Below are 134,232 nucleotides of genomic sequence, written 5' to 3' on the forward strand. Positions count from 1 at the left end.
CAGGGAAGGATGGGAGACCGCCGAGCCGGCTACTGCAAGGCCTTGCTTCACGCTGAGGTGCTCGACGTGTCCCACATGGCGGAGAACATCGCTGCCACCTTGCGAAGACAGTTGGAGGAGTGGGTAGGCCAGGAACCCGCCACCGTGGGATGCATGGTGACGGACGGTGGCAAGAATATGAGGGCGGCAGCACGTCTAGTGAGCCGAGAGTGCGTCTACTGTGCGTCTCACAAGCTTCACCTAGTGGTGAGAGACGCACTGGGGTTGGGCTCCTCGAAGGAACCCTTTGATGCCCGGACCCGTGAACTCCAGTTACTGATCCAGAAATGTCGGAGGCTCATGGGTCACTTCTCGCGCAGCGTGAAGGCCACGCACGAACTGCGCCAGAAACAGGTCAGGACAGGTGTGCCAGAACACGCTCTGATCACTGACGTTAGCACTCGCTGGAACTCCACCTGCGCCATGCTTGAGCGCTTGGTGGAGCAGCAGGCCGCACTCCACGCATGGCTCTCCGAGAGCCGCAGTGCGAGTCAGGTGGGTGAGTTCAGCCGGGAGGATTGGCTCACCGTCACCCAGACAGTGGAGGTCCCGAAGCCCTTCAAGGACTTCACTGTGGCGGTCTCGTCAGACACAGCGACCCTCAGTCTTGTCATTCCCCTGGTGCACATACTCCAGAGGAATCTGGCCACCCTTGCAGACCGGGTCACGCCCCGTGCTGATCTTGTTCCTGCGGTGAGCGCATTAGTGAGAAGGCTGCAGCAGGGCATAGCTGCCAGGCTAACTCCTCTCACTAAGGAAGAGTCATACATGTTGGCGACCATGTGTGACCCGCGCATAAAGGGCACTTTCGCCGAGCAGGACGGGAACCTCACTCAAGCCAGAAACGGGCTCTGCTCTTGGGTGAGGCGCAGGCAGGCCAAGAGGGGATGCCTGTCGACAGGGGGGACGCAAGAGGGGCCCTGCCGTGCGGGTCCCTCTGACGCCCCCTCTGCGCAGCCCCCCCCCCCGCGGCCACCACCGGAGTACCGATGGAGATGGAGCTGCTCCGGTGGGCCCTCGTCCCCTCTGGGGTCGTGAGGACCGTGAGAGAGGATCCGGCGGAGGCAATGGTCAGGGACTACCTCACGGAGCCCTGCGAGTCGCTCTCCACCGATCCGCTCAGCTACTGGGCCAGGAAGGAGTCGGTCTGGCCGGACCTCTCCCTCGAGGCGCAGCGGCTGCTCTCATGCCCTCCGACGAGCGTGGAGAGTGAGCGCATCTTTTCACATGCGGGCAACATTGTCGGCCTACATCGCACTCGCCTTCTCCCATGGAGAGTCGAGCAGTTGACCTTCCTGAAGGTCAACTGAAGGTCAACTGAAGGTCAACTCTTGCCTCTTCGATTTCTCAGGACTGGACTTCCAGAGTGACTGAGGTGAGCCCAACTTGTGGCCTGCATCCTCTGCGAGTCCAATCCTTTGGAATCGCGCTCTCCCCTGCATAAAACCCTGTATATACAGTTAAAACCGGCCAGTAGAGGGAGGGTGGTTAGGAACCAGTGGCAAAGGGAAACCACCCAGCAATTTGAAAGCCCCCCCCCATGGGTATTCAAAACATCTCCCATCACTGAGACAGACCCTGTGGGACCAAATTTATTCTGAAAAATAATGCCCCAGAAATATGGATTGCCACTGGAGGGAGAAATAGGTTAGATAGGGATTGCTTAGGTGGGGATTAGGGAATGGGAAAAAATCAGATGTTTTTCACTGTTTTTCACTGTTGAAATCTTTGTAAAAAAAATGTTGTGGTTATGTTTTTTCAAAGTTGATGAAATGTTCATGTTTAAAAAAAACAAAAACAAAAAAAATGTTATTATGTTTTTCCAAAGTTGATGAAATGCTCATGTTTTAAAAAAAATGTTATTATGTTTTTCCAAAGTTGATGGACTGTTCATGTAAAAAAAAGAAAAAAAAACAAAAAAGTTGTGATTATGTTTTTTCACAGTTGATGTAATGTTCATGTTAAAAAAAAATGTTATTATGTTTTTCCAAAGTTGATGCACTGTTCATGTTTTAAAAAAAAAAAACCAAAAAATTAATTGTTGTGATGTTAATGTTTGGTTTGCTGGGGCGGGGGATGTGGGAAGAGTTGTGGATGGGCACCAGCCAATGATGATCTCTCGCAGTCGCAGATGTTTCCAGGTAAATTCTAAGGCTGGTGTGGGGGTGGGGGGAAACCTCTGCAACACTGCTCCAGAAATACCAGTGTCCAGTGCCTTGGCAGTGCCCAGTCCAGCTTTTTGTGCCTGAACTGAAAGCATAGCCGCAGGAAATGACATAGGTTCATCTGGACCCTGTTACAGTGGTTTCCCCCCATTAAGTTGGGTTATGGAGGGAAAGTTGTATTAAGCTGGTAGTTATGATAATCTTGTCTAGTGTGGGCTTCTTTTTCCATGCCCTGTTGTGCCCTCCTACTATGTAACCTGAATATGTTCAAAAATTTAGTTTGTCCATTTCAAGAAAAAAATTGTTTTTTAAGATTCTCTGATGTGTAGTTAATTGTGTTTTGCTTTTGTGTGGGGGACAATTAGTGTGATATGTTGTGATTTGTTGACCTATTGTAATTTGAAAGTGATAAAATAAAGTTTTTTCTAACTTGAATCTTTGTGTGTCTGTGTTCCCTTCTTTTATGGGAGGTTGGTTCCCAGCATTGGGAACAATGGGGCAGGCTGGCCAGCCTTCTCTGTAGGTGGTGGGGGGTCAGGGGGTGGTTGTGTGTGTGTGGTGAGTGCTCTTTCCCAGGGACAAGTCGGCACTCAGGCGTGTGCCCACCATTGTGGCACCCTTGGGCTGTGCGGAATTGCCCTGGGAAATAAAGTTTAGAAGTTCCCAGCATAGGGAATAAAGGGGGAGGGCTGGCGAGCCTGTTCCTGGGGTAATGGGTGTGGGGCAGCTGGGGTGGATTTGGGTCTGTGAGGGGCTAATGGGAGGATTTGGGTCTGTGTGTGGCAGCTGGGGTGGGGGAATTGGGTTTGTGTAGGGCTGTAAGGAGTGGACTATGGGGGATGAGAGCACCAAATTGGGGACTTTATTCCCTGGTAGTCCTTTGTTCCCAAGTAGGCCCCGGCTTTATCAGAAATTGGCCTAGGGCTGCCAAACTCCTGGTTGGGCCTGGAGTTCAGGTTACAGAGAGTGGTTCCCTAGAGAAAATGGCAGCTTCCAAGGGCAAACTCTTTAGAGGGCAATAGTTGACCATGGATTCTAGGGGAAATCCCTACTCAGATTTCCCTTTCCACAAGTCCCACCCCCAAATTGCCAGGAACTTCCAAGGCCAGAGTTTGCAACCCCACAGAGATCTCATTTCCACACTCTTAGCCTTGGCACGGAAGTTGTAGCCCCCATTGAACACTTCCAGGTTCCTGATTCCAAGTTCAATGACGCCAATGTAAGTCAATCCAGACCATCATGAAAAATGGGTTTTAAACAGCAGTGGCATTGGGCTGCATTTTACTCATTCACATGTCTAGTTGTACCCAAACATTTAGCTTATGTTTTTAAAATCTATGTATTTTAAGTGTGGTACTAAAGACATTTTTAAATGGTTTTCAAAATATATTTTTATTTTGAAGTATTTGATGTGGCATTGCTCAAGGCCTTTTGGCCAAATGAGCAGTTTCATTAAAGTACAAGTTAGACAAAGCTTACAGGAAGAAAATGCATTCAAACTGTAATGTAGGAAGAAAGTTTTAATTTACATATACCATGGACTCCAAAAAAGAAATGTAAGTGGCTTCCAGACCAAATCAAGCCTGATTTCTCCCTTGAAGATAAAATGATTGTGCTTTGGTCACATCATGAGAAGACAAGGCTCACTAGAAAAGACAATAATGCTAGGAAAAATTGAAGGCAGTAGGGAAAAGAAGAATACCCTAGATGTGGTAGATTGACTTCAGTTTGCAATACATGGACAAGGTTTTTGGGATATTTTGGAGCTCATTAATTCTTAAGTTCACCATAAGTGATTTGAATGCATAAAACATACACACATACACCTAAAATATATATCTTAGTGCATATATTACCCCCACCCCACCCATTTATTAGTTTATCTTATGCCCTGGTTTTCTCCCCCCTGGAAACCTATAGTGGTTTACACAGTGTTGTTCTCCCTTGCTTTGTTTTACCCTCATCATAACAAACAGGATATATAACAATAGACAGCTGCTCCATGCCCCACATTGGGAGTGACTTCATCCACCGATGGCCTTCTTAGTAGTTGAAGGGGGGGAGAGACAACACACTCCAGCCCAGTGCCAATGCTACCCTGGCTTTGGAAGGGGACAGTAAAATAGATGAAATAATCTAGGTTCAGTGCCTCCCTCCTTCTCTGTCTCTCTCTCTCTATAATGTGTGTGAAAACATTGTTGACATTACTACACCATCACTGAAGCCTAGAGGATACTTAGGGTCTGTTCACACATGCATGATCATTTCATGGGACTGCACTGGCATGATGATGTCTCTTCTAGGAAGTGATGCCATCATCACACAAGGCTGGGGAGCACACATACTTCACAGCAGGCTGATTTGGGCCACAAGTGATCCTGCTTCGGCCTGTTTAGGGCCCAAATCAGCCCACTGCAAAGCACAGGAATACTCTCAGGGCAGCCAGATGACATCAGTGACATTACTGCAGCAGCCCCAGGAGCGTACCCCGAAGGCTCATTCCCTAACTTTCCCCCTTCCAGCCAGGTAAGCAGTGACAGGGGGCGAGAGGTGGGAGTGGGGGATCCCCCACCAGGGGAAACGGATCCCTAATTGTGTCTGAGGATGTAGAAATCAAATGGGTCATAAACTCCATAGTGCTTCGGTCTTTGAGGGACTGACATGCACATTACAGTTAACTCCAGATTTCTTGATTGTTAAGGAATGCATGTGGTGGGGGGTGGGAGTAAGGGTGGGAGAAGGGCCCCTGAGGGTAGGGGTGGCATTTTGCGTGCAAAATGCCACCCCTGGCAAGACAAGCCTCCCCCAGCTGTAAGCAGTAGAGAAAAGAGCACCTACTTGGGGAGGCCATGCAAGCCCCCCCCCCAAATGGGAGCAGGCTGAGCCTTGGTGGGGGGTGGGAGGAAGGGTGGGAGAAGGGCCCCAGAGGGTTGGGGGGCATTTTGTTGCAGTGGTTTCCCCCCATTAAGTTGGGTTATGGAGGGAGAGTTGTATTAAGCTGGTAGTTATGATAATCTTGTCTAGTGTGGGCTTCTTTTTCCATGCCCTGTTGTGCCCCCCTACTATGTAACCTGAATATGTTCAAAAATTTTGAGTTTGTCCATTTCAAAAAAAAATGTTTTTAAGATTCTCTGATGTGTAGTTAATTGTGTTGTGCTTTTGTGTGGGGGACAATTAGTGTGATATCATATGTTGTGATTTGTTGACCTATTGTAATTTGAAAGTGATAAAATAAAGTTTTTTCTAACTTGAATCTTTGAGTGTCAGTGTTCCCTTCTTTGATGGGAGGTTGGTTCCCAGCATAGGGAACAATGGGGCAGGCTGGCCAGCCTTCTCTGTAGGTGGTTGGGGGGTCAGGGGGTGGTTGTCTGTGTGCCAGGGCAGGTGCTCTTTTCCAGGGACGATTTGGCACTCAGGAGTGTTCCCATTGTGGCACCCCTGGGCTGTGCGGAATTGCCCTGGGAAAGAGAGCTTAGGAGTTCCCAAAGGGAGAGGGCTGGCCAGCCTGTTCCTGGGGTTATGGTGGGTGTGGGGCAGGTGGGGGTGGATTTGGGCCTGTGAGGGGCTACTGGGGGGATTTGGGTCTGTGTTTGGCAGATGGGGGGGAATTGGGTTCATATGGGGCTGTAGGGGGTGGACTTTGGGGGCTGAGAGCACCTACTTGGGGAGGCCATGAAATGCCCCCCCAAGTGGGAGCAGGCTGAGCTTTGGTGGGGGGTGGGAGTAGAGGTGGGAGAAGGGCCCCTGAGGGTAGGGGGCAAGACAAGCCTCCCCCAGATGTCAGTGGTAGAGAAAAGAGCACCTACTTGGGGAGGCCATGAAATGCCCCCCCAAGTGGGAGCAGGCTGAGACTTGGTGGGGGGTGGGAGTAAGGGTGGGAGAAGGGCCTCTGAGGGTAGGGGTGGCATTTTACATGCAAAATGCCACCCGTAGCAAGACAAGCCTCCCCCAGCTGTCAGTGGTAGAGATAAGAGCACCTACTTGGGGAGGTCATGAAATGCCCCCCCAAGTGGGAGCAGGCTGAGCCTTGGTGGGGGGTGGGAGGAAGGGTGGGAGAAGGGCTCCAGAGGGTTGGGGGGCATTTTGCATGCAAAATGCCACCCCTGGCAAAGGAAGCCTGCCTCTTCATTTTTCCCCATAGGAAATAATGAAGATGAGCAGCAGCATGCTAACAATATGCTCCTTCTTCGCTTTCTTATGGGAGGATAGGGGGACCTGCTTTGGGGGGCCATAACGTGGCCCCCCAATGTTCAATCTGTCTGAAACTTGGGGGGTTGTTAGAGAGGGGTTAGAGGAAGGTCCCCACCAATTTTGGGGCTGATTCGGTGGGAAAATGCCTCCCCCAGGCATCCGGGAAGACGGAGGCATTTTCCCATTGAAAAAAGCAGAAAGAAAGCCGAAAGAAGCTGAAACAAAGCCGAAAGCCAAAAGCCGAAACGGCTAGCTGTTTCGGCTTTCGGCTTTATCCGAAAGAGAATACCGAAAAAATTTTCCTTGCACACCCCTACCTGCCAACATCTTTTCCACACTGTGACACTGAGAGATCTCTGTCTTTTGGTGCTACACCTCTGAAGATGCCAGCCACAGCTGCTGGCGAAACGTCAGGACCTACAATGCCAAGACCATGGCAATACAGCCCGGAAAACCCACAACAACCAAATGACCCCTGAGTTTGACTATGTGCTTCATGAAGAGACTAGCCAGTTTTTTAGCTGTAGGAATGCACGGAATAAAGCGAGCTTGCTTTGAGAATAAATCCACCACTACCAAAATTACTGTATGTCCTTTTGAGGGGGGAAGGTCTGTGATAAAGTCCATTGAAACCACAGCCTATGGTCTAGGAGGGGTTTCTAAAGGCCATAACAGTCCAGGGGTTTTTCCCCTCCTAGATTTCCCCATTATGCACACTGGGCATGAAGCTACATAATGCAAAACATCTTTTCTCATAGCTGGCCACCAAAACTGTCTTTGCACTAGGTGTGAGGTTTTAAGGTAACCGAAATGTCCTGTAAGCTTTGCATCATGGCATTGTTGTAAAACTTCTTTTCTTAGGCTGGTTGGGATGTATCATTTGCCCATTCTGTACCAGTGGCCATCTTTCTCTTGTTTTAAGTTGGCTTTGGGCACTTCCCCCCATTCCTTTTCAGTTTCAGCTTTCACCCTCTCTCTCCACTCTGAGAGATCAGGTTTCTGGTTGTTTTGCGTTTTCACAGCTTGGCTGCATGTCGTCACCGCTCCTCCCAATTGAGCTGGTGAAAAAACTGTGTCAATGATTTCCTCCTTCTGGCTTTCATGTTGGGGAATGTGTGATAGTGCATCCGCTAGGAAATTTGATCGGCCGGAGAGGTACTTCAACGTGAATTTAAACTTGGAAAAGAATTCCACCCACCTTAACTGTTTGGTGCTCAATCTATGGTGGGTACATAACGCTTCTAAGTTTTTCTGATCAGTCCACACTTCAAAAGGAAATTTAGCTTCCTCTAACCAATGTCGCTAGGTGGTGAGTGTAAATTTCACCGCAAAAGCTTCCTTCTCCCATATGCTCCAATTATTTTCTGTTTCAGAGAATTTCTTGAAAATATATGCACAGGGGTATAATTTTCCCTCCTCATTCAGTTGTAGGAGGACCCCACCCACTGTGGTGTCACTCGCATCTACCTGAACCATGAATTTTCGGTTCTCATCTGGGTGCTGCAGACCCAGTTCTTAGCTGAATAACTTCTTTAACATTTCAAGAGCCTTTTGGTATTCGCCAGTCCAACTCAATTTAGCACTCAGCTTTTCCCCTTGTAATCCCCTCCCCTTGGTTTTTAGCAAGTCCATTAAGGGGAAAGCAATATGAGCAAAGTTCTTTATGAAGGGTCAGTAAAAGTTAGCAAAACCCAGAAACAATTGCAACTGTCAGGTTGTGGGGGGTTCCCATCCCACCGCTGCTTGAACTTTTGCCGGGTCCATTTTATGTCCCTGATGTCACACCCAGTATCCCCAAAAATCCAGTTCCTCTTTGTCGAACTCACACTTGGACAATTTCACTGGCAGCTTGTGCTTTTGCAGAGTGGTCAGCATGTTTCTGACCAGTTCACCATGAGATTCCTTATCAGGAGAATAAATCAGCACGTCATCGAGATAAACCACTACACCTTTGTACAGGTATTCATGCAATATCTAATTGATTAAATTCATGAAGACCCCCGGAGCCCCTTGTAATCCGAAAGGCATCACCAGATATTCAAATTGCCCCAGAGAGGTATTAAAAGCAGTCTTCCATTTGTCCCCCTCCCTTATCCTTACTCGGAAGTAAACATCTTTAAGTCCAGCTTTGAAAAGATTCTCCCTTGTGCCACCACACGGAGTCTCTAATCAGAAGGAGGGGGTAAGCATTAGACATAGACACACCATTTATTCCTTGGTAATCCGTACATAGTCTTAGCCCTCCATCCTTCTTTTTGTGGAACAATACAGGCGCAGCATGGGGAGAGCTGGCTGTGCAGATGAATCCCTGCTCCAAGTTTTTATCAATGAACTCTTGTAGTTCCTTCCTTTCTGTAGGGCTCATAGAGTACAATTTTCCTTTAGATAATTTTTCCCCTGGGAGTAATTCAACAGTGCAGTCTTTAGCTCTATGAGGTGGAAGTTCATCAGCTTCTTTTTCATCAAACACTTGTTTTAAAATCCTTATATTCGAGGGGAATGGCTTTTTCCTCCTCAGTGGTTAGCAACACAGTCTCTAACAGGGAGGGTGCTTCCTTGCTCCACACTTTAGTCCATGAATGTTTTACGCATTGATCCCCTTTAAAGAAAATTTTCTTGTGGACCATTTGATGTGTGGGTCATGGTCCCAAAGCCAACATCTTCCCAGCACTAGGGGATATTTGGCTACATCACTGACCACATATGTTCTGTTCTCTCAATGAGTCTCTATGCCCATTGGGGTGGGTTCAGTTCTAAACCCAGCAGGATTCATACTAGACCCATCCAGTTGTTCAAAAACTATGGGGTTGTGGGTGGGCCCCCTTTGTCTCCTGGCAACCAATATTTTTAGACCCAGTCCACCACTGGATGAAAATATTGCTTGATACCCCAGTAAGCACCAGACAGAAAGGCTATCAGGTGTGCTGAATAGCTTTGATTAGGGTCAGTGGGTGAGGCGTGGTAAAGGAAGGTGTTGATGAGATTACGCAGAGAGTTTTCTCAGGAAGCCTTGTTATCTCTGCTTCTCTCCAGGACATAGGGGCCATCAATCAGTCATCCTTCCTTTGACTCACATCTTGGTAACTTTCCTGTCTCCGGGCCAGTAGGCATACATCCTGCATGGGGTCAGGCAGTGCCTAGGACTTATGACAAGGGCTGTATGGTATTCCATATATATAAACTGCCCTTTCAGCATGAGAAGGGGGTCAGACTGCTAACAGTTCTATGTCTGTGTCTGAAGAAGGGAGTTCTCAAATTTGAAAGCTTACACTATAAAAACTTTGTTGGTCTATAAGGTGCCACTGGACTAAAATCCTGCTGTTATTCTGTCCTGTGATCATATTCTATTCTTCTGTGTCGTAGATTGAATCTTAATGTAGGCACTGGTTTTGTTAATGCTTTTATTTTTTTCTTAAAGAGGTTTACAGTGACGGTAAAGTATGTTATTTCATACATGAGGTTAAGCAGTCTCATTTATGATAGCTTAGTGGCAATAACCAATGAGAGTTATTTACACACACTTGCATGGCAACAGGGTCCACTGCCTGCCAATCACTCACAAAACATAACTTCTAATCACTGGCAGAATGGACAAGGTCAGTCACCCCTAAATACCAGTCCTAGCTGCCAATTTACTTCCAGACCTAGTTTGAAAAGCTGCCCTACAGAGGTCAGTAGGGCCACTTACTAAAGGACAGCCAACTCCAGCATTAGCCTACCTTTATGGTGGATAGTTTTGAGAGCTCTTGCTCTGTGTGTCTGAAGTTCATGTAACAGTGATGTCTTATTGGTTATACCAACTCAATGAAACTCCCACCTGTAAGATATGCCTGGCTCCATCCCTCCTATCATTTAGGAAAACAGTAAAAACCATTCCTTTTCATAGGGCTTTCATTTTATTACATAAACCAACCTTCCTGCTGATAAATCAAGACTCAAGGCAGGTAACAACTAGGAGTATGCATAACGAAAATCACAAGCCATAAAAATCACAAAAATAACTGTTTCTGGGACTTACTTGTGACACTCCAGAATGGAAATGCTAATCTTGGCTAATCTGTAGTCAAGAAACTCCTCCCTAAAAAAATCTGTTTTTTTTCTTTCCAAGTTCCAGTGTTTACCAGCTAGGCGGTATGAGCTTGCATTTCACTTTGTATCTGTACTGATTTCCTGGAGAATTTCTTTTGTCCGATCAGATTGTTGCAAGGAAGGAGCAAAGAGTGCTCCCAGCCATTCTCCTTCCCCTCTTCCCCTCACATTCCCCCTTTGCTCCTTCTTGTCAGCTGGAGAGAGACTTTTTTCTTGTGAAAGTAGAAAAGCCGGGGTTTGCTCAGGGACCAGTAAAATTCTAACACTTTGCTCAATTTGCTTGAAACTTTGAAGGGTAGTGTAATGATTTCAAGAAATGGGTGCATGTGTCTTTAAATGTTTGGTGAGATAGGTGAAGAGTTGGGGTGAAAGAGAGAGATGAGTGAGTGATATGATTGGTTGATGACAAAGAGTGGGCGGAGGGAAGGCAGTTTTCAGTTACTGAAGGAGAGAAAAAGATTCAGTTAGGGCAAGAGAGGCAAGCTGTGTGCAGCCTGAGTGTGTCTGTGAGACTATATATTCATTCTATTTGAAGCAGGCAAACTGTGTGTGCGCCTGAGAGAGAAAAAATTGAGAGTGAAAAGAAAACAGGCTAGCTGTGTGCTGTCTGAGGAGTTCTCTGTGAGGGAAATATAGAGCCTAGAGAAAGAGGCTAACTGTGTGTGAAGCCTTACAAGAGATCTGTGTGAATGAGTTTGGATGAAGCAACTAGAAGAACTAAGAACGACTTTTATGTAACAAATACGCTTCTTAAAAAAAATAAACTTTGTTTTGTTATATCCCAGAGTTATCTCCCATTCCTATCCTCAGGGCCACATAGAACCACGAAGGAGCCTGACGCTCAAACACGTTACAAAAGGGAAAATTTAAATAAAACATTTTGGAATAATATATTCCTGGTGGCAGCAAACTACCCAGAGGGTCTAAGGGGGAGATTTAAAGCAAAATCCACCCTAAAGAAAGTGAAGATCATAACAGGTAGGCAGAAGATAATCTGCTGCAATTTTGGTAACATTTGGTTAAAAAATAATGCCTCTACACCCCTCCCCCCAAAAGTTCCCCATAGGGAATAATGGAAGTACAACGATGGCTGGGGTAGGGGGTCTGAACTGGAAGCCTTCCTCACTTTCTAATAGGAAAAAAACAACAAACCACAACAAGGAATGAAGGAAAATTGAGAGTTTTTACTGGAAAGGTTAAAAAAAAATTGTCAGTCACTGTAAGAATAAGGAAATGAATGCAGGCAAGGCATTGTCATTTCAAAGGCTGTTGGCTGGTTGGAGCTCTCCTGCTGGCTGCTGCTTGACAGCAATTTTAGGAATTAGTAGAGAGAACTTAATGTGGGTGCGCAGAGAGGAACTTACTTTGGAGGTGTGTAAAATCACCCTCTTTGTTCAATCTGCTTGAAATTTAGTGATTATTTAGATTAGGGAGGACTGTGTTCTGTGTGATTTGGGTGCTGCTAAGTGAAAAAACAGTTGCCTCAGAGCCTCTAGTTGGTACACCCTCTCCTTCCCCATTGAAAAGAGCTGCCACCAAAATCATGAGAATGGGCAGGGGGGAGCTAATTTATTATGGCTTAATCCAGTAACAGCTCACCAGAAAATTACCCCACCATGTTAAACATTTCATTCAACAACCCCAAATTTGAAACCACAATGAAAATTTTCTAAGTACGTACTCAGCATGGTCTCTGCAAACAGGGAGCCAGAGTCCAACTCAAAGATGGTGGAATAAAGCATTTATATTCTTGAACAGTTTAGTGTTGTTACTATGGGTTTTACTGATGGTGTGCTCTTGCAGTGCACTTCTCGCAACTGGATTGATCATTTTTGTATGGGGATGGATGCTGATCTTGGAAATTATGGTAGCTTTATTATTTTTTTAAGCTTTGCACTGTTCTGATTGCTGACTTTTCGATGTATTGATCTTTTTTTTACTTTTAAAAATATTGAATTTTATTTTGTAATTTTATATTTGATGTTAGTGTAACCTCAGCTTTGTGACCATCTATTGTCATAAAGCATGCTTTATAGGTATTTTAAATAAATAAATATTGGTAATAGTCTACACAAATTGTGGGGAAAGGGTAGGAAAGATGCAAAGAGGAACATTTCATTTGAATGAAGAGTCCAGAATCATGGAACTTTAATTAAGAAACACCCTGAAAGTATTCACCCCGACAGGAAAAAGCAGACCACAGACATTACCAAAGAACAAGCAGGGGATCCACAAGACTTGTAGGGGGGATCCCATCCTTTCCTTCCCTACTTGCCACTCCCTCCCTCCTTTGCTCACCAGGCTGGCCACAAGCTGGTTAGCCTGCCCACCTGTACAGCTGCTGCCGCCACCTTCCTTATTCTTGAAACTGTGGCAGCTCCCACTCTTCTTCCACCTGCCTATTGTCTGGGGCTGCAGCCAGTGGCCTTGACCTCTCTACACTCCCTGGCAACTCTGGGGGTGAAAGCAGGGACCCAGCAACCTCCTGGCATGTTGATGTTTCCCCTGACCCTCAGCAGGTGGAACAGACTGACACAGTAATGGGCATTAAGACAGTCAGAGGAGGGGCTGATGGCAGGGATGCCTGGCACCAGCAGAGAAGTGGTGGGGGTGGCTCAGTGAGGCCACTCCACCCATTTTAATGTGGAATAATTGCTCCTGCAAAACACTTGACCCCCCCATGTGCAGATTTAATGATCTAAAGAACCCAATTCATTATTAGATATAGAATTATACTGTGAGATACTGTGGAGTGGAATAGGTCTAGCCTTCAGAGGTGGTGGTAGAATAATGGAACCACAATATGCACACTCATCCCATTATCTTCTACATTGATAAGTTTTGTGGTGCTTCACAAACCAGCAAAACCTGTCTGAACAGAGATGACCATGGGACAAAAGTAATAATGAGTATGTCCTCTACAGGAAATGATTCCTCTATTACATTATTTGCAGGCTATGTATTAAGAACCAAGACACAGAAAGACAGCATGGCAACCTCCTAACCAAAATTAGGAAATCTATTATTAGGAAACTGATTCCTAGGAGTTAATAGATAACATGACAGGTTATGTGATAATTGGGTATGTTTGGCCCATATCTCTATATAAAGGCACATAGCTTTGAAAGAAGCTGAGAACATGAGGCAAGCAGTTTATATGGTTTACTATAGAAAGGAAAGGGCCTGTACGAACATATCAAAAGCTGAGCCTCCTTCAACCTTCCATTGTGATCACTTCTCAATATGAAAGGGAGATAAAGGACCATGGCTGGGAAAGTACTTGGTAAGCTTGGTTGGGAATATGGCAGTCCTTGAGAGATTAGTGCCTTATAGTCTGCCCATACAGCAGGAGAACAAACTTAGGCATCTGTCCTTCAATCAATGACATATGAAGCAGCTTTTTAGTGATTTGAGCCATTGTTCCACCTAGCTCGGTGTTTTCACTTTTACTGGAATTTGTCTCTCCAAGATCCCAGTCAAAGATCATTCTCAGAGTCTACACGTTACTAAGTACCTAGGGATGCTCAAGTGCAGGATTGCATGTGTAGTCCTCAATTCACGTGCGGGCTGTTCTTGGTCAGTGCACATGAATGCTGCTTTCATGGGAGCTCCCTTTATGTGACTGCATCTGCAAGTAATTCTGAAGGGCAAAGCGCCAATTAATCTCTGTTTTTGCTGCAAGAACAAGTATTGTAGGTTCCTTTGAATTGCCAATTTGCATTTTTCTAAGGTGTGATCTGCATTTCAATAAATGGATGTGGGAGAAACTGGGATACTTTTAGCAGTTGTGGAGGGACTGATACAAAACACGTGAATGTACTCATGGGGAGCAAATTGAAGTGTGACTGTGCAAGTGAGTGCATGGAAAGTTGGGGGGGAGACACATGAAATAAGGTTCACTTGAGTGCCCCTAGGTACTTAATAACATGTAGAGAGATTCTCAGCTCTTCTCCCTGAGAACTTTTAACTGGAGGTGCCAGATAGGGAACCTGCAAACCTTTGCATGCAAAGCATATGTTCTACCAGTAAGTGACCAATCCTAATTTTAGTGTTGGTTGCCAATTAGTCCAAGACTATTTTTTAATTGCAATTAACTATTTTATTGATAAGTCTACCAGTTACATCAATTAAAGCTTGGCAGCCCTGCTGCTCATGGCTTCTGTTGTTTCTTCCGCTTCACCACTGCACGCAAGGCCTCTACAATCTTATCTTCGTTATTCAGAATGTTGTAGTCAGTCAGTTTCACTAGTCTGTCAAAATTCTCTTCTGAGAATGTGATCTCCCTTGTAGTAAATGGAGATAGAAAACTGGAAACGTCTACATTGCCTTCTTTCATATCTGTTGGATCACGTTCCTCACCTACAGCAACAATAACATAGTGAGTTTTACCAGTTAGTTTTAATCTTGACAATGGTGAGAATTGTTTTAAAATATGTTACAAGCCAGCTTGGGAACAGTGGCTGTTGGATGGTATATTAATATATTAAATAAACAAACAAATCTTGTACATATTGGCATAGATCTTGCATAAATGTTACATTTTTCTCAGGTCTCTGTGCTTTAAGAATAGCACTTTAATTAAAGAAACACTGGAATATATTGTTTAGGATATAGACAATTAAAAGTATTTTTGAAGAAAACGGGGTATGACTAATCATTCTAGGATTAGGTAGCTCAATGGCTTTTTGCAACTTACCAGGTGCCTTGTATTTTTTGAAGGTATCATTTGTCAATGGGAAAAAGAGCACAACGGGAGCTGCTGGATTTTCTGTATCATCAAACACATAGCACTCCTTCAGGTTCTCCCTATCTTCCTCACTGATCTCTATTTTGGGAAATGGGATGCCCTGCTCTGAGGCATATGCTACAAACCGGTCCAGATCCTAAAGAAACAAATCAATAAAAAATGAACTACATGGCAAAACTAAAGACATACCACTCAGTGTCTATTAGCCATTACTGCATGTGGCAAAGGAATTAATTCTTGATGATGATGAATGAGTATCAGATGAGGACAGTAGAGCTGTTTATTGATAAACTATATATTGATAAACTGCATTGGGACTGACAGAAGAAAGACAATGATAATTTGCTGTTCCTTACCATGGTCTGTGAGACATCACTGTAATTAAAATGTAGTATAATATCCACTTTCCTCTCAGGTCGCAGAAGGGGTGGGTAGCTGGTGTTAATGAAGAAGCCAGTATCTACAGGAGACAGAGGTTGCTCTGCTGTTTCCAACAGTTTGATAGGATGAGAATCTAGCACAGTATCTGAAAAGCAGATGTTTCAGGTCAGCTTCCAATAAGAAGAAGCCCGTGGGTCAAAAATAAAGGCATTCTACCTTCTTCCTCCCAAACTTGTAGTGCTGCACTGAATTTGGGAGAGAGGAGTGACTTACACTATTCTATGCCTGGAAAGCATCAATTTTTTCTCCTTTCAGGAAGTCTGGAACTTGAATAAGGTACCTTGTGGACTAAGGAAATGACCTAGTCTAGTGAACTTTCATGGCCTACAGACCTTAGAGTGCTCTCCATGCATGAAAGACAATAGGAGTGACATGAGCCCCTCTCGTTGATCAGGGGAGGGGGGCTATGGATTGACCAAGCTTAGGAAAAATATTAGGGTGGTGGAAGCAGCAATATTGACATGATCAACAGAACATGACATGCTTGTAGCACTTCATGGTTCATTTCGCACTGTTCCAGTTCTTTTCTCTGACCACTGATCTCATGGACACTGAGCTAGAAAGACCTTCCAGATCTGGCCTTGGGTATAGTCTGAGGTGGCTTTTAGCTCACCCAGAAACAATCCAACAAGTGTCATTACCTGATACACTGACAGAATGGTGAATTTACCAGTGGTTCTGAGGTACACTCCAAATGCAGCTATTTAATGTTACCATAAGATGAAAGCCAGCATAATATAGCCCAGTCTTGTCAGATCATGGATGCTACGCAGGGTTGGTACTTGGCTGTGGGTGGGGGCACCAAGGAAGATTCTGCCAAGGAAGTCAATGGCAAGCCACCTCGCTTGCCTTGAAAGCCCCTTGCTGCGGTCACCATAGGTTGGTTATGACTTGACAGCACAATATGTACATATGTACATAATGTTACCCATGTGTACAAATTGCAAGACTATACTGAATTTTTACCTTAATAATGGCATTTATTTCCCATTTCTACCCACTTTATCAGCTGTTCAAGGTAAAATGGATCTGACATCTTAGTTGGCAAAAATGGTAAAATCAAATCCAATATACAACAACCAATGTAAGGGTATGCACACAGAAAGATGAAGTGAAAACAGACATAAAGCAGTCTAAATCTTTCTCAAGCCATTTGTGTGCATGGTTTCACATTGGTTGTCCATCTGCTTTGACCTGCTTTTTCTATAAAGGGGGATGTGCTTTCTGAAATTAATTTTCCAAAATATGTTTGATGGAACAAACTAACAGACTCAAATGGCGGTACTTTTTCAGTAGGCTGTATAAGACAGATGAGAGCCAGTTTGGTGTAGTGGTTAAGAATAGCAGGGCTCTAATCTGGAGAACTGGGTTTGTTTCCCCACTCCTCCTCTTGAAGCCAGCTGGGTGACCTTGGGTCAGTTACAGTTCTTCCAGAGTTCTCTCAGCCCCACCCACCTCACAGGGTGACTGTTGTGAGGATAATAATAACATACTTTGTAAACTGCTCTGAATGGGTGTTAAGTTGTCCTGAAGAGCGGTACATAAATTGAATGTTATTATTATTATTCCTCCTGGCTGCACAATGAACTCTGTGCTCACTTGACAGAGAACAATATGACCTATTTTGTTCTGTAAAATATTGAACAGTAACAAACTGAGGCAGCTAGAGAACTGAAATCATCTTCTACATCTGACTAAATATCTCCATGCATCAAGAGGTATTACTGTGCCTTTCCATGTAGAAAATGTCTTATTTTCCAAGTATTCATCATGTATCTGGAAGCCTTTTAGGAAATTGGGATACTCTGCTATTGATGGACGTCCTGTTACGAATTCTCGGAGAACATGAGAAAGCTGGCCCTGAGAACAGACTAGGCGAGTTTCCAGTTCATGAGGCCTTGACGGTAGAATAGAGTCATCTGTGTAAGATAGAAACAGTGATTACTCATTTTCATGTGTACCACCAAGTTAGGTTCTGTGACAGATGGCACTTTTTAAAACAGCTGAAGGACTGTTAAGGGCTAATCCCTCACAGACACAGAGAGCTTTGAGTGACAGGCTACTCCAAGGAATCTGATTCGGTAGCATGAGCTGGAAAGAGGAGGGTTGGTTTTCAGTCCTAGTTGAGAGGAATCTAGTATGAAGAATTGGGAGAGGCAGAGTGTTAAGGGAGAGCAGTTTTAACACTGACAGAAGACCTGGGGAAAGTTGCCAAGGAAGTTTGGGAAATAGGTGCAGACTCCCATTGGGGACAAAGAAAGGGGATAGATCTTCTAAAGAGAGGAGACTTTCCCTACCCAGTTAAATAGAGAGGTAGCTTTGGAGAGTGGAGAGATCCCTGGTCAGGTGTGGTTGGAAACTGCCTTCTAGATACTTTAATATTCAGTTAAAAACTGAAGGAAAGCACTGGTGTTTGAAGAGAAGCAGTTTGGGGTACTAGAAAGTGGGTACCACCCATCTTAAAAACAAAAGAGAAAGAGAATCCTACAAGCAAGTGTACTAGAGTGTTTGGGGAAAACATGGGAACAAAAACCTCTAAACATAAGAATATAAGTGTCTGTGAAGAGCATAAGAATGAAAGTATGTGCACGTATTGATTTTGCCTCAGAGATTTCTATGCTAAGTTACTGCAGAAATTTAAACTTCTGATTTCACATGACCTTTCCCCTCTAAAATGAGTTAGGTTTTTTTGTGTAAAAAAAAAATTTAAAAACCCTTCTGGTGCTGTTTTTGCTGTTTAATGGGAAAGAAGTGGGAAAGAGGATGGGGAATGTCAAAACTGGTGCCTGGTGGCTTTTTAAAAAACTGCTGTCCATCACAGGCTCATAAGTAGATTCTCGTAACTCCATAGGAACATGTGTTGTATACAAAGTTCCAGGTTTTATTCCCAACATCTGCATTTAAAAAGTTTCAGGTGCTAAAGTTAATAAAGATCTTTCTCAATCAAAGACATTACAGTACAAGACTAGCCCTGAACACATGACCTCGGCACACATTGACTGAATGCATGAAGAGGGAGAGCTGTTCCCACTCTCTGCTCCACAGGATCACCATTTCATGAGCATGGTGGCTACACACAGAGGAAGTGTCCATGTGTATGTCCATGTTCTGCAACATTCAGAAAGCGGTTTCCCCAATCACAGGAAAGGACTGTATCACAAACCCTTCCTCCACACATTTGCACCATTCAAATGACCAGATAATCATGCAGAGATGAGGGGCAGGGCCAATGCGCTCATACTTGCTGTCCCTCCTCACACCTTCAGTCATCTTACAGTAGAGTTGCATGTAAAAGGCTTAAGTCTCCTCTTATTACAAGAAGATTATTTATGTGACGTGCTATCATTCAAAGGAGCAACAGCATTAATTTAAATATAGAAAAGGCAAGGGCCAGGGAGAAACTCATGTTACCAATGTCTTCTACTCTGTCTTGAGTCCACTTGCACCAAAAGTCTTCAAAGTCATTGGCCAAATTCCACAAATACATGAAGTCCATTGAAAATATGCTGCTCCACATTCCTATGAGTAGAAGACATTTAAAAGTATTAAACAGACAGGTGATGATTTTTTTCTCCTTCTAAAACAGTGGTACGCAGTCTGTGGTTTCACAATTACCATCAACCAACATTTACTTCCATGCCTGGCATAAGGCCTGCAGCTCAAAGAGGATTTCAGCTTACCTGTTCCTTCAGCAATAGCTGTTTCAAGGTGGAAACCACCTGCCAGCCACAAGTGCCTTGCCCATGTTCCTGAAACATGGGGCAGGTGCCACATTGAGAAACAGTGCTCAGAAGATCCACAAGTGACTTGTCAAAGAACCACATGTAGCTCCAGAGCCACCGAGTGAATATCACTGTTCTAGAACTTAAATTCACACAAGCATCTTGCTGTGTAAAATATGGCCTCAGCTGGGAACGCGCTGTGTTTATTTGGGGTCTCTTTGTCCAGCTTTAGGAAATTCATTCCAGCATTTACAGAATGAGTTTTCTTTGAAGAAAATCAACACTGGTAAGTCATTATAATATCTTTATTTAGAAATATAGATGAGAAAATGTAATGAAACTACAGAAATTGTTCCTGTCAATAGCAGGCAATCTCCTGGCGATTCCAACCTTGTCTTCTGATTACTGCCTGGAGATTGCCTGCATCAGTGGGAATCTGGCAAGGAGGCTGGGGAAATGAGCATGAACACCCCCCATCCCTGGCCGATGATGTCACTTCTGGTGTGATCTAGAAGCTGTGGCATTGTGCTGGGAAATGTTCTTTAGGAATTGGTTCAAAACACCAGAAGTGACATCATTGGTGGGTTCCGTGGAGGTCAGTAAGTAACCACCCTCCCGCTGGTTGCCAGGGAGGACCTGGTAACTCTATGTAAGTAGCAACAGATTTGTGACAACTTCAGCCAGTAACTCAAATCTTAAACCAGCCCTCCAACCAAATACAAAGTGTTGCTTCCAGTTCCTCTACAAAGTATTCTTATGATCAAGATAAACTGGCTCAAAATGCCCAACACTGGCAGGGGGTCATAATTAGAACAACCAGATAAAAAAGAGTACAAGCCTCCTGTACCCTTAATAAGCGTGAAAAGAGGAAAATGCAGCTGGGACAGTGCTTATTGAGTATTACCTGCCCTAATTTCTTTGTCTACACAGTTATTTAAAGGTACAAGACCCCTGCCTTCATTTGCATCAGTATTATAAACTGCTGCACCTTATTCTATCAAAGCACATATTTTAATTTTTGCACATATATCTCCATTTTTAATTTGTTTAGTCAACTGCTGTCTTAGTCATTGAATTTTCAGGTCTATACATTTCACCTAGCATGAAACAGATCCGAATTTCTGGGAGCTTCTTCATCAGACGTCCCATGAAGAACTTGCTACCAAAATGTTCTGAACGAATGTATGCTCCATATTTTAAGTTGCCCACCTCGTAAGGACTGAATTCTAACCACTCTGTAAGAACAACAAAATGGAGTTTAAAATGTAACAGTGATTTTATGTGAAACCAAAAAGAGCACACAGAATGCAGGCATTTCATTTTCTTTTTGCCTAAACAGGAAAGAACAGGGGCTACTGCAGCTTTTAGAAGATAATGGAAGCAGTTGCAGAGGATGGGTTAAAGCAGCACTCTTTCCTCTGTTGATAGAAGAGATCCCTTTCACAGAATTGCACACATGCAAAGGAGGACTTCCATTCACACATTCTTTCATAAGAAGGTTGTAAACAGAGTCTACTCAACATCAGCCTAGAAACCTGTACTCTAATTCTGCTCACCTCACCTTTTTGACAATAGACAATTCAAACTGCTTCTACCTAAATGATTGCATATGACTGACTCATGCTAAGAGTGTGTAATCAGATATTGCCAACCCAATAAGATGTCCAATATTTTGGGAACTGTATCAAACCAGCCATATCCAATACCACTCCTGCCTCCCCAACATGCTTTCAGATTCTGATATTACCACCTCCAATAATATAGAAATTGGGAATGCTATTGGAGAGACTGGAGAGGCTAGAGAAGAGTGAGTGCTCCCCAGAAGTGCACTTGCCCTTTAAACTATAAAAGGCCCTAATTTCCAGCTTTAAAGGCAGGTATGCCACTGACCAGCAGGGGGCTCTTCTAAGTAACAGCAATAGACCTGGTCATCAGAGTCCAAAAGCCAGTTCTACTGCCACTGCAGTGGGATCCGGTTTGAGGCCTGAAGCAGCACCAACTCTCACCAACTCATCCTACTGAAATAACTCAAGGGGTCAACAATAATCCCGAAGCACCTGCAGACCCTAAGACTGGGCTGCTTCCACATGGCAAGGATTTTTCCATGTTCCTACCATTGCCCCTGTGAATGCAAAATCATACCCAGCAGAACATCCACATAGTTGACCACTCCCCCCATTTTCCTTGCCTCAGGCTGATTCAATGCCTGAGTAAATTTCTGCTGATATTCTTGTCACCAAGTTGGGAAGTAGGAAGGTGACCCTGAGGTGGTGTTAAGTAAAGAGAATTTTTAAGAATGCACTCCAGGAATGTCACACAAGTTTACTTATTTAAAATACTTTTGTGCTGACTTTCTGTGATACTAAATAATATTGTTTTGATGTATGGGAGTGGGAGGTATGGTGGTGGAAGAACTGGTGAGGATCAACAAAGGTGGAGATATGATAGGGCACTTCATGGGTATGATTCCCGTCCCATCCAAGTACAAATTAATATGGTGACTTCTGCTTCCTCTGTTGTGACCCTGATTCTTCTGTGACCTTGATCCCATTAAATGCCAGGTCTGTGAAAAATAAGGTATCTTTGTTTAATGGTTTAATTAGAGGTGAGTATATTGGTCTTGCATGTTTGATTGAAACCTGACTGGATGAAACTTACTCTTTGATACTGAAACTAGAGATGTACATGCAAATATGCCTGAGCTGAAAATAATCCCGAAATTGACTATTTTGGGTTGGTTCAGCATATCTGAAATGACCTAAACCACAGTCAAATTCCAGAAGTAACGAAAACTTATCTCTAGAATTTTGGGAATGTTTCAGGGGCTCAGAGCCAAGGGGGAAAGAAAGGAAGCTGGTCAGCCAAACACTTGTTTGGTGGCATCTCCCTCCCTTTAAAATTTAACTGTGATTATTTTCTATAGGAGGACCTGGTCTCCCAAATCAGAGGCCAGGTCTACCCACATAGAAACTAATAGCCCTTTAAAATTTAAAAAGATTCGACCCACCAACTGACAGCTGGTGAGGTAGAGCTAGACACTAATTTCCTATAGGCAGTAGACTTGGCCTCTCTACCATCCATAGGAAATAATGGATCCATTGTGTATTATGGGCAGTAAGACCTAGCCTCTCAGTCCAGGTCTACTTGATCAACTGTTAGTTGGTGTCTCCAGCATTTTTAAATTTTAAACCATCATTATTTGTATGAGGGTGTATACCTGGCCAGGTTTGCCTACGGGAAATAATGGTCCTTTACAATGTAAAGGGAGACATCACCAAACAGCTTCCTCTCTCTCTTCCTCCCTCAATTGCTTCTGCTGCCTCTGGGAGGTGGGGAATGGGGCGGGGAGACAGTAATTGATCAATGTTCCTCAGTTTTCAGGAACCCACCCCCGCAAAAACCTGGAAAAATCCAAAAATGATAAAGAGAGACCCAAAAACTCAGAATAACAAAAAGCATGCCCTACTCTTATCCAGATGCAAAATTAATCTGCATTTGAAACAATTTGTGCCATCCAGGTAAGCAGTCCTTCATCAACCTTGAACTGAGGGTTTGGGAAGCAGGGGATATAATTCTCCATGAGTCTAGCTTCTTCCACAAATACTCAGGGCAGACAGTGGCCAGTACTGATTTACATCCCTTGGGCTGGGTATCAGGAATAAGTTAGAGCTCCCTCTGGTCTACTGTTCACCAAGACTGGCAGGGGGCACCTGCAGGGAGTAATCACAGCTGGACTCCTAGAATGTTGGTCCTGAGAAATTTCACATTCATGCAAAGATTATCTTATCTGGATAGCTTCAGGACTTCATGGTTGATATGGCATCTATGGGACTGTCCCCAGATGCACTTGGCCCCATCCATATAGGCATATATTGAACCTACTGCATACATACTTTTCTGTGGTGTGATTTGGTGAGGGGCTTAGAGATAAAAACATTGCCAGGTTAAGGTTAATTTATTGCAACCTCCACCCCTCATGAGGGGAAGGGGCCAAGTTAGAGTGGTGCATCCTCAAAGGCTAAAGGATGCTATTAGTTTCCAGAATACTGTGGGAGACTTTGGGAGAGGCAATGGTGTTGATTTCAGTGTATGAAATAATGAGTTTTGATTGATTGATTGCATTTGTATGTCACCTTTCTGCTTAACTGGGGCCTTCAAGGAAGTGAACAATTAAAAAGACATTAAAATCTACCTTTAAAAACAATACATAAACCACACATATGCACACACATACATATAAATGTGTAAGTGCATACACACACACCAACAATTTAAAACAAACAAGGAGGGTCAGTAAGGGTACACCAGATAAAACAGAAAAGTCTTCACACACTGATGAAACCAATAATCAAGAGGAGTAGATGAATAGAGTAGATGGGGAGAGAATTCCATCATTCTGGTGCAATGACCAAGAAGGGCCTTTCTCGAGTTGCCATGTATCTAGTCTCAGATCCAGGACAATAGAAAAGGTTGCTTCTCAGTACACTCAGACAGAACCCTCACCCCCAGTTTATCAGGAAAAATGAAAGAATATGTGATATTTCTAGAGTATATTAAAATACCACATGTAGAAACTCAAAACTGGTCAACATGACTGATATAGTTATGGAATGGCCCATGTATGAGTGCAACTTTACCTTTAAATTCTTGAACACTGTAGTTGTTTTTTACATGGATAGCTGTATAAATGGGCAAAGGGTTCTGCCCCTCATTCACAGCCGCTCGTTGATAAGAGAGTTTATGATCAGTTTTCTGCCATATGAGAAAGAAGAACACAAATTCTAGTTCTACAACTTCTAGGTAAACTGAAAACCAATAAATCTTCACATCCAGATGGCAAGGGTTCTTGAATAACTCAAATCTGAACTTGTTGATCTCCTAACTAGGGATGCTTGAATCCTGCCAGTTCAGCTCACTTCCTGATTCACCAGTGGTAATCAGGTAGACAATTAACTGACAGGCTGTTAGCTCTGTGCACCATGTTCCTTCACGGAACAGGGTATTCACAGAAACAAGCTATGAGAAGCTGCTGTTATTAGAATCTGACTCACAACTGATGAGGGATTAGCTGGGAGTTTGTTTCGGAAGTTCTGCTGAGGATATTTTGCTCTGTAGCCATCAAAGATTTGGGGGAAGGGGGAATCAGTTCTCAGATGATCAGCTAGAAGGTGGGTTCTTCTGATCTCCCATCCTGAAAACTTTGCTGCCTTCCAGACTTGCTGAAATGTAGCACATTTAACATGGGGGGGGGGCAGAAGCCTGCTCGATTTCCCTTCTCTTTTCCTCACCCCAAGCAGTCAGCAAAGAAAAGGAGAAAAACAAGCTCTTTTTCCTTTCCCTTTTGTAATGGGGAGCTCAGAAGCATTGCTTCTGTCCCCACCCACTGGGGTCAGGGGGAAAGGAGATATTTCCCCTCTTCCCTTTGAAATTGAGGGCCAAGCTACAAGTGACGAATGACACTTGAACGGCAAGTGGATTGAGTGGAGGGCAAGTGAACAGGGAGAAATACAATTGCCATTCAAGTGTCATTCGTCACTTGTAGCTTGGCCCACAGAGATTTAAAGTATTTCATCTGCCTCCTTATCCTGCTTGCAGGAGGGACAGAAACAAGCTCTTTCTCCACTCCTTTTTGCAATGTAAAGATTAAAAGCACTTCTTCTGTCCCCACAACCCAGCTTTGAGGAGAGGGAAGAGAAACAAACTCTTTTTCTGCCTTTTTCAAAGCAAATATCAAAAGCTGTGTACCTATTTTGCTGGAGGTGGAGGATCAGAACCCAAACGATCATTCATCAGCTGGAAGTTGGCTTCTGACCAACATGCAGCTACAAACTTGTTCAGAAGTTGTTTGAATTGCTCAGTGTAATCTGAACATATCCCTGAAAGTCTCACTGTCAGATTGTGAGTGTTGAACAAAGTAAGTTAGATTGCCAGATAGGTTCACTAAGAAATTCGCAACATCAGTGTGGTGTGATGGTTAGAGTAGAGGTGTACAATTTGGGTTTGAAATTTGGCAAAAATACAGAATTTTATCTGATTTGGTAAAATTCAGTATAAGCGAACTTAAATATGCATTACCGAATAAATTCAGCAATACCAAATTTAAGTTTACCAAATTTATTCAGGGAATTTGGTAAACTTCAGTAAGCATGGCAGCACTGTTCCTTGCTTTTCTTTTGCTAAGGCACAGCAAAGAAACACTGCTTCCAACCTTTCTTTACCAGATTCTCTCTGAAATCCAACAATCCTTTTCCTTTTTTTAGAATCTGGAGACAGTTTCTAATCAACTCCTTTTTGATCAAGGAGAAATTTGAAGAGAGGAGGGGCAGGAAGGGAGGTTCTGCAAAAACCCAGCATTTCACACTCTAGATGCTCAGAGGCAGACAGTGTCTTCCCAATCATTCCCATCTTTCTGCTCGAGCATCATCCCCAGGGTATATAACATCAAAAAATTGCAAAGGCTGATGTCACAGAGGGGCATCTTGATTGCTCTTTGATGAAAAATGAAAGATAAAAGCTAGTCTTTAAAAAAAGAAAAAAGAATAAAAGGAATCAATGGCTTTATCTAAACAGTAAATTTTGGGAAAAGACATTTCTCATCCCATAACAACCCTACTGCGTATGGTGACTGTGGTGCAAAAAATGGACATGTCACGTATATAAAGTTATCTCCCTTTCAAGTATCAATTTTCTGAACCTTACAGATCTGTCTCCTTTTAATATATATTAATCATTGTTTCAAAATGAAGAAAGTCCTTACCTCACTATATAACATGGACTCAAGGACAAGCCCCCAGAGATCTATAAATGAAGTTTGATGTCCTTCTTGTCTCCTTTGTTTCAGTTCATTATAATAATACTTCAAATGATCAATAGAAAAACATTTAATCTTGCTTTTACTGACTTGTTTCCGAGCCTCATTAATGGCTTCCTCTAGGTATTTCTGTGACCAATTAGCATCTTCATACAATTTCACCATAGTCCTGTAGCAAGAAAAGATGTTTAAAAATCACAGTGGTGTGCTTCTAATGATATACATTAGTAATAGACATGGGCATGAATTGAAACACATATCAAATTTCGTAACAAATTGGGCCGATTTGTGCATCATGAAAATGTGTTTCATGGGCTGTGTTTTTCATGAAATCCATGACTTTAGGGGCCAATTTGTTTGATTCGTGAATGCTTCATAATGCCAGACAGACTGGTACTGATTCATTGATTCCCTAGGCAACATACGCCCGGAATGTCTGCAGACCTTTTGTTGCCGTGGAAACCCCAATCTTAGCCCATATAACTTTGATAGGCAGCTCTCCCTGCCAACCTGAGATCTCCCATTCTGTTCTATGACAGCAATGAGCAGGGGAGATGGGCCTTCTGTAGCCATGGGAACACCAATCTCATCCTTCCAAACCCTGTTAGGCAGGTCTATCTGCCAACCAGAGAGCTCTTGTTCTGCTCTATGTGAGTGTTTCTTATATAAGGCACAGCTCTGTGCCTCCTGCTTTCAGTTCCAGTAGACAGACAGAGAGGGAGGAGCTGTTACTGGGATTTTGAGTGAGAGAGTGGATTTGGGAGCTTTTGGCTGGATTTGTTGCTGCTTCAAAAGAGACTGAAAATCCTCTTTCTTATTTTCTGCTCTTGTCCTTGCTGGGAAGGTTGTTGGGTGAGGATGCCTTTTTTCCTCTACCACACCCCACACCAGTCTCAGGGCATTGCCTGGCTCTGGGGTCTAATTTGACTCCCTGCAAGTTTGGCATCTCTGAGTATGAAGGGGGCCGCTGTAGGACCCCAGGATCTGATGAATCATGAACCTAACAAATCGATTCATGAAATGGGACAATTTCATGAAAGTTCGTGGTTTGTGGAACACAACAAACCACGAAACTCGGGGTTCTTTTTTCCCCATTTCATGCCCATCTGTAATTACTAATCTTGAGATCTGAGAAAGTAATGGTATATAACTTTTTCAAAAAGTAGGAAATGGTAATGAACTTATATCTTATTTATTTAAATGGGAATTTTCCACCCAAACAGAGGATCCACTGATATCATGAAAAGTCTTCCACTTTGTTTTGAAACTGCCCAACAATATCATGGGCACACAGAAATCACGAAGAAGGTATGCAAAAGACATAGAATGAAAAATCCTCCTTACCATGTGGCGCCAGATAAACCTGTAATATATGTGATACAGTCTAACAAATTCAGTTTCTGCAGACCCAGGAGGCTTCCATACATTGCTGTGAATGACCTAGTTCCACCACCTGTTGTCATGATTGCCACCACAGGCACCTAAAGCACACAAGTTAATTGTAACTACTGAACATTACGTCAAGGGAAACATGTTATGAAAGGTCTGAAGTGATTCTACATTGCTGACAAGCATCATAAACAACTTTTTATTTGTAGGCACTGGTTGAGAGTTATGGCAGGCACTTGGTGGGACCATAGCTCTGTAGCAGAGCACATGTTCTGCTTATAGCAAGTCCAAGTTCAATCCCTGGCATCTCCAGTACAAGGGTCTCAGGTAACAGGTACTAGGAAAGTCATCCATCTGAGACTCTGGATAATGGCTGCCCATTAGAATACTGGCTAGATCAGCCAATAGTATGACCCAGTATGACACCTTCGTAGCTTAGGTAAACAGCTGTCTCATTTCATCTTTCACAGTCCCTACAAGGTACAACAGCATCAAATGAGGTTCTTGTTATGGGTGGATCTGGGTGGCCTTGAGATGCTTTGCTCTACTCCATCCTGTGAACCATAAGCCCTGGAAAAAGAACCAACTGTGCATCACTGGTTTTATAATTTAAGGATTATTGTAGCAAACTATTGCTACCCACCCGCTCATAAGTAAAATAGCCAAGGTCCAATTTTCCTTCTGTACAAATGGAAAGGACTTCTACAAATGCATGGGAAAGGTAACACTCTTGGGATGCTGCTCCAAGGACCTTGCAAAAACAGGGACATGAAAAGCTCCCACGTTTAAACAGAACACTGCATGTGATACTTTGGAACCCACTGCATGTACTTCAAGCGCCCGTTTTAGATGCATCACTTTGCCGAGACCTATATAAAGCTGCTTCAGTACTGGCAAATTCAGATACCACTTTCCTTTCTTACAGTGCGTTGGATCCAGTGCAAAATTGCCACTTGTAATAGAGCTCTTGCACAAGCAGAAATGCAATGGCTACTTGCACTGTCAAACTTATCATACCACCACTTGCATTTCTGCTTGCACAAGATATTGTGTAACCTATCCCAGAGTTTCAGGGAGTGAACTTAGCAGCTTCTTTAGACTAGAAATGGCTCTCTGGGGTACAATATGGGAGAGGGGGGGGTTGTTGTACAAGATCATGCATGTGTATGTCATTGTATATCTGAGTAAACTAGGATGGGAGCAAGGAGTTGTCGCATAGGATCTTGCACAATCCCTTTCACAAGCAGAACTATGCCCCCCCCCCCATTTGCTCATTGCTGGCTACAACCTAAAGCCAATAACTTGTTTCTTGAGTCCATCACTTAGTAGTCCTTCACAGGCCATACTGCTAGGACTTAAGCTGCCCACAAGAGAAAGAGGAAAACAGTGCAGGAAGATCCCTGTCTCACCTACCTCGTCATCCTGCAGCTCTTCCTGTAGCTGGAGAGCCTTCTTCAAAGCAGTAGCAACATATTTCCTTCTCTTGAGTAGGAAATTCTTCTCTTCAGCACTCAGGTCATTTGCTAAGCGCACATCTAGAGCTTTTGCCCTAAAATACTGTATTTTAGCATGCTTCAAATGCTCACCTTAATATGTTTTTTGTAGCTCAGCTGACAGAATAGCACAAGGATACCACCATCATGAAGTGGAACTATGGCTGAACAAGAAGGACCCTTGCCCAGAGTAGAGTGATGAACAGGGAATTATGAAGAGCATAATGAAAAGGAGCTGCTAGTTACATGATGCCATCCCCCAAAAGCAGGAAAATCAGTCTGTTACATATGCGCAGTTCTGTTATTTTTCCTTGCTTTCCAAAAAATAATCCCATACACATGTTTTGGTTTGTTGTACACCAGGACTTGCACTTATGAATTGAACCTTATTGTGTACCATTTCTGAGTGGTGATATTGGGGCCTGTCCAGGGCCAAGAAGTGTTAGTTATTGTGTATATAATTTATATACACAATTTTGACTCAACATCGACCTCCAAAGTCCAAAATCCAACATCGACCTCAAAGTCCAAAATCCTACTTTGGACTGGCGTGCTTTTTAAAAAAAAATACTATTGAGAGATAGAAGCAATAGGCAGGAAAGAGCCATGCCTCAAATTCTACTGCCCAGAACCATTTTTTTGTATTATATGATTGGGAGGCCAGTCCTGTTTAGTCACCACCAATTTAATCAATATGGGAGGCATTCATTAAAGTAAGTTCAAGCTCATTAAAGAGGCACCTTGACCAAAACAAGGACTTCTCCAATCTTGTTTGGTGGCCAATCTCATTGAATGTACAAGGTTCTGAGAAACTGAACATAACAAAAACAGGTGTGAAGCTGGTATGGGAGGTAGTTGTGAATTGGCTGGATATAGAGGCTGGGCAGGAGGAGCCTGGGGTGTTCTTGGTTCTTTGAACTTTGGTGTCTTGTACTGTTTGTGCCTTAAGAATAGCACTAGCTTGGCTGAATGTTGACACTAAGCCATTCCTTCATAATCAGTAAATATGTAAATAAATTGATAAACATAAAGGAAGCATAAGCCTGGTGTTCTCTCTCATCTAAGAAATGCTGGAAATGCTGTTTTGCCTGTCTTCATGGAAATAAACTAGCTGACCAATAACTATACAGCACTTAATGCTTAAGTTGTTAATAAAGAGATGGAAGGCACAGTCTCGACTGTTCTCTGCTACAAACACTGTGAGTAGGATTAGCAAAGCTGTGCAGAACTGAATCACAATAAATTATGCTTCTACTCCACTCCCTTAGCTGTTGCAAATCCTACCCATGGGATCAAGACTGCATGATCCACTGAGCAAGACAGCCTTGAAACCAAAATGCACCACAGGACAGAAGGCTGCAGTAACAATGGGGAATAAAATTGCCTATTTCCATTGATGCAAGTTCTGAGCAGAAGAGGGGAAAAGAGATCATTTTATCTGATTCCCTATTGTCGCCACATTCGTCTTGTGGTGTATGTTGCTTGCTAGGCTCTCCTGCTCCTTAGAGAAGAGTTTTGGGACAAATGGCAGGCTGCATGGGGAAGTGGAAGGGAGGAAAGATCCATTCAGCCAACATTTTCTGTGAACTAATCCAATGAATACAACCCTATAGATAAATTTACTATTCATGTCTTTATTAAAAATGGGTCTACATTCTCCTAATGTCACTATTGGCAATCTTCCCGAAGCCTGAGCATCACAAGACATCATTACATGGTTCACTGTCTCTCTGGGCTAATGTTATTCAGCTTTGTAAAAGTACAAATGAAGAGCATTGATTTGGTTCAACTGCAGAGAGCCTAAGGGAGATGCATGTGCAAATCAGTATGCTTTGTTTACAGCTTTGAATGAGAAAATCTATCAGACTAGTCTCTGTGTTGACATCACTTAGAACAGTTCTGCATGAGGGTAATGTTTCTGGATCAGTCACATAGATAATGTTGGCTAATGAGGAAGTACATAGTCAACAGGAAAAGGAAACTATGCCACGCAGACAGATAGATTTGGGTGGGTAAGAACATCACTGGGAACATGAAGCTAACTGAGAGAGATATTATAGGTATACCAATTAAATTAATCAGCAAACAGTTTTACAGACATTGCTGAAAATTGTCTGAAGAGTAGAGTAGAGTAGGCATGGGCACGAATCAAAATACGAATCAAATTTCATGACGAATTGGGCCGATTCATGTATTACAAAAACATATTTCATGTGGCCACATTTTTCACGAAATCCATGACTTTTGGGGCCGATTCGTTCAATTTGTGAATGCTGTGTGATGCCAGACAGACTGGCGCTGATCCATTGATTCCCTAGGCAACATAAGCCTGGAATGTCTGCAGACCTTTTCTTGCCATGGAAACCCCAATCTTAGCCCGCATAATCTTGATAGGCAGCTCTCCCTACCCACCTGAGAGCTGAGCAATGTGAGTCTGTGCAAGTTTACCTGGGAACTGTAGTCAGAGACTCCTTCCCCTCTCTGTTTCCTTTCTCCATTTTTAAGAATGGGATGGAGGAGTAGCAGCAGCAGCCTCAGCAGCTCCTTCTGCCACTGCTCACTGTTTGCCAGCTTCAGGATCCCTTCCCTGACTCTCTACCTCCCATCCTCCTGCTGCTCTGACATGCCTTCCCACCCACCCTGCCCCTAAGTTCCCCAGAGCAGATCCCGAGAGGATTCGCTCTGCTCAGCTTTTCCTTCAAGAACTTGGAGGTGGGGGGAGGGCATGTCAGAGCAGCTGGAGGATGGGAGGACGGGGAGGAAAGTCAGCAAAGAGAACCTGAAGAGAGGAAAACCCAAGCAGATACGCTTCACTTGACTTTTCTTCCAGCAGCGACAGAAAGCAGGAGGCCAGGAGGATGGGAGGGAAAAGTCATCAAAGAGAGCCTGAAGAAAACTACATGGAGGGTAGCTGGAGAAAAGCCTGCTGAAGTCTCCCTGCGAGTTTGCCATCTCTGGTTATGAAGGGGGCCATTGAAGTGCCCCAGGTTCTGATGAATCACAAAACTAATGAATCGTATTGTGAAACGAGACAATTTCGTGGAAGTTCATGTTCCATGATTCGTGGAATACAATGAAACGTGAAACTCTCATTTTGTTTTTTTTCCCCATTTTGTGCCCATCTCTAGAGTAGAGCACTTTTAAATGCTGCCAAACTATTACTGAAATACCGTGAATAGGTTCAGCACAGCCCATCACAAATAACTTGTCCCATTCTTTTCAGTGTGTGGGGGGATGCAATTAGTTATATCTGGACTAATTATGGGATTCTGAATAAATCCAGAATTCTCAAGATATACCTTTACCAGTATTGTCGTTCCTGGATAAACCTGAAATTTTTCAGGTCACAGTGATTCTCTCATGGGGTAGCCTTTTTCAAATTCTTTCTGAACATAGGCAAACAGCATAAAAGCAGGCCTGGACTGCAGCAGAACTCCATTACAGTGTGAGATTTCTGGAGTGTGTCTCTGATGCTCTGGTCTGGTCTCTGCCCTGTCTGACTTGGAGGATTCTGGAACTGAACTGTTATGCCAGGCCTGCTTGTCTGGATTCTGGTCTTTAGGAAGTGGTTTGAATTTGAAACTTTAAAAGAAAACTTTTAAGGTTTTAATTAATGTTTTCCTGGATTTGGGGAGGGGGAATAGTCTGCTGTGTAGTGGTGTGGGAGGGGCTACCCTTTGAGAAGGATTTCTTGTGAAGTGGGGTGGACTGGTATTTCAGGGCAGCTGTTGATTTTCTTTATTTGCTCTTTTTGTTGCCCTGGGGTGTATGGGGGGGTATTTATTTCCGATTCATGTAAAATCTTTTCTTTAATTTTGATGCACTGCTGTTTTGACTTTTAAAGGCTTGCTTTTATTTTCTGTTGAATTCTTTTTTCTGGTATTTCACTTTAATTTTTAAAGGCTTATTGCTCTGTGAAGCTGATTGCTATTTGCTGTGTTGCTTGTTGGTTTAGATTGTTGTTATTGATTGAGCAGGGGGTCAAGGTTGTTGTTTGCTTACTGTATGTTGCTTGTTGGTTTAGTGGAGTTTTGGGGTGATCCTACTTGTTCTTACCAATTAAACTGTTCAGAAGGAAATGTATTGTTCAGTTGTAAAAACAGTTAAAACAGTAGATGGGGGTATAGGCATTTTTTAAAAAACACAAAATAATTTTCAGCTTAGGGCACAGAGTTTTCCCCTAAATAGCCTTGGGGTTTAAAAATAGACGAGAACATAGTTATACTATTAAAAAAATTAATTCAGCTGCAGTGCTGACCTCACTCTTGGCTTCAGTGAAGCCTAGGGATCCTATTCCCCCAGTGGGGGCAGGGTTTCCCCAGCTTTCACCCACCACCCCCTGCCACTGCTCACCTGGCTGGTGGGATAAAGTCATGGGAACAAGGGAGCTCCAAGTGGTGCAATGATGTCACTCCTGAGACTGATTTAATTACACCACCCCAAGAGAACTCCCATGCTTCGCCATAGGCCAATTTTGGCCCCAAATGGGCCCATACTCACCTGTTTCAGGCCAAAATTGGCCTGCAGCAAAGCAAACGTAAAGCACGAGCACAAGGAAGACTATGAGAAGGGATGGAAAGGTAAGCACCAGGATCTCTGCCACTGGGAGGCAGGGGAGCCTGAAAACCCTAGTGGAGCCAGGTGGGGAAGTTTAGAAAAAGAGTGTTTTCAGGCTGACCTTTTAGCCTCCTGGTTTAGTCTCCAGCAGTATATGCAGTGATGTAAAGGCTCCAAGAGGACATCATGTGCCAGCTGGAACATCTCACCAAGCAGAAGAACTAAATGTTGGCAATCATGTGTGACCTATGCATCAAGGGTAGCCTTGCCAAGTGGGCAGGTCAGCTTACCAGTTTTAATGACAAGCTCTCTTGGCAGGTGGAGTTAATGCAGGCCAAGAAGGATATGTTGCCAGCAGTGGAGGGAAAGGGGGAAATCAGCTATGCTGCTGCACTCCTCCCCTCCCCTTCTCAGCAGGGTTCCCCCACAGCCATTCCCAAGATGTCCATGGAGATGGAGGCCATTGGGGGCAATCTGAGAATATGAAGAGTATCAGCCAGGATTTGGTGGAGGCAATAGTCAAAGACTAGCTCTTGAAACCCTGCAATCTGCATTATGCCTGTCATCTGATCTGCTGAGCCAGAGGCAGTCTGGCCAGACCTCTCTCTTGTGGCTCACAGGCTCCTCTCATGCCTTCTGACAAGCATACAAAGAGAGTGTTTTCTCCCACGGGGCGACATTGTCAGCTTGGGGTCTACCCCCATACCTCCAATAATCTTATCTGAACCTCAGCCAAGCCAGCACACTCCTTAGACCTTGGCACAATTCTGTGCAGAAAATTAACTAAAATGGTACTGCTCTGAGCCTGCGTGCAGGGACAGTGAGATACAAATGTAATGAAATAAAATAAATAATAAAATAGTACCAAAAATGATGCTCTTGCCACTCTCAAGAAGGAAATAAAACCCTAAAATTCACTGGAACAAGACAAGAGAGGTGTTAATGAGGGTAGAGAATAAGTGACACATGACGTCTGTTTCATTGTATGAAAACAAGCAGAAGCAAACCCCACAGAATCACCCAAAATGAAACAAATGCATGCTGTTGCATTAGTGTTGTGTTTCTTCTTTACAAGGCAGCAGGAGAGGGAGCAGGCATGCCAATGATGAAGGGAAGCTGTAGCTCCATCTCTAGGCTCCTTCAAGTTGGTGACAATAAAGAGAGAAGAATTTGGATGCGTGCCTAACCCTCCTTGTTTTATGTATTGTCGAAGGCTCCTTGTTTTCTCAGGCCTTCCTTGGGAAGTTACTGTTTGTGTTTGTGTGTGCATATCTTGCTTGCCATTGCCAGGTCTGGCTGGCTGTGGTATTACTGGCTCGTGCCAAGTTGGTTCTGCGGGTACTTTCTGGATTGATGTTGGTTCTGTTGTGTTATTTGCCCTGGGTTCTGCCAGGCTTCTGTAAATGATGCTGGTTCTGCTGGGCTTCCAACACTCTCCCATGCTTCAGTTGGTTCTACTGAGATTCTCTGATTTCATGTCGGTTATGCTAGGCTTTGTTGGCTCTGTTTGCATTGGGAGGCTTCTGGCCACTGGTTGCTCTTGTGTGCTTGGCTAAGGGTTATGTGCTCTTCAGAAAACCTTGGATTTTTTTCCTCATAAGAAACAATAGAGAGCAGCTGGGGGCATCTTGTTCAGGGGCCCACAGAATTGAATCCCACAGTCCAATTAACTAGAAACTTAGGGGATGTGTTAGTGGACAGGCACCAGTATCTCTGCTGCAATTTTGGTGTAGCCTTCTTGACAAAACCCCAGAAATGCCCCAGAAATAAGCCCCCATAGGAAATAATAGAGCCAAATGAATTCAAATCCCCCCCCCCAAAAAAACATGAATCCAGGTAGTAAACTGATATTTTTGGACCAAATATCAGGCATACCAATATTTATGGCCTTTCCAAATCCCTAGATGCAAAGATACCATTTTTTAGGGCACATTCCAAATTTTCAGTAGAAATTGGATATAGCAAAATATTATTCTTGTCATCAGGATACTTGGAAACATTTGAGATTCATCAAACGCATTTTCCTGAGAATGTGCTTGCGCTTAAAAATATTGAAAAAGAAAAAAAGCATACTATCTTACCAGTCTCTTGCCTTTATTTGCAAGTCAAATGTTTTGTCCTGAAAATGAAGAGAAGTTAAATGTCAATCATATCAGCATGTATACAACCACACAGTTCCTCTAACATAACATCATTTCCATCGGGGCAGGTGAGTCCTGCCAATTATGCCATCCCAGTGCATATGTTCACTTTTCCGGCTACATTGCTGACTCCTCAGAGGAAAAAATCAGGAGCTCAGATGAGTGAAGTAGGAAAGTCCTACTCTGTAAAGTCCATGGATGTCTGGATACATGCCACTTCCACTTATTTCATCTCTTTAGTCTTCAAGTACAATAAGTAATTATTGTCCTATTATTAATCAGTTTGATCTACTGCAGTAAAACAGTTTGTGCTGAACTAGATAAAACAGCCACTGAAGAACTATACAGAAGAGATGGAAGGATGACAGATACTTTCAAAGAAGAATTTTTTTATGAAGAACCAGAAATCTTAGAAAGTGAAGTAAAAGCTGCACTCAGAGCAATTGGGAGAAACAAAGCACCTGGAGTAGATGGAATACAATTAGAGCTATTTCAAGCTACAGAAATGGAGTCCATCAGAATTTTAACAAGGATCTGTCATCAAATATGAAAAACAAACAATAGCCCGCAGACTGGAAACACTCAGTCTACATTCCAATTCCAATTCCAATAAAAGGGGATGCCAAATAGTGCAGCAACTATCAAACTATCACATTAATTTCCCATGTAAGCAAAGTGATGTTCAAAATTCTACAGCAAAGACTCTCACCATATATGGAACAAGAAATGCCAGATGTTCAAGCTGGATTCAGAAAAGGAAGAGACACTAGAGATCACATTGCAAATTTACAATGGCTAATGGAACATATAAAGGAACTTCAGAAGAAAATCAGCCTTTTTTATATTACAGCAAAGCTTTTGACTGTGTAGATCATGAAAAGCAATGGAGAGGGTTAAAAGAAATGGGGGTGCCACAGCATCTGATTGCTTTTCTATGCAATCGATACTCTGGACAAGAGGCTACTGTTAGGACAGAATATGGGGAAACAGAATGGTTTCCAACTGGCAAAGGTGTCAGACAAGGATGCATTTTATCTTCCTACCTGTCCAACCTCTATGCAGAGCATATCAGAAGGAAAGCTGGATTAGATCTAGAAGAAGGTGGAGTGAAAATTGGTGGAAGGAACATTAACAATTTGAGATATCCTGATGACACCACATTGCTAGCAGAAAATAGTGAAGACTTGAAACAACTATAGATGAAGGTTAAAGGAGAAAGCACCAAAGCAGAATTAAAATTTAACATCAAGAAGACAAAAGTAATGACTACTGAGAATTATACAATTTTCAAGCTGACAATGAGGAAATTGAAATGGTTCAAGATTTTCTATTCTTTGGCTCAATCATTAACCAAAAGTGAGACTGCAACCGAGAAATCAGAAGAAGATTGAGACTTGGAAGACCAGATGTGAGGGAACTAGAAAATAAAGATGTATCTCTGGGGACCAAGATCAAGATAATCCAAACTATCATATTCCCCACTACTATTTATGGATGTGAAAGTTGGACAATGAAGAAAGCTGACAGGAATTATTTGTAATTGTAAATGGAGAGTTGACTAAACCATGTGGGATACAAAGAGATACAAGACAAGGCTCCCCACTAACACCACTGTTGTTTATACTTGTTCTTGAAGTATTGAACAGAGATATAAGACAAGATGAAAGAATTGGAAGGCTAAAGGTCAAAAAGGAGACGTATAATTTAAGAGCCTTTGCTGATGATGGGTGTTGATTTTGGAAGAGAATTGAAATTTTAATGGTAAAACTGAAAGAATTTGGTATAGTAGCAGGCTTTAAGATTAATAAACAAAAGACCAAAATGTTAACCAAAAATATGAAAATATAGTTGGAACTGGAAAATAAAACAGGTTTAAAATTGAGAAAAGGCAAAATATTAGGGCATCATGTTGACAAATATGAATTGATTGTTATTTCAAAATAATGATATTAAGACTTGATATGAAATTAAAAGAAACTTAGTAAAATGGATAAAATTCAATTATCACTTTTGGGAAGAATAACTACAATTAAAATAAATATTTTACGCAGAATTGTATTTCTGTTCCAGACAATTCCAGTTTTGACAATGGAGGCACCATTCAAACAATGGCATAAATATATATGTAGATTTATATGGCAAGGGAAAAAAACAAGGGTTAAATTTAAGGTTTTGCAGGATGCAAAACAAAGAGGAGGATTGGGCTTATCCAATTTGAAATTATATTTTGCTACCAGCCATTTTGTATGGATGAAAGAATGGATCTTTCTAAAAAAAATAGAAAATTATTAGATTTAGAAGGAGATGAACTAAGATTTGGATGGCATGGGTATTTGTGGTATGATAAAGCTAAGATTAATGCAGAATTTAATAACCATTATGTTAGACATGCCATTTTGAGAATATGGAATAAATCTAAACTGAAGATTTGCCCCAAAATACCCCTATGACTATTGCCCCAAGAATCATAGAATCATAGAGTTGGAAGGGGGCATACAGACCATCTAGTCCAACCCCCTGCCCAGTGCAGGATCAGCCTAAAGCATCTCTGACAAGTATTCATCCAGCCTCTTCTTGAAAACTGCCAGTGAAGGGGAGCTCACCACCTCCCTAGGCAGCTGATTCCACTTTTGAACTACTCTGACCGTGAAAAAATTTTCCCTAATATCCAGCCGGTACCTTTATGCATGTCGTTTTAGCCCATTGCTTCGCGTCCTCCCCTCTGCTGCCAACTGGAACAGCTCTTTGCCCTCCTCCAAATGACAGCCTTTCAAATATTTAAAGAGAGCAATCATGTCCCCCCTTAACCTCCTCTTCTCCAAACTAAACATTCCCAAGCCCCTCAGCCTTTCCTCGTAGGGCTCAGTCTCCAGACCCCTGATCATTCTTGTCACTATGTATTGTCGAAGGCTTTCACGGCCGGAGAACGATGGTTGTTGTGGGTTTTCCGGGCTGTATTGCCGTGGTCTTGGCATTGTAGTTCCTGACGTTTCGCCAGCAGCTGTGGCTGGCATCTTCAGAGGTGTAGCACCAAAAGTCTTTTGGTGCTACACCTCTGAAGATGCCAGCCACAGCTGCTGGCGAAACGTCAGGAACTACAATGCCAAGACCACGACAATACAGCCCGGAAAACCCACAACAACCATTCTTGTCACTCTCCTCTGCACCCTCTCGATTTTGTCCACATCCTTTTTGAAGTGAGGCCTCCAGAACTGCACACAATACTCCAAGTGTGGCCTGACAAAGGCAGTATAGAGAGGGGCTATGACCTCCTGCGATTTCGATGCTATGGCCCCTTTGATACAACCCAGGATTGAATTAGCCTTTTTTGCCACCACATCACACTGACTGCTCATATTCAGTTTAGAGTCCACTCTTACCCCAAGATCCCTTTCACATATACTACTGCCCAGAAGTGTATCCCCCATCCAGTATTTGTGCTTCTCATTTTTGTGGCCCAGATGTAATACTGTGCACTTGTCTTTGTTGAATTGCATCCTATTCACAGCTGCCCACCTCTCCAGAGTATTCAGGTCTTGTTGAATTTTAATTCTATCTTCTTGGGTGAAAAAGTTTTTCCTAATATCCAGCTGGTACCTTTGCGCATGTAATTTAAGCCCATTGCTTCGGGTCCTACCCTCTGCTGACAACTGAAACAGCTCCTTGCCCTCCTCCAAATGACAGCCTTTTAAATATTTAATCATGTCCCCCCTCAATCTCCTCTTCTCCAAACTAAACATCCCCAAGGCCCTCAGGCTTTCCTCGTAGGGCTCAGTCTCCAGACCCCTGATCATCCTCGTTGCTCTTCTCTGCACCCTCTCAATTTTGTCCACATCCTTTTTGAAGTGAGGCCTCCAGAACTGCACACAATACTCCAGGTATTATGTTGACAAATATTAATTGTCTCTATACTGACCAAGGCAGTATAGAGAGGGGCCATGACCTCCTGCGATTTCGACGCCATGGCCCCTTTGATACAACCCAAGATTGAATTAGCCTTTTTTGCCGCCACATCACACTGACTTATCATATTTAGTTTACAGTCCACTCTTACCCCAAGATCCCTTTCATACATACTACTGCCCAGAAGTGTATCCCCCATCCAGTATTTGTGCTTCTCATTTTTGTGGCCCAGATGTAATACTGTGCACTTGTCTTTGTTGAATTGCATCCTATTCACAGCTGCCCACTTCTCCAGACTATTCAGGTCTTGGGTGTTTGCTACTCCTCCCAATTTGGTATCATCAGCAAATTTAATGAGCAGCCCTTCCACTCCTTCATCCAGATTATTGATAAAAATATTAAAAAGTACTGGGCCCAAAATCGAGCCCTGTGGCACCCCACTGGACACCTCCCTCCAATCTGATGAAACTCCGTTGGCCACCACTCTTTGGGTGTGGTCCTCTAACCAGTTCCCTATCCGCTAAACTGTCCTGTAGTCCAGTCCACAATCTTCCAGTTTGCCCATCAGAATGTCATGGGGGACCTTATCAAAAGCTTTACTGAAATTCAGATAAATCACATCAACAGAGTTCCCCCGATCCAGTAAGCTGGTCACTCGATCAAAGAAAGAAACCAGGTTGGTCTGGCAAGATCTGTTAGAGACAAAACCATGCTGACTTCCCTGGATCACTGAGCAGTCCTTCAGATGCTTACAGATCGATCCCTTTAAAATCTGTTCTAATATCTTCCCAGCAACAGATGTCAGACTGACTGGCCTGTAGTTTTCCGGGTCATCCTTCTTCCCTTTCTTCCCAAGTCATCCTTCTTCCCACTTCAGAAGAGAGATGGTGAGTACATTTAAGTGGTTAACGTATCAAGATATGTTAGAATTTTCGCAAGGTGAAGTTAAAATAAAATCAAGAGAAGATTTATCAAGAGAGGGAAATATTTGTCAGTTGTTCTCTTATATGCCAATTTTGGAAAGGTATAAACTAGACAAGAGGCTTTATGATTTTGAGCAATCTAAGACTGACATTGAGATAGCTCTATTACAAATGATGGACATGTTATTGACAAAGTGTATAAACTCTTGTTGAAATTTGAGACAGAGGAAGAGCAAGTGAAATAATGTATTATTAAATGGGCAAAAATTGATATGATATATTAAAAGAAGCATGGGAAAATATGTGGTTAAAGGGTTAAAATGTACATTAAGCTCCAGTCTTAAGGAGAATGTTTATAAGATGATGTATCATTAGTATACAATGCCTAAGAAACTGGCTAGAATGTACAAGGGTTCATCAAACTTATGCTGGAAATGTGCTCAACATGAAGGACCATTTTATTGTATGTAGTAGGCCTGTAAGAAAGCAAAGACTTTTTGAACACAAATACAATTATTAATTCAGAAGATTTTAAAGACTAAAATACAATTGAAACCAGAGACTTTTTTTGTTGGGAATGATGGATATTCAGTTCAAAAGAAGCTATGGAATTTTGTTTTTATATATGATCAAAGCAGCAAGACTATTATATGCACAAAACTGGAAGAGTCCAACACTGCCTGTAATGGATGAATGGTTGATAAAGGTGATCAGAGTCAAATGGAAACCCCTTATTGACTTTTTACACGAAATAGACAATAATGATTTGATGATTTTTGGACTAAATAATTTGGACATTAGAAAAAAGAACTTTTTTTTTAACTTAGAGTAAGAGGAAATTTGAAAATACTAATATTTGTCACAGAGAAAATCGGAGGCGTTCTTTAGTTTAAGTGTATAGTTTAGTTGTTTCTTTCTAAGTATATTCTTTGTTCTGTTTGCATAGTCTGTTATTGTTTGTTTGCTAGCTAATTTTATTTGGCTAGTTTTTGTGTAATTGTAGATTTCCATTTTTATTTTTATTTTGTTTTTATTATATAAAACACTTAATTTAAAAAAAGAAAAGCTAACAGGAAGAAAATTGATTTATTTGAAATGTGGTGCTGGAGGAGAGTTTTGCAGATACCATTGATTGCCAACAAGACATAAGTAAATTCTAGATCAAATCAATCCTGAATTCTCCCTAGAAGCTAAAATGACAAAAGTGAAGCTATTGTACTTTGGTCACATCATGAGAAGACAAGATTCTCTGGAAAAATCAATATTGCTAGAAAAAGTTGAAGGCAGTAGGAAAAGAGGAAGACCTAAAATGAGATGACTTGACTTAATAAAAGAAGCCACGTCCTCCCGTTTGCAAGATATGAGCAAGTTAATGATAGGACATTTTGGAGGTCTTTCATTCATGGGGTTGCCATAGGTTAGAAGCCACTTGACAGCACATAACGTACACACAGACACAGACACATGCTTAATGTTGGCAAATGACAGCTCTGTTGGAAGGGGAATTGTGGGGAAGCATGTTGGCAATTACACACCATGTGTTAATGTCTCCTCATGCTAATAAACAATCCATACAATAGTGAAAGATGGTCCTAGTAAATAATTGTATGTGGTATGAAACAAGGGGTGTGTTAAATACATCCCCTTTGTACACCTTCATAACGACCTCTGATTTAAAAAAAATCTTTTCCTTTCTTAACAATTATTCTTTCTCTGACAATCAATTAAATCCAATACATGTAAAATACTTTGCTCAAATGCAAAGAACTCACCTCTTCTATTTCTATTTTCCCTTGCACAGGAAACTCAAACAAAGGCACAGTAACAGAGGTTAGACTTCCCGCAACATCTTTCAATGAGGACAGCTAAATATTTTTTTAGAAGAAGGGGGGGGGGAGATATGGACTGATTGAACATAATTTGTCTTAGCAAAACTAGATTAACATTGTTGTCTGTGCTACAAAGCTGGAATGAAGTTTTGTGCAAATATACTTAGTCAAATTGCAGAATACAAATTAAAATTTATGAATTAATGAAATATTTTAAATTTCACTTTGAAATTTTGTCCTGAAATACGTTTTTAAAAATCTTACAATAATATTAACGATTAGCTTGAAAATGCCAGTTTTGCTTTCCCCCTCTAATATCTAAATTTAACCATGTACATATTTTTAAAAATCAAATTAAGAAAATGCAAACTTTTGCAAACAAGCTTGAGATAGAAGAATCCCCCCCTCACCTTAAGTTAATTTCTACCAAATAACCATTAACACAATATATTGTAGGCTTACAATTACTGTCAATGTTTCTCATCACTACGCATTGTCTTGGAAAGACTCACCCAATGGGAGTCTTTGACAAGAGAATGTGAATGTATTTAAATAGCTGTAAATGTTTCCTCAACAGAAGCTAAGTGTCTGCAGATAATCAAAGCTAAGAGAAGATAATACTACTCCCAGCTGAGGAGAGAGAAGCCAGGGTGTGTGGGGTATGTGGGGGGAGCATGCACACATGTGTATAGGTGTATATGTGTATTTGTATATTTATTAATATTTGTGTCTGTATAAAATTCTGAACCAGATCATAAAGAGTGGATCAAAAATTCCTCACAACAGGCCAGTGACAGGTGAGGAGGTGGGTTCTTCTACCATCCCGGAAAACCACAGGTTTGCAGAAAAACATGAAATGAAAAAAAATATATTGGTGGTTAGAAAACACCCAAACTATAGAAGCAATGTCTGCTTCTTTTAGAAAAGTATATTACTGAGATCTCCCAAGACCATGTTGAATGATCTTTGGCCATTTTGGAGTTTGACTGGTAAATCTCAGCCAACATTACAAAGTATTCTAAATCCTCAGTTAGTGTCAGCACAGGAGGGCTGATTCCACACACATTGGATAATGCACTTCCAATCCTCTTTATAGATCATTTGGAATGGATTTTTTTGTGTGTAGAACAAAAAATCCACCTCAAATGATTGATAAAGTGCATTGAAAGTGCATTATCCAACATGGGCGGAATCAGCTGAGGTTTGGAGAAAGATTGGCTTTATAAGTTAAAAGGAGGGAAGGTAGGAGCAATAACTATTATTAAGGGAAAGCTGGTGGTGTGAGGTGAACTAAAAATGGTGGGTGTGTGAGGGAGGCAGGAAAGCAGGCGCAAGCTGCCAGGGGAGAAACAGAAGAAGAGAATGTGAGTGTATGTGAGTGAAAAAGAATGAACCAGGGGAGGCTGATTGCACTGCCAGAAGGGAAGCAAAGAGAAAAAGCAAATGAAAAAGCAAGTCCTCCCTGGTACCCTCCAGGAGTGTGCGTTGTGTATCTGCTGTGAATGGGAATGAAAACATCAAATCTGGAAAAGGCAGAGAGGAAGCTCTGAAAGTTGAAGCACCCTTTGGCTGAAAGTTGAAGCACCCTTGGTAACAGAATATATATCTCTGAGGTTTTGATGTGCAATAGCAGATATGCTGCCCTAAAAGAAAGTCTCTTTGTCTCAACCTGTGTTCTACTTGTAAATAAAGCAAGTATTACAATGATGTTTATGTCCAATGTTCTTCTATCAAAAGGAAACCCAGCCTGGATAATGTTGCACCCAGAACATTTTTACCCCCTCAAAAAAGAAGAGAACGATACCTTTGACCGATCCATCATCTTTGGTAGTGTGACCTCCAGGTTTGATTGATTACTCTTGATACAATGAAACCCAAAGACATTTCTGTTACTGGAATCAGGAGTCAGTGGAATTTTCTGCATGTCTTCATAAGAACCCTTGACTGTAAGTATCAGATCACCTTCTAAACAAAGCACAATAGAAATGTTAACTATCTATGCATGTTTTTAAAAAAAGACCTTTATCCAATGGGAACCTATTCTATATAGAGGACCAACCCAATGTAAGTCTTCTCGGGAAGAGAATGGATTTTTACAAAACAGGTGAGAGGATACCAGGTATTGAATTCCATCTCCCCTGTTCCATATAATTGAGCATCACTGTAAATAAGAGTTTCTTCATAGTATATGGGAAAGAAAAATAGAACATGGAATTTCCATTGCTGGCATATCCTTGTGTGACCTCTAACATAAATAGTTATGTTCCAAATCCATACACCTGGGTAGCATAAAATGCCAGTCCATACATTACCTGCTTCCTTGATCTAAATGTCTACACTTGTACTGCAATTTCCAGCGTTGATTACTATGTGACTGTTCCCTGTCTCTTGTAAAATGTTCTTGTTAGCCTTACAGTGCAATCTTAAACAGAGGTGCATCCTTCAAAATCTATTGAAGTCAATGGGATTGGAAAGATGTAATTTTATTTAGGATTGTACTATTAAACCTCCAACTGGATACTGAGCACTGACGAAGGAAGTCTCCATTCAAGACAAGTTGTTCTTTAAACTGTTATCTATGAACAGTTTTCCCCTTTCCATGTTTGTAAGATGTTCCATCTAATAATAATAATAACATTCGATTTATATACTGCCCTTCAGGATGACTTAACAACACCCACTCAGTGTGGTTTACAAAGTATGTTATTATTATCCCTACAGCAACAAACATCCTGTGAGGTGGGTGGGGCTGAGAGAGCTCCTAGAAGCTGTGACTGACCCAAGGTCACCCAGCTGGCTTCAAGTGAAGGAGTGGGGAATCAAACCAGGTTCTCCAGATTAGAGTCCTGCGCTCTTAACCACTACATCAAACTGGATCTGCTTGTCTTCAGACTTTTCGTACAGAATTTCTACAATATTTTTCCCAATTTGCTAGGGCATAGCATAGGCTCCCAGCACTATTACCAAACTGAATACACAGTTCCACAAATTATGGAAATCAGCACTGAAAGAATGGCTGATATCTAATACATCAGTGATATTCTATAACCAGGAAAAAGTAATTCAGAACCTCAAAATTCAAGGGAAAATAGAACATACAGACCAGCCTCCCCCCCCCCCCCTCAAGTCTAAGTCTGGTGTATGTGTACCATGTGCCAAATGAGGAAAGTGAGACAAACAAAAACATTGTTTGTTTATACGAATTCCAAACACCATGCCTGTTACATGGACTGCATGTCAGTGAGAGCAGGCAGAGACAAGGAGGGAAGTAATATATGAAGCAGATGAAGCCTGTGAAGCCTGTCTGATGCATTTGCCAGACATTTGTCATTCTTCACAATTATCATGAAGATGCATCTCTTAATTGAATTAATATGAAATGTTTAGATATAAATATGTAGACCAGATTTATTATTATTAGGAATAATTCACTTCATCAAGAAGTGCAGCACAAAAACACACCATTCGTACCAGGTATTGGCATCTAACTACAAAATAAATGCATACCCTGTCCAATATGAAAGACAGTTGTGTATAAAACTCTGTATATATTCTCTTAAAATATTTTAAAGCAGAAACCAGACAAGAGCCAAGAAAATATGTTAGACAAGATTATAGATCCTCCAATATGTCTAAACTAAGTATCCATTCAAATCCATATATACAGTTAGTGATGCATCAACCTCACTTGTATATTGTTGCTTCAGCTTCTTGGTATGTACTTTGATTTCCAGACATGAAATTTCACGTGACTGTAAGAATAATAGGATGTAATTAGAGCAATTATTCATTCATCCAATTACTAACATTCCTACAGTCCAATATCTGATCAAGTATTCTAAATTAACTTAGGAAATTCAGAGTGAATTGAGTTTCCTCAAGTTTCTTCATCCCACCACACCTGTTTTCAGTTTCCTGCCTCTTACCCTTTCTTCCCTCACCACCACCAAATTCCATCTGAGGTTGCTCTCAGCCATTCTTTTCTATTATTTTTAATGCCTTCAAATTCTTTTCTGTCACAATCAGGCCCATGTGGAGGGGAAGGTTTGCATGGACCAATAAAACAACTAATTTCCATATTGGCAGCAGCTCAGAAAACATGTTCCCATGCTCAAGAACCTTTCTTGAGGTACACACCACCTTTCTGGTCACACAAATGAGGCTTCCAGGGAACCATAACGTGTTTGTGAAATGTCAGAAGCCTCAACTATTCCCAATGTGAGTGTATGGGGGCCATCTAATGGGTGGACCTGTCTGTAGTGGTATTTGGTTTTTCTGTGTCAGAGATTCATAATGGGATTGGGAACATTTAATTGTATTATGAGGAGGAAGAATAGAATGGTTGAGGGCTAGTGATGAATAGCGAAAGAAGCCAATAGTCAGAACAGCAGCTTGGTTGCAACTTTTTTGCCACTTTTACATGCAAATGCCATACATCTAAAGGAAAGAGAGGCGAAACTCTAGGGCCTTCACCTGGTCCCTCTGGAAAGTTGCAGCAACAGCAAATAGGTTTCCCTACTGACTGCAGAACAAGATGATATATATTTTGTGTATGATAGTGATTTTAGGAAAGAACCCTGAAAAGAATATTGTTTACCACCAGAACTCCATTTGTAACAATGTTTTCATAATAGTCTGGGCTGAAAAAAAAGGAAACGTCAAAATCAAGTCATTTTCCATATTTTGCAAATGCAAAATCCTTTCAGAAATAATCTCACTCACTGTCAAAGCCTTGTAAGGTTAGGTTGTTATAATAAACATTCCTGTTTTACCAACTGAGGTGGAGTAGTTGATTTTGGAAGACATGTGAGATGTCTGGATTATTAAGGTACAAAATCAAAGCAATAGAAGTTAATTGTAGTATAGTTTTCTCCAGCCACAAATACTTTATTGAATGCTTGCTTTCAGACTCTTCATAGTATGCTTTCTATAGTGAAGTGCGGATCAGAAAGAAGAAGATGCTTAAAAAATGCTACCCCAATTAAACAAGTGAGATCAGCACAAAAAAGCAAAGTTCCATGTTATGGCTTAGATCAACAGCTTCACTCAGTTTTTATTTCTCAATGGCTACTAGTTCCATGGTCTGTGCAGAAGAAGGTAGTATTTTGGGAGGGAAGGGTTCTCAGTGGGGTGTGCGATCACATCCTGTGATGTCATATACAGATCAAATCAGCTCCTTCAACTCCTCCCCTTCTTGTGATTCAAAAATTCAAATTTTAAAATGTAAATTTCTTGCCTCATAGCACTCAGCCTTAAAATAGTCTCTCAAAATTCTCTTCAGGTTTTTCTTAATGTGAAAGAGAAAAATCTAATTCAAAAACTCATTGGAGGACACCAGCCAACAGCAGTCCTGTCCCTTTCTGAATCTACAACTACCTCAGGCATGTCTTTTTCAAGCATCTATCAATCAGTTTCTCCTAGTCTCTATGGTATGTTATACTTTCTCTCATGATATTCCATTGGAGAAAAGGAAATCCTAAAGCATCCATGAGCTGGAGCCAATTTTAGAACTTCCATTTCTGCCAGACTCTGTTTCTTTGGAGGGAACTGATCTTTGCAGCCTGGAGACCAGTCCTTTCCTCACTGCTGTACAGCTGAGGCTTAGGAGCTTGAAAGGGGCGAACCAATTTGCCTGGCCGGCTCAGTTTCCTAGCTATCCTCAGAGAGGGCTCACACCCGAGGCTTTGGGGCTCGCCCAAACAGGTCAAGGTGGAGGCCCGGGGGTGACCCCGTGGCTTGACTTGTACCACTTTTACCCTTGCCGCAGTTATGGGTTAATGTTTAATGTTGAGGTTAATTTAATAAAGTGGCCCTTAGATCCAACATCAGTGTCTGACTCTTCATTCCAACTTGAGGGACAATTCCTTCTCAACTAGTTCATTCTTCCTCAATAAGAGCATTAAAAACACTTTATTATATGGTCAACAGACTTGTTATTAAAACAAAATATAGGAATTGTACATGTTTGATTAACAGAATTCTTTCAACAACCAGGATCTAGTCTCAATGGCTATGTTGAAAAAAGTCATTTTTCAGTAATATGCATATTTTCCCCTGCATAGAGAAGGGAAACTACTTTTTCAGCTGAATGTCCTGATACCATAGCTAAGAGAGGAACAATTACACCATCTCTAATACATTAATACCAATTACAACACACCAGCACATGGGATACAGACTCCATCATCCGGACCCTGAGCCATAAGGATATAGTTGGTCATTTGAAATGTCAAGTGCACCATCCCAAGATTGTTCTGGCCTCTCAGTTGAATTTTTGGTACAAATTCATCTTTCTATGTCCTCCTTTAAAAAAAAATCTGCTCTGGCATCCATCTTCTCAGATATGCTCTCTTGTTACATCACATCCCTAACTGCAGTTGAAGAAACATGGTTATGGCTCAGGCATTCACAGTCATTCTTCCATATGTATGGAATAGCCTGTCAGAACAGCCTGCCAAAGCTTTCCGGATCGGGACCGATTTGGGTATCTTACCCAAATCGGATGCCTGAACTGCACGCCCCTACTCCTAACCCTGCCTCAGCTCACCATTCTGTGGCTCATCATAAAAGTGAACCTGAACTGGGAGCCTTGAAATAAAAAGAAAAATGAAAATAAGACCCAAAGGAGTAAAGTCTAAGCAGTGTAATGAAGAATTGTGGAGGTCATCATAACATGAATGTAATCTTTTTAAACAAGTCAAATGCACTAACATTGCAACTCTCCCTTTAAAAAAGGGAGTGGGACTGAGGCTTTTCTGAACGTGAATGAATCTAATGTGAAAAGAGTTTTGCAGGTGTAAACTCCATGAGCTAATTGGTTTAGCCCAGTAGGGCAGAATCTTTGCAATGCTTTGAACTGTACAAGATAGTATTTAAAAAGATGACATGGGCAGTTTTATTTTATTACAGTAAGAAGCTCAATATAAATGGTGAGATTCCTATCAAATTTAAACTCAAATGTTCTCAAGCTGTCTAAAAGCCACAAGTCACCCACAGATCAAGGGTCTACTTGAACCATACATGAAGGGTAAGATGGGTTGGGGATTCCTGAAACCTGATTCACATTTCTCATCTGACCCCTTAAAAACAGGAGAGCAAATTGGCTTTGAACCAGAGCACAGTGGCAGGAGGGACTTCAGCCTTCCCTTCTTTCTATATCATACCACTTTTCCTGGAAAAACATGGTCATTGGAGGTGTTTTGTCTCATTGCCAGTTCCATATGTCTTCCCATGGCAGACACACACCACATACACCTGGGGCTATTTTTATCCAGCAAAAGTCAAGCAGGATGGAAGGGGTGGAAAGCTGAAGCCCCTGCTGGGACCACACTGTGCTCTGGAGCTGATTGCCTCCCCGCTCACACACACTGTTTTTAAAGTGAGTTCTGGGTCAGATGTGAAACGCAAGCCAAGTCGAGAGGTTCCCCCAACCTGATTCACATTTCACTTGTGTAAGGAGACCCTAAATAATTGCCCAGATTGACTAGGAGTTGCAAAAAAGGGGGAGCTTCATTTGAAAGAATTTTGAATTTTATAGCACTCAAAACTAATGAGGATTTGGGGAGGCTGTGTATGTATTGGTTCAGAAGGAAGGAGTTGGAGTTTCAATTTCATTGTGAAAGAATGCAGAATTTGCTCCATTGTAGACACCAATAAATGTACAAGGTTTGAGTCCAGTAGTACCTTAAAGACCAACAGTTTCCAAGGTACAAGCTTTCAAGAGTCAAGCTCCCTTTGTCAAATACCAGTAGGAAGATCTGAGCGTTTTTTAATCCCATCAGAAGGTGAGAAGTAAGACAGGATCTGGAAGCATAATGTGAAATGTAATTAGCTTGACTAGAGCATGGGAGGAAATGCAGAAAATTAGCATCTATAATGAGAGAAGAATCCTATGTCCCTGTTTAGCCCTGGAGAGCCAAGACATGGGATTAAATGGATCCCCACAGGTTAATTTCACATTATACTTCCACATCCTGTCTTACTTTGTTGCAATACCCCCCCTACCTTCTAACTGGGATAAAAAGACTCAGATCTCCCTTCCTATTCATATCTAATGAAGGGAGCTTGACTCTCAAAAGCTTGTACCCTGGAAACTCTTTGTTGTCTTTAAGATGCTACTAGACTCGAATCTTGCTCATCTACTGCAGACCAATATAGCTACCCACCTGAAACCAACAAAGATGATATGGTGTTCAAAAAAAAAAAAAGGAAACTTTTTGATGTAATCAAGTTTTAGGGCCGTGAATCATATTTAAAGTTCTGCTAAAAAAAAGAAAAGTTAAAACTAGACTATGATAACAAAGGGTGGCACATTGGATGTTATGGACTGTGTAATCTGCTAATACGCAGCAATTGCTCAAAGAAACCAGTCTAGCTTTGCCCTTTCTCCCTTGGAGTTACAATAAGAAAAGCCTAGAGGTATCTTTCAGAAGAGCTTTCAGAACAGCTGAAGTGCTGTTCTAACAGATAGCAAACATGTCTTGAAGTGCTCCAGGCAAATTCTCTCTGGGCCCAACTTGAACAACTTGTTAGTACACCAGCTTCCAAACATTGTTTATTCTTACATGTGAGAGTCTTATGAGATTTCAATTCTGTCAGCGTCTACAGTGGTAGATCAAGATGGGTAGCCATGTTGGTCTGTCTGTAGCAGTAGAAAAGAGCAAGAGTCCAGTAGCACCTATAAAACTAACAAAATTTGTGGTAGGGTATGAGCTTTTGTGAGACACAGCTCACTTCTTCAGATACTAGTGGTCTGAATCTGCAGCACTTCCACCCAAAGGAATACATTTCTTTCACTTTAGTGAAAACCTATAAAAGGTTTAAGGGCTAGGGAGAAAATCACATGGCCTGGTTGACAAAATAAATTCAACTTAATCTCAAACTGAGAATGAAAATTTAATAAAACAACAAAAGCAACACTGGTGCTAAGAGGGTATTTAAAAACTACTGCCATTTATTGAATGAAATAAAAACCATGTACAATAATATTTTAAACTTTTTTGTGGTCATATTTTAATATATATAATCGTGCATATTTTATACATTTATTTACATGCTTTCTGTACTTTTTTCCTTTATTGTTATTGTCTCCTTGTTGCTGATTTGGAAATACATAAAATTGCTTAGATTCAAATTTGCCTGAAAGAAAGTGAGATGTGAAATTAAGAGTGCATCATCCAGAAGGAGTCCATCATCCACCTGGATATCTGAGGACATAAAGTGTTCATTCAGTGCATTCAATTCCCACAACTCCATGAGTTCAGTCCAGAGTGCTCTTCATTCATCTGAGTGAGCAGCAGGAGGCCACCATACTACCAGTTTGGTCTACAATGTTCATATGACTCAAGGGAAGAAGTCATTCCATGCTGCCAGTCATCCATTGTTTTAATGAAACACTTAGCCATCTAGTTTGGTTCCAAAACACCAAATTCGGGAAAGGACAGCTTCATGCCTTCAAAGATTACTTAGGCACAATAGAAATGTGAGGTACCATTTGGTTTTCCAAGATCCACAAGACACAATTTAATATCTAATGTGCTTCATTAAAACCCAGGAGGCCTGGGGATGTCGATATTGCGAAACCATCTGGCCCAACGTGATGCTGAAGTCAGAAAACCAGTGTTAGTTACAGCAGGAGCCACCCGATGTCCATTTCTTTGGGCCCTATTAGCAAGAAAGAGATACTATTGTCATTAACACAGTAGGCTATTACATAAATACGAAGCACATCCATCAACGAACTAAATAAAAAAGAACTCACCTCCTCCACCATTGCCTGCAGGGGCATCAGTTGTCACCCTTGAGCAGACCTGGCCTATGTAAAGGGTTTCTTGACTCAGTTGTTGATGGCAAAAGCATTCTGTGGACCAGCCTTGGCACAGCTGCTTCATATGGTCAGTACCAATCATATGAGTCGTGTACCATGATTTTGGTATTGACAACAAAGACTCACGTCTTACACTGACTGAATGCTACAGGCAATTATGGTGTGCGACAGACAACATCACACAACATGCAATAACCAAGCTATCATGTTACTTTTTATTTTTTAATCAATTTTAACTAACTGATGAATGGAATGTTTGTGCTGTCATCTTATGAAGCTATTCAGGGCCATTTCCAAGGTAGGTCTTCAGAAGACCTCCTTTGGGTGCTCCTTCCTTTTGTTGGCAACTGGGATAGGGCATATTTTCTGGGGAGGCACAATTATTGCCCTTCTTAATATTATTCAAATAGTGCTCAGTTTACTGTTTTAAGTGTCAAAAAGGCATGTGTGCTTCCAGGCATTTTAATACATGAATTGCTTTAACAGCGTCTGTTGCTTTTGTGCTTCTCACACTTGTTTTGTTTTGCTACTTTCAATCATGTTAATGTTACTGCTGTTTATTCTTTAGATTTTAATTGTTTGCCTTTTCCAGCACAGTGATTCAGCAAAATAGATGCTGCTTTTCAGTCAGTAGCTACTTGCTGTTTCATCTCAGGGACTCAGGAGTAAGCCAACAACAAAGCTGGAAATATTTAAGTGTTGCTATTTCTTTGTAAATTTCTAGTTTTGTCTTGGGTTTTTCAGTTAGTGTCTTTGTAAGTAAACAGTTTTTAATTAAGAACTGTCTATGCATTTGTCATGGGGCAACTGGCCATTTAATTTACAGGGAGGTTTCCTGGTGGGCCATTGCCCTAGAAGGACATTGGTGGTCAGGAGCAAGCAGAGCCAAACCCCAGCAATTCTGCCAATGCTTCAGGCGCCGCTTGGCTCAGACCCTCATCTCCAATGACGGCTGATGTCAAGCTCACCAACTGTCTCCTCCTGTACTGCTTCCAGTCATGGGGAGGATGCAGTCAGTGAGCTAAGGCCCATCGTTGGCCCCACTAAGCTGAATGGCCCTGCAGTGCTGGCTTGTGGAGAGCAGGGACCAGTCAACTCAACTTGCTACAGGGCCATTTTCACTTCATAGTTTGGTCCTGGTGTTTGTGCTGTCCTCTCAAAACAGTGTTTTCTTCTTGTGTTTTAAAAACATATATCATGCGTAAATGTCCCAAAATGCATGTCCTTATAATCTCAAAAGCATCTGAGGCATACTCCCAGCTATTTCCAATGGTTTTCCTTTGTTAATAGCACTTCTGTGCAGGAAAAAGTGGCACAGCATGTATGTTTGCACAAATGATTGATTCACTGCATCATGTACAACTGATAGAAAGCTGTGGGTAATCAAACTTCCTCAATGCATGTAAGCACATAAGAAGAGCCATGCTGGATCAAACAGAAGGCCCATGGCGTCTAGAATTCTGTTCACACAGTGGCCAACCAGCTGCCTTTAGGAAGCCTAGAAATGGAATTACTGCATGTCCCAACCGTGCTCTTCAGCAACTGATATAAAGAGGCACACTGCCTCTGGTATTGGAAGGAGTAGATATCCATTGTGACTAGTATCCATTGTGACTATCAATGATAGTCCCACCCTCCATAAATTTTTCCACTCCCCTCTTAAAGCCTTCCAAGTTGGCAGCCATTCCCACATCCTGTGGCAGTGAGTTCCACAGTTTAACTATGTGCTGTGTGAAGTACTTCCTTTTTGTCTGTTCTGAATGTCCCACCCCTCAGCTTCAGTGGATGACCCTGGGTTCTATTATGAGAGAGGGAGGAAAGCTTCTCCCTGCCCACTCCATCACATGCATAATTGAATAGATCTCTGCCATGTCTCCCTTTACTTGGTTTTTTCTAAGATAAACAGCCCTAAGCATTTTAACCAATCCTCACAGGGCAGTTGCTGTAGCCCCCTGACGATTTAGATTGCTCTTTTCTGCACCTTTTCTACAGTATTCTTTTTCAGGTGCTGTGACCAGAACTCAACACAGTATTCCACATGGGCTCACCATAGATTTGTATAAGGGCAGTATGATAATGGCAGTTTTATTTTCTATTCCTTTTCTAATTATCACCATCATGGAATTTGTCTTTTTTCACTGCAGCTGCACACGGGATCAATATTTTCATCAAGCTATCCACTACTATCCCAAGATCCCTTCCTGGTCTGTTGCTGCCAGCTCAGATCCCATCAGTGTATATGTGAAGTTGGAATCTTTTGCCCCAATATGCATCACTTTACACTCACTCACATTGTATCTCATTTGCCATTTTAATCCCCATTCCCCCAGTTTGGAGACATCTTTTGCAACTCTTTGTAATTAATTTTTGGTTTAACCACCTTAAATAATTTGGTGTCATTCCCAACTTGGACACCTATTTATTGACATCTTCAAAGAACTTTAAAAGGTTAGTGACACCTGTTAATATCACAGGTGAAACATAAAGTGGGTACAGATGTTGCTTTCCTGTCCCAGATACAGATGAGATTTTGCAAAACACTTAATGCAGACACTTGAATTAGCTTGGAAAACCTCAAATTTATATTCTACCAGCTCTGAATTTTAGAACACTTTGAAAGGCAGGAACCAGTACAATAGCTATACTGCTTGCTTGAGCCTTAAGAAGCCAGAGTATAGGCAATCTATCTATCACTCTTTCAACCCACAAGTTGATGGCTGATAATGACCAACCACCCCCATGATGGCTGCACACCTCCACAGACAAAGGTTTGAGACCGGCACCAAGGCAGGCAGCAGGTGGCTCCATATCTATACCCTTTGTGTTCCTTGAATGATGACATCATTATGCCACATTATTGCATTTAGGTAAATATGATATTAATATAGGGAACTTTGGGTTATATTTGGGTATAATAAAGCTTCATTGTTATGGGTTCTTCTTAACCAACGTACATATTCCTGGAGAAATTTTTTATTTTTATTTCAAATTTTCAAAATCCTACCGAATTTAAAATTATACCAATTTCTTCTAATTTTCTTCAAATTTTCAAAATCCTACCAAATTTAGAATTATGCCAACTTCTTCAACCCGAAAAAAAATTCTTTTTAGTAATACATTATCCATGACATCAAGTGTACTCACGTGTACTGTAACTTGAATTCTACTTCCAACTCTTCGCGTGTCTGGAAATAGAGTGGGGGGGAAAGATGATACTCATGCAATACTTTTTTCCCTTTTCAGGGGCAGTTAATAATATTTTATATCTTGGCATTTTTCTTCCATTCTTCTACCTAATTATTAATCACTGGGTGCATAAAAATTATATATTTTTGACAACTCCTCTTTCCATTTTCAAATTACTGCCAACACTGGTTATGATGTAAAATATGGTTGTTGAGCACCAGGTGGAGCCTGGAGATCTCATGGAATTAGAGCTGATCTCAGACAATAGAGTTCAGTTCCCCTGGAGAAAATGGCAGCTTCTGAGGATAGGATGTATGCGCCTATACCCCATTGAGGTCCCTCCCGTCCCTAACCCTTGCCTTCCCTGGGCTCCAGCCCCCATATATCGAAGAACTTCCCCACCTGTCATAAACAACCCTAGGTATAAGACCCTTTCTGGTAGACTCATTAGGGTTGCTTCCCATTCATGATTTCTATGGATTCTTCATATTTTAAAAGTTGATTATGAAGCAGAAAACTTATTATGGAAACTGCATATTTTTGTTGAAGTAAGTAAGGTAGAATTGACTCTCTATTTAGTGCTGCCTTCAATTCCAAAAATATGTGTTTAAGAAATAGGGATACTGAAGACAGCAAAGAAGAGCATTACATTGAATGTTTTCTAAAAATACCATGTGTGGGTTGGATCCTACCAAGCAATAGCAGAAGAGAAATTTTACTTGAAGCAGCTCTGTTTGCTCAAGACATTGCTTTAAGATCAAATAATATATTTCCCATTGTTGCTATGTACAAAAACCAAAAGGCTATCATTACAGTACATTCTGGAGGCATGGTATGATTTGACTGAAGGAAGTTCATTAATGGAAAAGGGAGTTGCTAAAATATACCTTGAGCTATACCTTGGGCAAGCAGAAACACAAGACAGAACAAAGTCAAGTTAATTAAGCAAAAGGAATCCATGGGATCCAACTGAGTGTTTTGTAATATAATCTAACGGGCTGTAATAATCATTAAGCATTAGTGACTTGTTTTACAACTTCATATTTTATTATCTAATAATGTGATCAAAACTCCACGATTCTACGAGATTTCAGCAAGTCCTTTTATGTCTTCTTCATTTTGCCTCAGTGATAAAGCAAATGCCTGGAGAGTTCATAATTTCCTAGATTAAAAAGTAGTAACTTTTTAAAACTCTACTTAAATTCAGTTACAATTAAACTCAAAATCAGAGCTCCATTTTTCAAAATAGACAGCTAGACAAAGAGATACAATTATGGGCTCACTTTACTTAAAAATTATAAACAAACCCTTCTAAGCTTCTACTTCCCAAGTTCTTGAGACTTAACACCATCAATTTGTTAATACAAAAGCTAGCACACATTGGTGAAATCTAATATAATTCAAGGCATGGCAAATCTAGGCATGCCTTTGTTTTGTCATATATTTCCCACTCTAATATTATCACTTACTTGTGGATTCAATTTGAAGGTGACACGACTAGTTTTTCCAGGATGCAGTTTGGCAATGTCAAAGAGAACTGTGTGGAGGTCATCATCTTTGGTGAATGTATCTTCATCACAGATTTTCAGTTCCAGAACATTCTAGTAACAGAAGCATATTCTGGTAACAGAAATTTTTGGAAGTCTGTATTTTGAGTTTCAAAGAACCCAAGAATGAAATCTGCAGGCCAGGATATACATTTTCCATTTGCTTAGGTGTAAGAGGAAGATAACGGCCCTGGAACATTTAATTTAATTTTATTTACTTCATTTATACCTGATGATGATGATGATGGAGAGTACCTTCAAGTCATAGCTAACTTATGGTGACCCATGGCGGGGTTTTCATGGCATGAGACTAACAGAGTTGGTTTGCCATTACCTGCCTCTGCCTGGTCTTCATTGGAGGTCCCCCATCCAATTACTAACCAAGGCTGACCCTGCTTAGCTTCTAAGATCTGACAAGAACAGGCTCACCTGGGCTATCCTGGTCAGGACTCATTGATACATACTCCACCTTTTTCCACAATGGAGACATAAAGTGGCTTACATTGTTCTACTCTCCTCTGTTTTATCCTCATCCTTTGAGGTAGATTAGGCTGAGAGTATATGAATGCTCCATGGTCACCCAGCATGCTTATGTGGCAGAGTGGGAATATGATAATAATCTTAATAACCTTGTGCTTATATACGGCCCTCCAGGGCAGATTAGTGCCACACTCACAGTAGTTAACAAGTCAGTGTCATTATTATCCCCATCCCCACAACACACACCCTGTGAGTTAGGTGGGGCTGAGAGCTCCCTAAGACAGTTGTGATTTACCCAAGGTCACCAAGCTGGTTTCAAGTGGAGGAGTGGGGAATCAAACCAGGTTCTCCAGATGTGAATCCTGCAGTCTTAACTACTACACCAAACTGAACTTGGAGTCTTCCAGATCCTAATCTAACACAAATCAAGTCACAGTCATTGGCTAGGATACAGAGAATTCTGTATTAACTCTGAGCAAATTCAGTGGGATTTTTCACTTTTTTCTTTTGAACAGTTTTAAATTGTATTTCGATACATTTGAACATCTATTGAATGCTTTAGCCACACTTTCTGGCCCATCATTTGGAACTTTTTGTACAATCCTAATGATTAGTTATGGGCATCTACCCAAGAGATCCACTTACAGTGGTATCGCAAGAAAGCATGCTGCTTCAGGCCAAAAAAAACCCTTAGTAGAGGCACAGGAACTTAAAGATTAGCACATGATCACTAATGAACAGGGCTGTTAAGACAGTAGATGAGGTGATCAATAGGCAAAGAACTCCGGTCAACCTGGTGGCCCATGAAACTGGATAAATCATGTATTTGTATTATTTTTGTTGGGTTTGGATGGTGAACAGAGGGGGAGAGAGAGGTAATCTTTGTCTGGGGACCCATAGTAGCAGTCTTGGCAATGAAACAAAAAAAATTATTGAACCACTGAAGAATTTATAATATACATTGGCTTACGAAGTTTGCTTTTCTCATATAATATATATTTCCAGAAAGAGTCATTATTCATAATTTAAGCCTGAATAAAGGTAAGAAGTATAATTTTAATCAGCAGTGTTTTACATTTAGGGCATTTCTCTTATGTGTGAAAAATAACAAAAACAAGTACTCAAATTTTGCCTGCATGTTGGCACACAGCATGAGAGGGATTGGTGGAAACAGCAGCACCCTCTTCTGCAAAGAGAAATGCCATTCCATTGGAGGTGACTGGTGGCTGGAAACATGCTTATATTTTTATGCATGAAAAATATCATTGAACCTCAGTAAAATATTGTCTGTCCTAAACAATCAGCAGCAGCAGCAACATTTATATGAAATTTTGCAGAGCCAGCCAAATAACATTACAGTTACCCTATTTGCTTTCACTACAGTCTACTGAGGCAGCTTAGGGCAAAGTCCAACTCTCTGTCCACAAAAGGGATAATAATCCTGGATGGCCAATTCATTTTTCAAAATGCTCAATATATATTTTTATTCTATAGAAAGATATTTTTTATGGGACAGAGACTAATAATTCTGGGGGTGTTGCTTTCCTTATTTACTATCTTTGTTTGCTTATTTTGTTAACAGAACCTGAGAGATCATCCACATTCATGACACCACATAGACGGGATCCATGGTCATACCTTTATACGACTGTCAATCCTGTAGCAGAATGATTGATTCCACACTGGATTTTTACTGTTGTAGACAGTTGCAGTTCGGACATTTTCAGAAGAAGCAGTCGGTAGTGACACAGTCACATAGCAATCGGACTCCGTAACTGTATAAGAAGAAAGTTATTTATAAATAGCAGTCTCCTGATATTGGGGCACTTAGAACATTTTTTGGTTCGGTGGGGCTTATATAGTCTTGAGAACCAGGCTGGTGTATGCAAGATTAGTTAAATATGCACAACAGTCTTTAGGTGGTACTGTGCAGGGAGGCATGATGGTTTGAGAGGAATAAAAGTAGTCTTGCATCACCACAGAACCTGGGCTTTCTATAATGTCTGCTTGGTGTCGCAGTGGACCGTAACCACAGTCTTAATGCAATGGAGTCCACCTTGTTTCCCCAGCTACAGCAGTCATAATCTGCATATCACAGTTTCTACAGCAACATACAAAAAGGAGGTTTGGAATCAAGAGAACTCACAGGAGGAATTCCAAACACCTACAAGTGCTTAAACTTCACTTGCCCCAGGGATAATCAGGCCATTGTTCCATGTCTATTAACACTTGCTCTATTTTCTGGTTTTATTCTGCTATTGAACTTGGTTTATTAGTATTACACCCTCTCTGACTGGAGGAGAAGCATCAGCCTGGTAGTGTATTTACAACTAGACATGGGCACGAACAGCATTACGAACGGAAAAAAACCACAAAAAGCCCATTCTTCTGTTCGCGAACAAGCCGTTCATGAGGCCCCGTTCATGGCAGGCAGCAGCTGATAGTTTAAAGGGATCTTTTAAGGGCCACGAACAACGAACATGTTTGTGAACAGGGTCATGTTCATTACTGTTTGTTGTTTGTTGTTCGTGGATGGCAACGAACAACAAACAGCTTGTTCGGGGGCGTTTTCCGTTCGTACCCATGTCTATCTACAACTCTGTGCTCTAAGACGCCTCTCACCATGGAGGGTGCTGAGGGTCCAGCCCCAGGGCAGAGATGAAACTTAAAACAGAACAGCTACTCCTGGCAGAATGACCAAGGCAGCTCAACATAAACTTATCTAGTAGCACCTTTAAGACTAACCAGCTCTATTGTAGCATAAGCTTTCGAGAACCACAGCTATCTTTGTCAGATGCATCTCGGCTCTTTACCGTTTTGCAACTTCAGACTAACACGACTAACTCCTCTAGATCTATCAACATAAACTTATGATCCATTTACGATATAGCCCCTTGTCAGACTACCAAGAACTATTATAAAACTCATACAAGGCTAGAGAGAGGAAGGGAGGCAAGAAATATTGGATGTTCAGTTAAACATGGGTAGGTTAGCTACCTCTGGATTGAGAAATTCCTGGACACTTGGGGATGGAGCCTGAGAAGGGTGGAGTTTGGGGAGTGGAGAGACATTAGTGGTGGGATATAATGCCATAAAGTCCACCCACAAAAGCAACCATTTCTTGCAGGGGGAACTGATCTCTCAGTTGTAATTCCAGTAGATCTTCACACACACACACACACACACACACACACACACACACTGTAGGTTGGCAACTCACACACACACACACACACTGTAGGTTGGCAACTCTAAATATGGGCCCTATTTCAAAATAATTTGTTTGCTTTGCACATGGACAAAGGGTGGGTGGAAGGTTTAGGGAGCTATTTATTTATTTATTTATTTATTTATTTACTTTGGATTTATATTCCACCCTCCTCACAAAGGGCTCAGGGCGGATTACAACAATTTAAAAACATATTAGAATTAATTTATAGAATTAAAACCATAAATAGATTTTTAAAAAGATTTAAAAGAGAAATTTACTCATAAAAATACACTAATTATAGTGCATGCCTTGTCCCAGGACTCCCAAATCCTTGATACATCCAGGACTGCAGGGTAGGGTTGCCAAACTCCAGGTGGGGCCTGGTGATCTCCCAGGATTGTAACTCATTTCCAAACTACATAGATCAGTACCCTGGAGAAAATGGCTGCTTTAGAAGGTACACTCTATGGCATTATACAGCGAGGAGATCCTTCCCCAAACTCCACCTACCCCAGGCTCTATCCTAAAATCTCCAGGAATTTCCCAATCCAGAATAGGCAACTATATGGTAGGCATAGACCTTCCATCTTCAGCCCATTTCCAAATACTACCCCCAGATGAATTTTAGTTTAAGCAAGTATGACTTCTCTGAATAAGCAAACTCAAAAAGGTTGCACTGGATCACCAGTCAGAGGAGAAACAATTGAATTTGCTTGTGTGTAATGTGCATAGAAGGAGAGAACAGTATCTTTCCTATCTGCACAGATAAAATTGTTCAAAACTGTCAAGCCTCCCTGCCAATTGTCAGTTTTGCCAGACATGTGAGAAATTGTGCAAGTGCATCACATGCACACGCTTTTGGTGGGCAGGATGATGGCACTTGAAGAGGTGACATTGTCAGCCCGGCAGGAGCTTGTGCACGGCATGCTGGCCCAGGAGGTTTTTTGCTTCCCAGGCCCCTTCCCTGGGCCTTTCCCCACCACTGGCCAGGCGAGTGGGGGGGGGGGACAAAGACCAAGAGTAGAGGATCCTCTGCTCCCACTGGGGACTGGCAGCTCTCTGTACATATAATGTTACCAAATTTGCACAGAACATTGTCCTCCCTCAAATCTAAAGATTTCAAATTTCAAGCAGATTGTACAAAGAGGTTCAATTTTACCGATCCCCTCAAAGTAGGTGCCTACTGGTGCAGGTACACTGAAGGGCAGTAGCGTGGCAGATCTGTCAAAGGCAAAGGCCCAGATCTGGGGAGAAGCCTAGCCCTACTTAACTCCTGAAAGGCCCCAAGTAGGCTTGCCATCCCTCTGCCCCCACCTGCCAGCTCAGCTCATCAGGCTAACAAAGGGGGAGGCACAAGGGAAGAAGTGCATGCACACACTCACATGCTCCCCACCATGCCAGTGATAGAGGAGCCGCTGGGCATGCTGAAGCTGAGCTCAGTAGACATCGCCCATTTGAAGGCAATTTCTACTGAGCTTGACTTCCAGATGCCCTGCAGCTCCTGTGTCACATTCATTTCTGGTGTGACAGAGTTGCCACGAGGTGTGATGAAGTTGAGCTGAGGCTATTTCTACTGAGCTCGGTTTCAGCATGCCCCATAGCTCCTCTGTTATGTCAGAAAATGACATTATTTTCTGGAGCTACACAGGAGCATGCACATGGGAGAGAGCAACCCCACTGCCCCCGCCTCCGAGCTACCTGCACCCCCAGTTTGGACCCTGAGACCCCTGGCAACCCTAACCCCAAGAGGCAACTGAGCTTCATGAGTGCTTGAAGCCCTGAGACAGGCTGGAAGGGTTCAGAGACCCCCAGGCAAGGGGGGCAGGATCTGGCCCGAGAGCATGGCCTATCCAAGGGATATCCCCATGGTAGAAGGTACAAAGGCAGGCTGATCAAGCAAGTGAACTATCACCTGGTAGCTGTGTGAGCAAAAACTTTTTGTATAATAGTAAAGAGTCCAGTAGCTCCTTTAAAACTAACCAACTTTACTGTAGTGCAAGCTTTCGAGAACCACAGTTCTCTTTGTCAGAGAGAACTGTGGTTCTCGAAAGCTTATACTACAGTAAAGTTGGTTAGTCTTAAAGGTGCTACTGGACTCTTTACTATTTTGCTACTACAGACTAATATGGCTAACTCCTCTGGATTTATTTTGCACAATGTTAGCATTGCGCATGTTCCAGGTGACTGTTAATGAATCACAATGCAACACATTTAAATCTGCACAATGAATCACTTAGTGGCTGTAATTTGCAATAGAATCATAACAAGTATTGTCCATTGACTTTCAAATGGAGTTGTGTGCTTAATTCCTTGGCTATTAATTTTTTAAAAATCCTCCCCCTATCCCAAATATGCTTCAGTACTGATATCTTCTTACAAAATCCTGGTAGATGCATGCACAGGCAAACTGGGTAGCTGGGAATGCAGCACCCCGGTACCTAACTCCATGCCAGTTCCATGCCAGTTAATAGATTTCATGTCACAAATACCAATTCATCACCTTATTCTTCCAAACTTTGTAAAGAGCAATATCTGCTCTGTTTATTACAGAAAACCATGTAAACAGAGGACATTGGATAACCAAGAGAACAATTTTAAACTTTCTGGGCCAGCTGCTATGTGTAGAGCCCCGGTCTGTTGATCTTAAGGAAGTTGAAAGGCTTCCTCAAACTCCTTATAATTTAAGAATACTTCTGAAGTTCAGCAGTCCCACAATTCCAATTATGCTTCTTAAAATGCAGAAATGTTGGAGTACCTTCGAATCTCTGCTAGCAAAGTTTTTTTCTGATAAATGTGTAATCTCTCATTCCTCCTAAGCAACATTCCTCCTTCTGCCTTTAATTATGATGACTCTGTGTTAGCTAGCAAGACAACGCCAACCTTCCCATTCACTGCAAGCAGAGAGAACCTGGCTCACAACCAACTGCTACTGTGCAAGAAAACTTTTCTATTGAAACACACACAGATGTCCAACTTTTCTAAAACTCTGCCTGCAGGAGAACATAAAGATACAGAATCAGTCTTGCTTGGTTTAAAGAGATCTATTTAAAATCTGCATTTTGAGAGCTGCTCCATTTTTTAAAAAAACTATGCTAAAAGTTGGGTCCAAGGAAAGTCTCCTATCAAGATGAAGTTAAACCTCAGTCACAAGAAGCTCTCTTAATAAATGTTGACCTAAGTTTAAACCAAGACCTTACAGATAGTTATGCTAACCCCCCAAACACTACAACATTAAACTCTGAAAGAGCAGATACTCTAATAGACCTCTGCAAAAATAATTCTCAGTCTAGATAAGTAAAGAAAATTCTTCTTGACAAGTACATTGCAGTGAAAGTGAGGGAGAAGCTATGGGCCCTCCTATCCTGACTCAGCTCCTGAGTTGCTATTCCTAGCAACTCAGGAGCTGATTACTTTGCAGCAGCTCTTCTCAGATCTTTGCAACTTATCAGCGGATCAACAACCCACTACTCGAGCAGAAAGTCTGTAAATCAAGGCAAAGGCTGAAATTGATACTCAATCTACGAAGAAGGACCTTGTACCAATCCCTTTGGGCTAAGGCCCAAAAATTCAATTAAATTCCTAATATGGAACATTGCAGGCTGGACCTCCAAGAGAACTGATGACTCCTTTAATTCTTTTTTGGCCCAACAAGACATCATAAAGACCCACTATCCATAGCTAGATTTACAACAAACAACCTTTTAGCCATACCAGCAGAAAGGAAAGGAAGAACCAAAGGAGGCTTGGCTCTTCTTATAGCTACAAGATCCCATGTGACATTTACCCGACTGATATCTTCTGAATGTTGGGCTCAGGCCTGCATGGTCCAATATAGGAAACAAACCTTCCTGATTATAAATGTTTACCTTCCATCCTATGGCACCAGAAAATGGGCACATGAGGTAAAGGCCAGGTTTAAAATTATTTAGACTCACTGCTCACTTTACCACAGACAAAGCAATGCTGCTTCAAAATGCTGTGATTTCAGCAAATACCACAGACACTGTGATTACAACATATCAATGTCTTATCTTTGGTTGGACGCAAACCCTTCCAAGAAAACCTCGTAACCACAATATCCAACTATTAAAGGAAATAAATCAAAGATCTGATTCAATGCAGATTGTTATGCAGCAAAAAACAATCTAATGGTCAAATTTAGAGATAGCCATGAACAGGAAAAAACGAACATGATGCTTGTTGTTCATTGCCATCCACGAACAAGGATTCACGAACATTGACAAACATGACATGTTCACGAACATGTTCGTAGTTGGAGGTTCGTGGGAGCCAGAACAGCCCCCTTGGGACTAAGCTGAACTTGAGCTGGGGAAAGGAGAGTCCATGGGTCTCCCCCTTTCATGTCATTTTCTTTTCACAGTAGGAAAAACTGGATTGTCTGCTGGAAGCTAATTGAGGAGTTACAAACTGACCTTCCCAATGTCCAATACCCACCAAATTTGCAGGGGAAATAGTCCTCACTGTCCTCTGAATACTTCCCAAGTTTCAGAGAGATTGGACCCCGAGAAACGCATGATCCATGGGTCTCCCCCTTTCATGTCATGTTCTCTTCACAGTGGCAAAAATGGGACTCTCTGCTGGAAGCTAATATGAGGGGTTACAAATTGACCTTCCCAATGTCCAATACCCACCAAATTTGCAGGGGACATAGTCCTCACTGTCCTCCAAAGACCCCCCCCCCCAAGTTTCAGAGAGATTGCACCTCAGGAAAGGCATGATCCATGGGTCTCCCCCTTTCATGTCATTTTCTCTTCACAGTGGCAAAAACGGGACTGTCTGATGGAAGCTACTTTGAGGGGTTACAAACTGACCTTCCCAATGTCCAATACCCACCAAATTTGCAAGGGACATAGTCCTCACTGACCTCCCCCCCCCCCCAAGTTTCAGAGAGATTGGACCCTGGGAAAGCCATGATCCATGGGTCCCTTTCCTGTCATTTTCTTTTCACAGTGGAAAAAACTGGACTGTCTTCTGGAAGCTACTTTGAGGGGTTACAAGCCAGAAGGAAAGCCAGAAAGAGCTCAGGCAGTCCATGCCTATGTTGCCAGGGGAATTGATTGAAAGGCACCAGACTGTCTGTCTTCACGAACAGCTGACAAACAAAGAGGGCTTGGAATGAACACATGTTCACCAGGAACGGAGCCTGAGTCACAAACAGCTTGCTCGCGAACAGTGGAATGGGCTGTTCATGGTTTTTTTGATTCATATTGCTGTTCATGCCCATCTCTAGTCAAATTCCAGCAGTATAGGTTAAGTAATGCACCTAAAATTCCCCCAGAGCTCAAAACCCTACAGCAGCATTACAAAAACCTATTAGCAGAGAAAAAACAAAGAGCACAAAGAGTCTCCTGGACCCAGATGATTCAAGCTTGTAAATCAAATAACCAGGCAACCTTTTGGCACTTAATCAGGGTTAAGCTCATACACAGCCCCTAAGGATAAGATGCAATATCTCTCCCTGGCTTTGGGAATCTCACTTTGATGCATCCTATTCATTTGAAACAGACTCACATACTTCTCTGGAGACCCAACTACAAAATCTTCCAACATGGCTACCAGTAACAGTTAATGAAGTAAAAAAACATATAAATCAACTGAGACCTGGCAAAGCCCCCTGCAAGTAATATATCTCCAGAGATGATAAAATGCAATATTGACTGATGGACCCAAATGCTCACTGAACTTTTCACTCACATCAATCTGTTGGCCCATATTCCTTCAGACTGAGGCCTTGCAATTATCATCCCAATATATAAGAAAGGAGAAAAATTGAATCCTGCCAACTACAGGCCAATCAGTCTCCTTAGGCTGCTTCCACACACGTTGGATAATCCACTTTCAATACTCTTTAGTGACGATTTGAAACTGATTTTCCATGTGTGGAACAAAAAATCCACTTCTAAAGGATTACGAAAGTGCATTGAAAGTGCATTATTCAACGTGTGTGGAAATGGCCTTAGTGTTGTTAGTAAACTACATTAACTGACTAGATTGAGAAAATATATTGATGAACAAACAAGCAAGCTTCACAGCTGGCCATTCTACCATAGATCAGTGCCTGTTTTGCACCACCTTGTGGAGAAGTACAGCTCTAAGCCAAATGGAGCGCTTAATGCTGCCTTCGTGGATTTCAAAGCAGCATTTGATAGCATCCCCAGGAATAGTCTGTGGGCAGAGCTTGAGAACTCCTCATATGATCAAAGACTCTACATACTTATCCACTTTCTACATGAAAGAAACTTCCTAGAAGTCAGATGCAGTCCTCAAGGCCACCTCTCCAATAAGATCCCACTTGACAAACCATTTAAGCAGGGTTGTATCTTGGCCCTTCTACTTTTCAACTCTTTAGTGCAACCTTTAAGAAGCCCAAGATTCCATTCACCAAAGCTTGCTGACAAAGCAATACCTGCCTTACTATACACAGATGATATTGTCATCTTATCCCGTTCACAAGTGGGCCTCAGGAGAGCACTCTATACCTTTACTACATACTGTAAAGAAGAGCAGCTTGTGATTAACTACCAAAAAACAAAAGGTCTCATTTTTACCAAAAATCATCAAATCCACAGATGGCAAATAGTGAGCCCTAACATCAAACAAACAAAAGCATTTAAATGTCTTGGAATAGTCTTCCAGTCGTCTGGACACTAGGAGCCCAGGCATTGTACATCGCAGAGACTAGCCATAGAGCATCCTCCGCTATTCTGAGTTTCCACTTTACCAAAGGAGCCTCTTTTATTTATTTAAGTCTTTCAAAGAAAGTTTGTATCTCAGATCTCATAATGTTCCCAACTTAGTATTTACAAAGGAAGGCACCTATTGGAAGCTGTACAATCCAAGTTCCTATGTAAGATTCTTGAAGACGCTCGGTATATTCCAAATGCCCTCCTTAGACTGGAGACTGTGCTGATCCCTTTGGAGACTCATATGTGGCTGCTCGCATCCACCTACTGGTTAAAAGTCATAGCCACCACCACTCATCCTGGCAAAGGGCAATTGAGGGGGAACTCCAGAAGCATGGCCTCTCCCCTAAGTCTTACTCTGTCTTGGGTCCCTTTCGCACTTATGGTTTAAACCATCATTTATGAGCATTCGCTTCAATTGCAATGGCTTCGGCATGGCATTCCCACATTCCACACTGTCCAAAGCAGTTTTGATTTGGCATCTTGTTTTTCATTTTAGACGGGTTTTGAAGCCTCGGTGCAGTTTCGGGTTTTGGGGGCTTTGCAATTCACATCACACCTTTTTTTTTTAACTTTGTAACATCACAATGTTGGAACCCATCCCCCCCTCCCATTTGCAGATTGGGCAGTCCCGTGCCCACTGGAGAGGGAATTGGTGGCAAAGTTCTGGGGGGAAACATGTACTTTACGTGCTTGTTCCACTCTCACTTATTTTTTTAAAGTAAAGCCAGGAAAGGTTAAAATGCTGCTGCTTCATTCCCTCTCAGCAGCTTCCCTGCCACTTTGTTTTGCAAATGGCTATGCAAAATGCTTGGTTTTTGTTTGTTTGTTTTACTCTTTGGCATTAACAGAAGACATTGAGAGGGAGGAGAAAGCAGCCATTTGACCCTTTCCTGGCTTTTAAAGCCAGGAGGAAAGGGCAGTAATGTTACAACACAGCCAAGTTACAACTCATTCCTGGCTTTGAAAAAAAAGAGAGTATGAGCATACCCTCAAGGGAGGAAGGAAAAAGCAGCCATTTAACCTTTCCCTGGCTTTTAAAGCCAGCAGGGAATGAACAGTAAAGTTAGGAATCGTTCCTGGCTTTGAAAAAAAATGAGAGTGCTTGCATACCCAGGATGAAGGAAGCAAATGGAGATGCAGTCTTATGATCTTAGCTCGCTTTACTGGTAAAAGTGACAGAAAGGAATTCAGAGAGCTGAGGAGGGTGGGAGTAATTAATTCTGCACAGACCAATCAGCTTCTGGGGGAAAGGGGAAGGGAGAGAAGAGAAGCAGAAGGGGAGTAGAGAGTTCGCACTGACATTAATTGGGCCAGATGCAAATCAGCAGTGGCTTCAGAATAAAATCACAATATGTCCACAGAGGGGAAAATCAGGGATACCGCAGACAAAAATCGGTTCTGCATCCCATAACTACCTTGCAAGTGTAAAACTCCTGCAAATATGGAAAGCAGAACAGATACTGAAACGCTTTAAAGTGACAGTGTGAAAAGCACCTTGGGTACAAAAAAGCAAAAGAAACAATTAAACAGCAGCTTTGGGATCAGGCCCTACAATCAGGGCGTATGGGATAAATGGCTGACTGAGCTTCAATAATTTTACTTCTTTGTCGGAGGAAGGTACTATCTCTCTGACTCCCACAATTTGCACTAATTGTTTTGGGCTCGCTGCACTGTATGTACCTCCCCTATTTTATTCTATTTTATTTTACTTCTCTTTCATTTTATTATTACTGTTGATTCTCTGGAGCTGATTTTATATCAAAATAAATTTTGATTGATCAATTGAGCAATATCACTGAAGTCCCAAGTTTACCAGCAAAGCAATATGCAAAAGCAGTCACAGTCCAACCTGTGTTAGCATATGCTTTCATTTCACTGATTTCAATCAGACATACAGCTGCTTCTAGTATTAGTTTACCTGTTTGTGTTTTAAAGTGATAGGTGCAGGAACCTCAACCAGGTTCTTTCATCCCCTGTATAAATGGCAGCAGGATTCTGAGGAGTTGTCATGGGAAGGAACTGTGTTGCGCTCCTGCTTGGGATTCTACTATTTATTATACAAGTGCAAATTTCTGTTACCGATATAAAGGAGCTACTCCTCTCCTAATGTGATATAGTACAGGGGAATCCTATGTAAACAATTTATAATGACTGGACATCCTGTTTATTAAGTGAAATAGTTAGGACACCAGTATTCCATCTAAGCACTTCCTTAACTTTCCATTGGAATGCATGTTGGTATATTTTCCTCCTTTTATTCTCAGTACTTTTAGTTCTTCCCAGTAAAGTGCATCATCCCAGCATGATTCCCTGCCTATGACCTCAGCCAAAGTAATGGGATTGCCATCAGTGGTATGTCATGACTTCATGAATACTGAACATTTGCATGAGCTGAGGTCTGGGTGAAGGATGCTCCTTCCTCCTGACTTGAGTAACAGGCACCTGCTGACTCATCTCTCAGTTGGATTTCTCCAAACCCAAAAAAGTAATAAACATTTTTCTGAAGGAATATTTTAATTCAGTTGCCATCCATAATATCTTTAATATATACTGCTGGTTCATTAGCCTTAGACCAAAATTTGCCAAAATTTCCAGTCTTTATTAGAAAAACATGGTAAGATATGTGCTTATAGTTATTTTATTTTTTTATTTTATTTTATTTATGTCATTTATAGTCTGCCTTTCTCACTGAGACTCAAGGCGGATTACACAGTATGAGGTTAATACAATCAGTATCAAGTAAGTTTGGAATTATGGTTACATTAAAATGAAGTTAAGCTAAAGAGCAGCCATGCAGGATGGGAAATTGAACTATGATGATAATATTTTCTTGGATCATTCAGCTATGGTAGGTACCCAGCTCTGTTGAAGCTCTATGGCCGTGTGAGCAACTCTCATATGCCCGTGAGAACATTAAGTGATTGACAGTGAAATCCTAAGCAGAGTTACTCTAGTCCATGGAACTTCCATGGAAAAGATTCATGCAACTGGGGTCCACCTTGTGTTTGGGTTATTTAAAAGTTCTCCCAGTTGTGTGAGAGTCCCTTATGGACATGTTTTCCACTTGGGAGACTTACAGTTCAGTCCTAACTGGGGTGGGTGGAAAGCACTCAGGGAGAGGACTAAGAGTTACACTGTTGTAACTCGCACTTACATGGGTATAAACCCCCCTCCACTGGCAGCTGGGCAAGGTGCTCTACCACTGCGGGCCACCACCACCAGCCATGCTTGGCAGCCAGATGGAGGTGTAAGTGCAGTGCGAGTTCCTGCGCCTGCACCGGAGGGGGTGGTCTGTGGAGCGAGCTGTGAGTTAGTCAGCTTCTAGGCCCAGGCACACCCCCTATGGTGGCAGAAAGTTATGCCATGAAAAAGGCGGCATACCCCATAGGCGCCCATTGAACGGGAAAACTCGGATCCCCCTCCAGAGCCTAGTGCTTCCCACATGACCCAGCAGAGTATAGGATGGCAGCTACCGTGGGGACCAATTCACATGCGCCCCTGTGATGGCTAAGTCCCCCTCTGCATGACCAATCAGCTCTCCAGGCACCCTACATAACTTTTGGCCAGGGCACCCATGAACTCAGGTAAGTAGGGAGGTGGCCAGAGGCTCTGCCTGGCAGCCCCTTGCCATGGGGAATTAGAGCACAAGGCAGGAGAGGGAACTCACAGTGGCAGGCCATGAGTGCATTGGGGGGACTTTGAGAAAATCAGGGAGTACTTTGTACTTGCTCAAGGGAAGAAGAGCTAAGTCTGGAATGTCTAACTAACAACTACCGCCCAAGTCCCCTTGCAGGTGTCTGAGGCACTGACAGGTAAGAAGGAGCTGGAGTGATGACTACCCCAGCTTGCTCATTTGTGCCAGCTGCCCCCCTCACCTGCACTCTCCTGAACACCAGCCTCTACAAGTGAGGCTCGCCAGTGGGAAGGAAGCAGCAGTGCCTGCCTGCCATGGAGGCAGTTGCCCAGGCAACTGCTCTTGACATAGCCATTTTGGGGGAGAGCCAGCTACCCATTTGAGGGCTCTAGTCAGACTCCCTCAGCCACGGCCCCTCCCGTCAGAGGAAGAAGTACGGCCACAGGTTGGGGTGACTTTCCCACAAACGTCTGTAGGAAGCAGATGAGTGGCACTGTGTTTATATTAACATGCAGCCACAGGTGCCCTACGGGGCCTTAGGATTGGGCTGTTAGGGAGCAATCCTAAGAAAATCTACTCAGAGGTAAGTCCCCTTTTATTGAGTGGGGCTTACTCCCAGGAAAGTTCTCTTAGGATTGCAGCCTTAGCATACAATCCTATGCCTGTGCCTGGGAGTAAGCACTATTGAACATACTAGGACTTACTTAAGCTGTTACAGTGCGATCTTTAAAAGAGTTGCATAAGCCCTATTTAGTTTTACACTGTCATGATAAAGAGCCCTATAGGCAGATGGTAGAAGATAATGTGGTCCATGTGGTCTGTGTTGTTTGAGTACTGTGCTGCCATGTGAACTGAGCTGTGGGAACCTGTGCTTTGATGGTTTAAATGAGTGCAAAATTACACAGTTAACCCCATTTATTGTCATTGTAGACAATATTATGTTAGGACTACTTTTTGTAAAGGTACCCCTTTTGTTCTGCTGAACTGTAGAATGTTGGAATCTCACAGTGCCATGACTTATTCTGTAATCCCATATTCTGTAAAGATAACAGCAGCTTCTTCTCTCGTTTGCTTTTGCCGCAAATAAGCTTAATCAACAGAAATATTATGGCAACAGCCATGGAGAAGACCAGCGGTTGGAATCCTCTGGATAAGCATATCAGATTGTGAAAATCTATGGGCTGGATTAGGTTCATAGGCCCCCATTTCTGTGTATTAACACATTTTATTGAAACATGGAATAACAACAAAGATACTCACATGGGTCTGCCTTCTGAATATTTCTGGCTCTTACTATTCTTACTGTGAGAAGTCTGAAAGGAGTTGCATCCCTCTGTTGGTACCATGGAAAACAAGATAAGCATCAGTTACGATTATGTTCACATAATACATATATACAATGAGATAATATGTCAGGGGGATATTTGACATTTTTACCTTGTTATACATGGATAATTTAAGAGAATGTATTAGAGAATTTGAAATAATATATAATATGAAGTTTAGATACCTCATTCTTAGGGCTGATACATACTATGGCATCACTCCCGAGAGCCCCACATGCATGCTTCTGTTCATATATGTATCTAATGCATTTTTATCCCATCATTCCTCCAGGGCTCTCAGAGTACCTTACATGGTTCTCCCTCCCCACTGCATTGTAACATTCATGCTGTGAAGTAGGTGAGGCTGAGAGAGTGTCACTCATCCGTGTCATCCAATGATAGATTTCCAGCTTCCACTTGGGAGACTAGAGTTCTCCTAGAATTACAACTGATCTCCAAACCACAGAGCTCAGTTCCCTGGAAGAAAGGCAACTTCAGTGGGTAGACTCTATGGCATCACATCCCCACTGTACTCCACATCTCCCCAGATTCTGCTTTACCCAGGCACCACTACAAAAACTCTAGGAATTTTTAAACTGGAGTTGGCAACTTTACCCAGTAAGCTGCACAGCAGAATGGGGATCTGAACCCAGTCTGACACTCTAACCACTTTACCACAATGGCTTTTGCAGGACTGCTCATGATGCCTGTTGCCACTTAACAGATAATTGGCATGAACACTGGTCACCCATAAAGTATGCTGTATACCAAACAGGTGATCATGCTCCAAACAGGTGATCTGTTTTGTCAGAGTACCAAACATCTAATGGCTTTTGCACAGCCCTAATCCAGCAAGAGACACCATGCAAACAGTCTTGTATTATGAATGCAGGAGGATTTTTCCTGTCCAGTTTTCTTTCTTTCTTTCTTTCTTTCTTTCTTTCTTTCTTTCTTTCTTTCTTTCTTTCTTTCTTTCTTTCTTTCTTTCTTTCTTTCTGCATATGTGAAAGTGTGATCTTTGTATGAAAGCTCTGACTGGATCAGGCCAATGATATTTTACTCTGTGTTTTTATCCTGTTGAGGTGACTATCCACCATTAGAAGTAAGCAAGACTCAAGATGACTAACCCTCGACCAGCACATGGCTCCAATTATTATAACACATGACAGTCCCTTGATGGTGGGTGCTAAATTATGACAGCATAAAGCAAACAGATTTAAAAATGTTAAAATGATAGTTAAGTGCTGGAGACTGAATTTTGGCCTGGGATAACTGAAAAACCATGTTCTCCCATACTGTCCAGCCCACCAGTTAAGATACACTTCCTAAACTCTGCTCTCTTTGCCCCCCACCTTGCACAGGTGAGGGGGGTGGCAACAGGAGACAGGGCTTTTCCAGTGGTAGCACCCTGCTCTTGAGGCTCACCTGTCAGATCAAAACATTTCTTTTTATCCAGACTTTTGACTAAGGGATTTTACTTTTTTCAGGTGTTTCAGGGTCTGCTTCTACACTGAGGAATATTTTTATGGATATCTTCAAGGCTGCTGTGTATTTTTTATGTTGTTCATTTGCCCTTGGCTTGTTTATGATGGCTTATTTTAATTATTTATGTTGTTACTAGGGTAATGGTTTTATTTCTGAGCCACTTCAGACAGGGATCTGGAGAGGCAGCACATACATTCTCTGAAGAAATGAATATGTATTTACCACCCCCACCATCCCAGTTCATGAAAAATGTGCTTAGGAGTTTCCATGTTCTGAAATTTTTATGTCCCTCACCTCAGATGTGGGTGGATGGGATTTTGATGGACAGCTGGCATTTTCCCACTGGAGGGGGAAATAGTCCAGGGTGATCAGAGTTGGAAAAGAAAGTAGACATGTTTACATACCTCCTCAGACAAAGAGAAAGGCCTGGATTGTCAGTGGTTTGTGTATATGCAACTATCAGAAAGGTTTAAAAATGACCTGAAAATGTATGGCATGTAAGAAACAACTAGTGCATTTGAAAAAGAGTTATGTACAAAAGAAGATCATTTAATAACTAGAATGTATAAATTTGTGTTAAAAATGGAAGCAGAAGAAGAACAAGTGACGGATTGCACGATTAAACAGGCTAAAAAGTTTGAATATATCCATATGGAGCAGTAGGAGAAAATGTGGAATTATGGTCTAAAATTTACATTGTGTTACAATCTGAAAGAGAATTTTTATAAAATGATGTACAGGTGGTACATGACCCCACAAAAATTAGCTAAGATGTTTAATGGGGTGTCAAATAAATGTTGGAAATGCCAAAAAAAATTAGGGTTCCTTCTACCATATGTGGTGGACCTGCCCCATTGCTAAAAAGTATTGGAAACAAATATATTTAACAATGCAAAAAATATTAAAGAGTAACTTACAATTAAAGCTAGAGATGTGTCTATTGAGCTTAGTAGATAATTCAATAGAAAGCGAATTTGGAATTTTGATTAGATATATGACAGTGGCTGCAAGTTTAGTCTACGCACAATATTGGAAATCGAATAAATTTCCAACAGTAGATTGTGGTGAGAATGATGGGATTTGGGTCTGTGACTAGGCTATTGCCACATGGATTCAGTTCAGGCCCTCTAATAAGAAGCTTCCAAAAGCCTCAAAGAATAGGCTTGGTTCCTTTCTCTGTAGGCTGATTTCCCGTGCGTTAACAATGTCTCCTCAGTAGACAATAGGCTTGGTTCCTTTCTCTGTAGGCTGCCAGAAGTCTTGCCCTCTCAAAAGGGGGTGACATTAAGTTAATCAGGACTAACTGACATCAAGCAATCACAAGAATTTCACTTCTTGTCTCTAAATTAGAACGGGTCATTTAGATAAGGAACCTCAACGTTACCCCTTATCTCATTTGCAATTTATATGTAGGAGCCTGGACTGGCAAAGTGTGAAATTCCTTTCTTTAACTTGTAGGAGATGTTCTGATTTATGGGACTAATTGTACTTTTCAGAAGAACAGAGTGATCTAACTGATAAGAGCCCCCCTGACGAAAACGCCTGGTCAGGGGCTATAAAAAGGGGTGGTGGAAAACCTTCATTGCTACACTTGCTAATTAGCAGTTGGTCTTATAAAAGTCCTCTGCTGTTGGCTTTGTAGTCCAAAAGATTTTGAATTAGGAGGGAGGAGGAGAGATCATATTAGTGTAACCTTTATCTCATATATTAAGTCTGTAGAGTTAAGTTTTTCTTTTGTGGTTTGAATTATAACCTTTGCCATATATTCAATAAAGCTTTAGACTTGGTTAAGCATCATTCCTTTTGTACAGAGTGCACTTCTTCTAGATAGGGACAGTTAGAAAGTTTATTCTCAGTACCAATCGAAAAGCCTTGGTAAGGGCAACTTGAGCACGGACCAGGGGAGTTGTGGGGCCCTAGGAGGTGGGGCCTCCCCAAATATTCTCGCGACATAGATGACTGGTTAATGAAAATATTGGAGATTACGGAAATGGCAAAACTAATGGAGTTGCTGAGGGATAAAACAACAGCCAACTTTGTGAAGACCTGGAAACCTTTATGGACTTTCTGTATGTAAAAGAGAAGTAAGAGTTGATGATTTGCGGATTCAAAAATTAGATTTGTAAGGCAGGCAATAAATAATAGGCTGAAATATGGAAAAAATGTGGATAAAGCCAAAGTTATATACTTAGTAAAGATTAGAGATGGGCACGAACAGCAATACAAACTTTAAAAAGCCACGAACAGCCCAATCAGCTGTTCGTGAGGCCCCATTCTAAATGAACAGGTGGTCATTGCAAGCCTCGTTCATTGCTGTTCGTCAAGCCAGACAATCTGGCACCTGCAATCAATTCCCTTGGTAACCGGAGGCAGGGACTGCCTGACCTCTGCCTGAACTCATGCTGTTGCCCTGGAAACCCCAATCTAAGCCCAATTTAGCTTGATAGGCAGGTCTTCCTTTCAAGTGTGGAGCTCCAAATTTGTTACAAGGAAGCAAAGAGCAGGGGGGAGGGGGGCTCCCAGCTCTGGCTTTGGAGAGGGAGAGACAGCTGCTGTTGGCATTTTGATAGAGAGAGTGCATTGGAGCTTGAATTTTCTTTGTGTGTGGTGGGATAGGGATCTACCTCTTCAAGTTCCAGGGCTGCTGCCAGGCTCTGGGCTAAGCTATTATTTATTATTGGTACCGTTCCTGCTGCCTGCTCAGGTAAGGTTTCTGGGAATTGTACGGTAGGGATCTACCCCTTCAGGTTCCAGGGCTGCTGCCAGGCTCTGGGGCCAAACTATTATTTATTATTGGTACATTTCCTGCTGACTGCTTAGGTCAGGCAGCAGGAAGGGATGTGGTAGGGATCTTGATGGCTGGAGGAGAGCCTGCTGGCCCCCACGAACAATGAACAACAAACATGTTCATGAACAGGTCATGTTCGTCAATGTTCATTGTTTGTTGTTCGTGGATGGCAAAGAACAACAGACACCATGTTCGTTGGGTTTTTTTTCTGTTCATGCCCATGTCTAGTAAAGATACGGGTATTATGGAAGAATTATTGATTATGTAATGAGTTTAAAGAAATTTTGTAAAATGTCTAAAATGGTATGTCTCCCTCGATGCTCTTTTTCATTCATTCTTTTTTTCCCCATGTTTGTTCTTGTTTCTTTATGTGAATTTTTGCTTGTTATCTGTTGTAATAAAATAAAAAATAATATATATACCTCCTCAGACACAGGACATCATCTCCATTATCTAGGTATTTGTTTCTGAGTGTGGGGCATCTGACAACTTTACTTCATGAAGGAAAATGCTTACAAAGAGAGGAAAATACGTAGGAGAGAAGCTAGTATAGTGTAGTGGTTAGAGTGCTGGACTAGGATCTGGGAAACTCATGTTCACTCTGCTGTGGAAGCTCACTGGGTGACCTTGAGCCAGTTATACTCTCTCAGCCTAACCTACCTCACAGGATAGTAATGAGAATAAAATGGAGGAGAGGAATATGATGTAAACTGTTTTGGTCCCCATTGTGGAGAAAGGCAGAGTGAAAATGAAGTAAGTAAATAAATAAATACTGGGAGAATAATAGGATTGTCATGACACAGGGCAAATAAACTACATATAGATTAAAAGTCTTCTTCTAATGCTATCTTTAGTCACAAAGGAATATTAACAAGATTCAAACATTGGCCATGATCCAGCTTAAATTAAAATAATAAACATACTGTAAATTTAAACACATTGTTAATTTAAATCAAAGTAAATCTCTTAACTTTCAAAATGATTGTGTCTGCTTAAAGGAAGTTTATAACCACTTTGAAGTAAACTAAAACCACATTAAACGTTGCCTATGAAATGATAAATCAAAAACACTAATTGAAAAATTCCAGCAACCAACAACACAACTGCCTCAGAGAAAGCATAAACAGCATGTGCTACAGCCAAGTATTTAGGATGCTGTTTAATTATATAGAATTAGTTAGGTAATCAATTAGACATCATTAATCCTTTCATCATCTGCATGTGTAATACATGAGTGGACACAATGCTCTATTGTACAAAAAATACACACCCTAAGAAATGTTAAATGGAAAGAGAGATACAAATAATGGCTGTGCATAAGCCCTGACCTGGGGCCCCAGTTTGTGGCCCTTGGGAAGTGGAGGTATGTGGAGTACAGTGGGTGCCATTAATTTGCTTGGTTGCTCCCAGCAGCCTCCAGGTGGGCAGGGCAGCAGCTTGCAGTTCAAATGCTGGGCCAGCCAATTGGCAGCAGCCTGGCCAGGCTTGCATGGGGAGGGCTTCCCTGCTGGTACAGCTAGAGGACAAGTCCTCCCTCTGAAACGCTGCTGGGGAGAAAGCCATGGAACCGACCATGCTTCTGGCACTGAGCTACTGAACTGGCTTCCCACCCTCATTGTAGGCATTGTTGGGTGTTGTATTGGCTCTTGAATTTATAAAAACTCTGCTTTATGCTATTGGTTATTCTATCTCAGTCACAACTTTGGGAATGGCAGTTTTGGCATTGGACATGGATCCTTTGTATGTTTCCTCATACATTGGGATCTTCTTAAGGGATCTTGGGGGTGATCGATTGCAAAGACAAGCCCAGTTAGGGGTTCTTGGGGCATGCTCACTTCCAGATGGCAGAGGGATGCAGAGGTTTGAATCCATGTGGAATCCAATAGCCCATTATCCCACCATTTCCCTCTTCAGCAGGTGGGCTGAAGCATGAGGGGGTCATTGGCCGGCAGGAGGGTCAGCCAATGCATGAGGTCTGCAACCTATGCGGCACCAATAAAGTTGTGGTCTTTTCTTAACTCCAACAAAGTGTCTGTGTCTTCTGTCATCTTGCGCTCACCCTTAAATTCCCCCTTGACACTAGGCCTTCAACCTTCATTTATTTCAATAGGGATTGTGCAGAATTCCCAATCAAGATCAACTGACATGAAACATGAAGTAACAGGAAATTGCACCACATCTGATTTAGCTATCAAATGTGTAAAAGCCACACAAAGAAGCATCTCCACGAGAAAGCACTTTCTATAGAACAATGAAAAATATTCTCACCAAGCTTCAACTTATATAATGAAGCCTTTATTTAAAATCAGTCATACCTCTTCGGTTACCGTAACCAGTATGGCTCTACTCAGGGGTCATTTCGTAAAAAAAGAGCTGCAGGAACTCATTAGCATAACTCATTAGTATATGCCACACCGCTTGACATCACCGGAAGTGTCATTGGCATAACTGATTTGCATATGCCACACCCCCTGACATCACTGAAAGTGTGTCAGAAGGCAACACCCAAGCCAGCAAAACACAGTTTTTAAAAAAATTAATGTTACAAGTGCACACTGTACATCTGGGGAGGGGGGACATAACGGTAACAAGAACAGTGTGTTTCCATAGTACTTTTCTAGACAGATCAGAGCTCACTACAGAGAACAAAGCCAGCAAAACACAGATACCCGGGATGGGGGGAGATAGCCCAGAGGAAAGAGGCGCAGGCCCAGCTCCGAGGCCACTGCGGCCTATGCGGGGCCAACTCCAAGGCTGCTGTGGCCTGCATGCGTCCTGCACTGGCTTCCAAGCTGGGAGGACAGGCCACACAGGCCCAAGTGTCCCGACTGACCCTGGGGCCGGCTCTGGAGGCCGCCTTGTGCCGCACACTGCCTCGACCAAACTGCTGGCCCGGAGGACAGGCCGTGCAGACCTGAGCGGCCCAGCTGGCCACAGGGCCAGCTCTGGAGGCTGCCACGCACCGTCTCAACTGGCCTGCAGGCTGGGAGGATAGGCCATGCAGGCCCAAGCGGCCCAGCTGGCTGCGGGGCCAGCTCACTGTCTAATCACCATTTATATAACCAAAGAATAGGCACAATGTAGTTATTGTCAAGCACATTTAACTTCTCATGAACAGCTTAACACTCTTGTTCAAATTAATTGGATTTAACAGTGCCAATTTACTTGTTCACACGAATTTGTTACTTCTACCTTGAGAATGTGCAGGGCAGTGGCTGGGCTCACAGTTAGGCAGAATTCACAAGTAGGTATTATTTTGTGTGCTCTCATATCAAGGTTACACACATAACTACAACAAGTTCCATGATCACAGGGATCTTTTTTTGAGCAAGCTGTAATCACACAAAGTGGACATGTGCACAACAACCATGCAGAGGTACCAATGATGCCTATAAATGCACATCCTGTGCCATTGAAGATCCACATGTTCCTAGAGAGCAAACACAGGGATGGCCATTGCTATGTCAAGTGAAATGATCTTGGGCATGATGGTGGTTCAGTATCATTATGTCTTGGCAAGGTATCTGTGAGAAAATATTAAAATACCAGCACTGTTCTTGCTATTACTGCTTAGGGAATAGTTATAGAAAATTACTTTTAATATTTCATAAATAAATAAAATGAATGTGATTACATATGTATTTGTAAGTTTTTAAAGACACATGCCTAGTGTCACTTGTGGATCCACCCTGCCTCCCAGGCCTCCTGCCATGCCTTTTACTAAGGCCAGATTCTCTGTTCAGAAAGCTCAGTTCTGTATCTTCAGTCAGACAATCTAGCCTTTCATTTCTCCTGTCCTTCCTTTCCTTAGACACAGTAAGAAATATATACATTCTTATGTAGGGGACCAGTATGTCAGAACACATGGTTTATATAAGGCTGTGGTTCAGTCCTCACTTTAGAGAGCTGCTGCCCATCAGAATAAATCAGTAATCCCTGGTGTGGTGCCTGATGCATGCCATGGTACCCTCCAGTGGGTTTTCTGGTGCCCATTTGCTTCTTCCTAAAGTGGATCTTCCTACAAAGCAAATAGCAGTTTCTGGCTTTCCTTCACCTTTCTTCAATCAAATAATATCACACCTTCATGATGATGGCATCAAATAGCCTTTTGATTTGTACAGGGCAAAAATGAGTTATTAATAGTTTGTCTTATGCCCAGAAAATCTCAGAATAGGACAAAAATGGCTACTTGTTGGAAAGTATTGTTGCATTCTCAGAGGAACATCCCACACAAGATGGTAAAAATCAAGTGATGCATTAGTTTAATGAGTTATCCTATGTAAATATAACCTCTAGCTTATATCATCCTGTGTCATATTTGAATCTCTTAGATCTGAAATTCAGTGAAAGCGGCTTTCTTTCTCTTTTATAGACCTCTGGGTACAAATCTTAAGCATTTCAATTCATTCCCATTATACAGAGTAGAAATGCCATAGATGAGAACATGTAGCTATACTATTGCAATTGCTAGGATTTATGCAAGTTTATTTGCATTTTTATGATGATTGCCTTTTTAACCATTTCAAAAATAGGAAGATTTATTTTAAATAAAGACTTTAATTAAACAACTGAGTGATTATTGTCTCGAGGGACATATGGCTTTCATTCTGAGCTTGGAATAGATAAGCATACTCCCAACTCTTCTCAGGTTAGGAGGCTGAGATCCACAAAAGGTGGCGATTAAAAAGATTCTCCTCTTGCCATGTATTTGTATGATTCAGAGAAGTTTATGTGTTGCTTTAATTTAGCCAAAGTGGTTTTAATCTCCACATGGCTATTTTAAAGTAATGCCCCCTCACATGTGGGTCTACTGCTCGTCACAATTTGACTAAGTAATATGGATATAGCAAGTTTCATATATCTATCTTGTCATTTCATTCCTGAAAACTACTGCTGAAGAAAAGGTAATAACATAGAAAGAAGAACTGAAAGCAGCAGAATGAAGTGGTAGAATGGTGGAATTGGCTATAGATGCAAATCATGTTGTGAATGCTTACTTATAGGGAAAAACCCTCCCTTTAAGTAACAACAACAACAACAACATGTGATTTATATACCACACTTCAGGACAACATGGTTTACAAAGTGTGTTATTATTATCACCACGACAATCACCTTGTGAGGTGGTGGGGCTGAAAAAAGCTCCAAGAAGCTGTGACTGACTCAAGGACACCGAACAGCTTCAAGCAGAGAAGTGCAGAATCAAACACAGTTCTCCAGATTAGAGTCCTGCTGCTCTTAACCACTACACCAAACTGACAAATTCTAGCACTTTAAAATTGTACGAGATGCAGCCCTAGTCCCTGATTTGTCCATTTTCTTCTTTCAGGGAGTTTTTTACATGATGTAGCATTCATAACTATTGTCCCACTCATCCACAGTCAAGTTTTATAGCATATTCTAACACTCCAAGAAACAACTTCCTCATTCTGCTTCAGGTGTAGACTATGCTGAAAGTCTTGGTCTCCTGTACCATAGCACAAATCTGCCCATTTCTGTGCATCCTTGGAAGGATGTCCATCAGAGCATTATAGCACTGAGCCTTCATATGCAGCATGCTGCTGCTGACCCAGATCAGGTTATGACGTTAGAACAACACAGGAGCCCATGCTGTTATGCAGTGTAATGATTATTGATCATTCTGGTGTTGTGATAATTGACACAGGAATGATCTTCAAATCAGACTGTGTGAATCTGTATTGTACACTCTTATTCAAAGGGAAGAAAATTCATAATAGGAAACATTTTTTCTGCATCAAAAACTCACTTTTTAAAGCCCTGGATGAAACTAGTCAGCTGCTACGTCTTTTAGCAGGCTAGGAGTTTGTGCCAAGTGATATAGTCATTGGGGTCACCAGCATGTTACAGATGTCTCAAAATATTTCACCTTCCAGACAAAACGGAAAAATGCTACTCCTATCTGTAACAATATTTTGCAGCATTTTATAATTCTGAATTTATTCTTAAACTCCTCAAAGCAGGAAAAGCTGTTTAACCTTGATTGTTCCTATATAATCCTACAAATTAATAAAGATTAATATTCTCACATGCTCTCATATTTCTATGCACATGATGAAACAAACTGAGAGAGCCAGTTTGGTGTAGTGGTTAAGAGTGCAGGACTCTAATCTGGAGAGCCAGGTTTGATTCCACACTCCTCCACTTGAAGCCAGCTGGGTGACCTAGGGTCAGTCACAGCTTCAGGGAGCTGCCTCAGCCCCACTCATTGTTGTGGGGATAATAATGGCATACTTTGTAAGCCTCTCTGAGTGGGTGTTAAGTCGTCCTGAAGGGCGGTATATAAATTCAATGTTGTTGTTTTTGTTGTTGTTAGAAAGACACAATGCAGAAGGAGTAGGTTTACCAGCCTCCAGGTAGACCCTGGAGTTCTCCCAGAATTATAATTGATCTCCAGACTACAGAGATCAGTTCTCCTGGAAAAAGCGGCAAATTTGGAAGGTAAAGTTAATGGCATCACATCACAGCTTAGCTTCATCCCCTCCCCAGCCTCAGCTGTACCTATGATCCTACCCCAAATCACCAGAAATTGCCCAATCCAGAATTAGCAACCTTAGTGGTGAGAGCACGGGAGCAGGAATTGAAATGACAACCCAATAGGGATCATAGCACATATTGATATAATGATACTGATAAACAAACGATGAAGATCACTAAGGATTTATCAAGAAAGGACATACTGAATTTGGAAGTACAGCTGTGGATGGGACTATCCATTCTAGCTGGCTCCAGCTGACAGCCCTTCTTCTCCAAGCTACCAAAGCCACCACTGAAGTCAGAGGTAGAACAGACAGCAGCCAGGCATCCTGCCATCACATCTGGACCCAGCTCTAGCTGAGAACCTTCCTCTTCCCAGTTACCAACAGCCACTAGCAGGGCCAGAGGGAAAGGATGCAGCTTCCATTGTGCCTGAATCAGCCCTAGATGCCTACTTCTCCCGGCAATCAACTGTGAGGCCCATGACAGAAGAGGCAGTAATCAGGCTCACTGAAAAAACAGACCCCACATACACCAAGTATCTTTTTCAATTATATTTTAATTAACATTTGTAGTGACTGAAAGCCAATTTCTGGCTGAAAGCCAGAGTAAAAAATACAATAAATAACACAACATTATTCTAATACTACTTTGTCTTGTTTGAAAGCTATAACCTAGCACCATCCCCAGACATCCTGGTACAGTTCAACTTTTGTTCAATCCCAGAATAGCGTCTAAAAGACCTTTGTCCCATTTTGTACATACCCGTCTTGCCAGAAGTCCTGGATTATTTGCTAGGCCCTGAAGAAAGAAAGAAGAAAAATAGATTTCATATAGCTACTAGATGCTATTATGAATTCCATAGCTACAGATATATTTACCCTTACTGAAATTATCAAGTATTTCATCTCTCTCACGTTATTTTGTAAGGTTTGGGCTCTGGCTCTGAGGCCTCATATGCCAGCAGAATAAAAAGGCACCTACATGTCATGCTCTTCCCTAGAAAGCCAAAAAACCACAACAACTCTTCCAGGTCCAGTATTTCAGAACCCCAAATTCTACCCAACACAGTTTCCCTACATTTAAAGGCACCTACAAAGATCTTCTAAACTGAATATTCACAATGTTGCTTAGCTGGGGGAAGGGGGAATCTTACCTCAGGTGAACTTGAATTTGCTCCCATAGTGGTTTCTGCTGCATAAAAGCCAGTTGTTCGAAGAGACACAACCCACAGCTGACAGTACTTTCTGACTGAAGTAGACAAGCAGGTGTTTTGTGATATGAATCATGACTCCACCTCTCTCTGAATTCCAGAGCTTAAATATTCCCCTCCCCATGTTCCTACTCATCTGAGTTAATTGAAGTGGAGGACGTTTGTGTCACTAAGATTTAAATAGCTAGGCTACTATGACTGTATGTCTTGGTCAATGAAAAGCATCCTTTTGACAATTCTGTTTGATCATAGAGGTCTGTTGAATGTGTTTACAAAGGAGATCTTGGAGACATCTCTTAGGAGATTAGATTCCTTCCTTTGGAAGTTCACCTAAGTTAGTGTTCCTTGTTACAGCTTGGAATCCAGAACGTTAGAAAGGATTAATACTGTAATTGCACACAGGACTGCCAAGTTTGATTGAAGTCTCCTGGTGAGGTAGAAAGAGATGATCCATTTCCTGATGGGTCATCTTCTGGCTACATATTTCACCATGTCATTGCTCCTGGGGTTTGCATGTGGTCTGCCTACCTCGGGAGACCAGTTTTCCCCATATTTCCCAATCCTTTAATACTTCATGTTGAATGGAAGACTGGCTCTTGAGCACCTTTGCCCTTGCATCAGACAAGATTGTACAGAAGATATGTAAAGAAATTTTGGATGAATGTTCCCTAGCTTTAGAATTTCCTCTCCTCTTGCCTGAATACACATGACTTGTGTATATGAAGCAACCACCACAGATAAAATACTACAGACAAAAAACTTTCATCCTTCCTAACTCCTCAGACAAATACTTTTCAATAGAGGCAGTCCATGCATTTAAGTATAAGTTACCAAATAATGACATATTGGCTTCATTCAGATATAATGACGATTGACAAATCGATGGTTGTTGTGGGTTTTCGGGCTGTATTGCCGTGCCGTGGACCACGGCAATACAGCCCGGAAAACCCACAACAACCATCGTTCTCCGGCCGTGAAAGCCTTCGACAATAGATTGACAAATCATTGTTAATGAGCCAGGAGAGTCCTTATACACTCTCTTTCCCTTCTATGGTTTAAAAATTAAATACTTCTGCTTCTATAGCAGACCATAATTTCTTGTTTCATTCAAACCACACAAAATTTTAAAACCATATAGAATAACTAAACTGGTTTGTCTCAGAGTATATCCCTGCTGCTGGGGAGAAGAGTCACTTTGTCTCCTTCAAAGCAACACTCTAACCACTAAACTACAGTTGTATTAAAAGGTCTCTTCTCTTCCTTAGCATTTTTCTTATAGGCTGACAGCCTTCTGACTGAAGGGAAGTCAGAATACTTATTTTCCAGGTATCAAGTGAAAACCATGGATCCCAGACATAAGACATTCATTTAAGCTCAGTCTTGAATTAGTCAAATATACAAGGATCACAAAGATTTTAAAAAGTTCCATATGTCAAGGATGTCCGAAGCAAATATGTATATATGTCATCATCCCATGAATCTTAAATCTAAAAGATATAATGCAATTTTAAGAATCTCCCCAAAGTACCTTCTGAAAGCTTAGATAGTCTCATGCAACTCAGGTCTGAGAGATTCAGGGATCTTTGGTGTGGAGCTCAATTACTTGAAACTCGCATGACCATACCAAAATCCTCTAATTTGTCACTTCCCTATGGTATGATATGAGTTCTTCTCTCAGCTGTAGAAGTCTCTCATGGAATACAATATTGCAAATCAGTGATCTGTTTGTTCTTCATACTATAAAATTTTATTCTAGGCATCAATCCAACTGTTGTAACTTATCTCTATTCAGGATGTACATGGAGAGCTGAGCAAGGAACTTGTTTTGCAAATATGAAAATAAAACAACTGGTAGGCCTGCTTCCCTTGTTTAACTAAAATGTGTTTCAGACTAGGGCTTGGGATAGTTTAGTGTAAGGAAAGGTGTTTGATTTTCAAGGGAAATTTCATGTGCAAAGGGAGTGGAAAGAGAGCCTGATCATCATCTAGGCTCCATTTCAGGATGGCAAAACAAAGTTTGTCATTATGTCTGAGCCAGGACACTGAGGGATGAGTAACAAAGTGATGGGCACACGTGTAAACCAGCTTTGTCTCCAGTGGCACCCATTAGTGTCTTCCAAAGATGCTACTTTCAATAGAACTATAGGCAATCCTCAAACTTTATATTAGGTCAGGGTGTGGTTTAAAATAATTAGTAACTTGAAATGTAATTTAATACTAGAAATTCCTCCAATTCAAATAGACTTGGGAGAAAGTATGATAATAAAATTTAGCATGTATGTAGCAAGCACACACATCCCTCTTCACATTGACAGAATCCATGGTCAAAGAGAGAGGGCATGAACAGGCATTTCCCGCCTCCACTGCCACACAATTGCCAGCTTGAAAGCACACCACCTACATATAGAGGCAGTGTCCATACGTATACTCCATCCCAGTGATTGACAATAGTTGGAAAGCAGCATCCTTCATCAGGGGAGGGAGTGCATTCATAGACACTGCCTCCACTTGTAAGCTCACACTCTGGCAATCCCATGGAGGCAGGGGGCAGTGAGGACCGCTCTCCTTCTCCACATGTTCACTCAACGTGCAATGGGGTCATGCGTACAAGGCTAGTGATTAAAGAGTTTAATATGCATTATCTTCTTGCAGTACTTGCGAAAGTCCTGTGAGTTAGGCCAATATTATTATTCCCATATGCAGGACTTGGCTCTGCTAGTAGCTTTGATTTCCTATTCCCTAGATCTTTGGCATGGCTGCTAAAGTATGCTATGTAGTAATGACACGAGACCGATCTGGATGCAAAGGCTGTCCCTCCAACATGGAGGCGAGTATTTTATTGAGGGCCAAGCTACACATGACGAATGACCCTTGAACAGCAAGTGTATTTCTCCCTGTTCACTTGCCCTCCACTCAATCCACTTGCCGTTCAAGTGTCATTCGTCATGTGTAGCTTGGCCCACAGAAAGCTTTCAGGAACCCGGAAAAGAGCAATGCCCAAATATGTCTATAGCAACAGTTACACATTTCTAAACCAGTCACAGCCAACTGAGCAAATATGCTGTGATCATGCTTTTGTCTTATCTATGAAGCATAGTGAGAGGAACACAGTGAACCTTAAGACATGTAAGAATTATTACTTAGAGTGTATGGGAATACTGTGCTCTGTGAAAGATGAGAGACTTATTGTGAAACATTTAAACTACTCCCTGAGTCTTCCTGTGTGGCATGCCAACTGACCAGGAGATCAGGAATGTAGAAATGTAAAGAGCAATTAATGGAGGCTGTGTGGCATGCCTACTCCGGCCTACATTTCACTCTGTTTTATTTATTTAATTAAAGCGGCAACAAAGGGCTGTTCTCAGCATCATTCCAAGAGCAATCTTCTTCATCCTCATCCTCACATCAGAGGATGTAAGCCAGGAGGCTGGGACACTAGATACAGAAGTGGTAACAGAATATGCAGCAGGATGTGGTTTTGGAATTACTAAAGCAACAAGTACATTGAATACATTGAATACAACAGCATCCTGCAATAAGCGCTATTAGAGCATATGCACCATATTGTACAATGGTACCTAAGAGGCCACCTGACAGCCAGCTCTATAGAGCTTTTCACCAGGAGGGTAAAACATCTTCTTTTATGGAAGTTTGTAAGTGAGATAGTTGTTGCAGTTGCTTGCTTACAGTTTTTGAATTATCAGACAAATTAAAACAACACATATTCCTTACAGATTCACAGTTAATAGCAGCTCTATTGTCTAAAACAGCATTGCAAAGTTCTTGTTGCTCAGAATTTAGTGCTGCTAAAGCTACAGAAGTATGATATAAGAAAGGGCTATTATGATACTGCTCACCAATATAACTGGCACTGAGAAAAATGAGCAGACCAAAATTAGGACACTTTATATATTCAACTCATAAATCTTATGCACATTACACAATATACAAAATGTACATGAATAGTTCTCATACACAAACAAACTTTCTAATGATTATCAAGTGTTTTCATTTAAAGTCCCAACTGAGGCCAAGCCTCGACCGTAATAGCCACAAGTCTTTTACTGTCTTTGTTGCGGTAATTTCATCGTCTCTTCAGCCTCAAGGTAAGTGGCAACAGACGAGGAATCCCTCATATCCAGAGAAGTAGTCTCTTAAGGAGGAGCGGTGAGCAACGAACGTGGGAGGAAAGCAAACAAAATGCTATTTATGCCCGACAAGCTTCCGGGTAATTTTGCTTGTTTCATATGTCACTTCATCAGAGGGCATTTGTCTTCCCACTATGCCAAGCTTTTCCTCTATGACAAAACATAAATTAACATAATACTAGCAATAATAACCACATCCATATCTGTAAACATTACATGCATGAAATTTCTTACAAACTCACCCAGTTCTCCAAAAGAATTTTTTACATGCTAAAGAGACAACCAGTTACCCAGTACACCCTTTTTGTTGCAATTAGCAAAATTAATATTGGAGAAAAAAAAATTCAATTCAAGGAACAGTACTACTTTCAGATTAAAGGGGTGGACATGGGCTGCGCGGCCGCCCCTAGTATAGCTAATTTGTACATGGGTGAAATGGAAGCTGATTGCATTTTGTCACCAGTGAAGAATCCTTTTTTTAATAACATTGAAAGGTACTTCAGATTTATTGATGACATTTATGTGTTGTATAAGAAGAAAGATGACATAGAGCAACTGTCAGACTGGATGAACCAATTGGATCCAAATATTGAATTCACTGTACATTATCATTCGTCTTGCATCAGTTTTCTTGATGTAGTCACCTTTAGAGATCAGTGGCACAGAATAGGGATCAGACCATACAAGAAGAACACTGATCAGAATTCATATTAGAGTTACATGTCTCATCATCCTAGATACCTAGTCCGGAATATTCCTTATGGGCAATTATTACGGATTAAAAGGAAGTCGACAGAGAAGAGAGATTTCGACAAGGGCTGTGAGGAACTGTGTCAAGAGTTCAGCAAGCGGGGTTATCCAGTCCACATTTTACATGAAGCTGTGGCTAGAGCAAAAGAGGTGAAGAGAGAGGATCTTTTAGTCCCTAAACCTGCTAGTTCACAGCATATGATTGCATGTTCCCTGGAATTTAGCCATTTAGCTATGGGGATCAAACAAATCATAGCAAGACATTGGCACTTGGTAGCAGATATTGCAGGGTGCCAAGATTTACCGAGAGTTGGATTTAAGAGAACCAGAAATATCAAGGATCGATTGGTGCACACCCGATTTTTCAAGAGAACGTCAGCATCAAATCTTCCAAAAGGACATTTTCCCTGTGGTAGATGCAGGGTTTGCCCCATGGTGTGGCATAAACAAGATATGGTAAATGATAAGAGGTTGGAGAGATTTGAGTTTAAGGCGTTTTCTACCTGCCAGACTGAAAAAGTTGTTTATGTGATTAAATGCCCATGTGCCAAACTATACATTGGCAGCACTATGCGCCCAGTTAGAACACGCATTTCAGAGCACATCTCTAGAATATGTAATGGGGTGATGGAGGCACCATTAGTAGAACACTTTGCCTCTGCACATAGTGGGGAATGTAATTTTCTGTATACCATCTTGCATGTATCTAATGGGAATGGATTGGGTAATACACAAAATGAATTATTAAAGAAAGAAGCAGAATGGATATTCTGATTAGGTAATCTACAACCAAAGGGCTTAAATTTAGAATTAGATTTGAGCTGTTTCCTGGGTTGATCAAGTGGTTATTAGTCCCATCCACAATTAAGTAATAGTGGTATGTATAAGTTGTTGCAGACCCCTGCCTCCTTATGAGCACACAACTTAATTACTTAATAGATTGCTTTGGCAAATGCATAAAAATTTATTGGGCATACTAGTCACCCCCCTCCTTCCTGTGCGCTGAATCTAGCATGTAAAAAATTCTTTTGGAGAACTGGGTGAGTTTGTAAGAAATTTCATGCATGTAATGTTTACAGATATGGATGCGGTTATTATTGCTAGTATTATGTTAATTTATGTTTTGTCATAGAGGAAAAGCTTGGCATGGTGGGAAGACAAATGCCCTCTGATGAAGTGACATATGAAACAAGCAAAATTACCCGGAAGCTTGTCGGGCATAAATAGCATTTTGTTTGCTTTCCTCCCACGTTCGTTGCTCACCGCTCCTCCTTAAGAGACTACTTCTCTGGATATGAGGGATCCCTCGTCCGTTGCCACTTACCTTGAGGCTGAAGAGACAACAAAATTACCACAACAAAGACAGTAAAAGACTTGTGGCTATTACGGTCGAGGCTTGGCCTCAGTTGGGACTTTAAATGAAAACACTTGATAATCATTAGAAAGTTTGTTTGTGTATGAGAACTATCCATGTACATTTTGTATATTGTGTAATGTGCATAAGATTCATGAGTTGAATATATAAAGTGTCCTAATTTTGGTCTGCTCATTTTTCTCAGTGAAAGCTACAGAAGTGGCATTAATAGTTTTAGCTAAATTGCAAGCCAAATGTCTTAAATTGTTAGCATTAAGTATAGCAAGAGCTGGAACCCCTATAAGAGAGGCTCCTAAAGCAACAGCTTCAGCTTTTTTAACAAGAAAGGTTTCTTCAGAGCATGTAGCATCAAGAGTAACTGTGATATTTACGAGAAGCAGTAAGCATGGCTTTAGAAGGTAAAGCAATAGCTAAACGACTTAGGTAGCAAAGAGAGTCAGACAAATTAGCAGGTATATAATTAAAAGTTCTTGAACCACAGGTAAAGAACCAACCTTGGGGTAATTGGATAAATGCAAATGCAAAGGAAACATTTTCTGTTTTTGAACAATTAATCACATTTGGTCCTACAGAAAGACAGTGAGGTTTGGATTTGTGCTTGGTGCAGTTCACTATTTGAGCGCAGACAGTTTGATTTGCTGATGAATTGGAAGCTACATAAGGAGTGTAAAGAGACATTGCAAACAATGGAAGTCGGGGCACAGTTGGACCCCAGTCACACATTTGAGTATATTTCATGTTACTACGTTTCAGAAACATGCTTAAAGACGTATCATTCAAAAGTAAGGCAAGAGGGGTACATACAGGAATAAGACAAGAAGCTAGCAATAAGTTCATGTCATTTGTTTGTTGCAGGCAAAAGTTGGAACTGTTCACTTGTGCAGCAAGCCGGGGGGCAATGCGCACGCGCTAGCGTTTGGACGCCTTGTCTCCACTCTCCCGAGGACATCTAAGTTAACAGCTTTAAAAGAATGTAAACTGCTGATTGAAACTGCTGAAACTGATTTACGAGACATCTGGCATAACAAGAAGAAGCTTGGTGAAAGAATAGGTGAGAGGATAACAGAACTTGTTTAGTTTTAAAAGGGAAGGGAGGACGAGCCGAGACAGAGATAACATGGCGGCTACTGTGAAAGGCTTATCAGAACAACTGGCACAATTTCAAGCACTAATGCTTGACTCCCAGACCAAAATACAAACTTCTTTAACTGAGCTAACAGCAGAAATGAGAAATTTGGACTCAGAGGTTAAATTGGTGGCAGGCATTGCATCGGAAGCCAAGGCTCTTGCGCAACAGAACAAAGTGGAGATTGATTCATTGAAAAAACAATACATAGACTTATCGGACCGTAATAGGAGGGGGAACATTATTTTATTTGGTATTTCTGAAGAAGTTAAAGCATGTGATTTAGAGCGGACCCTGGTGGAATGGTTATCACAACAGGAGCTGGAAATAGAAGAAGAAGATATTGAACGTGCCCACAGACTCCAAACAAGAAGAATGGGGGGGGAACCGCGCCCGGTGATAATGAAGCTTGTGAGGGAGAAGTTACAGCAGAGGATACTTAAAACACTCAAGAAAAATAAAGAGCTGACATTTAAAGGCAGAAGGGTTTATGTGAAGGAAGATTTTTGCAAAGAAACACTTTATCAAAGGACTCAAATGAAACCTTTTGCACAGAAACTTAACCAAAGCAACATTAAATTCAGCTGGGCGTACCCAGCATCCCTGGTTATTTACCAAGAGGGGAGGAGGCTTTGTGCGAGGAACCCTGAAGAGGCACGGGACTTATTAGAAACTTTGGGAGTAAATGTGAGGAATACTGAGCCAATCCCGATGGATGAAACGCATCAACCTCGGACACAGCAACCGGACTCTAAGGAAGGCCCACCTAACCGTCAGGACAAGAGGCCAAGACTGTCTTGGGACTGAGACATATTAAGGGAAGTATACAAATGAAATGAAATTAAAATAGTATTAAAATGGTTATTAATATAACTCGGGGAGTGGAGGGTGCATTTACCCCAGATGTGTAGAGAAGGGATGAGTACTCATCCCCAGCTCATGGCTCTACACAAGGGAAGGGGAGGGGGAGGGAGGGGGAAGGGAAGGGAAGTTGGGTATATAAAGGGGAATATCAAACTAAATATCGGGCCAGGGGAACAAAGGGAAGGTAAATCTGAGTTTGGAAATGGATAAAACGCTACAGGTGCTGACACTGAACGTCAATGGTCTGGGTTTGGATTTAAAAAGGTATAGACTTCTTAGATTTCTTAAACAACAGAATATAGATATAGCATGGCTCCAGGAAACACATAAAGCAAAGAAAGATAAAAGACCTTTATTCAGAGACCCTAATTGGGGGATCTTGGCAGAGGCACGTGGATCATCAAAATCAAGAGGTGTGGCAATTCTGGCCCACAAGAGGAATGATATAAGAGTAATAGAAGTGATAAGAGATGCTGAAGGGAGGTTCATAATGGTTAAATGCCTGGTTGAAAATAGATTAACAACATTGATAAACATATATGCTCCAAATACGGGACAGAAAACCTTTTTATTAAAGGTATTTAAAAAAGCGCGTAGCTTCTCTGAAGGAGAGGTAATTTTGGCAGGAGATTTAAATAAGGATTTTAATAAAGATAACATAATTAATTGGAAACAATGGGATCTGACTGAAGTACACAAAGTTCTTAACCTAGTGCCCAAACCCACATATTTCTCAAGTAGACATAAAACCACCTCATGCTTAGACTATGTACTTATAAATAGAATGAGTACCTGGGAGGTAAAAAGAGTAACCACCCATCCAACATGGATTTCAGACCACGCCCCGGTAACTGTAGAAATAATACTAATGCATAAACAAGTTAGAAGACCATGGAGATACAACAACATGTTTATGGCTAGGGAGGAGGACAAGCGATATATTACGGATCAAATAAAGCTATACTTCAAAGAGAACAGAGGAACGGTGGAGACAAATACACTATGGGATGCGGCTAAGGCGGTAATTAGAGGGCAATGTATTATGAAAGAAAAGGAGATAAGGAAAAAATGGCATGCCGATAGGGAAGGGAAACTACAGGAATTAAGTAAGTTGCAAGAGGACCAAATAAAGAAATTTTGCCCCCATAGACATAAATTAATTAGGGAACTGCAGAAAAAACTGGATGTTCTTGACTCCATGGCATTATGGAAAAAGCAGGTTATGGTAAAAAAACGAATACCAGAGAAATACATTTAATTCAGCCAAGAGATTAGCAAATTATCTGAGAAGGGAAAAGGAGAGACAAAGGGTGAGGAGTATTAAGATAAATAAAAAGGTGACACAGAATCCAGAGGAGATAAAAGGAGCATTTGAGAAATTTTATAAAAGTTTATATGAGGAAAAAGAGGTGAAGGAATTTGAGGAAGAGATAGGGACAGTGTTAACCAGTGTTAACCAGTGTTAACCAGTGTTAAACTGAACGAAGGAGGCTTGAGGAGGATGTAACGTGTCAAGAGATTGAGCAGGCGATAGGTAGCTTAAAGACAGGTAGATCTCCAGGGTTAGATGGTTTTTCAGCTGAATTTTATAGGGAAATGAAAGAGGTATTGATCCCTGAATTACAAGAAGTATTTAATAATATACTAAAAGGAGGAAAGGCCCCGGATACCTGGAGGAAAGCAAAAATAACGGTGATTTTGAAACCTAAGAGGGACCCCCAAGAAGTGGGTTCATATAGACCGATTAGCCTGCTGAATCAGGATTATAAACTCTTTGCCAAAATATTGGCAAATAGACTTAAGAATATTATTCGGAAAGTGATAAAAGAGGATCAATATGGTTTTATGGAGGGTAGAAACATTGCACACCCGGTAAGAAATTTAATCAATGTTTTGTGTCATAGTAAATTTAGGAAACTGGCTTTATTAAAATTAGATGTTTATAAAGCTTTTGATACATTGTCATATCAATTTTTATGGACAGTTATGGCCAAATATGGAATTAGTCAATCAATTATACAAGTATTCCAGGAAATATATAGAGAAGGCACAGCGGTAGTTAGACTCAATGGGGAACATACCTCACAATTCTCAATTCAGAGAGGAGTTAGGCAAGGATGTCCGCTTTCCCCGTTCCTCTTCATAATGGCTATAGAACAACTAGCTCAACGCATTAGGAACTCTGGGAGGATAGAGGGATGCCAAATAGGCAAGGAAGAAATTAAATTAAATTTATTTGCAGATGACCTGATCATAGTTATATCTAATCCGAAAGAAGGAGTCAAAGAGACAAAAATTATATTAGAAGACTTTGAGTTAAACTCAGGATTAAAAGTTAATATGGCAGAATCAAAGATAATGTATATTAATGTGAGGATGGAAGAAAGGAAAGCGATACATAAATGGACAGGAATAGGTTTAGGGGTCAAGAAATTCAGATATTTAGGGATAGATATAGTTAAAAATGTTAATAAGATGGTAGAGAGGAATTATAATTGGACATGGAACACAATATTGAAAGAAATGAGGAGGTGGGGCAAGAAGATATTAAACATAACAGCTAGGATTAATATAGTGAAAATGTTCTGGACCCCAAAGTTATTATATTTGTTTCAAACGATACCTTTAGAAATCAATAGACAAAAAATTAACAGTTGGAATGCGAGAATAAAAGAATGGGTCTTTGGCAGTAAAAAAAGTAGGGTTTCTAGATATTTCATATATGCTCATAGATCTGACATGGGATGGGGTGTCCCAGAACTGGGAAATTATTATGAAGCATTTCAAATAAAAACATTAATGGAAATAGGGGAGAGAAGTGAACAAAAATGGGTTAGAATCGAGAACGAGGCAAATAAAGGGGTTGGAAGATTTGGAGTATTTACAGGAGGAAAGTTTAAATACAGTATGTTAGAACCGGGACCGAGAAAAACAGCATTAATGATTTGGAGGAAATGGCAACCAAAATGGTTAAAGGGAGTATCTAAACAAGTATTATTAGAGGCATTGGATGAGGAGGAGGAAGATGAGAAATGGTGGAGATTACTTAAACAGAAAGGGTACACTAGATTGCAAGATATACTATGTGGGCAGTCACTTAAACCATTACAAACATTACATGATGAAATAGGAAGGCAATATTGGTTGAAGCTAATAGGTCTACATAATAGACTTAAAAAGATAATCGAAAATAGGACTCTGACAGCGGGGGAACCAATGGAGGAGTTATTAAAGGTGATGATAAACACAAAAAGAGGATTAGCAGGCAAGATATATAGAAGGATGATGTCTGATAAAGATCGGACAAGAACCCTCCTTCAGGGGAAGTGGAGCGTAGAAATTAGTCTAGCGGATAGAAGGGTTGACAGACTTATAAAAGGTATACAGGAGATAAAAGTGCATAAATTCAGAGAGCTGGAATTGAAATTCTACACGAAGTGGTATAGAACCCCGGCTATATTAGCTAATATGTTCTCAAGACTAAGTTCAAACTGCTGGCACTGCAGAAACGGGAAAGGATGGTACTCCCATATGTGGTGGGAGTGTGCAGAAGTTAAAGCTTTTTGGGAGAAGGTAACAGAGCAACTTTATAAGTTCTTTGCAATAAGACCAAAGATAGACCTAGAATTGATGTTAGGTAGTACTTTAGGTCATAAAGATATCAGAAAAGAAGGACAGGACTTATTTAAAGCAATGGTGCTAGCCGGTAAAGCAGTAATAGCATTTGGTTGGAAAGACAAAACTAAGTGGATGGAACTAAACTGGCAGGATTATTTATTCGAATACATTCAATCAGACATTATAGCCATAATTAATCAGGATGAGTCATGGGAATTAAGAATAGGAAAGATTAAGGAAAAATGGCATTTATATTTAAAATGGGTCATGGAGGGTCAACAACGGGACGTTCGGTGGAAGCTCCTAAGCTTGTGCCCCTGGCTAGAAAGGATGAGTAGCTAAAGGGAGGGCGGGAGGGATAAGGGTATGGAAATACAGATGAATAATTTGAATGGGAAATAGTCATCCAAAATACACTAAAACTCTCAACCCTCCCCGGCTATAGGATACAATATCTTCGGCGATGTATTAAGTGAGGAGGAAGAGGAAGGAGAATCAAGGAGGAATAGAAGAAGGAGAGGACTCAGAGACTAACTCCTCTTATCCGGATGTGAAGAAACAAGACAAATAGAAGAATGATTCTTACAAGGGACTTCTGCCGAAGATATAGAAACTGTATATGAACTTAGGGAGAGGGGTTGGAGGGAAATGGGTATATATGTACGGGAATAAGGATGTTTTGAAGGAAATGCATAAAAAAATATACAATAAAAAAAAACTTGTGCAGCAAGCCATTCCCACAAATTGTATTGAAGATAGTCCTGCAGAGGCTGGGTGTCAGTGTGTACAGTCATTGGCAGAAAACAGAGAAGCACACACAGAATGAATGTAAAATTGGCAGTAATAACCGCAAAGATGGCAACACGATTGTCCAAAGCAGCATGTCTGAGCTCTATGAGCTCAGCATTCAGGGCAGCAATTACAATAGAAGTTGCATTCATTGTCTTAGTCAGGCTACAAGCTATTTTGCTAAGAGTTCGATGGTTCACAATGGTGAGCACTGGAAGACCAACATAGGCTGCAAGGGCCAAGGCCTCTCATCACTTAGGAGATTCACTGTAGAGTCACAGCTGGAATCTAGCATAGCACTTTTCAACAGAGGAGCAATTAATCAGTAGACTCCTCAAGGCAAAAGGTGAGACATTAACTTGCAAGGACAGCACACAAGGAATGAGAAGTGAATTGGCAGTCTGAGCTTTTCCATCTCGAGTTGGTTGCCACTTGATGCCATGAGCTGGCTGGATACACCTGGTAGGGACCCACAAAGGACCTGTGGATGATAAAACAGAAGCATACCCTTTCCCCCACGGTAAAAGGGGGACTGGCCCCTCCCAGGTCTCATCTGGCAGGCTCCAATAGTACACCTGCGGAGTAGTAACTGTGGTTTCTGCCAGAAACGTCTATCAAAGGCAGAGGTATTTGGGGAGCAGCTTGTGGCTTGTGGCTGCGAAAAATTAAGCTGATTATACGTGAATAAACATTTATGAATTTGCTGTATTCGTTCCCAGCGTTGGTACCCTCCTCCCCCTTTGTTGTATTTGTTTAGAGAGGAGGGTTTTAATAGAGCGATTGGCATGTTTTACAATCGCCTGACCTGTAGAATTGTAAGGGATTTTATGAGTAAGAACAATGTCTGAGCCATGGTTGTTGTGGGTTTTCCGGGCTGTATTGCCGTGGTCTTGGCATTGCAGTTCCTGACGTTTCGCCAGCAGCTGTGGCTGGCATCTTCAGAGGTGTAGCACCAAAATGTCTGAGCCGCTTGGAAACAGAGGCTGGCAAGCTGAGAGTCAAGCAGCTTCCACCTCAGGAATGTTCACTAACTTAGCTTTGTTTGTGGAAGTGTGGGGGAGAGAGGGGTTGAGAAGAAGGCAGGCTAGCTGTGCGCTGCCTGAATATGTTGAAGTGGTGATGAGAGAAATATTATCTGTGAATAAGAGTCAGAGAGGATAGCTGTGTGTAAAACCTTATAAGAGATTTGTGCGAATGAGTTTGGATGAAGTAACTTTAAGAACTAAGAACTACTTTTATGAAACCAATACGCTTTTTGAAAAATAAACATTTAATTTTGTTTTGTTGTATCCTAGAGTAGCTGTCAGTGTTATATCCCAGGAGATAGGAAAAAACATGAAATGCAGTTTTTCCCCTCTGAGGAGTGGTCTAATAGAGAATTCTAATTCTACCTTATGAAGAATAGAGACTCCCCTTTCCATGGTGGGAATCCTCACTAGAAACTAAGTGGTTACATGCAAATAAGTAACACAAACAGTTGAACTTTTATTTCTTTTGACTGAGAGTAAACTCTTGCTAAAGAGCTGCTTTAGAGATTTAAGATTTTAAGGAGAACTTACAGACCCATGCTGTAATTCACTTGGAGTTTCAGTGAGAAAGACAGACTAGAAATAATTTGAATAATTAAGGAACAGACAACCAATCAAACCAAATAAGTTTTTGAGACAGATGACTTAGAGCTTTCAGAAAATTTCTTAGGCTTTGTGTACTTTGATACCAGGATCTCTGTTGATCCTACAAGGCAGAAGATTTTAAGATAGAATGTCACTTATAACAATGAAAGGAGGAGTATAGAAACAGAGCTATAAGATTAGAATTGATAGGGGGTGCTAAATAAGCACCAAGAAGACAGCTGATTAGTTTATAAACATAGTGTGAGTTAGAGATGAGCTTGAAGAGAATATTTGGTAATTCAGTGACCTTCGCTGTGAAAACATAACTCCTCTGGAGCGGCTACTATTAGGAAAAACTGTGCCTGCTGCAGCTGAGGAGATTAAAGGAAAACAGGCACTGATTGTAGGGGAGAGAAGCTATTATCTTTAGGTAACTGAAAAAAGACATCTCCCACAAAGTTTGCAAGAGCAATCCGAAACTTGCAGAGTATTACACAGGAGGTGATTGAAATCATTTTTAGGAAAAGGCAGATTTATTGCTAAAACTCCTGTAGGAGTCTGAGTGGTAGGAAAAATGCACAAGGAAAATCCTGAAGTCATGGAAGGAATTTGATTGACACACTGCTGAGCCAGAATGCCATTAACTGATTGTAAGACTTGAATAACATCACTTGGATGTTTTGCAGTGGTCAGTGAAGAGAACAGGAGGCTTAGGAGACTGGTAGGAAGAGCAAAAGAGGGATGGACTTTACTTATAGTTCCCAGAAGCTGCTGTAAAGCTACAAATGTGGGGGGGATTCCAAATCCAGTTGGACTGGTAGGTCTTGGTTTTACACCTCCACCCCCAGGATCCTGGCATTCTCCCTGAGGGAGAGCGGCAGCAAGCAAAAAGTCTTGATGAAAGGGATTTCCTATCTCTTGGCAAGCTCTAACCATGTCTGCCAACTCCGGGTTTTTCCCCAGACCTGCAATAACCCTTCAGTACTCAGAAGTAGCATCCTCTTTAGCCAAGTTAAGGAGCAACTTTTCTTGAGAGCCAGTGTTATTAACTTGACACTTGACAAAATCTGGATAGGGCTCTGTGGTTTTTCTCAACTCAGTAAGAACAGTATAAGAGAGAGGCTTATATTCCACAGTCTGGTGGCTCTGATCAGTAACTTGATTCGTTACATGAACTGGCATTTCAGTTAATTCTGCAGCATACACATTCCCCGTGAAATGCACTGAGCTCACTGACAGCATTTCCGTCAATTCTGGAATGCTTTCAGTGGGAGCCTCGGCTAGAGCAGCCTGGAGGCAATCTTGTTCCAGTACCTCCCTCACAAGACCTGCTGAGACTTTTCCAGCAGAAGGTGGATTGAAATCTTTACTGGAGGGTGCAGAAGGTTGTGGAGAGGAGGGAAAGCTGAGCGGTGCTGGAGGAAGCAACTGCACCTCAGCATACTTTGGTGGACATTCCTTAGATAATTGAGCTGAAGGAGCAGCAGGTGCCAAAGGAGGCAAGAGATGGCAGGGGGAAGATGAAAGGGGGACGTTTAGAAGGGAAGCTGCTGGAGGTTTTGAAGGCAAGCTAAAGCACTCCACAGCATAGCGACATTGGTGCCAAGTTTGTAGCAATTCCACCGGAGCTCGTGGCTCCATGTGCAAAATTCTCCCTACTTTCTCCCAGTCCCTTAGGTTCAGGGAACCTCCTTCTGGATATGCCAGACAATGGAGGTAAAGATGTTGAATGAGACTTGTTATCTGAGCTGAAGAGCTGGGCCTGCCAGACTTCTTGACTAAAAAACACAATTCTTTCACATGCCTTTGCTGAGGCAGCGTTAATGAAGTTCCCATCCTTACCAGTGATAAGGGGTCGCAGAAACGACGGAGTGCACTCAATGAGAGGCCTGTTCCAGGCGCTGGTAGATGGGGGAGGGTCCCTGGCTGCTTGGGGGCCAAATGTAGTAACGACACGGGACCGATCTGGATGCAAAGGCTGTCCCTCCAACATGGAGGCGAGTGTTTTATTGAGAAAGCTTTCAGGAACCTGGAAAAGAGCAATGCCCAAATATGTCTATAGCAACAGTTACACATTTCTAAACCAGTCACAGCCAACTGAGCAAATATGCTGTGATCATGCTTTTGTCTTATCTATGAAGCATAGTGAGAGGAACACAGTGAACCTTAAGACATGTAAGAATTATTACTTAGAGTGTATGGGAATACTGTGCTCTGTGAAAGATGAGAGAGTTATTGTGAAACATTTAAACTACTCCCTGAGTTTTCCTGTGTGGCATGCCAACTGACCAGGAGATCAGGAATGTAGAAATGTAAAGAGCAATTAATGGAGGCTGTGTGGCATGCCTACTCTGGCCTACAATGCTAAAAGTTTCATGAGTGGCTCACATGACTGCAAACATAACTGCATTGCTGCTAAAGTATGCTAAAAGTTTCATGAGTGGTTCACATGACCGCAAACATAATAAAATCTACTTCCTTCATGGATTTTCATACCATGGTGGAAGTAATCATGCTACTACCTTACATTGACTGAACGTTTCAATCTAGTTTTAGTTTCACATTAGTTCAAAAGTCTGCATTTATTCCTTGACTGATTTAAATAGATCTAACAAAATAGAGGGGAAAAGAATACAGTGATCGCATATCCTAGAGAGATTAGAATTTCCCCTTAGCACTTTGTTTTGCAACACTCCCTAAGATAAACCTGCATTAAAATTATATTTAAAATATGTAGTATAAACAATGGGTTTTTTCTAAATCACTTGTACAACTGCTTTATTTAAACTAAATATGCAAAAGTATACTAAGAAGAACTACAAATTAATACCACATCTGCATGGCAACAGACACAAAAAATGTCAAAAGAACAACAGAGATGCCATTATACCAGGCAAAAGGCAACAGATAATTCTAAAAGAGAAACAGACACGTTATTCCTTAATGAAAAGGAAACTTCTGCCAGCTCACCTTCTCCCTCTTTTTGGGGCCTCTTGTGAATGTAGAAAGGGAAAGGAGAACGAAGGATGTAGACTGAGAAAGACAAGAACCGTAAGCAAATTACCAGTGTCACTGCTCTGCACCAATGAAGAAATGCAAAGGATAGTTCATAAAGTGCTGGACTTGCAGTCACTCTGATCCTGCTCCTATGCAGAAGACTTCTAGTGGCTTCTGAGGGTACAAAGCAATGACATAATTGGCAATGCAAGCCACCTCCAAAATACAAGCTTCAGAGTCTTTTATTTCCAGTACAAAAGTCATGTCTAATAGGCAACTATCAGTGCTTTCCTCAGTATTAGAAGTATTGGACCACATGGTCTTATTTAGATAGTAAAGTTTGAACATGACAACAAAATTGCAGGGAAGGTAGAGCTGCCTGTCCACTAAAGATTCTTGAAGTTTCTAGAGAATTGGGCCAAGGGGTCCAGTTCTATGGGCCCCTGAACAAAGTGCCCCTAGCCATCCTATTTGTAAGGATGCAGACTGGGAGGGGAAACAACCTTGGAAAAGGAAAACAACCCTGGAAAAGGGACCTGCCTCCACAAAGCAGGGAGAGAAGTAGAAGGAGCCACTTGGGTGCATCTGCTGTGCATTGGGTGATTCTAGTAGGTGATGGGGTGCAGATTGAAGTGTCTGTCCCTGATGCTAGCCATGGCCTTCTTCCCAACAGTGGCTGGAGGAGGCATTGGGGTGGCAGCACAGGCAAGGAGGAGGCTATACCCAGCCCAATTGTCTCCCAGCCTTATCACCACTGTACCTGGCTCCCCAATGCCGAGCCCCTGTAGAGCATGGGCGCGTTCCCAGGGACCATGTGATGATGTCACTTCCCGGAAGTTCGCAAAGCATGAGCTGGCCCAGTTCATGATGAACTGTAGTTCATCTTGCAGTTCATGCCCATCTCTACTCCAGACCCGGGCCAGGGAGGAGAGGGGAGGACTAACCTTGACTGGTAAGGGCAGTTTCCCAGGGGGCACAAGACTTTGTAGGTGCACACCATCCCAGCACTGTGACCTCCATTCTGAGGCCATCAGGGGGAGCCTTCAGGAGGATTGAGGGCCAAGTAGGTGGCCCTGAGACTAGGACCCAGGGTCAGGATCAAAACTCTGCAAACGGCACCATAGCGAACGGGCGCTCTCAGGGCAGGGATACAATCGATTGTGACACCAATTCATGTGAAATTTGGGGGTTCTTTAGTGGACAGGCAACACTAGTTCTCCTGAGGTTTTGTTGTCATTTAATTGGAAAACAGATACTGCTACTCCCCTTCCCATAGTCCCCATAGGGAATAATGGCTGAGCTGCTGTTTTTCTTCCCTCCTACCTTTCTCACTTTGTGAAAGGAAACAAACAACAAAACAGAATAAACAAGTAATGAGAGCAAATAGAGTTTTCAGTGGAAAGGTTAAAAAAACTGCCAGTCAGTCACTCTAAGAGTAGGACAATAAAATGAATGCTGACAGGGTGGTTGGTTGGTTGGTTGGTTGGTTTGTTAAGTACCAGTTACCAGGGTCACTCCTCCCCTGTTCATATCTGAAGAAGGGAGCTCTGACTCTCAAAAGTTTACACTCTGAAAATCTTGTTGGTCTCAGGGATCCATGCTGAGTCAGAGCTATAGTTCCTGACATAGAAAGCGTAATTTGAGGTAAATTCATGCAAGGGTCTTCGGATTCCACCTGTTGCATCTGTACCCACATAAGCACAGGGCTGCTGAGAACCACTATGCCCCCCCCGAAAAAGATTACATCTGCCCCCCATACTACTTTGATCCAAACCAATTACCATAACAAATCATCTATAATAGTAAATAGTGTATAATAGTGTCTGTCCATCTTTTTGTGGAAGGCATAACTCATCAGAAAACAAAGCTAAGAGTCTCAAAATTGGCCACCTGTGCCAGAACTGAATGGTATTAGAATATTCAGGCCCGGGTTATCTCCCACCCGGGTTATCTCCCACCCTGTCTTCATACTATTTCCAGTGAAGCTAATGCTCTTTGTTTGTGGCAGGCATAACATCAGAAAATAATGCTACATATTTGAAAACTGGCCATCAACATCAGGATGATGATGGGAGTTGCAGTATCAAAAATGAAGGAATCAGGACATCCTGGACCAGGTTATCTCCACAAGGAATCAGGACATCCTGGACCAGGTTATCTCCACAAGAGGCAAAATGTAATAAAAGAGCTTTTAAGCAACCTGTCACGTGTCTCTAATACTAGAGTCCCCAATCTGCCAAGGAAGGTTGCTGGGTGACACACTCTCAGCCAGACCTATTTCAGAGGGCTTGTTTGAGAATAAAATGCAAAAGAGGAGAACAATGGAACATGCTTTGGGTCCCCGCTAGGGGAAAAGACAGGTTTACTGTATTCATTGCTCTACCTTCCCTGAGTACCTAGGCTGTTTCCACAAAGCCCGTAGTTCCTGCTTTTTTCATGCTTTAGGTCTGTGTTTTGTCGAGCTGCCTCGACAACTCATTCTCCACATGCAGTACCCAAAAGCACCTTTGGTTGTTAGGTCTCAGGAAAACCACTAAACAGTAAAAAAAAAAAACAGTTTTGGAGGGGTGGGCGGGCACTTTTGTCATCACAGAATAAAAGCGCCCATCCACATTTTAATTTTTTTTTCACTTTGCACATGCATGATTGCATGCAGCAACTGTTGCAAGCAGGCTTCTGTGGCTGAACAGAAATGTGAAGAAGGAAGAGAAAGAGTTTCAGGAGAAGAACTGGGTGGAGATTGAGAAGAGTAGGGGGTTTCTTCAGAAACATTTCAAATTCATATGCTAGAAAATGCAAACAGAAACCAACACAAATGGAACAAACCGTACGTAGAGGAAAAGTAATTAAGTAGTAATCAACTAAATTGTGCAACTCAAATGATAAACCCACGTGCCAGTCAAAATATACTGAATGCAAGTGCAGTCCCAATAAATAAACAAAAGACCCATTAAAAATATGCACACACTTGGCAAATGGTAATGTGTGCTGGCTTGGGGGAAAGCTGCCACAGTTTCAAGGGTGAACCACACCTCTAGACCTGTGGAAACGGCCTTAGAGGCTGCAGAACAGATCTACAATAAAAGTAAAATAAATTGAAATGCATTCTCTGAATGCAACATTGTTATAGCTTCACAGGACCTCAAGCTGACTTGAGCCACTGAAATTTTGTCCCCCCCCCAGTCCCCCCTCCTTGGTGGCATAAGCATTATTTGGTCCTCAATCAGGCCAGGATATATAATATTCAGTAGAATTGTCAGCTTATTATTCATTAACAGCTCAGCAGGAGTCATGTCTGTAGCAGTACATTACATATGTTGAGGGCAGGGCTTTTTTTCCAGTCGGAATGTAGTGGAATGGCATTCTGACACCTCTCCCTGCAGTCCAAGACTTCCCCACGGGCCAGCTGAAGCCAGGGAAGCCCCAAAGGGGCTTTAAACTTTAGCTGAGAGGAGGGGGATTTCCTCCTCCCAGCTGAAGCCTTCCTCCCTCCCTCCCTTCCTTTCTCTTTCCTTCTTTCCATGTCTTTCCTTCTTCCCCTCCCTTCCTTCCTCTTTCCTTCTTTCCATGTCTTTCCTTCTTTCTTTCTCTTCCTTCCTTCCTTCCTTTCTCTTTCCTTCTTTCCACGTCTTTCCATGTATCTTTCCTCCTTCCTTCCTTCCTTCCTTCCTTTCTCTCTCTTTCTCTGTCCTTTCCATGTCTTTCCTTCTTTCTTTCCCTTCCTTCCTCCCTCCCTTTCTCTTTCATTCTTTCCATGTCTTTCTTTCCCTCCCTCTTTCCTTGTGAAGTTCTTTTAAAGGAGAATAATACCCTTTAAATCAGCAAGAGTGTGTCCTGGTGGAAGGTTAAAATGTTCCCCCATTGGTTTCTGAACACTGGGATTTTTAATGCCAGATTTGTGTCCATTCATTACATTGCATTCAGACTGTAATGTTTGTTTATTGTAGGGGAGATTCCCTATCTGATGGATTGAAGATAATGTCATTGACCTTCATTGAAGTGACAATTGGAGTCGCCCATGTTGGCTGTAGCACAGCTCTAATAGGCTTTTCTTTATGAGGCAATTGAATTCAACCTGAATCTTTGCTCAAAGTGCAAATGAGATATGGTAGAATATCATCCCAATGGATTCCACAGTAGGGCCCAGAACCAAAGAAACAGGAAGACCTTTGCATTATCTGGGTACCTTGGCAAATACAGTGTTAAACTCAAAGTGTTGTTAACTGTTGAGTCATTGACTTGGATGTCTATGAGTCAGATATCCAGTGGCTCAAAGAAGTCCATGCCAAGAAGAATATTGCAATGTAGCGACAAGGTCCAGTGAAATGCTTGATACTGTATCTCAGCCCTATACTTGCATCCTATTGTCCCAATTGTCAGTAAGTTTATTTAAAATGTTTTCCCCCACTTTTCTCCCTCTTAGGGGAACTGAATGTAGCTTACAAAATGAAATAGTATTTTAAACATACAATTTTCTGTTTAAGGTTAAAGCAGGTAATAAGTCACATAAGCATCCCAGGCTAGTGATGGTTCCACCTCTTTTTGACCTTTGACCAGACTTCAAATACCTACAAAATGTTTGGAATAGAAAAGGGTAATCTCTGGATCCTTGTATGGAAAATGTGCTTGTAAATCTCTGTTTGAAGACAGAAAACCCAAGCCAGCATCAACTTCCATGACTCATTGAACACAAAGGATGACAACTATTGGTATCAATTTCTTAAGACTAGCTGGATAGTGCACAACTGCACTCCATTGCCTGATGAGTTTATCAGCATCTTCTATGTCATCATATGAATCATGTACAAAGTATGTGGTGCAGCTGCTTTGTGCTCCAAAGTTTGTGCTCCCTCTGCTGTATTCCCAAAAGAGTCTAGCTTTATCCGGAACTCTTACCTTGAGTTTGGGTCATTCCATCCCCACCACCTAAGAGAGAACATACCTTACAGCCAACTACTGAGGATTAAGCGCAACTCCTCGTTACCACAAGATTTTGAGAGAGATGGGAAGGTGCTGTGTGATAATTTCATACAAAGGCACTACCCACGGACTGTAGTACACACTGCTTGGGAGCGCGCTAGATTAGAAAACAGAGCGGGTTTGTTTGAAACGAAAAGGAAGGATGGTAGCAACAGGATTACATGGGCATTAGAATACACGTCGTTAGCCAACAATATAAAAAAGATTATCTGTCAACACTGGAGAATGGTGGAAGGCATCAAAGGTTGTGAATCTAAACCATTAACTGCATTCCGTAGGACCAGGAATCTTAAAGATGACCTGGTCAAAGCAGATATTAAAAATAGACAGGAGAAACAGAGGCTACCATATGGCAATTTTAAGTGCGGCCATTGCCAGATTTGTGGTATTCTGTGGGAAGGAAAGGACTTCGTCCTTAAGGAACGGAGATTCACTGTAGACCATTTTGCAAATTGCCAGACCCAGGGGGTGGTGTATGCCCTAGAATGCCCCTGTAAATTAGTGTATGTGGGCTGTACATCTAGACCAATTAAGGTGCGGGTCCTTGAGCGCATTTCGCGTATTCGAAATAATGTTCAGGAGGCCCCACTGACGCAGCATTTTTGGGAGAAACAGCATGGGGAGAATGCAATTAAGGTAGTGATCCTGGAAGTGATTAATGTTGGTCACCGGGATTTGACACAGACACTTCTTCAGCGTGAGGCGTTATGGATCTTTAAATTGGACTATGTTAAGCCTCATGGCCTGAATAGTGAGCTATCTCTAAATTGTTATCTTTGGACGATGTAGGGGGACTGCTATATGGGAGTGTCATAACTTTAAATCACACGCCGTTAATTAGCCAGTAATGGATTTAAGTGAACTGTTGACAATGATTGGCATGCAAGAGATAACTCTGCCACCTGGGTCAGGGTTGTTGATACTGCATTTCCTCCCTTTTTGATGATGTTATGTAAGTACTCTAATTGTACAATGTATAATATAGTGTTAACAGTTAGCAATGCTGATGGATTTGAAATTGCGTTTATGCTAGAGTGCACGCTCCTGATGAAGAATATGAAATCTGCTCTAATTTGCCGGCCTCAGATTGGGCGTGACTGGTAGCCCTCTCCATCAGCTCCACGTACACTCGTCATCAGCTCTGTAATCCTCTTGTGTAGGAGTACGGAGGAATGTGAAAGAGGAAGAGATAAAAAAGAAGCAAGACAGACTTAAAGGCTTGAAAGAGACTTTACTCTTTATTTGAAGGACGTGGTTTACACCCGGCTTGTGGTTAATTTGCATGGTTTGGATTCTTAGCTCTTTAGAAGCATTTATTTATGAATAATATGAACGTCATGAATTAATTGAGCATTTGCACTTCAAATACACTTTGTAATAATCTCTACTTGAAGTTTATTATTTTTTCTGTTCCCGTGAGGTTTCTCTCTTGTCAGTGCTGTACAGATACGGGAACAGCCATTCTTTTGTTACATTCCCCACAGCAGCTGCTCTGACTGAGGGGCTATTGAGGTGCACCCTATGAATTTTTACTGGTCACAAGTGAGGATTTCTGGTCAGCTGATCCACAGAGCAAGATGGACTCCTTGGCAAGAGTACTCCATGGGTGTTCATTTCTGCCTCAGCAGCCAGTGCTTCCTCTTCTGCTCTGTGGAATATGAACTAGTTTGGGGGGATTTGGGGCAGGGGTAGGGGCAGTTGCCTCTGTAGGCTTTCTTCTTGCAAGCAGTTTCAGATGGTTTGCAGTAGAAGAGCAAGATTCAAGTCCCATAGTAAAAAGACCAACAAGTTTTTCCAGGGTATAAGCTGTCAAAAGTCAAGCTCCCTTTGTGTCTGATGAACGGAGCTTGGCTGTTGAAAGCACTATTGGACTCAAATCTTGCTCCTCCTACAGGCAAAAGACCAAGTGATCATGCAGCATGTCCTCTAGGTTTGAGAAATTGCAATGCTGTGACAAATGCTGTACATGCAGCAGTACATATAGAAACAGTTTCTACTGAGCTCTGATTGTGCTTGTAGCAGGCATTATGTTGTGCCATCTCAGAGGGCTATGGTAGGAAATGCTCATTTAAGGCAGGGGGCATTAGTACATTGAGCTGGTTTTAGGATGATGGATGGAGCTCAGTGAAAGGTGGTTACCCAGCAGTTGCTGGGAAGTAGCAAAATATTCACACATGTTGCTGAGCAAAAACGTCATGCTTCGCTTTCCTGCTGCAGTGAACTGGGTTGCCCAAAATTTTGTTCCAGCAGATGTTGAGGAACAGCATACAGGGCACAGTGGGGGGTCTGCAATGGAAGGGGGGAATCAGTGCAAGTCACCATTTCCCTCTTCCACAAAAGAAGATTATGTTCCTTCAGAGGAACTGCATGGTTAGATCCATTCCTATTAGTAATACAGCAACGCTCCCTGTCTCAGTCTGTAATACCAGTGCTACTAAGTAAAAACCGAGTATTGTCACATAGATTTGCCACTGAAATATATAGGGTTAAATTCTTCACTATGTACTTGGATAGTCATACCTCACAAAGTTGTTCCACTAACTTGAAATGATTTCTCTACGGGCCAGGACACTGTTTAGGCCCCAGTGCTGTAACCTGTGCTTTCTTTTGTACACAAGGAACCCCTCTGTGCTTCAGAAGAATTCTATCCTCATCCTCAATATCAAGTATCATAGAAAGCAATCCACAAAGAAACGACATAATCAATAGCTAGCATCATTATAACTGAAAAGGGATATCAAGAGGAAATCTTGAACTGGACTGGCTGTTAGCACAAACCAACCTGAACAGGGCATGAAAGGTGAAACTGCTACTGCTATAACATTGAATTCCAGCACTTTCTATTATGGCAAACCATGAGAGCCTGACTGACACTATAGCCTAGTGTTTGCCTCGTGTGAAGGCTAAACAAAGGAATGTTTGGAGATAGTGTTTGCATCTGTAGAGGGTTACTTGGGGGGGGGGAACTGTCTTCCATGTTATTATGCTCCATTTGAGGCAGAAAGGGAGCAGTGGCACAATGGTTGTCTTATATAGCACGGCTATCACAAAGGAGAGCAGATTTGAAGCAGTACAAAACATAGCAATCATCTAAAACTTAAAGGGAAGTTGTACGTATGGTAAACAATATGGTAAACAACCTGTTCAAAATATCAAACTTATCTTTTTAAACAAAATATTATACAAAATAAAACAGATCTCTCATGAAAAGATTTGGAAACAGTTTTTACACTATTAGTGAGTTAAAGACGCATTTTTTTCACCAGCAACAATAACACTGCTATGTTGGGCCTCCCCTTCACTCCCCCACTCTAAGACAGAATTTCCTGCTAAAATCCAGGTTTGCCTGCTTTGGCTGAGCAGCCCCAAATAGCATCTCTCTATTTGTGGTTTTAAAGTTATTTTGGATCCTACCCTGATAAGCAGTTATAATTTGGGCTTTTTAGCTCAGTCTAGAAACTTGATGGGGGAAAAGCAGGAGCCCTCTTCAAGTCACAAGCAAAAGAGATTTCTCGAAGAGGTTTCTGTTCTTAATCCTTAACAGTACTTAGGTTACAGCAACATTTCTTCACAGAGTTCCCCTTTACAGCTCAGGTTTCCTGATGTTAGTTCAAAACTGTTTTCCCTTTACAACAGACCCTGGGTCCTCCTCAGAGCCAAACCCCTTTAGACACTGGGCAGGAATTATTCATATTCACCTAAGAAGATTCACCTAAGAAGATATAACCCTTCTTCACTTGGCTTGAATAGGAGTCTCCACTTACTACCCAATTACTCTTTGCCAAAAATACACAACCAGTTGTATCGTGGCTGTGTAAATGGGTTTCAGCTTCTGCTGGCTTTTATACTTGGAATTCTTAATAGAATTATCTTTCAAGTCCATGATGTTACAGTTTGGGCAAACTATTTCTTTTCCCTCACTCCAGAAGGGAACCTGTCTGACTTTCTATGTCAGACTCTCACATCCACTCGCCTCAAAATCCTGTCAGCAACCAACTCTCATCCTGAAGGCTGGTTCTGACTGGCCAATCAGAAAGGAGGGAAAAACCTGTCAATCGAGCTCATATTTCATGTGATTGCTAACTCCTCCCTTTCAAGCTCTCTGAGTGCTGCACTTAGGAGAACTTCTTTAAAGTATATTCCATCACAACTGTAAAACATCTCTCACTGATCCTGGTATGTACAATATACAAATAAGTGTTTCTTATAATGAGTTAAATTTGTAACTTAAAATTGTAATTTAAATTGTAGCTTCTAGCTTATCAGGAAGATAAGTGATCAGTCCAGGTCTTTAACAAAAGAACCCTCAAGACCCTTAATTACTGTAAATGATTTTAGGTCCATAGCTAAAAGGAGGCAATGTCCTCTCAGAACCATTCCATTCCCCCTCCCTTAAATGAACATACACACCACAGAATTCTAAGGTTTTATAAATGTAAATATCTAGCCCATTTTGTTGCAGAGATATAGGGGGAAATGTGCAAGCAGTTTTTGTCTGGATTGCCAGGAAATGTTGGAGGGGGGGGGGTTAAACACTGCCTGACCAAATTCTTTCTCATCTGCTCTGTTTGGTAATCTTTACTCACTGAGATTTTTGGTTACATGATTTCTCTCTTCTTTAATGTCTGCAATTGTGAGGGGGAACACGGGGCGGAAGCCTGAGATACAATTTTGCAGCGTACTTTTCCCTCACTATAAAGTAATTGCACACATCTTACCTTCTGGGTAATAGGGATAATTTCTAGATTGGAAAAAATTATCCTTAGGCAGGAGTAATTCCTATCACTCATTTTAGTAATTAAAGCAATGATTAATTGAACTCTCCCCATCTCAGCTTTCCAAACATCAGCCTTATGCCCTGCAACATCTTTTGAGAGGATAAGTACACTAATTAAATCAACAAAGGACTCATAATATGATTATGAACAAACCACTTTCTCTTGTAGAGGGCTTCTTCTAAGATTTCTACATATGCCTGCTTGTGGTAACTACTACATGTGTGCATTGTAGATGAGAGGCAATAATCTGGCATTAACTACTGTAGTTTACATCTAGCACATAGGTAATTACCATTTTTTTAAAAAGTCTCCTAAACAGCTTATCTTTTCAAACTCACATGGTTGTGACTACACAGAGATATCAATCTATATCCTACCACTCCACTAAGCTAAGTTTGAAACCTTCCTCCAATCTAAGAGCCAAGCCACACGTGACAAATTACACTTGCCTGCCAAGTGAACAGACTCACGTGTATTCCTCCCTGTTCACTTGCCCTCCACTTGCGCTCCACTTGATCACATAGTGATCAAGTGGAGGGCAAGTGAACAGGGAGGAATACACGCGAGTCTGTTCACTTGCCAGGCAAGTGTCATTCGTCACTTGTGGCTTGGCTCTAAGTAGCCTTCCTCCAACTTAAGTGACTTTTCTTTCAATAGAAGAGACATGTAAATTGGAGGAAAGCTCCTTAGGCCAGAGGAAGTTCCTTAGGCTGGAAGAACATCCTCCAGCCTAAAATAGGCCACTGCCCACTATGAGCCAAGCTACAAGTGATGCCTGACACAGGTTGGACACTTGTCAGCTTACCTCAAGTTCTGATGGGAAATGTAGGCGTTCTGGTCTTGCAGCTTGGCTCTCCATTTAATTGAAGTTTGCAAAGAGGCAGTCTATGGGAGGAAGAACATGCAGCCGGGAGGAGAGTGCAGGCATCGGGCTCTCACTGGGCGCCCCCTTCCCCTTCGCTGGGTGTGAGAGGGGGTTTCTGTAAACTTCAATTAAATGGAGAGCCAAGCTGTAAGACCAGAACGCCTACATTTCCCATCAAAACTTGAGGTAAGCTGACAAGTGTCCAACCTGTATCAGGCATCACTTGTAGCTTATGAGTACTAGTACTGCTATTCACTGTCTCATCACCAGGTCCCACCACATGATATCACTGTATCCCATTCATGATACTACCAGGCCCCATTTATGGAGTCTCAATTAGGTGATCCTATCCAAACCACCCCCCCAGTGTACTCATGCCCCTCACGTAACATGTCTGGCATTGGGCCTAGAAGTTTTTTTCTGGCACTGAGAATCTCCAGCCTCTAGAATGTAATACCTATCAAAGTTTGGGAAAGTTACACCCTTCAGTGCTAAGGGGAAAGATGGATAAATATTTTGTAGCCAATTTTGCCAATGGAGAGAGGCTCAAAGAAGCTTGGAGCTACAAGTTGACAGAAAGTAAAGCACTTTAGGATGCAGGAACTTTCTGGAAACTGAATGTAGGGTTAGCAGATTTCCTGCCTACCATTGCAGTGCCTGTTTGCTTTGAAAGCGCTCTGCTTGTATATTTGTAAATAAAATCATATCAAAAAGAAAACATGAGTCTCCATACCCTTTCACTCAAATAAAACTAAACCTTTTAACTTTGTTGTTAGACTTTCCCTGGTTCCTAGCAGAGGGAAAACACTTATCAGTATAAATTGTTGTTCAGAAAATGAAAAACAGAGAGTCTGGCTACGGCAAATTAGTCAAATGAATGTTGTTTTTACACTAACAAATGTGGATCTTTGACAACCCCAAGTCTTAATTTTAGTATCAGAGCACTAATGAAAATTGTATAGGATATGGAAATAGAGATGCTATAGCACAATTATAGGGTTCCTGGCTCTTAGCAAGTTTGGAACTGCAGTTGAAAGTGTGGTGATAATATAGAGAAGGCAAAGTTTGATATACTGACCTCACCTGTTACTCATCTTTAGGGCACCATATCTTGCACAAAATTGTAATAACCACAATCTGAGGCTATTAAAAATTTCCTTCCATTTAACCCAGTTTCAAAACATTAAAACTTCAACAATCCAGCTTCATCATTACTCACCCCAGAGGAAACTGCTCTCAGGGCAAAGCTACAAGTGACAAATGACACTTGAACAGCAAGTGTATTTCTCCCTGTTCACTTGCGCTCCACTCAATCCACTTGCTGTTCAAGTGTCATTCGTCACTTGTAGCTTGGCCCTCAGTCCACCAAAGTGAACTGGGTTCTACTTATTATACCCATATCCAGTTGCTTGCAATGAACTGGATGCCCCAAATCTCCTGAAAATTAAATAGTATAGAAATCCAAGTGGATGTCCCCATGCTTTGGAAAAGCCATGTGGACAACATATATTGCTATATAAAGTGCCTGCCTAATGTCAGGTAAAGAAGATAACAGTATTTCTACTAAAGTAAGTAGCAGATCAAGAACCAAGTCCAGCAGCACCTTAGAGACCAACAAGATTTCCAGAGTATAAGCTTTCAAGAGTCAAGTTCCCTTTATCAGATACGACAAAAAGAGCTTGACTCTTGAAAGCTTATACTCTGGAAATCTTGTTGTCCTTTAAGGTGTAGAAAAAAGAGGGGAACGGTCCAAAACAGCAAAAAAAAGAGACGTCGAAAAACGAGTCAACAGACCGTATAGAACAGCTTCAATTGTATTTGTGATAGAGGCACAAACAGCCTTGGGCAAAGAAAACAAAGGGAGAGTGCCCGGATGTTCACGGCTGCTCTCAACAGCAATTAAGCGAGGACAAAACAACGAAGGGAGAGTACTCAAATTTCTCAGCTACTCCCAAATAAAGCGCCCCAACTTGGCGGCTGCTTTCAACAGGAATTAGGTAAGGAGAACAGAAACAAAGGGAGAGCACTGGGGTTTCTCGGCTACTCCCGACGGGAAAATGGCAACGGGCTTGCCAGGCTATACTTTATCCCATTTCGCACAAAATTAAGCTTCTTCAGCAGCCAAAATCATAAATTCCTGAAAACACACAAAAAACACAATGCTTTACATAGTGAGCCTCAATTAAACAGTAAGAATATAACAACATCTTGAAATTATTTTGTATACATATTTACCATTACAGCATGTGATTCTACATAACAAATAAAAGTTGCTGGCCGGCAGACAGGAAATAAACGTTTCTTCTCAGTTTCAAAACAGCTGTAGTTTCTCCCATCCATCTGCAAGCCCTAGTACGTGGGTGTAACCTAAATAGAACGCCCAGCATACCTAATAGAGACAGCCCCAACAAATTAAAGGGCACATAGCACCAATGCACAAAACTTAATAAAGAAGTTGGACAGGAACCAAAAATCAACAAAGCCAGTGAAAGGTCCCATCATGCCAAAAATGGAGAAAAATCTATCTCCTGATTGAGACCACTGGGTGCCACAGTCCTAAGATTAAAAATCCATTTGGCTTCCAAACGAAGGAGAGTTTTACGATCTACATTGCTCCCTCTCATGTCTAAAACTGTACTCCAAGTTTTACTTTGTAGATGTGAAAGTTAGACAGCAAAGAAAGTGGACAAGAAGAAAATTGATTCATTAGAAATGTGGTGCTGGACAGCCAAAAAGACAAATAAGTAGGTTCTAGATCAAATCAAGCCTGAATTCTCCCTAGAAGATAAAATGATAAAACTGAGGCTATCATACTTTGGTCACAACACAAGAAGACAAGAATCTCTGGAAAAGTCAATAATGCTTGGAAAAGTGGAAGGCAATAGGGAAAGACGAAGACCTAAAAAGAGATGGCTTGACTCAATAAATGAAGCCATGTCCTCCAATTTGCAGGATCTGAGCAAGTCTGTTAATGATAGGACGTTTTGGAGGTCTTTCATTCATAGGGTCACATAGGTCAGAAGTAACTTGACGACACCTGACAGCACATAACAGACAAACAGATGCTCAAAGGCTGGAAATGTCTTCGCAAACTTTCCTGTCTTCCTATTATAACACAACCCTGTGGAGTGTAACATAAAACAACTGCAAGGGCTGATATTAAAATAGAATGCATTGTTTTCTCTTCAAAAGAAATGAAAGAGAAATCCATGTTTTAGAAGAGAAAAAAGAGAATAAAGAATCAGTGGCTAAATCTAAAAAACTGAATTCCAGAAAAAGAAACTCCCCTCCTCATAACAACACTATTCAAAATGCAAGTGGGAGATCTTATACTTGAATCGCTTTTATTTGGGAAACTGGCATATCCGTAAGAAAGCTGTTCTTTCTTTATGAACCAACAGGACCATTGCTGATTCTGCACATGTTGGATAATGCACTTCCAATCCTCTTTAGAGATCATTCGGAACTGTATTTTTCAAGTGTGAAACAAAAAATCCACTTCCAAACGATAGCTAAAGTGCATTATCCAACGTGTGCGGAATCAGCAAAAGTAGATTCTGAGCATTGATTTACAAAGAGGTGCTTTTTTTTTAACCACCCACACCACAATTGCTCCTGGAAAGCTGTGTAATCTCACTGGTTCATACATTACTTTCTCCATATGACTACATTTACAATACTCCTTTAAGTATTTTAGCACAAGATTATAAATCTTTTGATTTTAGAAGATTTTAGCACAAATAAACTGCACCCATGTTTTGACAAGCCATCCTGCCCCTATGCTGCTCTCATTTCAGCAGGGAGGCTCCCACTTGCTTAGAGAAGAGTAGAAGGATTATTCCCCACCACTTCTTATAACACACGATACTCATGTGCAAGCTTTGGATCCTGCAATGATCCCTGGGAATTGTAGTTTAAAAAACCATCCCCTCAACGTGATTCTCAGCTGGGGAAAGAAGGGGGAGTCTGTCTGTCTGTCTGTCTGTCTCTCTCTCTCTCTCTTTCTTCCAAAAATCCTTTGAGAACTTGTGATGCGGGTGTGTGGGGAAATGACGTAACAAGTGAGAAAAAAGCAGAGGTGTTTTACAAGCAAGAGATAAATTCGTCCCTCCCAGCAGGGAATCACAGCTCAGATTCCCCCCCACCCCACCTCCATTACTGAGCTGAAGCAAAACCAGCTGATTTGATTTTTGAAAGAGAATGAGTCTCTCTTTGAGAGAATCTCTTTGAACGACAATCTCTTCAGTTGAGCGGCTGTTCTTTGCAAGAAATTCCACTTCACTGGGAGTGGGGTGGGGGTTAGACTACCATTCCCAGCAGAGATTGTGGGACCAATCAAGTACTCTTCACGTGAAGTTTGTCTCATGTGTTCTGAACCTCAGGAAATGGGATTTCTGTCAGTGGAATAAAATAGGAGAGTAGAATCACCTTTAAGATACCACTGGACTCTGAATTTATGTTGCTGGTACAGTCTAATGTGGTTGCTCATTGAGAATTATCTTGTCAGTGAAATTGTCAAATACATTCAGTGTTGTACAAAGATGTTTATTTTATTTCATTTGTAACGTCTGTAGCTTAATTACATTAATAAATTTACATTATTTTATTAATAAATAAAAAATAGTCTTAGAAGTGCAACAGGATTTTCTTAATATTGCTCATTTAAAATCCCACTTCCCCCTTCTTTTGTTACTCTTGTATTCTTTATATCTATTTACAAGTGGGAGATACACAAGGACTTGCAGGGTGCATATCATTTCCCCTCCCCCACAATTTCCTCTTTCACTTCCCTGAAAGCCCTGAGCCTCTCCTCTTTCCTCCATCTTTCTCTCTTTCCTACCAGACAGCCCCGCGACTTTTATGTGCCACCTTGTCTTCAGCTTCCCCTCCCCCAGCCTCTGGTAGCCTCTTCCCAGAAATACCTGACTGAGTTTTGTGGCAGCTGCGAGCACTGAGGCTGGGCCCAGTTGCAAGTGCTCCCCAGTTGCGTGGGCTCCCTGGGGGAATGATGATGTCTCTTCTGGATCAGACTTAAAGATATTGTGCTATACTTAATATAATTTTAGACTTCTAGATTCCTGGCTTATGCAATGCAATTAAAAGCAACAATTGTCTCAAAACAGGTAAAAGCAGTTAAACTTCTCTTCTCCCAGAAAAGAAATAATAAATTGAATAAATTGCTTGGGGCAGCCTTGGCATCATGATCGTCAAGAAACTAGTTTCATTCCTGCTGTCTTTTTAGATACCAACCCACTGTGCATATATTAATTCCACCTGAATACTAAATACATTTGCCCCCCCCCCTCTTCAGAATGAAGAAGCAGACATAAGAGTTGGGAACTAAAGGGCCGCTTTATTAAATTACAACAACATAACTGTCAACACGGAAAGGGCCTAACTAGCAGTACAAGTCAGGCCCTGTGGTCACTCCTGGACCTCTACCCTGACCTGTCTGGGCAAGCCTCCACTGCCCTGGGTGCGAGCCATCCATGCACATGGTTGGGACCTGGCCCGGCCAGGTGAAGTGGTTCCCCCCCTTTAAAGCTCCCCCACCCAGCCATAAAGCTGAGGGGGGAGACTAGCTTGTCCAGGGGTTTCCCACCAGGGCATCTGTCCTCGCAACTGGGTCATAAAGCAGCCAGCATGAAGCACGAATGAGACACTGAGGGGCGGAGCAGCCTTATAAGGCCTCTTGCTCCACCCCCTCCAGCATTCCCATATGGCCAGGAAAGCATAGTTCCCTCTTCCCCCTTCAGGGAGGCAAATTACAGCCCCCAGCCAAAGCGTCTATTGTTGATGGCTGGGAGTGCCATATTACTTGGAGTTAGTCCCTCATTGGTCACAGTGGAATCTATTTACAAATTCCATTTATTGTAAAATCTTTATGGCCACATTTTAGATCAGTTCAGTATGTATGACTTTACTACAAAGCACAGCAAGCAATTAACTACGTAGGAGAATGAATCTCCTATGTAATAACCCCTGTTTCATCTTGTTGTGAAACAGAAACATGAAAACATTGATCTAATCTTTAAAAACATGATAATTACTTGTAAATTAGGGCTGCTTCCATGCATTTCCGCAGGTGTGCTTAGTCAGTACCTCCAGAACAGAATCTAATAACTTGAAATTCTTTTAAGTATGGAAGGACTTCATTTATACTAAGAAAAGCATCACATCTATGCCATCTGCTGGTAGCAATATAATTATTTTTTTTACTTTTAAATGTGGCAAGTTGAGACAGAGGCTATATCTACATCACAGAATTTAATGCTCTCAATACTTATTTATTTATTTTGTTTAAACCCCACATTTCTCTCCAATGGGAACCCAATGTGGCATACACTGTTCTCCTCCAATTTATTTTTTACAGCAACCCTGTGAGGTAGATTAGGCCTAGAGTGTGTGACTGACCCAAGGTCATCCAACAAGGTTCAATGATGTAATTGGGATTCAAACCTAGGTCTCCTATATCCTAGTCTGACATAGGCTAGGAACTATTTTTGTGTGAATTCTCAGTAGCCCTCACCATGCTACAATTAACAGTATTATTTGGGAAAGGAAGCATGATAGTTTAGCTGATATAAAACTAACACTGATATACATGTGCTATGTAGATACACACTGATCTAAATGTATATTATATAGATGTGGAATCTGGGAAAGTCCAAGTAAAACAGGGCATCTGATGTGGGCTGCTAGCCTTACCATGAGGCAATATGGAATAAATACTCTGAAGATGGTAAATATTCATTCAGCCTGTTTTTCTGTATGCTGTTGACATAAATGAGGTTCTATCCAGAGCAAGTGGGGTATCATTTAACAATAATAATAACAACAACAGCATTCAATTTATATACCACCCTTCAGAACAACTTAATGCCACACTCAGAGTGGTTTACAAAGTGTGTTATAATTATCCTCTTGACAATCAGCCTGTGAGGTGGGTGGGGCTGAGAGAGCTCTGAGAGAGCTGTGACTGACAAAAGATTACCCAGCTGGCTTCAAGCGGAGGAGTGGGGAATCATACCTGGTTCTTCAGATAAGAGTCCTTCAGCTCTTAACCACTACATCAAAACATCTCAATATGTATATATGTATATGCTGTCAAGTTGCAATTGAATTATGGTGACTCCAGTAAGGGGCTTTGAAGACAAGTGAGGAGGAGAGGTGGTTTGCCATTGCCTTTATCTCCGGTGTCTTCCTTGGTGGTCCCTCATCCAAGTACCGACCCTACTTAGTTTCCAAGATCCGACAGGTTTGGGCTATACCATACCGTTCCACAGAAACATCTCACTACAGATACAAAAATGCTTAAGGCTGAAATAAATAATTCAAAGCAGCTGTTTTTAACATTGTAACTGAGATTCTTTCCATTATTTGCAGATCTGGAACTAATTTTCAATTCCCTTCCATGCCAGGGAAGAGCAAAATGTTAAACACCTCAGATAAAATATCTTTTGTTGTCTTTCTTCTGGATATTAGGTGTCAAGGTATCATTGTCACTTACAAATGAAAGATTCATAACAGGACACACAAGTACATTCTTCCAGAAATATTGCACCCTCTTCCCATTATGAACTGCTGATTGTATTCAGTGATAAATACAATGCTAGCAACACTGGTATTTCCACTAACTCCCAGTTTCCAGGCAGACTTCTGTATGTAATATATTTTACAGCTATCAGACTACAAAGGAAAGTTAAAGTCCAGGTTCTAAACATAAATCACAGAACGCCTTATGTATGAACAGTTGCTTAGGATTTCATGGTCTCCATGACAATCATAGACCTTACCTATTTCAGTTAATAAAAAGGCCCCACAAACAGTGCAGCTAATAGGGTATGGTAGCTGCAAATTTGAAAACTAATAGAAAGCTGAAAACATAAATGAAACCTTTCTGAATGAAAGAGTAAGTAATCAACGTGATGTCTTTAACAACATCAAACTACCCAGTAGGAGCGTATCTACATTAGCAGATAGGATCCAATAGCCTAATCTACAGTCCCGGTCCCTTACCAGCATATCTTTTTGAGCTGTTTCTAATGATACAGCCCTATAAACTGAGTAGAAAGTCCTCCTGAATAATTCAGTTTTGCATTGTTTGCAGAAAATCAGGAGAAGGGAGAGCTTTCCTGACCTCCTCAGGCAGTGCATTCCACAAGGTGGGGGCTACAAAAAATAAAGCATGTGTACGGACAGTTGTTGATTTAGCCCAACTGTCGGGAGGTATCTGTGGAAGGTCCTGTTCAGATGAGTGAAGCTGCCATGACAGAACAAAGGAAGAGAGATAATTAAGCAGATATGAGAGGACTAGGCCATGAAGGGCTTTGAATGTGATAGTCATGATTAGAAATGGGCACGAACAGCACTACGAATGGAAAAAAACAACTAACAGGCCACTTGGCTACTCGCGAACAGGCCGTTCATGATGCACCATTCCAGCCGAACAGGTGGTCGGCATAAGCCTTGTTTGTTGCGCTCGGCCGCCGTTCAGGAAACTAGACACTCAGGCGCCTTCAATCAATTGCCTCGGCAACGGAGTGGGGAGAGTGCCTGAACTCTGTCTGCACTCCCTCTGTTGCCCCGGACACCCCAATCAAAGCCCAACTTAGCTTGATGGGCAGGTCTTCCTTCCAAGTGTGGAGCTGCAAAATTGGTTACAATTGGTAACGTGGGAGCAGACACCAAGGGGGAGGGAGGGGGGGTGTTCTGTGGCCATGGGAACTCCAATCTCATCCCTGCAAACCTTGTTAGGCAGTTCTGACAGCCAACCACAGGCCTCCTGCGTTTCTCCATGAGACCAATGCTTATAAAAGGGCACTGCGCTCCAAGTCCTGGTTTCACTTTCAGCAAGCAGTGGAGTGGGACAGAGCTCTTAATAGTGTTTTGGAGAGAGACAGGAAGAGTGCATTAGAGCTAGGATTTTTTTTCTGTGTGGTTAGATAGGGATCTGTCTCTCCACTGGTTCAAGGACTGCTGCCAGGCTCTGGGGCCAAGCTCAGTGGTCACCTCGGCTGAGGGCTCACCCTGATTATTAGTGCCTGTTCTAGTCAGGTCTCTGGGAGTGCTGGGCTAGGGCTCTACCCCCTCCCTCTGGTTCCAGGGCTGCTGACAGGCCCTGGGGCCAAGCTCAGTGGGCACCTCAGCTGAGGGCTCACCCTGATTATTATTATTAGTAGTAGTATCAGTGACTGATCTGGTGGTCAGGCTTGTGGGTGTGCTGGGTTAGTACTCTAGCTTCAGCCTCCGGTTCCAGGGCTGCTGCCAGGCCCTGGGGCCAAGCTCAGTAGGCACCTCAGCTGAGGGCTCACCCTGATTATTAGTGCCTGATCTGGTCTGTTCTCTGGGAGTGCTGGGCTAGGGCTCTACCCCCTCCCTCTGGTCCCAGGGCTGCTGCCAGGCCCTGGGGCCAAACTCAGTGGGCACCTCGGTTGAGGGCTCACCCTGGTTATTAGTGCCTGATCTTGTCAGGTATCCAGGAGTGCTGGGCTAGTGCTCTAACCCCTCCCTCTGGTTCCAGGGCTGCTGCCAGGCCCTGGGGCCAAGCACACTGGGCACGTTGGCTGAGGGCTCACAGTGTTCTCTCCTTTTCTGTCCTCCTTAATTCTAGTTTGGTGGCACAATGAGTCTTCCTGTTGTGGTGCCCGCCCTGGGTGGTCATGGGGTGAAATGCAAAGGCAGTCCTCCTGGTTTACTTGTGGAAAGCAGTACTAGGTGTGGCTCGGGGGCAGCAGAGAGTACTCCCTCTCCGCCAAATTCACCTGTGGGGGCTGTGGAGGAGGCCAAAGAGGTCTTTCCGCTGGGGGGAGAGGATCTCTCTCAACATTTTGAGGCGGGGGTGGGTGACGGATCCCTGGAGGAATGGTTTCTGTTTTATGAAACATCCCTCCCGTCACCATCCCAAACTCTTGGTGGTGTCCCCGCCTGCAGTCCACCCCTCACTCCATCGTCCATGGCCAGCTCCGCAGCGCAGCCTGTAACCATTCATCCTCCTTCCCCTGGGACAGTTAGTGATCCACATTTCAATGCCTCCATATGGAGGCACTTTCAGGCCCTTCCTAATGACACCTGTGTGGTGCCGCGCCGTGCCTGTGATGTCCTGGTGCGCAGGGGCAAAACCCAGAAGCACCTTTCATCAACGGCCCTGACTTGGCACCTGAAGACGCACCACCCGAGCCAGTGCTCTGCATCCTCGCCCACCGAAACATCCGTTGTGGGGAGAAACGGGGAGACCAGCTCTTCTGAGTGGGGCTCAGTGGGAGGGTCACCAGAATCCACCCCAAGTAAGAATCCTTGCCCTGAGGGTGACGCTGGTGGGAGCGGAGCCTGCCTTCACTGAGGTTGTCCCCTCAGGGTCTGGGACAGTGCTACTTACAATGGCAAGGTTGAGGGCTCAGGAGGCGGGCCTTCGCATCTTGGCAGAGATGATTGCCCTGCATGACTTGACCATATCCATTGTGGAGTGTGTGGGCTTCTGCAGGCTACTAAAGCATCTTGCCCCTTGGTTCTCCATGCCATCGCCATGCACCCTTGCCCATTGAGTCTGGTGGGTATCTCAAATGAGGGCTGGCACATTTGAGTCAGGTTTACCCAGGCCCATTCCCACTGCTAGTAGGCTTCTGAGGCCTTGCCAGGCCTTCCTGGTACAGCCAGATCACCATGATACCTCCTTTCTGAGAAGGCAGGAAAGTGGGTGATGCTGGCAGCAGCATCTCTTGGGCACTTGTGCAACAGCTCAGGAGCTGTTCCACATGTAGTCCATTGCAAACGCTGTGCCCTCTGAGCAGGGGGGAACGAGTCCCTCGACTCCTTTCGTTTCCGCAAAGGCAGGAAGATGGCCAATGTCAGCTGCTGCTGCTGCCCCATTTCTTCCTCTCCCTCTCTGGAACCACTCTGACCCATCCAAGCAACGTCTCCTGTCCCGTCCACCCCCTCCTTTCCGCGAATGCAGGATGGTGGTTCGTGTCTGGCGGTTCCACCCAAACCGTTATAAGTAGTGCCCGTACTGCCTGCACAGGTGAGGTGCCTTAGACTGGTGTGGAACTACTCTGGCCCTCCTCATTTCTCGGGGCTGCTGGTCCCTCTTTCTACTTCTCCCTCTGTGGAACTACTCCAACCCTTATGAACGACCTCTCCTGTCCTGCCCGTCCTCTTCTTTCCACACAGGCAGGACAGCAGGTCATGTCAGCTGCTGCTTCATGATGGACTGTCCTGTTACTGCTCCCTCCTTGGTCATGAGGGACAGCTCGGCTGCAATCGCACAGCCAATTGTACTGTATAGGGATACAGGCAGTTGTACAGCATGGTTGCTCCCCTGTCAACAGGACTTACTGGACCCCTTTGAGCAGGGTGGGAATGTGTCCCGCGACTCCCGTCCTTTCTGCAAAGGCAAGAAGGTGAGTGATGGCAGCTGCTGCTGCTGCCCTATTTCTTCCTCTCCCTCTCTGGGACCCCTCCGACCCCTCCCAACTACCTCTTACTTGGGAGCTTTCCAGTTACCAGTCCATACCTCTCCGTCTCAGGTACTGCCACGAGTCCCCCACCACTTGCACCATCCCATCCCCTCCTCTCTATGATGGCAGAGATGTGGTTGATGCCAGCAGCTGCTGATTCGGGGTCTTCTAGGCTCTGTCACAGGATCTTCCAGGTGTGGCTCATTGCCACATCTGGAACACCTTGGTCCCCCTCTCCCACCCTGACCACTTTGTGTTCCCTCTGTCCTCCTCTCCCTCTTGGGTACTGCCATGAATCCCTTCCCCACCACTTGCACTGCCCCGTCCCCTCCTTTCCATGATGGCAGGGAGGTGGTTGATGCCAGCAGCTGCTGATTCGGGGTCTTCCCATCCCCCTCGCAGGGTCTTCCAGGTGTGGCTCATCACCGGGCCCGGAATGCCTTGGTCCTCCTTTCCCACCCTGACCACTTCGTGTTCTCTCTTTCCTCCTCACCCTCTCGGGTACTGCCACGAGCCCCTTCCCCACCGCTTGCACCACCCCATCCCCTCCTTTCCATGATGGCAGGGAAGTGGTTGAAGCCAGCAGCTGCTGATTTGCAGTTTCCCATCCCCCTCGCAGGATCTTCCAGGTGTGGCTCGCCGGATGGCAGGGATGTGGTTGATGCCAGCAGCTGCCAATTTGGGGTCTTCCAGGCCCCCTCGCAGGATCTTCCAGGTGTGGCTCATTGCCACTCACCAAACCCTTGGTCTCTCTCCACCATACCACCCAGCAGCTGCAATCATCAACCACCTTGCTGCATAAGCAGATAACCGGTCTGCATCCAATCTGGAGGCCTGGCTGGAGGGCACATGGGGGGTGCCGCCAGTGAGCAGCCAGACCCTCTGCCCCCTGAGGTGAGGTAGTACACCACAGCCTCCCTGAGCCCACTAGGCCTGGCGGCCGCAGTCATCAACCACCTTCCTGCATAAGCGGATAACCAGTCCACCTCTGACCCAGAGGCCTGGCTGGCAGGCAAATGTGGGGTGCCACCAGTGAGTGGCCAGACCCCCTGCCCCCTGAGGGGAGGCAGCACGCCACCACCTCCCCAAGCCCGCCAGGCCCAGCGGCCACAGTCATCAACCACCTTGCTGCGTAAGCAGATAACCAGTCCACCTCCAACCCGGAGGCCTGGTGGGTGGGCACATGGGGGGTGCTGCTGGTGAGCAGCCAGACCCCCTTTCCCCTGAGGGGAGGTGGCATTCCACCACCTCCCCGAGCCCGCCAGGCCCAGCAGCCGCAGTCATCAACCACCTTGCTAAGTAAGTGGATATTTTTCCTCCCACCCGCAGGCCTGGTGGGCGGGCACATGGGGGGTGCTGCTGGCCAATGGCCAGACCCCCTGTCCCTGAGAGGGGAGGCGGCCCACCTTCAGAACCACCGCATGAGGCCAAAGTCAACCGGGGAGGGTGGCTCCATTTGTGTTGACTGGGAGTTTCCTGGGGGCATCGAATTTGGGAATGTATAACTCCAAGATCCATACTGCAATCTTGACCAAACTTTGCTGATGGTTGGAGAACTCCTGCTGCACATTCCCTGTGAATATGGGCTCTCTAAGTGCTAAGAGGGCCGCTCTGGCAACACCGAACACCAAACACGTTCGTTAACGGGACATGTTCGGTTCTGGTTGGCTGTTTGTGTTCGTTGTTGGGAACAAACACCAAACAGCCTGTTCAGGGTTTTTTTCCCATTTGTGCCCATGCCTAATCATGATCTTGAACTGAGCCCAGTAACTGATGGGAAGCCAATGGAGTGACTGCAAAATGGGAGTGCTGTGCATGCTCCATCTAGCTCCTGAGAGTAAACAAGCTGCAGCATTCTGCTCCAGCTGAAGTTTCCAAGTTGACTTTAAAGGAAGACCTATAATGTTTAACTTTGGAAAGAGAAATAATTTAGGAATTCTTAAAAATTGACCCTTTTATCATTTGAAGAAATATCAGAGGTAATGAGGGGAAGACCTCCAGTATTTCAATATCTTAAATTACAACATACAGCAATTATGTTATTAAGGAATCTAACTGTATTTAGGAACAAAACTGAATTTGAAAGAAAAATTGAAGTTAGTCGACTGCCTGTGTCAGGTCCGTTGCCCACAGTCCCTCCATACTGTTACACCATTTTAGATAATGTGTTGCAATAGCCTCGTGCACCTGTTCCCTTGTTGCTTTCCAGATTCCAATACGGCAGAGCCCTTATCTTGGATGGCTCACCACAGTGGCCTTGGGACAGCTCCATCTGTCCCGCTACTGATTATGTTCTGCTGGATGGGCTAAGAAGATGGGGGGCATGTAGAGGGGTAGTTATAGTGTATCATGTACTCAATGGGTCATTCTTCTTTTTTTATATATATAAAAAAAATTATTAAACAATAACAACTTTCTAATACAAATGACAACTCAATGTATATAACAACTTGGTGCATATAGGAAAAGTAACAGTTGTATTGTAGGGCTAACATATCAATCGCATTGAAAACATTAAAAAAATTAAGTGTAACACAATATAGCAATGGGTATATCTTTAAATATATTATCGTGGCTTTAAACAGTGGACTTTAGTATTAATTTTTATTGTTCTAAAATATCACAGTATAAAGAACTTGAAGGCTGCATATTGTTTTTCTCAATAAACTCAAAGAAGGGCATCCATTTCTCATAAAAATTTGTTTTCCCAGTAAGTGAATTAGAACCTTGAATTCTATCAGTAATTTTTTCAATTATAAATTGGTCCCAAACCCAAGAGTACTACTGTGACAGTGATGGGGGAAGGTGGCTTTTCCAATTAAGGGCTATTAAGGACTTTGCTGCGTTCAGAAGACTTGTTATGAGTTGACAATATATGTTTGGGGTTTGTACCTCATGCCAAAGGTAAAGGAATATCAATTTAGGGTCTATTGAAATTTGGCAAGTTGTTATATTTTTAATTTGTTCTATGACATCTCAAAATTTATGTATAACGTCACACTGCCACCAACAGTGTGCGTAAGTGCTGATCTCTCCACATTTTTTCCAGCATAAGGGGGAATAAGATGGAATAATTTTAGACAGTTTTTCAGGAGTGCTGTACCATCTCGTAAGAATTTTAAAAGTTTGGAGTCTTGCATTGATTTCGTGGGATTTTAGTAAAGGAGAGGACCAAATTTGTGTCTATTCTTTGTGTAATAGCCGTATCACAATCAAGTTGCCATTTATCTTGGTAAACATATTTTTTTGGTTTGGAGTTTTGTATTAATATATTATAAATTTTGGAAATTAATCCCTTTTCCACTTTGGAGTTTGGATCTAATAGATTTTCAAAATCCGTTTTGGGTTCATGAAAAATGTCTTTTAGTTTTATTTGTATAGCCATGTATGAAATTTGAAAATAAATGAACCATGGTATCGAAACCTGTGTTGTCTTTTCAATTTCTTCTTTAGTTTTAAGGCCTTTTTTTGTTGTTAGATCTGAGAGTTTTGTTACATTTAAGTGTCTCCAAAAGTTCTGTATGGTTTGTTGTTTCCCTGGAGGGTACCAATCTTGAAACAAAAAAGAAGAATAGTGTGATATTTTGGGGAGTAGTTTTCTTTTATATGTGTCCCATATATTGAGTAAGTGAGTTATATCAATGGGTCATTCTTAACAAGGAACCTGTGTACAGCCAGACACTTTTTTTTAAAAACTATTTATTTTTACAATTTACAATATTCATAAATACATATAACAATAATACAAGAAACAAACCTTGGAACGGTCAATAACAATAACAAAGCCAATGTAATAGACTACAAAAACAGTGCAAGGGGGAACAGTGAGGAGATATTCTCATAATATAGCTAAGAAGCTAAAAGTATTGATGTCAGCATTAGGCAGTTGATTAGTATTGTATAAGTAATTCAAAAAGGGCAACCATTGCGTAAAGAATGATGACTGATACTGTGGTTTATCAATAGAATGAAGGTGGTCTGCTATTTTTTCCATAATAAAAATATCCCATACTTTCCGAACCCACTGTTGTAGCTTCGGAAGCTTGTCTGATTTCCAGTGTGCTGCTAGAAGCATTTTTGCAGCAGCAAGTAACATAAATATTAAATTTTTCCGCACCTTTGGTATGACAGGGTCTTCCCAAAGACCCAGCAAAATTGATTCTGGAGTCATGAGCAGTTCATAATCTGTAATCTCCTTAATTTTCCTTGAAATTAAGTCCCAGAATGATTGGATCTTGGGGCAAGACCACCACAAATGGATATAGTCACCAATTTGACCACACTTTTTCCAACAGAGCGGTGTTAAATTGGGATTAATTTGGTGTAGTAATTGAGGAGTCATGTACCATCTCGACAACAATTTAAAAGAAGACATTTTGATATTGATTGCGTTCGAATTTAGGGGCTTGCCAGACCATATTGTGGACCATTGCTCCTCTGTTAAGGGGGTACTGCAGTCCGTATTCCATATCAATTGGTACCTTAATGAGGATTGATCATTCTGTGAGTTTAAATTAGAATAGATGCTAGCTATGAGGCCTTTACGATGAGGTTCTATTTTTTTTAATAAACGTTCAAAATCTGTTAACTCCCGTTTCCAGGAGTCGACAAATAATTGGCTGCCTATAAGGTGAGATAATTGTAAGTATTGATACCAAGGGACCACAACCTCTGTATCCCCTTCTATTTGCTCCTTAGGATGGCCCCATGTTTGGTGATGTCAATGATCCTAGATTTCTTAATTACCTTCCATTGCTGAAATGAAATTAAATCCTGACCTGGTGGAAACCACGATTGGTCCAGGAAGGATGATAGAGGTGACGGTGTAGGAGCTAGATAGTTTCTTACCCTGTCCCATACAGATATAGTAGATTTCAAAAATGGATTGGCAAGAGTTTGGGTAGGCCTGTGTTTAGGGTCTGTCCAAATTATATCCTTTATATCATGGGGAAGAAGATGTGCAGTTTCAGCATATGTCCAGTCTGAACTATCTGAGGAATGCAAAAGAAGCACTATGTTTGCTAGCTGTGCTGCCATATAATAACATTTTAGGTCTGGAATAGCCAAGCCACCCTTTTTGGTTGAACGTTTCATGGTTGAAAAATTAATTCTAGGACGTTTATTAGCCCAAATAAATTTATTTATAAGAGTTTGCCACTTTCGGATATCTTGATCAGTGAGATTAATAGGCAGCATACGAAAATTAAATAAGAAAAGTGGTAAAATCATGGTTTTGACCAGTCCGATTGTATTCTTTCAGCCCAGGATAAAGTCAACACGCTCCATTCACCTATAACTTTGAGTTCTAGGGTTTTAAAATTAGATTCCTTTAAATTTGCTAGGTTGACAGGGATCGTGATTCCTAAATAGACCCAGTTCTTGCTGATCCATTGGTATTCATAATTGGAGGCTATCTGAGCTTGTGTGTCTGGGGATAAATTAATAGGATAAATTTCAGATTTAGATTTATTAATTTTAAGACCTGATAGTTGACCAAAGGTATGTAACTTGTCTTCCAAGGGAGGTAATGAAGCAGAAGGGTGAGAGATATACAGAACCATATCATCAGCAAAGAGAGAAATTTTATATTCATGACTTTTTATTCTAATGCCTTTGATCTCAGCTGATTGTCTTATGGATTCTGCCAGAGGTTCTATAGCAAGGGCGAACAGTAGTGGTGACAAGGGGCAGCCCTGCCTGGTCCCTCTTGTAAGTTTAATATCCTTTGAATTTATACCATTTATTTTTAACCGGGCCGTAGGGTTGGCATAAAGTAAGCTGATTGATCGTATAAAAGTTTGGCCAAAACCCATTTTTGACAGGAGTCTCAGAAGGTAATTAGTTTCCAAGCTGTCAAACGCTTTTTCTGCATCAAGTGACAACAAGAGAGCCTCCATTTGATAGGTAATGCAATGATTGATTATATTAAGAGATTTACACACATTGTCTGCCATGTTTCTGTGTGGAATGAAGCCGGTTTGGTCAGGGTGAACGTAATGATTAATGATTTTGTTTAATCTGTTGGCCAATATAGCTGTAAAGATTTTAGCATCCTGATTCAGCAAAGAAATCGGACGATAGGATGATGGGAGGGTGACATCTTTACCTTTTTTGGGGATCACAATGACCGAGGCTTCATTCCATGACTGAGGGAAGATGCCCTGGGTAAGAATTGCATTGCAAGTCAGCCTGAGTGGTTCTGCTAAGCTATGTGTGAAGCTTTTATAAAATTCGGCAGGAAAACCGTCCCTGCCGGGAGTTTTGTTAAGTTTAAGCTTCTTGATAATCTCTGTGATTTCTTGGAGAGAAATGGGCGACTCCAAGAATTCCCTATGCGCTGGCGTAAGACTTTTTAGGGAGGTGCAGGATGCTAAGAAGTTGTCAATATCAGATATAAATGGGTTTGTGGTTCTGTAGAGCTTAGAGTAGAAGTTGTAAAATACTTCCAATATTTCCCTGTTATTGGAAGTATAATCCTTATTGCCTTTTTTAATCAGATTAATTTGGTGGGCTGAGATCTTTTTTTTCACTTTCCAAGCAAGCAAGCGGAGTGTTCCAGGACCTCTGTGCCAAAATTTCTGTTTTAAGAAAAGTAAGTTCTTCTTGATTTTAGAGGACTCTAGAGATTCCAACTTCTTTCTTTCAAGCAGAAGTTGTTTGTAAACTTTTTTATTATTAAATTTTTTATGCTTAATTTCTAGTGCTTGGATTTTGCTTAAAATGTCCAATCTGAATTTCTCTCTTTCTTTCTTGTAGAAGCAGAGGAGTTAGCCGTGTTAGTCTGTAGTAGCAAAATCAAAAAGAGTCCAGTAGCACCTTTAAGACTAACCAATTTTATTGTAGCATAAGCTTTCGAGAATCAAGTTCCCCAAAATAATGCTACAATAAAATTGGTTAGTCTTAAAGGTGCTACTGGACTCTTTTTGATTTTTCTTGTAGAAGGAGGCTACTGAGATGATTTTCCCTCTGACCACTGCCTTCATAGCATCCCAAATTGTTGCCTGGGAGACCTCCCCTGCAACGTTCTCTTTAAAATAATTTTCAAGTACTTTCTCTATTTCTTTATGTATAGATGGGTTTAATAAAAGGGATTTATTTAATAGCCAATGAGTTTCTTGTTTTATTTTATCATCTAAATTCAAGGGACTTTCCACCCAGGCATGATCTGACCAGATTTTACTCCCAATATTAGAAGAAATTAAATTTTGATAAAGTTTACTGGAGGCCAGAATAAAATCAATTCTGGTATGAACTTGATGCCGGGCTGAAAAATAAGTAAAATCTTTCTCTACTCCATGGTGAGCTCGCCAGACATCCTTAAAAGCAAATTTATCGAACAACATTTGTAGTTTCAGTTGACGTGGTATTTTCTTGCAACGTCTCCCATCCCTCTGGGACCGATCCAGATTTAAATCAGCTATACAATTAAAGTCCCCCCCAATCAGAATCTCACCTTCAGCAAACATACATAGGTTGGAAAAGGTTTCATGCAAAAAATCAACTTGCTTATCATTAGGCGCATAAATCAAAGCTAGGGTTACCCTTGTCCCCTCCAGGTTCCCTTTGATAAATATGAACCTTCCTCTAGGGTCCACTTCAGAGTCTACCCATTGAAATTTGATATTTTTTGAAAATACAATTGCAACCCCCCTTGCATTTGAGGAGCCGGGAGCTTGGAACTGCAAATTAAATCTATTAGATTTCAGTATCTGAGGCATTTCCTTTTTATAATGGGTCTCCTGTAAAAATAATATATCTGCATTCTGCTGTGCTAAAGCTGTGGAAACACGTTTGAGCTTAATGGGGTCATTTAAGCCTCTGCAGTTGAAAGTAACAATTTTAATTTTCCCTGTCATGACCTAACATTGTGAAGAGGCTAATCTGATGCAGAGTACAAGTAATAAACTCAGACAAAAGAAATACAGCTCTAGAATGAAGAATTGCTTCTTCCTTTACCTTGCACGGCTTACCATAGGAAGCTAAGAATGACCAGACCTTCCAGGGGAAAACATTAACAGTACCAACTAACCCAAAACACCCCCCAACCAGTAACAACTTAGACATAACTAACCTAAACTATAGCTCCTTGAAACCAAAGAGCTAACCCCTCCAGAAGCACAGAAAGAAATTTCCTGTACAACTAATAGGGAGGAAAGAAATCTTTACCTCCCTATATCTGGAGGTCCCTAAGAAATTTGGGAACTAGAATGAAAAACAGGTAACTCCCACTCCCCCCCCCCCGACCACAGATTGGCAAGAAAAAGATGAAACAATAGCTGGAGATGAAAGGGTGAAGGGCAGTGAGAGAAAGAAAGAAAAAAGATAAGGGTAGCGACAGAAGAGAACAGTCAGTTCTCAGACAAAAAAGAAACAAGCCAAAATTCTCCCCCTCTTTTCCTTCCCCCCTCCCCCACCCCCCTTATTCCTTGCAAGCTCTTCGCATCAAAAGCCGAGTCAAACAGGAGACATTGGTGAACAATCTCTAGCGCAAGAAGATGATTTCGTGGGGATTGTGATCCATCTCTCTTGAGTGGGAAGGTTTTGAGCCGAGATGTTTTCTGCTGGGTTGACGATCAAGTCTTGGGTTGGCAAGTTCAAATCGGTGAGAAGTTTCAGGCCAGAGACTATATCCACTGCATGAAGAACTCTGCCTTGATGTGCAACCTGTAGCTTAGTCGATGACACCCACTTGTATCTGATATTTGCTTTAGTTAGCGTTGAGGTGACAGGCTTAAGCTCTTTCCTATGCAGCAGCGTTTCATTCGACAGGTCCTGGAAGACTTGTATTTTTTTCCCTTGAAAAGAAAACGTGCCTCTTTTCCTTGCTTCTTGAATGATTTTTTCTTTGGTACGGGAATCCAAAAAGCGGACAACAATGTCTCTGTTAGCATTTGCTCTCAGATTTCGAGGGGAACCCAGCCTGTAAGCAGACAATATGGTTGGTGCCACCCCCTTCTCCAACTGCAGCTCATGAGCAAGCCAGCCTGATAAGAACGCAGTTAAATCTGCTGTGCCTTCGTCTGACTCTGTAAATCCGCGGAATTTCAAATTATTGTATTTTATTTTATTCTCTAGATCCATGATTTTATTTTTCAGCCAGTATTCATTTGCTTGCATTATGCGCGCGTCTTTTTGCAAAGACTGGCTGAGGTCTAACGCTGAGTCAGCTGTTTTAGTAACTTGCTGAAGAGTTTCATTAATGAGGGTTAGCTGCTCATTCATAGGCTTAAGCAACTTTTCCATCCGATTAGCAAATTTCTCCTCAAGTTGATCTAGTTTAAGATTAATATGAGCTTCCAGTACCTGGATTTCTTTGTCATCTGCCTTCTGACTGGCAGGGGCAGCAGCCATCTTGGTTGCAGCATGCAGCTCCATCTCAGCCCCGTTCTTTGATTCAGATGGTGAGAAAAAGTTTTTAACCGTTTGTACGGTCAATTCTGAAGTCTTATTTTTATTACCTCCTGTTTTGCCCATGATTTGTTATGAAGAGATTTGAAGCAACGACTATCAAATAATTGAAAAAAAAATGCTAGTTGTCTTTGTTTTAACTATATTGGCATGACATTTATTGTATATAGTTCACTAAGACTTTGTTGTTGTTCTATTTTACTTCTGTACATTGTTTTTGTTTGTTTGTTTGGTTTAAAAAAATAAATTAAAACTCATTAAAACTCAAATTTGTTATGAAGAGCTCGGGTTAAAAGCTGATTAAATCAGTCGGGAGGGAGTTTGAGTCAGGAGCCTGAACTTCACGCGTCTGGCATGCACGCTCACGACGCCCTGCCCCCCTACAGCCAGACACCTTTAATTGCTTCTGTGTAACCAATGAAGCCTAGATATCTCAATAAAAACCCATTTACTCAAGAGCCTGGATTTCTGGATTTCTTGCTGCAAGGGTTGGGAGTCAGCTTCAACGTATCCTGTCCTCCATAGGCTGACAGCCTGTGTTAGGTGGTGAAGGTTCCATTAAGGTTCCCTTTTGGCCAGGAATGTCACCTTCTGAGTCTTCAGGAAGCTTGATTCTCTTTCGCTCGCAAAGGCCGCAAGTCTAGCTGTCCAATGCTTCTTCCCATTATCCCTTGCTGTGGGGAAAAAAACAACTTCATAAGGGAAGAGAGACATCACAACTCTCCTGTATTCAATTAGTTTCAATGAGGAATTAGCATAACTTTACTACAAACAAATAAATCATGGAGCCAACTAACTTCAGAATTAAAATGATAATTTACTATCGGAATATGAACATAAAAGAACAGCAATAAAGGCAGGATCAATTAAAAAATAGAAAACAATTATTATCAAGCAGTAAGAACAGTCATGCTTTCAACTTCCCATAACACAAGGCAGATGTAAATATCAGCCTAAGTCTCAATGTATTAGTAGAGTATAAAGACAGTGATCTTCCTAACTCGTAGAAGCATTGGTTTGTCTTTGGGATTTGGCATGGAAACCATTCAATCTTAAAAAGCATAAAGCGATTAACTATCTATCTAGGGGTAATATTTGTACCACCAAATAGGAAAAAGGAATAGCAAT

At 42.0% G+C, this 134,232-nt stretch overlaps 1 protein-coding gene across 1 annotated transcript; it reads right to left on the bottom strand.

Annotated features, from left to right (window-relative positions):
* Nucleotides 1-14,567: 14,567 nt before the first annotated feature.
* LOC129323402 (cytosolic phospholipase A2 epsilon-like) lies at nt 14,568-84,357 on the bottom strand. The gene is made up of 22 exons (XM_054969935.1): nt 84,281-84,357; nt 83,890-83,925; nt 72,292-72,364; nt 59,118-59,254; nt 56,922-57,053; nt 55,411-55,451; nt 47,038-47,080; nt 46,129-46,192; nt 44,245-44,405; nt 42,384-42,476; nt 35,726-35,763; nt 32,530-32,669; nt 29,008-29,180; nt 27,550-27,686; nt 26,152-26,374; nt 24,032-24,146; nt 20,492-20,629; nt 19,084-19,191; nt 17,403-17,591; nt 15,588-15,757; nt 15,181-15,367; nt 14,568-14,843 (listed from the first exon to the last, which is right to left on the bottom strand). The coding sequence occupies exons 1-22, from the start codon at nt 84,305-84,307 to the stop codon at nt 14,635-14,637; spliced, it is 2,634 nt and encodes an 877-aa protein (XP_054825910.1). The 5' UTR covers nt 84,308-84,357; the 3' UTR covers nt 14,568-14,634.
* Between the last annotated feature and the right edge of the window lie 49,875 nt (nt 84,358-134,232).

This window comes from Eublepharis macularius, chromosome 2 (assembly GCF_028583425.1).
Source record: "Eublepharis macularius isolate TG4126 chromosome 2, MPM_Emac_v1.0, whole genome shotgun sequence".
Taxonomy (NCBI): domain Eukaryota; kingdom Metazoa; phylum Chordata; class Lepidosauria; order Squamata; family Eublepharidae; genus Eublepharis; species Eublepharis macularius.

Bases quoted from the DNA above. Each gene is read 5' to 3' on its own strand.
- LOC129323402 (XM_054969935.1), bottom strand. From the start codon at position 84,307: ATGGGAGCAAATTCAAGTTCACCTGAG. The intron at 20,630-24,031 runs GTAAAGTTGCAC...TTGTTCTTACAG, and splicing joins CAGTGTTCAAGAATTTAAAG to AGTGGTTAGAATTCAGTCCT. The intron at 15,368-15,587 runs GTAAGGAACAGC...TTGTTTCTTTAG, and splicing joins GTGATGTCTCACAGACCATG to GATCTGGACCGGTTTGTAGC.